This window comes from Gracilinanus agilis, chromosome 4 (assembly GCF_016433145.1).
Source record: "Gracilinanus agilis isolate LMUSP501 chromosome 4, AgileGrace, whole genome shotgun sequence".
In the NCBI taxonomy this organism is placed as follows: Eukaryota; Metazoa; Chordata; class Mammalia; order Didelphimorphia; family Didelphidae; genus Gracilinanus; species Gracilinanus agilis.
Window position 1 is genome coordinate 261285497 of NC_058133.1, and position 130648 is coordinate 261416144.

The 130648-nt window shown below is 38.1% G+C and overlaps 2 protein-coding genes across 2 annotated transcripts; both read right to left on the reverse strand.

The window, feature by feature from the left end:
- Positions 1-28912: 28912 nt before the first annotated feature.
- NUDT3 (nudix hydrolase 3) lies at positions 28913-93905 on the reverse strand. The gene is made up of 5 exons (XM_044674177.1): positions 93074-93905; positions 72182-72292; positions 37930-37974; positions 35140-35224; positions 28913-32705 (listed from the first exon to the last, which is right to left on the reverse strand). The coding sequence occupies exons 1-5, from the start codon at positions 93170-93172 to the stop codon at positions 32527-32529; spliced, it is 519 nt and encodes a 172-aa protein (XP_044530112.1). The 5' UTR covers positions 93173-93905; the 3' UTR covers positions 28913-32526.
- A 14445-nt stretch (positions 93906-108350) lies between these two features.
- On the reverse strand, positions 108351-119531 carry RPS10 (ribosomal protein S10). Its single transcript, XM_044674178.1, has 6 exons — positions 119450-119531; positions 117697-117846; positions 116049-116220; positions 114676-114753; positions 109114-109169; positions 108351-108437 (listed from the first exon to the last, which is right to left on the reverse strand). Exons 2-6 carry the CDS (start codon positions 117844-117846, stop codon positions 108396-108398), a joined length of 498 nt encoding a protein of 165 aa, XP_044530113.1. The 5' UTR covers positions 119450-119531; the 3' UTR covers positions 108351-108395.
- Between the last annotated feature and the right edge of the window lie 11117 nt (positions 119532-130648).

Below are 130648 nucleotides of genomic sequence, written 5' to 3' on the forward strand. Positions count from 1 at the left end.
GTCTCTCTGTCTCTCTCTCTTCTCTCTCTCTGTCTCACACACACACACACACACACACACACACACACACACACACACACACACATTTTTTCCAAAGAATGCCAGGATCCTGATAACAGGAGAGAATCAGCAGAGCCAGCAATAAGCTTTGTACACAGATACACAATTTTTGCTGTTTAGTTGATTAGTCATTTCTGACTCTCCAAGACCTCCTCTGGGTCATGACAAATTTTTCTTTTTTTGGCAAAGATACTGGAGTGGTTGGCTGTTTTCTTTTTTCAGCTCATATTTACAGATTAGTAAAGTAAGGACAGCAGGGTTAAGTGTCTTGCCCAGGGTCACTCAGCTTGTAAGTGACTGAGACTGGATTTGAATTGAAGATGAGTCTTCCTGACTCTAGGTCTAGTGATAGTAAGGCTTCTAGAAAGTAAGAGGTAAAATCTTCCTTCAAATTTCTCTCCTTTGGCTTCCATTTGTAGCATGTGCAGTAAGCCACACCCTGGTAAAACTGTCTCAGCAGACAGGGCAAACCAGGTTGAGGGTATTCAATAGGCCTCAGAAAATTAGGGGAATGTCTCCCCTATATAGATGAGAATGATGTGTTCCAGCTGTCATGCCACTGGACTTCTATGACTCTGGAAGAGTGAGGCTGATGACTTTGGGTTACTGTCTCATTTCGAATCCTTCTGTTTTAGAAAGCCCTTTCACCTCTTTTAATTCCCACTAATCACCCTATGGGATAGGCTGAACAGAGATCATTGTCCCCATTTTGTAGATGAAGAAACTAAAGCCCTGGGAAGGGAAATGATTTGACCATAATCACAAAATTAGTCAATGACTAAGCCACGAGTTCTAAAACAGATTTCTGACTCCCAAGCTGGTGTTCTTTTGACTTTATGAGACTTTTAGGTTATTAAAGTCTTTGAATGCCAAACAGATAATGTTGGTATTTGATCCTAGACGCAATAGGGAGCCACTGGAGTTTACTCAGTAGGGGAGTGACATGATCAGACCTATGCTTTAGGAAAATTGTTTTAGTGAGGTGAACATGGATTGGAGTGGGGAGAGACTTGTGGCAGGCTTTTACAATGCTCCAGACATGAGGTTACAAGGACCTACATTAGAGTGCTGGCAGTGTTGGAAGAGAGAAGTGGGAGTGATGTTCAAGAGACAGTGAAGTGAATTTGCCATGCCAACAGATTTGACAAAAGGAATGAAAGAGAGTGAGGGGTCCAGGATATCTCCTAAATTTAGCATGAGGGATAAGAGGGTGGTATTTCCCTCTATAGCAGGGGTCAGCAACCTTTTTGGCTGTGAGAGCCATAAATGCCACATTTTTTAAAATGTAATTTCATGAGAGCTGTACAGTGCTCACAGTGCGCTCCTGTAACAGCGCCTGAAAAAAAATTGACTTTATGGCTCCTGCAGAAAGAGCCATATCTGGCCCTCAAAAGAGCCAGATATGGCTCGAGAGCCATACGTTGCTGACCCCTGGTTTAGGGGGAATGCTAATGAGTTCTATTTTGAACTTGTTGAGTTTAAGATGTCTTTACTGGACATTCATCTTGGGATATCAGAAAGACAGTTGGAGATGTGAGACTGAAGGTCAACAGAGAGTTTGGAGTAGGATAGATAAATTTGAGAATCATCAGCATAGAGATGGTAATGAAATATATGGGAGTTCAGTGAGGTGGCTCTGGGGATTGAGAACCATACCTACAAATGGGAGGTCCTAGGTTCAAATCTATCCTCAGACCCTTTCTAATTGGGTGACCCTGGGTAAGTCACTTAACTCCCACTGCCTAGCCATTTCAGCCTAGAACCAATACCTGGTATTGATAAGATAAAGGTTTCAAAAATAAATGACTATCAAATCTGGCCTCAGATGCTTCCCAGCTGGGTGACCCTGGGCAAGTCACTTAACCTCCATTGCCTAGCCCTTACCACTCTTCTGTCTTGGAGCCAACACACAGTATTGATTGACTCCAAGACAAAGGTAAGGGTTTAAAAAGTAAATAAATAAAATAAAACAAATAACTAAATAAATACAATGGGTAACTAAATAACTAAATAAATAAAATGGGAGCTGATGAGATTACCAATGAAGTAGAATAAAGGGAAAAAAGAAGAGGGCCTAGGACAGAACCCCGATGAACATCTGTGGTAGAAGGTAACAACCTTGAAAAACACAGAACCACCAAAGAACAAATCTTTAATCAGGAACATAATGCTCTAATGCATCCAGAGTCATGTGCAAAATACCACACAGAGATAAGCTCTGGGACTCTGGGAACACTGTCTATGGGAAAAAAGTACCTCAAAAGGGGATTTTCTAATGAGCTGAGGAACTTGGGGTCCTATATACACTTTTGGGGAATAAAGGACTGGAAGGACAATTGATTGGCTTACAGTGGAAACAAGGAAAGGAGGATTACAACAAGGGGTTGGACTACCTGGGAGAGGCCCAGATACAATGGGGAAAACTTCCAAGACAAAAAAGTACTTAAGATTTTATTATATTTACTAATTCTGTCTAAGCTGAGATCATTGGATACTTTAAGGTTTATTGTTCAGTCTAAGACAAGGGTCAGTCTAGGAGTTCCTCTGAAGGCAAGTTCCCAAGGGAAAAAGGCAAATTTGGAGGTTCCACAAAATAAGGTCATCATGGGCATGATCTAAAAGAAGATCCAGCTAAAGAGGCACAAAAGGAGTGGTCAGATAGGTGGGAGGAGAATCAGGAGAGAATGTTGTCCCAAAAACTTAGAGAAGAGAGTTTCAAGGAAGTGTGATCAATAGTGTCAAAGGCTGCAGAGAGGCCAAGGAGAATGAGGCTCAAGAAAAAGCCATTGAATTTGGTATATAATAAATCATTGTTAACTTTGGAGAGAGCAATTTTGGTGGAATGATAAGGTCAGAAACCAGATTGAAAGGGGTTAAGAATAAAGTGAAGGGGTAGCTGGGTAGCTCAATGGATTTAGAGACAAAAGGTCCTGTGTTCAAAACTGGCCTCAGACACTTCCTAGCTGTGTGACCCTGAGTGAGTGACTTAACCCCCATTACCTAGCCCTTACTGCTCTTCTGCCTTGGAAACAATACAAAGTATTGATTCTAAGATAGAAGGTAAGGGGTTAAAAAAAAAGAACAAAGTGAGAAGAGAAAAAGTGGAGGTACTATTGTAGATGACCTTTTTTCAGGAGTTTAGCTATGAAGGTCAGAAGAAATATAAATAATAGCAAAGATAGAAGAATCAAGTAAGGATTTTTTTCAGAATGGAGGAGATGTGGGCATGTTTGTTATCAGTAGGAAATGAGTCAATAGAAAGGGAGAGATTAAAAATCAATGAAAGAATGGAGATGACAGGGGACAGTCTTTTAGAGGAGATTGGGTAGAATATGATCATCACTTAAACAAGTAAAGGGGTTAATTCTGGTCAAGAGAAAAGCCACCTCATCATGTGACACAGGGGTGAAGGAGGAGATAATGGCAAAAGGCATCTAAATGATGAGAGATGGGGAATAAGGGAGAAGTGAGAGCTCCCAACTAATGGCTTCAATTTTTTTCTGTAAAATATGTGCCATGATTCCCAGCTGAGACAATGGGGAAAGGGAAGAGCCACCATGGAGAGTGGTATTGTGAGTTGATAAGAGAAGTATATCATAGGATTGCCTAACAGCCATAAGGGCTAAGTTGAGGTTATGTAATAAAAATATGTAGTGAACCTAGTCAAAATAGTCGCATAATTTTCTTGCTCTTCACATCTATAGTATGTGCAGAAGCAAAGATGGTGAATGGTAGGAGTGATCCCAAGGCTGAGGCTTGGCTGAGCATAATTGGTGATGATAAGAGGGAATAGGAATTCAAGAGGGAAGGACATCATAGAGTTGAATTAGTTCACCAAAGGGCCAAGTTGGGGAAAAGAAGAGATAGTAGCTAGTGCAAAGGATGCCCTGGGAGAGAATCTGAGGGGTCAAGGGATGGGACACCATGATAAAGATGAAGATAAAAGTTTTACCAGGGAAGGGAGAGTTGGAGGTGAAAATCCAATAGGGAGAGGTCCGATAAGGGGATTTCAGAAGCCTCACTCCCTCGTCTTCCAAGTGTCCTCTGAGGTGAAATGAGTGAGGTTTGGATTTTCTCACCAAATAAGTATAATACCCTACGTCTAACACCAGAGGGTGATGTGGGTACCAGCCAACCTGCCTGTTCCTTTCCCTTATGATCTTAGGGCAGGTGTTACAAATCAGCCCTGCCCTATGGGTGTGTGGGCTGCTGGCTCTGCGTCTAAGGGTTATCTCCACTATTAAAATCACCCAACTCATTCTACTTATTACTTCCCCTCCACACATATACATTTTATTTCTTCAGATGAGTCTCAAAAAGAGTGCTCTTCATCAAGGCCATTACTTTAGAAAGGTATTTCATCCAAATGGTAAAAGTAACACAGGCATATTGTAATTGAGGGGGCTGGCCAAGGAAAGACTAGTTCTTGGAGCATATGCCCTCTTCTCTGCCTGCTACATATTCATAAGGACGTGGACGACTATCTTGTGACTGTTTCCTGTCTTCTTATTGCATGGTGACCAAAAGTGGAACTAAAAGTGCACCAAAACAGCACAAGCAGATGAGAGCTCTCTTCTTTCCTCTCCTCTCTTATTCTCACTCTCTCTTCTCCCTCTTTCTCTCTCTTTCACTCTCTTTTTCTCTTCTCTTCCTTTCTTCTCTCTTTTCTTTCTCCCTCTCCTCTTTCTCTCCTTTCTTTTTCTCTTTCACTCTTCTCTCTTCCTCTCTCCTTTCTCCTTCATTCTCTCTCATTCTCTCTCCTCTGCCTCTCTCCTCTCTCCCTTTCATTCTCTTTTCTCTCTCCCTCTTCTCTTTCTCTCCTTTCTTTTTCTCTTTCACTCTTCTTTCTTCCTCTCTCTTCTTTCTCTCTTCTTCATTCTCTCTCATTCTCTCTCTTCTGCCTCCTCTCTCCCTTTCATTCTCTCTTTCTCTTCTCTCTCTCACTCTCATTTTCTCTTCTTTTTTTCCCTTCTCTTTCTTTTTCTCCTCTCTCTCTTCCTTTCTCACTTTCACTCTCTCCTCCCTTTCTCTCTTTCACTCTCTCAGATTTCAAGAGATGAGAAAAAAAGAAATGTTATAAACCTCTGGGTGAAGGAACCCCTCCTCTACCATCACATTTGTCATGTGGTTGAGAAGGGCACTGCTTCTTCTATCTCTGCTGTGTTTTTCCTTTCCTGATCTTAGGTGAAAGAAAATTTGAGATGGAATAGACTAGGTCATGACCTTATATGCATAGTCAAAAGGACAGAAGAGAGATCACAGTTCCAGAATCTGGAACCTATAGCAAAATGGCTGGCACCTGAACTGGATGAAGAACCATCTTCATCAGGAGCTATTGTGCCAACTTGGGGCTGCTAAATGGTTCAATGGATAGAGCTTTGGGCCTAGGAATCAGGGAAACCTGACTTCAAAACCTGCCTCTGACACTTACTAGTTGTTGTGGTCTTGGGAAAGTCACTTAAGTGCTCTTTGCCTCAATTTCCTTATCTATAAAATTAGAATAATAATAGCACCCACAAATGAGATACTTGTAAATTGCTTAGGAATGTCTGCTATGTAATAAGTGCTATATAACAACAATAATTATTATTATTATCATCATCATCATTATTATAATTATTTTCCTGGAAAAGTGGTCTATATTATTCAGCCCATCACTGAATCAACCCAAAAGTCAAGACAATAAGAGATCAGTGACTTATCCATCAGCTATCTACCACACTCAGAAATTAACTTGGTGGAGGAAATGTTCATTAGTCGCCTCTTTAATGTGAGTATTCTCTTTTCAGGCACTAAAATCATAGGGGGGAGGTGTGCTTTCACTTTCACTTTATACTTCAGTTCTTGCTAAGCCTTCTTTATAAATACCCTTTTGCAAAAGCTAAGGAACATTAATTGGTTATTGGTGATGTCAGAGGATATATCTAGTGGTTCACTGATGTTGCAATGGTAGACACTAGCAGGTAATAGTGGGGAAATAGTAACTGGGGTTTAATTTGGGGGGAATATATCAGATGGAGGCTCAAGAGCTATAGTAGTAGAAGAAAACCTTTTTAATCCCTCTATGTTGCCTGTAGAACATGCCCTAGGTACCTAACCTGCTGGTCCTAAAGAGGGCTGGGAGAGTAACTCTAAAGTCATGTAGGCTGTGATGTTAATTTTTAAAAAATCAACATCTTTAGCAATGTTGCAGGATACAAAATAAATGCATATAAATCATCAGTATTTCTATATATTTCCAACACATCGCAGCAGCAAGAGCTAGAAAGAGAAATTCCATTTAAAATCACCCTAAACGATATAAAATACTTGACACAGGAATTATACGAAAACAACTACAAAAAACTTTCCACACAATTAAAACTAGATCTAAACAATTGGAAAAACATTGAATGATCATGGGTAGGACGAGCTAACATAATAAAAATAACCATTCTACCCAAATTAATTTACCTGTTTAGTGCTATACCTATTAAACTACCAAAAAACTTTTTTACTGAATTAGAAAAAACTATAACAAAGTTCATTTGGAAAAACAAAAGACCAAGAATATCAAGGGAAGTAATGAAAAAAAAAATGAAGGAAGGTGGCCTAGCAGTACCAGATCTTAAACTATACTATAAAGCAGTGGTCATCAAAATGATATGGTACTGGCTAAGAGATAGAAGGAAGGATCAGTGGAATAGACTAGGGGTAAGCGACCTCAGTAAGACATCTACGATAAACCCAAAGAACTCAGCTTTTGAGACAAATACCTACTATTTGACAAACACTGCTGGGAAAATTGGAAAACAATATGGGAAAGATTGGGTCTTGTTGTGAGGAGAATTATTTAGTTATTAGTTAGGAGACCTAACACAACATCTCACACCCTATACCAAGATAAACTCAGAATGGGTGAATGACTTGAATATAAAGAAAGAAACTATAAACTTGAATATAAAGAAGGAAACTATAAGTAAATTAGGTGAACACAGAATAGTATACCTGTCAGATCTCTGGGAAAGGAAAGATTTTAAAACCAAGCAAGAGCTAGAAAAATTATAAAATGTAAAATAAATCATTTTGACTACATTAAACTAAAAAGTTTTTGTTCAGGCAAAACCAGTGCTACAAAAATTAGAAGGGAAGCAACAAATAGGGAAAAAATCTTTATAACAAAAGACTCAGACAAAGGTCTAATTACTCAAATATACAAGGAGCTAAATCAACTGTACAAAAAAATCAAGCCATCCCCCAATCGATAAATGAGCAAGGGACATGAATAGGTAATTCTCAGATAAGGAAATAAAAACTATCAATAAGCACATGAGAAAGTGTCCTAAATCTCTAATAATTAGAGAAATGCAGATCAAAACAACTCTGAGGTATTACCTCACACCTAGCAGATTGGCTAAAATGACAACAAGGGAGAGTAATAAATGTTGGAGGGGATGTGGCGAAATTAGGACATTAATGCATTGCTGGTGGAGTTGTGAATTGATCCAACAATTCTGGATAGTAATTTGGAACTATTGCCCAAAGGGCTTTAAAAGACTTTTGATCCAGCCATAGCACTGCCTGGCTTATACTCCAAAGAGATAATAAGGAAAAAGACTTGTACAAAAATTTTTAAAAAATTTAAAAACATTTATTATCACATCTTCAAACTGCCCCTTTAGTTGAAATTTAAAAAAACCATCAATATACATAGTTCAAATGTATATAAAATATATACAAAATCCCAACAATATACATAGTTCAGCAAAAGAAATCCCTATGTTGCAGAAGTCCAAAAATGCATTTTAAGTCAATTGATTTTTCTAAAGCATAGATCTGAACACCCCAACCCCCTAAGCTTGAGCTTCCCCCAATCTTGAACTCCAGAAGCTATTGTCTCCAAGACCAAAATCAAAATCCTCTGGCATTTAAAACTTGTCATAACCTGGCCTCATGGTTTCTTGTTATTGTTCAGTCTTTTTCAATCTTATCTGACTCTTCATGACTCCATTTGAAGTTTTCTTGGCTAAGATACTCGAGTAGTTTGCCATTTCCTCCTCCAACTCATTTTACAGGCGAGGAAAATAAAGCAAACAGGATAAAGTGACTTGCCCAGGGTCACATAGCTAATTAAGTATGAAGGCCAGATTTGAATCCAGGAAGGTGAATCTTCTTGACTCTGGACCTGGGGCTCTATCCACTACACCACCTAGCTGTCCCTGGCCCTATTATATCTAACCCAGCTCTACACATTCTACTTCCCAGTTCCATTGACCTTCTTGTAGTTCCTTCGAACAGGACAGTCTCCTGGCTTCATGTCTTCATTGTCTCCCATACATGGGATGTTCATCATCTCACCTCCACCTTTTATTTTAGTTTCTGTGTCTTTACTATAATTCAGCTCAAATCCTAGTTCTCTCTTCCCTGTCAGCTGCTAATGCCTTCTCTTTTCAAATTACTTTCATTTACTCTATGGATATCTTAAATGTACCTAGTTATTTAAATATAATCTAAATTAAATTTAGTAAATATAAATATGAAATTAATAATAAAATTAATTTTAATTAAATTAAGTTAATTAAATGTTAAAACTGCCTCACCCACTTAGAATGCATGCTTCTTTTGAAATAAAAAAATTTCTATATTTTATTCCACTAATAAATTTACACATAAGTTTTCCAAGGTTACATGATTCATGTTGCCTACTTCCCCTCTTCTGCTCCCCACTCTTGGAGTTGACAAGCAATTCCACTGGATTATGATATAGAATGTATGTTTCTTGAGATCAGGAATTGCCTCTTCCCCCCAATTTTCTCTGTATTCCTAGTCCTTGGTAAAATTCCTGGCATACAGAGAACTTAATAAATGCTTATTAACTGAATGCTAAAAAACTTGACATGGGACCCAACTAAAGCAGTTCATGCTAAGAACAGCCATAGCTGAAAATGGAAGTGTAACCAAAAAAATGTGGAATAGAACAAATTTGCTAACATTTCCACATCAATTTATTCTATCATTGATGGTAATAGAGCTGACATCTTTGGACTCTAACCTCAAACCCCTATTTGCTACAGGAGGTAGTAGAAATGGCACATGGGAATAGAAGGTGATCTAGTAGAGAGAGTGCTGGATGTGGAGTCAAGATGAGATAAGTTTGTATGTGGTCTCTGATATGAGCTGTGTGACCCAGGACAAGTCATTTTTGCCTCAGTTTCCTCAACTGTAAAATGGGGATGATAATAGTAGCACCCACATTCCAAGGTTGTTGTGAGGATCAAATGAGATTCTATTTGTAAAAAATAGCACAGTGGTTGGCATTTTTAGTTCCTATATAGATGTTAATTCCCTTCCTTAGAAGGGAATGGCTGGAAGTAGCCCAATTTGGGGCAATTAGATGGTACAGTAGTTAGAGCAAGCCTGGAGTCAAGAAAACTTGAATCTAAATCCAACTGCAGACATTTACTAGCTATGTGGCTCTGGGCAAATTGCTTAGCCCTGGTGTCCTCAGTCGGGAAAACAAATCATGTAAGCCAATAAATATAAGATGATTTAAGGAGAGAGAGAGAGAACACAATTGGGAGAATGAGGAAAATCACCCAGGCTGTGCTTGGATGGAAGTCAGGGATCCTAGGAGGCGTCCTAGTGAAGTAGAATGTGTCCTAAGCATATGGAACAGCCTTTCGAAGATAGAATGTTGAGATGAGAGAATGGCTAACACAGTCCAGTGTGCCTGGAATGTAAAGAATCTGAAGGGGAATCATATCACATTTCTGAGAAGGTAGGTTGAAGCCAAAATGTGAGGCCAAGGAATTTGTTATAAGCAACAACAACTACCAAACACTGACTATCTACAAACAAGGAAATTACATTTTTGGACCTGACAATGCTTTAGGAATAGTATTTTTTTGCCTGTATATAGACTGAAAAAGAGAGACCAGAATTAGGAGACTAGTTAGGTGATTGGCAATTGCAAGTTTGTTTTTTCACTTTTATATTTTATATTTTTTCATACTTTTAGACATTTTAGAATTCAAGTTTTCTCCCTACCTTCGTCACAATCTCCAAGGCAATGAATAGTTTGACATAGGTTAAAGCCATACTTTCATGTAATACATATTTCCATATTGCTCATGTCATCATAGAAGTCACATATCATACAATAGAAATCTCATGACAGAAATATAGTGGAAGATGGCACGCTCTGACCTGCATTCAGACTCCAACAGTTCCTTCTTTGGCTGTAGAGAGCATTTTCATCATTGGTCCTTTGTGGTTAGCTTTGCTGATAATGGCTTGGTCCTTCACAGTTGATTGTTGTATAATATTTCTGTTACTGTATACATTGTTCTGGTTCTACTCACTTCACTTTGTAACAGTTCATATGAGTCTTCCAGGCTTTTCTGAACTCATCCTGTTCATCATTTCTTATGGCACAATGGCATTCTATTATAACCATGTACCACAACTTCTTCATCCATTCCTCATGCGATGAACAATCCCTCAGTTTCCAGTTCTTTGCCACTATAAAAAGAGCTGCTAAAAACAATGTCATACAAGTAAGTCTTTTTCCTTTATCTCTGATCTCTATGTGAGACAGACTCAGTAGTGGTATTGCTGGTCAAACACTGTCATAATTTTGAGCTTAGTTCCATATTATTCTCCAGAATGGTTGTATTAATTCACAGTTCCATCAACAGTATTTTAGTATCCCAGTTTTGCCACATTTATCATATTCTTTTTCGGTCATATTAGCCAGTCTAATAGGAATGAGAAATGGTATTTCAGATTTGTTTTAATTTGCATTTCTCTAATCAATAGTGATGTAGAGCATTTTTTCATATGACTATGGATAACCTTAATTTCTTCTTCTGAGAACTGTGTATTCATATTGTAAGAATTTAAATTTAGGTTTCATACTAAATATGAGAATTCTAAAGTAATATTGTGGTTGCCAATTTAAATATATTACAACTTCAGTCAAAATGACTTTTAGCAGCTTTATTTTCAAAGAGGTGGAAAGACTGAAAGTGGAAAAATGTAGATAAAGAGACAGAAAGTACTGCCTAACTACAAATACCCTAAATTTAATCCTAATGTCTCTAGACTGCAAATGCAAATCCAAAAGCAAATCTCACCAGAATCCAAAATCCTAATTAGGAAACCTAAATCCGAAGAACCAGGAGACTGCTGAAGAATCCGCCAAGAACCTTCAGTGCACATGAGGCTAAGACTGCTGTAACAGACTAGACAAGATATGGTAAGAGGTCAAGCAAGTCTGCATTTTGAAAATTCTCAGATGGAAGGATTACAGTTAGCCTGAAGGCTAAGATTTGGGGGAAGAAACCAACTGACATTCAATCACTGTCTCTCTAACACTGGAGGGACAGGAAGGTGGGAGCCAGAGACTCTGGGGGACCTGCAGTACCCTCAAACCCCAAATCTGGAGAGTTTCCCAGAGATCTTTAGTAGCTACAGCTAGTCCAATTGATTCTTCAACTTTCTGAACATCTTGGAAGACATAATATTGCAGTTCCTCAAGTTGGCCAGGGAGCTTGGACTCTGGTGGAGGATGCCAGCCCCTGGGGCCAACCAACCTTGCTTTGAACCTTGATTTACTACATTCCCTCTTTAGTCAGTGTTAATTTTAAGAATAGGAGTTTTACTTGGGGTCTGGGTCAGATACACTGGGTTTTGGGGAACACTGAAGAATATCTGTTACTATCCTACCCAGGGGGAGACTGATAATAGGATTTAGGAAATCATCTATTGTTGACTTTGTTGTCTTCTTCTGTGTTTGCATTTTAGTCTTCCATGTCACCAAAATAAATTTTTTTGTCCTTTGCTCATTTTCCTGTCTTTTTCCTTTCTTTAGGTTTTAAATACTGTTAAAATTGGACTCTATAACTGTGGTGAAGGGAACACTGTTCCAAGCTTCAGATTCTTTGGTCAGCTGCCTTCACAGCTGGCACTGGGGATCTATCTGCCTTCAGTTCTTCCAAGGTGGTATGATGCAAGGAAAGGTGCATTTAATACTCTTCTGCTCTGGTGCACTGGGCTCCACCTCCATCCTAGTACACTAGATCCCTCATGCCAGCCTTCAAAGTTGTTGTGGGCTGAAAAATTACCTTACCTTCTCTTTTTGTGGGTTATTCTGCTCCAGAATTTGTTTTGAGACATTATATTGTTAGAATTAAAATGATCTTGACAGACTGATTTTGGGGTAAGAATATGTTTATTGATTATATCAGATTTATTGGATAGGCCAGCACCATAATCCATAAAATGATATAGGTCTCCATGGTTGTCTTTCGTAACCAGGGACAATCCGAGCTGGGTAAGTCAGCCCGATAAATAGATTTTTAGTAGCTTATTATTCAACCCCTCCCTTGACCATTCCAAAACATCTTTAATTAGTGATACCTAATTAAGAGGTGTCCATCAACCTGTTCACTCCTTCCCATCCCCATAAGTAGGTAGGTCACATCCACAGGAAAGGAACAATTTTTTCCTTCCTTTATTAACTAAATTCTGTTAAAAAGGAAAGACATTCTTTAGGATTCTCAAGGACAAAAAAAATGTAAAAAGTAGTAAACTAGATGGTATTTCTGACCAGATTCTAGACACAGGAATTCTCCCCAATATACAGGAATTAATACAGTATACGAAACATAAACTCACATAATATCACAGATTTTTGGAGGGTAATTTGGTAGAGATTAGATTTTGGCTCCACCCTAATAACCAAGTTCCCTATCCCACCTCCATATTTTTCTAAATAGTTTGTGTATTGGAGTTAATTGTTCTTTGAATGTTTAAGTGGAAGTCAATTGTGAATCAATCTAGCCCTGGGCCTTTTTTTAGGGAGTTCTTTGATACTTTGTTTAATTTCATTTTTCCTTTTTTGTTCATTTAGGTAGTTTATATTCTTATAAATATTCATTTATTTCACTTTGCCAGATTTATTAGCATGTAGTTAGGCAAAATAATTTCCAATAATTGTTTGAATTTCTTCTTCATTGGTTGTGATTCCACCCTTTTCATTTTTGTTACTGGAAATTTGCTTTTCTTCTTTCTTTCTTTTTTTTTTTTTTACAAGTTAACCAATGGTTTATGTATTATCACAAAAACCTGAGGCAAGGGATTACCTAGGAGGAGGAGATTGGGATCAATGGTGATGAAAAGCTATATAGCAAAGTCCTCAGATCTAGCATCTAAGAGTTATTTCTGGATAAGCTTTGAGAACAATTTCAGGCAAATAATGGAATCAGAGACCAGGTTGCAAGGGGTTAATTGAATGAGAAGAGAGAAAATGGAGGTAAGGAATGCAGACTCTTTTTCTCCCCTAGGAGCCGTGGCAATGAAAAGTAGAAGAGACATAGCTTGAGGGGGATGGTGGGTCCAAATGAAAATTATTTTAGGATGGGAGAGATTTGGGAATATTTATTGGCTGCAGAAATGAAGTAGAAAAGGGAATATCTGAGAAAAGGAGAGGGAATGTTTGAAGGAGAAAGACCTGGAAAAGAAAGACAGATATCAAGGGTATAAATAGGACTGGTTTTGGATCTCAGAAAGAGAATGGAGAATGGAGGGACTTTATGGTATGGAGTAAAGGAGAAGACAGTGGATGGACTTGATTTTGTCAGGCAAGGAAGTGGCAAAGATCCCCTGCTAAGAGCAAGGGAAGGGGGTGGAAGGGGGTGGCACAGAGAGCTTGAAAGAAAAGAAGGTTTAGAATAGTTGCTACAGGGAGCAGGGAAGAATGAAAAGAATGCCATGCCTTGGGGACCAGTGGAGAAAAAATAGCACACATTTTACTTAACCCGGGCCTATTGTTTGACCTTTAAGAATTTTCATTTTTTTACAATGAACTCGAAAACCATTAACAAGCATAATAAACATGAGTTTTTAAAAGTTAATTTATTTTTAACACTCATTTAAAAAAAATTTGAGTTGCAAATTCTTTCCCTCCCTCCAATCCTTCCCCCATCTAGTAAGAAGGCAAGCAATGATATCGATTAAACATGGGATGTCACACAAAGCATAATTCCATATTAGTCTTGTTGCAAAAAAAAAGGCAAGAAAGATAAAGTAAAAAAATGCAAAGCATGAACATTTCAATAAACAAAGAACAGAAATAGGATTGTAAAAGAAACTGAACTACTGCATAGTTTTGATATATATTTTATATATAAAGTGCATGCATATTATATATACATTTATGTATGTTTTGTATAAAAGGTATCTAAAATATTACATTTAATGACAGTTACAAAATTGCTCTGCTTTCCTCTGTGTCCTTTCCTGAACATCCTTCTTTTAAAATTATTTTTTAAATGATTTATTAATGTCCCCTGACCTTTTTTGCATCATTTTCACTCCTCATCACGTCTACAGTAGCATTTAATTGCAGTTGAGGGAAAGTAAAAATTGGGGCAGAAAATACACTGGATTTGGAATCATCGGATCCAGAGTTTGGATCCCAGTTTGACCACATATGGCCACATGTTTGGCCACATCTTAGGTGAGTCACAACTCCGTTTCTTCATGTGCAAAATAAGATATTTGGACCAGAAGACTCTTTCCAACTCTAAGCCCATGATTCTGGCAAATGCAGGAATAGAAGGCAGCTGGAGACGATAATCCAGGCAAGTTTTTGTAGACAATTTTGTATAAAGACCTTATTTTTACAGTTCTGCAATTAACTAAAAGGGATATTTTATTAACAAATTTCCACATAACTTTTCCCAAGTTACATATTGTCTCCCTCCTTTCTTCCCTCTCCCTCCCAGAACTGACAAAGCAATTCCGTCTGGGTTATACATGTATTATCATGCAAAATATATACTAAAAGGTATAGAGAGTAGTATACCCACTTTGCATTTATATTGACTTTGTATTTGATGTTATTATTAATATGTTATACATGACATACCATTATTATCTGTTATTACATTATGATCATATTAGATGTTAATTGTATGCTAATTAATGTTAATTAATTATATAATTATACACTAATTAATATTAATTAATACAAATGTAGTATTAATTACAATTGCTATATTATTAATATATAATTATATTATTTGATAGAGCGAAATTTAGCCTTGGGATTTCTCTACCAGCAAGTTATCTCTTTTCTTCCCCAAACCCTTACCTTCTGTCTTAGAATCAATATTGTGTATTGGTTCTAAGGCAAAAGATTGGTAAGGACCAGGTAACAGGGATTAAGTGACTCGCCTAGGGTCACTCAGTTAGGAAGTGTCTGAGGCCAAATTTGAACCCAGGATGTCCCATCTCCACTAAGCTACCTAGCTGCTTACCCAATTTATCTCTTTTTCAACTGTATTTAGGGAAGATCATTGGTTTCCCTTGTAATGGAGAATAACCAGGGAAGCAGACTTAAATATTAAAATGTGGGTCCAGAAGGGTGTGAGGGTGACAGGAATGACAGATGACAGGACCAAACAAGGTTGGGAGACCGGTTTTAACTACTAGGAGGTAACTGTCACTGAAGTGGCAGTTAGGCCCAACTGCCACCCTGTAGTATCTAGACTAGGCCTATGGAAACCAGCAAGTAAAGGCAAGAGTTTTATAACACTTTTAATCAGCTAAGATAAAGGATGGGATTATGTCTGACTCTTTGTCACCTTACTTGGGGTTTTCTTAGTATAGATACAGGAGTGATTTGCCATTTCCTTCTCCAGCACATTTTACAGGTAAGGAAATGCAACGGGGTTAAATGACTTGTCCAGAGTCACGCAGCTAGTAAGTGTCTGATGCCAGATTTGAACTCAGGAAGATCAGTCTTTCCGACTCTAGGCCTAGGACGCTATCCACCCACCACCTAGCTTCCCTATTGTGCTAATTACATCATGACAAGGCCCACCGATGAGGAGAAAGGCAGTTAGGATGGTTCTGTAGCAATCCACTTTTCCCAGAGCTGCCAAGATAATTTTCTTTATGACCCCGTCGGAACATGAACATGCTTCAAAGTCCGCATGGCCATCCTCATCCATAGCCATCGATGAGGGGAGAGATGACTGTGGAGAAGGGGCCCATCTTCCTTATCACCACTGTCAAAGTCAAATGTCAGAATAGAAGACATTTTATTTTACCGATGACATATAATAACACTTTTCCACATAAGTTTTCTAAAAGTATAAGATCCAAATTGTCTCCCTCCTTCCCTTCCTTCCCTCTTCCAGGGTTTGTCTTCTATCTCTAAATCTATGACCCTATGCTCTTATATGATTTCAAATACGCTGAATTATGCTGCCTTCTAGTTACAGTCATATGGGCAGCTAAGCAGTTCAGTGGATAAAATGCTGGGTCTAGTCAAGAAGATTTATCTTCCTGAGTTCATATCTGGTCTCAGACACTAATTGTGTGACCCTGGGTGAGTCACTCAACTCTGCCTCACTTTCCTCATCTATAACATGAGCTAGGAAAGAGAAATAGCAAACTACAGCAGTATTTCTGCCAAGAAAACCTCAAACGGAGTCACGCAGAGCAGTTGGACACGAGTGAGGAACGACTGAACGAAAGCTTTCTTCTCCCCTGTCCCAGGGTCGGTCAGTGCACGCAGGTAACTCCAGGACTCGCTTACACTTGAGTAGTGTGAGGGGATTTCAGGACACAGATTTTATCCTGTTGAGGTAAGTCACATGTTTCTCAGCCTCCTGTTACTCCATTCTCTTGGCTCAGGTTAGGAGCTGTAAGTAATCCTTCCAGGAGCTTCCTGTGGTCACCTTTCAGAGGGGCCCTGGAGCGAGGCTGATTCTGCCTCGTCCACCTGAGCTGTGTGATGACCTTTAACTTTCTACTCTAGAAGAGTCAGGTCCTTTCCTGTTGCCAGATCTGCCCCTTCTATTGACCACTGGCCAAACATGTGATATATTTTCTGTCTCTTGGCATCTTAGGGAATACTTGTTCTCTTGGCACACAGTAGAGGCTCAATCGATATTTTTAGGCAAAATGATTGGTTGTAGTTTAGAAAAAAAAATATGATTTTTCAGGCATGGTCTTCTCAAGCTCAAGGGGATCTCTGTGGTCCTAGCCATGCCCCCCATTTTCTGCCTGGTACCTTCCTCCCGCTTCTTCCCCACGCCTGCTCTGAAATTCTAGCTGCTTGTTGCCTCCATGCCTATGACCTCAGAGGCGGGAAATCAGACTTGCCCGAGTGGCACCCAATCCTTTCCTATAAACTGCTCAAGCTGTCCTGATGCAGGGAGTCAGGATTCCTAGCCAGAGCGTGGAGAAAGGCTGTGACGAGTTCTGGGACCGGTCTCTTGCAAAAGGATCCCAGACTCCCTCCTCCCGTTGTGGCCCAAAGCCATCATGTCAAAGGCCATTTGGAAATGTCTCATTTTATATGTGTCTGATCTGCCCTTTCGCAGTCCCATTTTGGAAGCATTGGTCCCAGCTTTGGTGGTGGAGGAAGGTCTGGTGGGTCATCTGAATTCAGAGGTGGCAGTCCTGGCCCCTGGGTGAGGGGTCTGGAGGCTGCCCCAGTAACCTTCCCTTCCTGCTTCTCGCTCCCTTGGGCCTCTCCAGTTAAATCACATGGCCCTTCCTTGAATGAGTCAAATAAAAAGGACTATTGCTTCCAGTGCTATTTGGCTCATTCAGTTTTTCTTTGAAGCCCAGCAAAGAACCCCTACACTCTGGAACACAAATAGAAATACTCGCCAAGAAGGATGGAAAGGGTTTAGAGCTGTCAGGGACCAAAGAGAAAATCTAGTCCAAACCCTCCAGTTTAGAAATGGTGCCCAAGGTGCTAGGATCACAGATTTAAAGCTGAAACCCCTTCATTTTACAGATGAGGAAAGCGAAGTCCATAGGTACCAACAAGCTATGAATAAGACAGGAAATAGGAAAATTAAGTAACTTGCTCAGGGTCACCCGGCTATAAAGAGCAGAGCCAGGTCTTCTCATAATGACCCTGCGGTTGTAGGTATCTTAGAGACAGAAGATGAAACCTTCCTCTTTGTGGTACCGTTGTTTTGGGTTGATTCTTTGTGACCCCATCTGGGGTCTTCTTGGCAGGGATCCTGGAGTAGTTGTCCATTTCCTTCTCCAGCTCATTTAGCAGATGAGGAAACTGAGGCAAACAGGGTTAAGTGTCTTGGCCAAGATCTTGACATTTTCTTTTCCAGCTCATTTGACAGATGAAGAAACTAAGGCAGACAGAGTGAAGTGACTTGGGCAGAGTCACACAGCTAGTAGTTTGCCATTTCCTCCTCCAGCTTATTTGACAGAGGAGGAAACTGAGGCAAACAGGGTTAAGGGACTTACCCAAGGTCACACAGCTAGTAAGTGTCTGAGGTCAAATCTGAATTCAGATCTTCCTGACTCCAGGCCCTCTATTCACTTTATCCACTGGGTCCCCTAGCTGCTCTCCTTCCTCTTTAAAAATACCCTTTATATTCCTGTACTCTATTCATAATCTCTCCATTTCCACCTTCCTCTGTTCTTATAGACTGTCATTCCAAATGCATGGGAAAGCCTCAGAGAAGGAAAACCTGGGTGGTGCATTTTTCTGCTTTACCTTCCCAACTCTGTCTTTCTTCTTGGCCAACATCACCACCATCATCCCATCACTACACACTGTAGCTCGCTTTCTCGTTGCCCTTTAAGGCTCCCAAAGCACTTTCAGATGAGCTCTTGTTCTTTTTTTTTTTTTTTTTAAACCCTTACCTTCCATCTTACAATCAATACTGTGTATGGCTCCAAGGCAGAAGAGCAGTAAGAGTTAGGCAGTGGGGGTAAAGTGACTTGCCCAGGATCACACAGCTAGGAAGTATCTGAGGCTACATTTGAACCTAGAACTTCCTGTCTCTAGGCCTGGCTATCAATCACCTGAACTACCCAGCTGTCTCCTGAATATTCATTTTCATGTCCCATCTTATATGTGAGTCATAGTTGGTAATTTAGGCTGTGGGGTGTCATCCCTATCAAACGTTCCTCTGTTTCCCCTCCAGTGACCTGCTTTTTTTTTATTTTTTGAAGGCTATGGCAGGCTTCTAGAGAATCATAGTGTGGAAAGATCAGTCAATCAATCAGCATTTATTAAGGTCCTACTATGTACCAAAGAAAGGTGAAAGACAGCCCTTGTCCTCAAGAAGCTTCTAGTCTGATGAAGAGACGACCAACAAACATATGTAGAAACAAGCTATATACGAGATAAAAAGGAAAAAGTTCCTGCATTGGAGAGCATCTCGAGATCACTGGAAGGGTGGATAATTCTTCCAATATGATCTGGCTTCTTTTCTTCTTACCCAATTACTTGTTCAATCCAGAAGAAAATACACTGAACATTCTAGATGAAAACAGGAAAATAAGTGTTTGTTAATTGAAAACATTTTAATTAAAAAAGAGAGAGATGTGGTTTGCAGTATAAAATCATCTCAAAAAGCCTCTCTATTCTAAGTCAAAAGAGCTACAAGAGCTATGCAAACAGGATTAAGTGACTTGCCCAGTGTCACACAGCTAGGAAGTATTTGAGGCCACATTTGAACCCAGGACCTCTCATCTCTAGGCCTGATGCTATATCCACTGAGCCAGCTGCCTGATGGCCCAAACCACACCTCACCCTCAAGTGCCTTTAAGTATGGCTATAGCAGTGGTTCCCAAACTTTTTTGGCCTACCGCCCCCTTTCCAGAAAAAATATTACTTAGTCCCCTGGAAATTAATTTTTTTAAAAATTTTAATAGCAATTAATAGGAAAGATAAATGCACCTGTGGCCATCACTGCTTCCCTGGATCGCTGCAGCACCCACCAGGGGGGGGTGGCGCCCAATTTGGTAATCACTGGTCTACATCAGTTCATAGAGTGGGTTACATAGTCACTCCAACGTTTGTCCTTTTTTTCCACCAGTTTTTAATCAGTTTTTGTCAGACTTCGTCAGCTTTGCCAAACTAATGGGAATTTCTCTGATTATTGGTATGGGTAGCGAGGTGACCTAGCAGTTAGAGAATCATCTTCCTTGGTTCAAGTCTGGCCTCAGACGCTTCCTAGCTGTGTGACTCTGAGCAAATTACTTCACCCTGTTTGCCTCAGTTTCCTCATCTGTCAAATGATCTGGAGAAGGAACTGTCAAATTGCTCAAGTATCTTTGCCAAGAAAATCCCCAATGGGGTCACAAAGAATCTAAAAAAAACTAAACCACACCAAAAATTATTAGTGATTTGGGACATATCTTCTCATGGCAATAGATAACTCACATTTCTTTCTATGAAAACTGTCTGTTGTACCTTTTGACCTCTTACCAATTGGGGAAATGTTTTCATTCTTATAAATTCCAACAGATTCCTTATGGGAGAGACTTGCCAGCAGGCCCCATCTTTGGGGTCCCCGATTCAATGAAAAATACATAAAATGCAAAATCGCGCCTTGCTTCTGGCTGGTAAAACAACGGGGGGTTGGGGGATGAGGGTCCCGTCCTGGGAGCGGGAGGGAGAGACCGGTATGTCTGGATGATTCTGAAAGAGGGCCAGGATGCAGCCTGGAAGGGGCCAGTTCTCTGTTTCAGATACACCCAGGTATTATGCAGTTATTTCCTGTCTGTGTACTGCTGTGGGGTGGCAGGAGCTAGGGGAGCTGGCAATAACGAATTAAAGCCATTTCTCTTTTCTCTGGTGGTCACTGAGATAAAGACTGCTCCAGGCCTGCAGGTGGGGGCAGAGAGGCAGGGCTGGTGTGATGCTGTGACAGCGTGGCACACGTTCTTCTGCCCCTGTTAGGTTTATTCTTTCCTGCTCTCGGGGGAAGTAGTTCATGAGGACAGAATGAGCCATGCTATGACTTTGGGCATTTTAAAGGGTCAGGAGAGCTACCCATGAGATGAACGGATGGTGGCCTGTATCATGCTGGGCCAGAAGTAGATTCACCAAGATGCTACATCCTGTGCAATTGCCCATCAACTGTGCTGCTCCAGGAAGTGATCTAAGGGAAGAATGTTTGTGGCTATCACTTTATTATTTTAAATTTTAGAATCAATACTATGTATTGTTTCCAAGGCAGAAGAGTGGTAAGGGTTAGGCAATGGGGGTTAAGTGATTTGTTCAGGGTCACACAACTAAAAAAAAAAGTCTGAGGTCATATTTGAACCCAGGATCTCCCTTCTTTAGGTCTGACTCTCAATCCACAGAGCCACCTACATGCCCCCTTCCAATTTCTTTTCAATCTCACTTCTCAACCAATTCTGTTCTGACTTCACTCAACTGAAATGGCTCTCTCCAGTTACCAGTTATCGCTTAGCAAATTTTCTTAATTCTCCTTCTTGACTTTTCTGCAGCATTTTAAGGAAACCAGTTTCCTGTATCTCTGTAGGCAGCAAGATGGCACAGTGGATAGAGCACTGGACTTGGGATCATAAAGTCTCAATTTCATGAATTCAAATTCAGCCTCAGACACTTTCAAGCTATGTGATATGTGACCCTGGGCAAGTCACTTCATCCTGTTTGCCTCAGTTTCCTCATCTTTAAAATGAGCTGGAGGAGGAAATGGCAAACCACTCCAGTACCTCTGCTAAGAAAACCCCAAAAGGGGTCATGGTGCATCTTCTGTCTCCCTTCCCCAGAGCTATCCTTATTCTGAATGTCCCTTTTTCTGGCCATTTCTGTTATTGATCTTCTAAGTCATTTTGTACTCTTCCTCTTTCTACACACCCAATATGTTATCCAATAACATAATCTTGTTTGCCTCAATATCTTCAATATGTAAGAAGACACAAAAGCAATGAGTCAGGCAATGGGGGTTAAGTGACTTGCCCACACAGCTAGCAAATGTCTGAGGCCAGATTTGAACCCAGGATCTTCTGTCTCTAGGCCTGGCTCTCTATTCACTGAGCCACCTTGTTGTCCCCATTATTTATATTTGATATTTTAGCGTGTAGTTTTTTTCCAGTTCTATTTTTGGAGACACTGTGTGTATTATTTTCTTGGCTCTGCTAACTACTCTTTGCATCAGGTCACATAGGTCTTTCCATTCTTTTCTGCATTCATCATGCAGATCATTTCATTACATTCATGTACCACAATTTGTTTAGCCATTTCTCAATCAATCAGAATCTACTTTGTTTCTGATTCTTAGATATAATAAAAAGTGCTGGTATGAATATTTGGATCGTATGGGATTTTTTTCCCCTGTATTGATGACTTCTTTGGGTTATAAACCCTGACCCTAAATGAGCCTGGCTCTCAATCCACTGGGCCCCCCAAGGCTTCTTTCTGAAGGAAAAACAATCATTGAAGTTGGAAAGATTTTTAGAGACAATATTGAGGGGCTCTTAACTGATTTTCTTCCCCCTTTTCTTTCCTTAAAAGCCACCTTGCTAGGTGAATCATCATGGTGCTACTTTCACATCTAAAATATTTCATTTCTTACCGCGTTCAGTATAAATGCTGCCTCTTGAATTTCAAGATTCAACAGAATCCATTCCCAACATAATGACCCAATGGATTGTGCACACCTTCCCAAGTACTCTGCTTTTCCCATTCTCTTGCAAACACTCATATTCAACTCTTCTGGCTTTTTTCTTCTTCTTTTAAACCCTTATCCTTTAGTCTTGGTATCAATTCTAAGGCTAGACCACTGGGGTTCAATGACTTGCCCAAGGTCACCCAGCGAGGTTATATCCTGACTCCACTGAGCTCTCCCCTGTTTGCACCCTCCCCTGGCTTCTTGTCCTTTTAGTTCCTTTGATCATTTGCCTCTCTGTTTTCTCTTCTCCATACTAAACAGAACTCATCTTCTAAGACTCACTTTCTTCAAGAAACCATCTGTAGCTCCTCTGGACCTCACAATCCTCTCTCTTTTCTGAACTCTGAGCCTCTCTCCTTGGCAGATCCCCTGTCCTGACCAAACTGGCTGTCTATGACAAATAAGGCTCTTCCCAGGTTCAAGTTACTGAAAGGTAGAGTTTGCACTGAGCTATTCTCTTTTTTTGCTGTTTCAACAGCCATCCGACCACTCAGGAGAGACAACAGCAGGGGGTAGAAGGAGGAACTGGAAAATGGTTGAAAAGAAATGAGACCAGACGCCAGGCAGAAGCATATGTGAAATACCAGTGTTTATTTGTTGGCACGAGATTACAACCTACAATTCCAACATCTTTCCCTTGCACAAAACTCAAATGGAAGGAAACTGATTAACATATAAAGAAACTGCACACTCAGACACACTAATATCAGAGGATTTCTTAAAAAATAAGGGTGGGATATTTTTAGTGGTGGCATCAAAGCTTTATCTAGATTCTAGATAGGAGGTATGGCTTTACTCTTTGACTGCTGCTCAGACTATGGAAGGATTATTAGCCATGCCCATATCTTGTTATCTTAGGCAGAAAAGATATGTGTGTGTGTGTGTATGTGCGTGTGTACACAACAGCACACACACGCACACTGTTCATAGATTTCACATTCAAGCTTGAAACTGGCCTTCATGGTTTTTCCTATTCGGTCCTATTTCCATACACCTTGGATTGAACCCAAACATTGCCGGCAAAGGACAAGGGAGAAAAGGAGTGCTAAGAAGAGGAACGAAGCCTGAGAAAAGCTTGGGGGGGGGGGGGGGGAGAACAAAACCTCTTCCCATATCCATATGACAGGCTTCAGAATTGTTCTCATTCCAAAAGGGATTCAACCACCTTCCTTAGAAGTTGTTAAAATACTACAAGTATAGGGCAAAAAGCCAAAAGAAATGGACTCCCAGAAAACTCACCTAAGTTTTGTGTTATGAAGGTTATTTTGGGAAAGTGAGTGGAGAGGGATGAGAGGCAAAGGAAGTATTTAAGCCACAACATTTCAATAACCAGAATCAGTAATAAGGAGCACGAGGTGAAAGGAATAAAATCCTTTGGCCCCAAAGAGCCTTGCAGTTGTTCCTCTGCTTCCACCATCCAATGAGCTCTCTCTTGGGATCACTTGTTTGGATGTTCCTCTTTAGAGGTAATTGAGACTATAAATTCTAAGCTGTTCTTTTTACAGATGCAAAATACACAACCCCAGCCAAAAGGTGTTTGCCTTCTCTCTCTGGCCCTGAGGATAGTGGGAAATATGCCAAAACCACCCATGGGACACTTCCCATGCCCCCAAAATGTGTCACAGAGCAATGCATAATGCAAAAATAATTAGAATGCCAAATCATTTTTTCTTCTGACTTGAACAAGAACAAAGTCTTAAGACAGTAGTTCTGTGGGGGCCAGAACAAAGGTTTTAACAGCATTAAAATCTTTGAGGGCTGGTTTCTGGGTGAGGAAGTCTTGGGCTCTGAGATTCAGTTTTAGAATCATTACTTAATTTTGGCCATATTTTGGTACAACAGCAATCCTCTGCTAAAACATGGGAATAGGCAGAGAAAGGATTATGGAAGCTTTTGCCCTTTGGGGGGGGGAAACCTACCAGATTCAATTCATTTTGTTTCTTTGCCTCAACCCGGGATGTCTGGGAACATATGTTTATATTTGTCCAAGAAGGAAACACATGACCTTTATATTGGACCATTTCACCCTTGAGGGAATGCTGCAGTGGAAAAAAAGTGAGATTGGTATTTCTGAATTCACTAAAAAAACAACACAACAACAAAAACCCCTGCTATTTTGCAAGTGACAACTTGTATCAGCCACAGTGACAAGTTTCTACTGCAGAGAAATCACTCCAGACATCCACCTGCTTGTAGAGACCGCACGTTAAGGGTAAAACACATGGGGCTCAACTTCTGGCTTTCAGTTCTTCATCCTCATCCCTTCCATTAATTACATCCCTGCCATTAATGGCGACCAAAGACAACATACTTGAAAGGGTTGGCTGACAGTTCAAGACCTGACCATGATATGATATGAACTTGTTGCCACTTCCATAGTTCTGTGAGATTCTTGCTTCACTCAAAACTTCGCTTTTGTTTTAAAATAGTTCCCAACATCCTCAAATGCTCTCACTCACTTCCTTAAACAAGAGGCAATCTGATACCCATCACTAGGATGTCTTTTTCTAAAGACAAGCTAACTGGGATAACTGAGGAGTTCAACCCACCAGCTAAAAAGAGCCCAGTTTAGAAAAGGCAAACCATGGTAGGCAAATCTCTCAGAAATTAGGCCCATCAGATACACATTCAAGGTCCCGTTTTTCTTTTTCTTTAACCAAAAACCAGTTATGAAATTTTCACACCAAGACAAAAATATAAAATTGACCTTATATCTTTATAAAGCACCATTCAGAGCTTTTCCCTTTCACTCAGTTTCAAGCCCTTTCTCTACTAATAAATGATACAATCCCATGCAGCTATTTCCCTACTGGGGCTGAATGTAATCATTTGTCTGAAGCACAGCATAGCATAACACATTCACATAAATTCTGAAGATTTAAAACTCCACTGACCAAGACAACATGAGCCAAACAGGAGAAGCAAGCTCTCAGGTTAAATTAAAATTCCACACACTGTAGACTTGAGAGGAATAGACATGTTGATAAACCCTTGGTGCAAAAGGAGCTCCCCTTGATATGTGGAACCAGGTGAAAAGATGAGTTCACTCACCAAGTGACAGCTGCTCATCCCTTCTTTGGTCTTGCTATTCATGTACCAGCTCAGGGAGAACACTGGCTTCCTGCCCTCTGACAAGATAACTTGCTCTCAATTTTCATTTTCCTCAGGGCTTTGGAAGCACAGATCTAATTTTTGCTTCAAGTCTCTGCTCATTGCTAAGGATCTTCTAAGAATGGTTCAATTGAATGTTAGTTCCTGTGTTAACTTATATACATTCTATTTTCTTCTTTTAAACCCATACTGTCTGTCCTAGAATCAATACTGTGTATTGGCTCCAAGGCAGAAGAGTGGTAAGGGCTAGGCAATGGGGGTCAAGACACAGCTGGGAAGTGTCTGAGGCCAGATTTGAACCTAGGACCTCCCATCTCTAGGCCTGGCTCTTAATCCACTGAACTACCCAGCTGCCCCCATTTCTATACATTTTCTAGTTTCTAAATATTTAAATTGCTGTCCCCTATTCCAAATCATCCCCACTGCTCGTCCCCCATCCCTCAATCCAATCCCTCACGTTAGCAAAGGTTTCCATAAAACATAGCATACTTAATGCTTTCCATATTTCTTGGAAACCCAAGAAACAGAAAAATCTTTTTACTTTTGACCAGAAAGTACACAACTCAGCAATGAGAATATTAGTTGAAGAGAGGGAACTGTTGATGGATGCTGAGTTGACCAGGACTACAGGGATCCTGGCCAATGACTTCTGCAAAAGAAAACCTTCAATACTCCAGCTGTTTAGGCAAACATCTTCAATTAAGGCAAAGCACACTTTGCTCAGGAAGATTCTGAGATTTCTTCCAGTGCGAATTTATGGGCAATATCACTGGATAAATGATAGTCATCATTTCTTGAGCTCTGGGAGTAACAGAGTCTTGAGAAAATAGTGTGCTTTGGAGTCCCAGTCCTCATTTTCTCTAAAGAAATTCCAGAAGCTTTCATAGCGACATAGTGTCCTTCCTGCCTGGCCCCACTTCTCTTAATTCTGCTTAAATGGTTGCCAGAAACACACCTGGCAAATAACTGATCCTTTGAGTACATGTTAAACTATTAAGCTGTGATAAGCATTCTTGGCTCTCGGTGCATATACAGAGATTATGATCAGATCAACTAGTCTGGAATTCAATACCTAGATAAATGCTTAGCTTCAGTATTGTTCTGAACAGAATAAACGGCATGGTTAATGTCTAGCAGCAATCGGCACATGAAGTACTTTGTGGTGATATTTTTGCTCCCCAAGTGAAGGCTTTTTTTTTAAAAAACCGATACTTTTCTCTCTGCATTTAATGAGATTAGCCTAATAAAATAGTATTTGAAAAGCTTGGCAGAATAAAATTATATCTATCTTGCTCTTTTGTATTTAAAGCTAATTAAAGCATACTTTTAGTGAGGTAAGAGTGCTTAATGAGAAAAACTCAAAAAATTAAGTTGAAAATGAATCAGAGAAAAAAAAAAGAAAGGTCTGCTCACTGAGAGACAGTAGCCTAGGAATTCCATCATATAGGGAACCTATGATATCATTTTTTAGTAAGAATTTCTTTTTAGCAAAATCCCACCTATATCAATTAGTGGATTTCTAAGTTAGAATGATCAGTTTCCCCATCTTGCTCCATAAAAATAATTCCATTTTTTAGACATTCTCCTAATCAAACCAATGCTTAAAAATGGACTCCCAGGCTTAAAATTAAACACTTATGGGGCAGCTAGGTAGTTCAGTGAATAGGGAACCAGGCCTAGGGTTGAAAGGTCTAGGTTGAAATCTGACTTTAGACACTTCCTAGTTGGTTGATCCCAGCAAGTCATTTATCCCCAATTGCCTAGCCCTTACCACTCTTCTGTCTTAGAAGCAATGCTTAGTATTTATTCTAAGATGTACCGTAAGGGTTTAAAAAAATACCTAAACAATGAAATGGTTATTTGCATGGGAGGCTGAGCTTCCAATGAAATGGCCCTAAAGCCACCATAGGATTTTTTTTTTAAACCCTTACCTTCCGTCTTGGAATCAATACTCTGTATTGGTTCCAAGGCAGAAGAGTGGTAAGAGTAGGCAATGGGGGTAAGTGACTTGCCCAGGGTCACACTGCTAGGAAGTGTCTGAGGTGACTTGAACCCAGGCCCTCCCATCTCTAGACCTCGCTCTCAATCCACCCAGCTGCCCCTCAGAGGATTTTAAGTAGAGTGGGATGAGTTAATGTTTTGCATTTGGTCTTTCTCCACGGGGAAAGCGTAATTTTGCCAAATGTGAATAGTTCAGCTTCCTCAAATCTTCAGGAAGTTTTGGGCTAAAGAAAATGGTGAATCTCTGTGGGGGAAAAAAATAATTTGTCTAAAAATAAAGCACCACAGAAAGGCCAATTGCCTAGAATGAAAGGTTTCTGAGTCCAATAGGAGATTTTTTTTTTCTACTGACTAGACTTTGACAGAAACAACCTATTAACATTTAAAAAGAGTAGACACATGCACTATAGTCAGCATTCTCTCATTTTCTCCCCTTCCAGTCCCAGTCTTGTCCCATTTTTGGTGGCATACAAGAAGGCGCACCTAGAAAAAGGGAAGACATTGCGAGGCCTCTCTGGACTCCAAGAGGGCTCATCACTAACCATGAGCTTCTCATTTCAAGGCCAGAATAGAAACTGCCAAACGAGACCCAGATTTTTCCTTAGATTTCTTCTCCATATCACCCAGGGAAGTAAGCTGGTCTTCCATATATATATGTCATGAAGCTCAGTCCGCATGTCTGCTGTTTGTCTGAGAGCACTGGAGGCCAAATCTGGAAGATTTCCCCTTCCACAGCTTGCAAGTCTCACAAGCCTCTCTGGGGCAAGCCTGATCTCTGTGTGGTTTATGTTAACAGAATGTCAATGTGGTTAGGCCGTGTGACAAAACTATGTGGGCTGTAAGCAGTCCACTGCCTTTTTTAAGAGACTAAAAAAAGAAGGGGGCAGGGGGCGTGCATGGGATGGGACACCTGGGGGAAGCACACACCAAAATACTTGATCTCTGTATCTTCAGAAAAATCACTTCACTGCCAGATTCCCCCAATACAGCTGCCAACAGGAAATTAATCATCCTGTACTCCAGCTTATTTTCTTGATGCAGGTTATTTTCTGAAATGCAAATGGAATCCAGACCAAAGAACATTACTGATTATACCACAGCTCAGTGTTTTCAGCTCTCTCCACAAACACATACATACATACATGCACCAAATCCTGTTACTATGTAAGTCGCTACTATTCTATTGCAATATGAAGTATACTCAGACTTCTGGATCACTAGAGAAATATTGGATTGCCATAGGTCTACGCAATGGGCACCTTATAGTTGTGAAATCTTTATTAATTGAAAAAGTAAACATGGCTCAGAATAAGCTAATTTAAAGGAAAAGGAAGTGGGGGAAACTTATTTAGGCCTCTATGGATCAATACATTAAATGGAAATTACAAATTTTTCAGTAAAGGAGAATATACACTAGGGTCTAACCGGTGCCCACTGATGGTCCTCTATTTAAGTTACCTAGAGGATGAAAAGCAGACACTCTTCATTAGAGAACTTTTTTTCTCCTTATAAGCGACAAAAACAAAAATATTCTCTTCTTCGGAGTAAAAGGCTCTGCCATGGGCTACTCACCAACTTCTAACACCCAGAGAAAATATTTCTTCATTACAGCGGAACTTGACTGTGTAGAAACAGGATTGCAAAGCTCCTGCAACATACCCCTCAAGTACTGTTTATTCATGTTACTTCCACCCAGATGTTTTCTAGCCCTAGACTTGGGGTTGAGAGGTGAAGCCACAGATTCTACTGCTGAGCTGTGGAGCACATCTGGGGTGACAGCAGAAAGAGTGCAGAGGATCTACTCTGAAACTATGTACAATCTCAGAAATGATGTGGCTCAGGTTCATGCTGTTTCTCTCTTTGATCCTCTGTAGTTACCCCCAACTTCGTAGGGGCCCAGTGATGAACCTTCTTATTGTACAACAAAGTATCTGCATCTCATCCTAGGAAAGTAAATTCAATGACTGCACTTACATATCAGGCATCTCACACGCACACACACACACACACAACTCTCTCTCTCTTTCTCTCTTTTCTTTTTCTCCAAGAAAGGTGAGACAGTCCTACTGGCATCCAATGATCCAATCAGAAGCCTTCCCAAATGGCTGCCATCTTTATCAACCTTTAGGGAGAAAAGGGGAACATAAACACATTTTAAAAGAAAAAAAAGCCAACCAATGTCTACTCTTTTTTTAGAGAGTATTCAGAAATAGATACCATGTACATGGCTGCTAAAATATGAGTAAAACCAAGAGGGCAAGTTCTTCTTAGAGATTATGTGGATGGTTTGTGCATATATATACACTTTTTTTTTCTTTCTCTTGTTTTCCTCGGGGAAATGGGCTCAGGAAGTTAAAGGTCACTGTATCCATCCATCCAGTTGATCCACCTATTCTATCAGGAGAGATCTCTACTACACACTAGAAAAGATGGGAATGGAATTTTGTGACATGGAAAGGAAAAACAAAACCTTCATTCGCTGGAAGTATGGTGCGGCAATGCACTTATTTTAACTATGTACTCAAACAAAGCTCTCATTTTCCCACGGAGTCTTTTAACAAGTTCTTCAGCTAAGGGCATTAATAGTACTGATTGATGCCACATTAAAACACTTTGTTGGCACAATTTATTTTCCTGACCTAAACAAAAATGCCATCAGCAGTCATTGATAACATTCTACCCCTACATTTGAATTTAACAGATCAGTAACAACATTTTCAAGAAAGGCATGCATGCTACTGCTATCAAAACGTCAGCTGTTCTTTCGGGAGTACCAGCTGTTTTCCTGAACAGCATTTTGAAAACAGCAAATCCATATAGCAAAAGGCCAGAATTAGTCTGGAAGGCAGAAGTAGATGGCTATGTTCTTAGGATATCACTTAAGACTTGGATTTGATTCAATTTTATCGTTTTCTTGGCTTTTTTGGGCAGGACCTTGGTGAGCTTCTTAAGTAGGGAGTGGGCTTCTTAAAACCAGTTTAAAATGGCCACGTAGAGAACCAAGTTCAACATTTAGAATCAAAGTATAATATCTCAAACCACTGGAAATCCTGAACTATGGATATGAAAATATTAGCATGGGATTACGGTACTCTTGACAAAAATGCTAGTCCTGCTTTTTGGCCCTGTAATTCAAAGCTTAGCTTTGTTGTGATCTTCCTGTCTGCAAGCTTCTAAAATCAGCTATCTTCTTCTCCAGAGTTAGACACTAAATTGATAGGTCTACCAGACTTATCCTTTTTTGTAGGAGGGAAGAAAAAAACCTTTTTGAAAGTCTAAGTATTTATTAGAATTATTAAATAAAAGAGTACTGCAGATTTAATTTCACATCTTGGCTATGTTTTGACAAAAGAGATGCTACTAAGAACCTAGCAACAACCTCCTGTCCCAAGCCAGGGATTAACTAATGCCCTGCCCCCGCCCATACCCCAAACTCACAACCATTTCCTTTTTTATTTCCCAACTAAACAATACAGTTGGCAAATAAAGACAGTATGAAACATCAATAAACCAACAGAAGAGTTTAAAGTGTGCCAATACATTATGTAGCTATTCTAGTAAATGATTAAGAGTCCTCTACACTAGTACTTCTGGGTAAAGTTGTACCTTCTGTATTCACACAGCAGGAGACAATTTAATATTCTGAGCATGCTCCAAGGTAAAATGATAAGTGCTGCCACACCACAAACACAATAGTGAACATATGAATTTTCCCCTCATGTGCTTCTTTCTGGGAACACCAGGCGGTCACCCTAGCACAGCACAGCAGGGGAAGAACATGTGCAGCTACACTGAGGAAAAACAGTTGGATGCTTTTGCACAAAAACAATATCCAGTCAGCGCAGTAAGGCATATGGACAAGAAGAGAGAGATCATCATCTCCAAGTAGGGCCACGGAAAGAACTTCAAACTGGCAGGATACAAAACAGGGTTGGCTATTCCAGTTCTTTGTCGAGTTTATTCCCAAGAGCTCCAGTTCCAATCCTCCTTGTGGTCAGGGCAGGCTGAGAGTCCATTCTATCACTCTTTCACTAGGTCTACATTGAGGCTACTTGCTCCTCCTGCCTGGGTAAAAAAAGAAGTGTTCGCCATGTTCTCTTCTGCCAGCTTAGATGACAGAAGACTGGGAGCACCAGGGGTGGTTTGAAGGCTGTCCTGTTCTTTCCTCACCCAGGCTGTTATTGCAAATGGAAAAAGGGTGGGCAAGTTGAAGAACGATCAAGGAAACTGGCCTAGATTAAGCCTACAAGGCAGGTTAATTAAGAAACTCTTTTTCTCCTCTTCTGGAACTCTTGAAGTGAAAGAAATTGCAAAATTAGACTCTTAAATATGTCCTTCTACAATCATTTATTTACATATTATATGTTGACATATAATATGCATATAAATGCATCATGCACTGAACATGACCGACTTACAGGTCTGAACAGCACATTGTAGGACAAACTCACTGGAAGAGATGGCCTCACATTATTATCTTCTCATTTTAAAAAAGAGAAAAATGTCTGGCCAGAATGGGAATTGGACACATAGAAACGCTTCAGAGTGCCAGGCTGAGGAGAAGCTGTCCATCTCTCTTCAGAGAGTAGTGGTGGTGCCAAGAGAAAGGACACATCATGCACAATATATACTTTATGAAATAATACCCATCCCCCCAGGCCTCAAAAGAGGATTTTTTAGAAAAAGAAAAAAAGAAAAAAAGCTCCACTTAATACCAAACAGCAACATTATCAAAAAACACTTCCTCTGCTTCAGGCTGCTGCCTATGCCTTGTTTCAAAGAGGAGGCATGTGATGGGAGGGGATGGGGAAAGAATTGGGGAGAGAAGAGGAGATCCAGATCTCAGTCTATTTTCCAATTTCCTTTTCTCTTGGGAGGCAGTCTTCAGTCATCTAATGTCTGACAACGAGCTCTGACTGGTAACCGAGTATGTGGTACCCATGACCAGAGTGCCATTGTTGGCCAGGTAGCCTTGCCTCAAGGTTTCAAAGTATGAGGCCTGCACAGGTTTGTGATGCTGCAGGACTTTTATGGCATCTTCTATTTTAAACCATTCCCTTTTCCTTCCTGTTGGGGAACATAAAAAGTGATAAAAGTGTTAGGTCTAAAGCAAGGTCTAAAGTATTCTGAAGAATGAAGAGTTTAGCATTAAAGCATTCTGGCAGAGTAAGAGACCCCAGAAACCACCTATCCTGACTGTTTCTCCCTATCACTATAAAACAAAAAGGAAAAGGAAGATTCAACAAATTTCTTTTAATTTAATAGGAATAAAGAGATGTCTGTTTTCTTTAAGATAACAAAAGTGCCAACGAATAAAATGGAGGGAGAAAGACATCAGCAAAACAAACCAAGATAATGCAACATGTCTAATTTCATATGTCGGGTAGGAGATGACTGAAAAAACAAAAGGAATCAATACAATTTTAAAAAACAATTATTTAAATATAATGCTAAGATTGTTTCCTAATCCAGGAATTCCCTATATCAGTAAAATCACAAGTCCAATTCTATCTCTATTCCATTGGGAATTCTGGTTCGTTATTTGGTCATCTTTTGGGTATAGCCAATAGTTCAGCAGTGTTTTTGGCAAGTGGATTACCTACAGTGAAAGTATACCAAGATGACATAAAACACAAAAGTTGGCAATGCTTTTCTGAGAGTGCTTTCACTTGAATATATGTCTGTCTCTAGAGGTGAGATATTCAATCAAAAATCCTGTTAACTGCTCACCTACAGAATTCTGACTTTGTAAAAAGGCCTTATACCACCAATTTGAAAGATCAAATGGCTCTTTTGGAGAGCACCTGTCCCACAATAAGGGCTGGAAAGGCTAAAACATGAAATCCCTGGATCAATCTAAGAGTATTAAGCAATTCTTTAGTAAAGAGATTTGGATCTGGGGTACCAGAGGAATGAAACTTAAAGCCTCATTCTGGTAGCTACTATTTCTGATTTTGGCCAAAGTCACTTAACCTTTGTTAGCCTCAGTTTCTTCACTTCCAAAATGAGAGGAGAGGTCTAGATAGTCTCTGTGGTCTCTTCTAACACTAGATCTATGATCTTTTGCTTCTAAAAGAACTAGAACAACAACAAATTCCCTGATAATAGTTTTGTTTTCTAAAGAAATAAGATCACTTTGGCATAAATTGAACAACACAAATATTAATTATGGAGTTAGGTATTTTTCTTATTTTTAGAAAAAAGATGTGGCTTTAAAATCAACATAATGCTCCAGTTTTTGGTTTTATGCTAACAGGCATTGAGGAGATAAAAGGGAAAGATGGGTATTGGGTGGAGGTGGAGTGTATTTTTTAAAACCCTTATCTCATGTTTAGAATAAATACTAAGAATCAGTTCCAAGGCATAAGAGTGGTAAGGGCTGGGCAACTGGGATTAAGTGACTTGCCTAGGGTCACACAGCTAGGAAATATCTGAGGCCAGATTTGAAGAGTTAAAACTTGTTTAAAATAAATTTTAAAATTCTCATTCTCTTGAGTTCAAAAATTTATGGACTTTCCCACTCCTCCCTTTTATTTAAGGACTTTACCAATAAATAATTCATAAATAATTTCCCCTATAAATACTTCATGATGCTTCTGAAACATAACAGTTACTAAGGTGAGGGCATAAGGGGCAGCAGGCTCAGTGTTATTTTATAGGACCACCTCCAAACACCCAACAATGTAGATAATTTACCAATATTATTTTATTTTTCAGAATATTTTTCCATAGTTACATAATTCATAATCTCTCCCTCCCCTCCTTCCAAAACTGACAAGAAATTCCTCTGGTTTATACATGTCTTATTACTCAAAACCTATTTCTGTATTGTTCATATTTGTAATAGAATAATGTTTTTAAACCACAACCCCAAATCATATACCCATATAACTGAGGGACAAAGTCTATGTTTTTCTTTTATATTTCTATTCCCACAGTTCTTTCTCTTGATGTGGATAGCATTCTTTCTTATAAGTTCCATGGGATTGTACTTGATCATTGTATTGCTATCAGTAGCAGAGTTTATTTTATTTGATTGTTCCGTAATATTTCACTTTCTGTGTACAATGTTCTCCTGGTTCTGGTCATTTCACTCCGCAGTTTATGGAGTGTTCATATAGAAATCATGCAGTTCATCATTCCTTATAGCAAAATAGTATTCCATCACCATCATATATCACAATTAGTTCAGCCATTCCCCAATCAAGGGACACTCCCTCATTTTACAATTTTTTTTGCCACCACAAAAAGCACAGCTATAAGTATTTTTGTACAAACTTTTTTTTTATTTCTTTGGGGGTACAAATCCAGCGGGGTATGGCTGGATCAAAGGGCAGGCACCCTTCGCACTAATTCCAAATTGCCTTCCAGAATGGCTGGAACAATTCACAACTCCACCAGCAATGCATTAATGTCCCAATTCTGCCACACCCCCTCCAACATTTGTTATTTTCCTTTACTGTCATATTAGACACTCTGCTAGGTGTGAAGTGGAACTTACCAATATTAACAGAGTCCTCCCAATCTTCTAACACTTCTGTAACAATAAGCACATAGACATATGTTCTGTGCTTCCTTTCCTGGTTCTGAAGAAGAAAGAGAAAATGAACAGAGAACTTTTTCTATCAGGCAGCTGATAATATCTAAATAAAGGAAACTCATGAGCCTCTGTTAAGGTTACTTGAACAGATCTCCTTTAATTTTTTTAGTCTTAAAATTATAGTCTATTTAAAATAGGTTTCACTGATTATAGGGTAGGTCATTTGGCTACCTTGGGCATAAAAGTCACATTTTTTTCCCCATAACTCTCCATTTGACTACCACCAAAAACTCCTAAAGCAGTACATAAATTCATCCAGATCAAATGCAAGGCTAACAGAATGAGGTCAATACCAAAATTATCATCAGAAGCAGTGGACCAAAAGATAAATCAAAGGTTATTTTCCTCACTGATTTTATCACTCAATTCTAACCCTGTTTTCTTGCTCCTTGTTCTTTCACCAAAAATTCATTTCAACACCTTCTGTTTCCCTCTTCCATTAAGGAAAGGTGGGGTATGCTTAGGATGTTAATTGTGATGCTATGCAGATCTAAGTTAAGGGTTATGGAGTGGCCTACCTTGGAACAGAACAAAGAGGGATGCTTGGAGCATTAGAAATCTTCAAGCAAAAGATAGGTAAATTTTTGTTGGCTCTGATGTAGCAGGGACTCTTATTCAGGTACAGGCCCTGAGTTTCTCTCCAACTATCAGATCCTATTATTCTGTGCTTTCTTTTGCTTGGAGATGCACTGTCTCCCAAACTGGCCTATATGTTAATTTACTCACCAAATCCCCTTCCACTTTCCCACTTTATAACCCTGCACAGGTTGTCTCACTTATCTCCACACAATGAACCCCCTACTCAATTCTGCCTCTTGGAACTCTGAGCTCAGATCAGGGACCATTTCCTATAGAAAGACTTCCCTAAATCTCTTTAGTCATTAGTCATTAGTTCTCTCTTCTCAAATTATCACATAGTCATACTTTAATTAAATGATACCCTTCCATCCCAATCCCTCTTTGTAAATTTAATAGCACAGATCATTAACTTCTTGTCTTTGTATTTCTGTATCCCTAAGGTCTAGCATAATGTTTTGCAAATACTAGTGCTTAATAAAATCTTGATAATTGAAATTGGGCTCTTCTCTATTTCTCTTTATCCCTGCTTTACTCACTTTATCAATTATACTAGACATCAAATATTTCAACAGAGATGATACCTGAATGGGGCAACAATTCCACTTAAAAGTAATTCATTGGGGCAGCTGGGTAGCTCAGTGGAGTGAGAGTCAGGCCTAGAGACAGGAGGTCCTAGGTTCAAACCCGGCCTCAGCCACTTCCCAGCTGTGTGACCCTGGGCAAGTCACTTGACCCCCATTGCCCACCCTTACCAATCATCCACCTATGAGACAATACACCGAAGTACAAGGGTTTAAAAAAAAAAGTAATTCATTATACAAAAGAAAATGAACATCAGAATGCAGTGTTCAATAAACAAAGACCCTAAGCATTGGGTTATGGGTTCACAATAAAAACTGCTGGAAAAACTGCAAAGCATTCTGGAAGCAATTAGGTTTAGACTAACAACTCACATCATAAACCAAGATAAACTCCAAATGGATACATTACCTATTGTTATATTTTAAGGATGAACTAGTATCTATTTGAGGTAGTAGAAATGATGTACAGAGAGTATATATAAAAGATAACATTATAAACAAATTAAGAAAAGTAAGTAGAAAAGACCACTTCAAGTAGGGGAAGAATTCAAGACCAAACAAAAAAAAGAGGATAACAGAACATAAACTGAATAATTCTGACTGCATAAAATTAAAAAGGTTTTATATAAACAAAACCAGTGGAGTTCAAAATATTAGATGAGAAACTTCCTACAAACCGAGGGAAAATATCTTTGAAAAAATTTTCTCTGATAAAAGTTTGATATCCAAGATTTGTAAGGAATAGTTTCAAATATATACAAGACAAAAATAATTTCTCAAGAGACAAAGGATATGAACAGGCAGTTTTTAAAGGAAGTAATGCAGGTCATAAGCAGCCACATGAAAATATGCACCAAACCACTAATTAAATACTCACCTACTAGTGATATTTCCAGGTCTACACAGTTTAGTGACTTTGGGAATTTATTCCCCAATACTTTCCAGAATGGCTAGGTCAGTTCACAATGCCTGTTTTTATGTAGCTACTCTAACCATTTTAAGTTTCCCTCTTTTGTCAATTTTGATGGGCATAAGGCAAAACTACAGAGTTGCTTTAAATTCCATTTTAGGATCTGGAGCATTTTTTCCATGTTAATAGCATGAATTAATTTCTCCTTTTAAAACTGCCTTTTAATATCTTTGGACCATTTATCTGTGGGGAATGGATTTTAATCTTACAAATTTAAATTACTTCCTTATATGTCTCAGAAATGAAGCCTTTATCAGAAAAACTAATCTCCCTCCCCTCCCCACCCGTTTTTCCATTCTAAAGTTAGCTGCATTGGTTAGTTTGTGCAAAATCTTTTAAGTTTTTTGTAATCAAAATTATTCATTTTATCTTCTGGGATCCTCTCTACTCTGTGTTTGGTCATGAACTCTTTCCCTAAATACAGATCTTCCTTGCTCCTCTACTTCTTTATGATGTAACCTTTTATATACTTATCCCCAATCTTTCTAGCAGTTTTTGTCACACTAGAATTTTTAAAGTGCATCAATTTCCCCACAATTGGGAAATAGTAAATTGACTTACCTCAAAAATGCCTACCAATCTTCCCAATGTCCCTTTCACTCCAGCCTGAGTAAGAGAAAAAAGAAAAGAAGGTATTAACAACTCTAGGGCTTTACCACACTATATTTTGAATGAAAAAAGAAGAATTGGCTTCCTTATCCACAGAGTGGTAGCAGTATTCAATGTCTATTGTCAATGGTCCAAGGCTGGGACCATGTTGGACAGAGGTACTACCAGCTCCTCTCTCCCTTGATGAACCTTCAATCCAACCACATCCCACACACATATTGATAAACAGACTTTAGCCCTCCCCTTACCCTCATCAAAAGCTAGCACTCTTAAGAGCTAAAGATAAAACTAAGGCCTTTTTATTTCCACAGTATTGCAATTTATTTGGTGGGACTACATGTACATTCCCATGTCACAAGGAAGATTCAGGCAAAAGAATCTCTTGAGCCCCAGGAGTTTTGACCGGCAGTAGGATTAAAGCTCATGTGACTGCGCTGCATTTATTAGCCATTTATTTACTTCATTATTTATCAGTCTCCTGGAGGGAGGGAAGAGAAAGAAGGGGGGGCCCCATCAGATTGCCTAAGGAGGGATGAGCCAGCCTAAGTCTGAAATTAAATGGGTCAAAGCCCCCATGATGATCAGCAGTGGGATCAGTTCTGTAAATGGCTTCTGTACCTCAAGCTAAGTGAAACAAGAGAGATCTAGTCTCAAAAAATATGTATTTATTAGTCTGTTTGCTTGCTTGCTTGCTTACTCAATCACTCACTTATTCATTCAGTGGAGAAATAGACTGGAAGATATTGTTAATGAAGCAATGTTCTTGGATTCAATCCTTTTGGTGGGCCAGGCAGTCAAATACTGAACATGGGAGTCAGAAGAGATTAAATTCAAATGTTGGTTTTGTAATGATACTTATATCTCACTGAATCTCAGTTCTTCTACCTGTAAAATAGGAATAATAGTTCTTTCTTTTACTAGCTATCCTAAAGGATAGTTGCCCAAGTCAATAAGCAGTTAGCAAGTGCCTAGTGTATGCTGAAAATCACAAGATAAATAGGAGAGTCTCAAAGGGAAGGTACTGATTTTTTGACACTCCCCCACAATTTATGACTTATTTTTAAAAATCCTTTTAAAAAAGTCAAGTCCTCAAATATCAGATTGGCTAACATGACAGAAAAGGAAAATGACAGATGGTGGGGAGAATGTGGGAAAATTGGGTCACTAACACACTGTTGGTAGAATTGTGAAATGATACCATCTTTCTGCGAAAAGCAATTTGAAATTATGCCAAAAGAGCTATAAATTTGTGCATACTATCTGATATAGCAATAAAACTACTAGATCTATTTCCCAAAGATTTTTAAAAGGGGAAAGGACCTATTTATATAAAAATATTTATAGCAGCTCTTTTTGTGGTGACAAAGAACTGCTCATCAATTAGAGAATGGCTGAACAGGTTATGGTATGTGATAGTGATAGAATATATTTGTGCTATATGATGAGCAGAAGAGTTTCAGAATGACCTAGGAAGCCTCACATGAACTGATACAAAATGAAATAAGCAGAACCAGGAGAACATTATACACAGTAATAGTAATATTATATGATGATCAACAGTGAAGGACTTAGCTATTCTCAATGATACAATTGAGAAGGCCTTATAATGAAAAATGTTATTCACCTCCAGAGACAAAACTGATAAAGTCTGAATACAGATTGATACATATTATTTTTTACTTTTTTTTTTGGGGGGGGGGTCTGTTTTCTTCTACAACATGAATAATATGGAAATATGTTTTACATGATTACATATGTATAAGCTATATCAAATTGTTTACTATCTTAGGGAATAGGGAAGGGAAGGAGAGAATTTAGAACTCAAAATTAAAAAAATATATATTAAAAATTGTTTTTACATGCAATTAGAAAAAAATAAAATATTATTTAAAAATTTTTTTGAGTTCCAAATTCTCTTCTTCCCTCCTGACTCTCCTCCATCCACTGAAAAGGCAAGAAATGTGATGTTAGTTATATATGTGAACTCAGGCAAAAACATATTTCCTCCTTAACCTTTTTTTGGGGGAAAAAGGCAAGAAAAATAAAGTGAAAAAAAAAATATTCTTCAATCTGCATGCAGAATACATCGGTTCTCTCCAGGGAAATGGATAGCATTTTTCATCATGAAGCCTTCCCAATTGTCTTGGATCATTATATTGACCAGAAAAGCTAAGTTGATCATCATACAATATTGTTATTGTGTACAATGGTCTCTTGGTTCTACTCACTTCACTTTGCATTAGTTCATGTAAATCTCCCCAGGTTTTTCTAAAATCCTTCTGTCCATCTTAGAGCACAATAGTACCATAATATACCACAATTTGTTCAGCGATTCTCCAAATAATGGACATCTCTTCGATTTCAAATTCTCTGCCACCACAAAAAGGGCTGCTATTTTTGTACAACTAGGTCCTTTTTTCCTTTTTTGGAAAACACTAAGATTAAAGAAGACTGGGAAAGGTTTTTGCAGAAGGTAAGACTACCTGAGACCTGAAGGAAATCAAGAAAGGTATGAAGCTGAGATGGGAAGGAAGAGTTCTAGGCATGGGAGACAGGCAGTGAAAATGCTCAATGTGTGAATTTCAGATAAGACTGAAGTGTCTTGTTCAAGGAATAGCAAGAAAAATGTCACTGGATTATAGGATATATGGAGAGAAGTAAAAATTAGAAGGGCTCTTTCTTTGCCTATTTTTCCAAATAGCTTATATAGTACTGGGATTAATTGTTCTTTAAATGTTTGATAGAATTCACTTGTGAATCCAGCTGACCCTGAGGATTTTTTCTTAGGGAGTAAATTTATCGTGTTTGATTTCTTTTTCTGAGATGAGATTATTTAAGTATACTATTTCCTCTTTTGTTAATCTGGACAATTTATATTTTTGTAAATATTCATCCATTTCACCTAGATTATTAGATTTCTTGTCATGTAATTGGATAAAATAGCTCCTAATGATGGCTTTAATTTCCTCTACATTGGAGGCAAATGTACCCTTTTCATTTTTGATGATAGTAATTTGATTTTCTTCTTTTTATAATCACATTAGCCAATGCTCTATTTTTTTCATAAAACCAACTCATAGTCTTCTTTATTAATTCAATAGTTCTCTCACTTTCAATTTTATTAATTTAATTTCTCCTTTGATTTTTAGGATTCCCATTTTAGTCTTTAGTGGGGGATTTTTTATTTGTTCTTTTTCCAGTTTTTTATTTTTAGTTTCATGCCCAATTCACTGATCTACTTTTCCTCTATTTTATTGATATAAGCATTCAGAGATATAAATACTCCCCTATGCACTGCTTTGGCTATATCACAAATTTTGATATGTTATCTCCTCATTGTCATTCTTTTTTTGTGTGTGTGACCTGGAAACTTCCATTTAATTAATTTAGAAGATTTTTCCATGGTTACATGATTCCTGCTCTTTCCTTCCCCACCTCCCACCCCCCTCCTGTAGCCAATGAGCAATTCCACTGGGCTTTGCCATTGTCATTCTTTTTAATGTAATTATTGATTGTTTCTATAATTTGTTTTTTGACCCATCAATTTTTTTGGAATTAATTAGTTTCCAATGAATTTTTAATTTGTCTTTCCATGAACCCTTATTGATTATAATTTTTATTGCACTATGATTTGAAACGGATTCATTTATTATTTCTGCTTTTCTGCATTTGGTTGTGAAGTTTTTATGACTTAGAACATGGTCAATTTTTTTGGTATATACCATGTGCTGCTGAAAAGAAGGTATATTCCTTTTTAATCCCCATTCAATTTTCCCCAGAGATCTATTAAAACTAACTTTTCTAAAATTTCATTCACTTCCTTTACTTCTTTCTTGTTTATTTTTTGGTTAGATTTATCCAGTTCTGAGAGGGGAAGGTTAAGGACCTCCACTAGAGATTAGAGGTGGATAGGTGACAACAATCCAGGTGAGAAGTGATGGGGGTCTGAACTAAAGTGATTGCAGGGTGGAGAGAAGAAGGAAATGAGATGGTTGTAGAAGAAAAATTGATAGGATTTGGCAAATGACATCATATGGGAAATGAGGTTGAATCCTTATCCTTTTTATTTTTTAACTTTAATTTCTTTTGAATCCTTATCCTTTAACCTGTCTTTATATAGAAGCTTCCCACCACACTAATTATTTTAGTTCACATTCTCCAACCTCATGTCTCATTTAAAATGGATAATAAGACTTGCACCCAACATTCCACATGTGAACAAACCAGGACTATGAAGGGATGATATTTTCTGTTTGAATTGCATTAGCACCCTTGATAAGGCTTAATTTTGCTACCATTTTTGGCCACAGTAATATTTTGGAACTGCAGTAATCTTAAGGTAGAAGATTATGACGGCTTTCAGGTATACTTTTTGAATTTTAAGCACTAAATTATCATAAAGATATAGTTCTATATTTTTCATTTTTTTCTTTCTTTTAAACTATTATATTCTGTCTCAGTAACAGCTCTAAGACAGAAGGGCAAGGGCTAGGCAAATGGAGTTAAGTGACTTGCCTAGTGTCACAAAGCAAGGAAGTGTCTAAGGTCACATCTGAACCCGGGTCTCGCCTCTGCTCCAAGTTCTACATTTTCCCCTGAAATACTTTATCTTCTGTTTTCCTACCACAGTGATATTCACCTGCCTTCCCCACCCTCCCCCCGACTCACATAGTCTCAGGAAATACTGATTTAATTCATTCTCAACAATTTGTTTCACTATTCCAGAAAACTCAGTATAATCTGTAAACTTTGATATAGATTTGACTATAGAATCACTCTTCCAGAAAAATGATAAAATGTCAAATAAGACCAATTCATGAATTAAATTCCTGGTGGATTCAAAAGCTTATTTTTGTTTATATAGAAGTAAACATTTATCCTGTTCTTTCTACAAAACAGATCCCCCAATGTAGAATCCTACCTAAAGCTTTATGAAAGAAAGCTAAAATCAATCGATTGTCTACCATTTCAGTTTCATCAACTTGCATGCTTTTATTTTCTCAAACTATAATAGACTGACCTGACTGCCTCCCTACAGAAATCAGGTTATCTTTTCCCCAATAGGTTATTTTTGCTTAAGTACTTAGGAGGAACTCTCTTTTAACTTCTCCAGAATTTTTTGTAGATAGCTGTCAGAGCAGTCATTTGTAGAGGATATATAAATAAAGTACAAGACAATTCCTACCCTGAAGAAGCTTTCAATCTATCTGGGCCCAAAACAAATCTGCCCAAAGGCAAATAATGCAAGGTAGCATGTGACAAGTGTCAAAATAAGTAGACAAAGGTAAATTTTTATGAAAGGGTTCAAAGAGAAGCTATCAGTAAAGTGTGGGTGGTTAAGAAAGACTATATTATAGAGGTCACATTTGAGCTAGGCCTTGAAGACCTGGGGGCAGAGAATGGAGATACAAAATTTCAGGCAAGGAAATGGCAAAACACAAGGCACAAAATCTAAAGCACTCTAAAACATTTTGCTTGAATAGAAGGTTTGTACAGATAAGTAGCAGAAAATTAGATTAAAAGTCAGTGCTGAGTATACATATTTTGCTGGAGAGAAAAATGAGAAAGATAAAAGGGAAGGCAGAAAAGAATTAAACAAGTATTTATAAAGTATCTGCCCTCCCCCCCCCCCCCACACACACACTTCTCTGTTCTTTCCCAAACTATCACCCCTTCACTGGCTATACTCTTCTCTCTTCCTTATCTTGACTTCTTGGTGATTACTCCCACCCCTTACCTCTTATCTTATTAGGGCAGCTAGGTGTTGCTGGGGATAGAGTGCTAAGCCCAGAGACAGGAAGATCTAAGTTCAAACCTAGCTGCAGAAACTTGCTGTGTGACCCTGGGCAAGTCACTTGCCCGAGTTGGCTTCAGTTTCATCATCAATAAAATGAGATGGAGAAGGAAATGGCAAAACACTCCACTATCTTTGCCAAGAAAACTCCAAATGGGGTAATGAAGAGTTGTATATGCCTGAAAAATGATTGAACATACCTTATTTTCATTCATTTATTTATTTTTAAGGCCTTTACCTCTCATCGTAAAATCAATACTGTGTATTGGTTCCAAGGCTGGAGAGCAGTAATGGCTAGGCAAAGGGGGTTAAGTGACTTGCCCAGGGTCACATAGCTAGGAAGTGTCTGAGGCCACATCTGAACCTAAGATTTCCTGTCTCTAGGCCTGGCTCTCAATCCACAGAGCTGCCCCCAACAACATAATTTATTGTTTTGTCTTGCCAAGCTCCAACCTTGAATTACTTTCCTCATCTAACTCCTTTGCTCCAATTCACATGCTTCATTACATGGGCTACTACAAATTTAGATAATCTATCTGAAGAGGATACTCAACAAAGTTAGGCAAACATTCTATAGATGCACAGCAGTTGTACCAAGCATTCCCCAACTGACAATTGGTCAAAGGATATAAACCATTTTCAGAGAAGAAACCAAAGCAATCAATAATCATATGAAAAATGTTTTAAATTACTCAATTAGAGAAATGCAAATTAAAACAACTCTGAGGTATCACCTCACACCTATCCAATTGACCAATATGACAATGACAGTAAAAGAAAATGTTTGGAGGGGATATGGCAAAATTGGAACACCAATACATTGTTGGTGGAGTTGTGAACTGATCCTTCATTTTGGAGGGTAATTTGGAACTATGCCCAAACAGCTATAAAACCGTGCATACCTTTGATCCTGTAATAAAAACTACTAGGTCTATATCCCAAAGAGATTTGTAAAAAGGACAGGAAAAGGACCTATTTGTATAAAAATATTTATAACAGTTCTTTTTGTGGTGGGAAAGAGTTGGAAATTAAGGGGATATTCATCAAGTGGGGAATGGCTGAACAAATTGTTGCATGAGATGGCAATGGAATTCTATTGTGCTATAAGAAATTGTGAGCAGGATAATTTCAGAAAAAACTGGAAAGATCTAGATGAACTGATGCAGAGTGAAAATAAGCAGAACCAGGAGAACATTGTACACATTAACAGCAATTACTGTACAATGATCAATTGTGAAAGACTCAGCTACTCTCAGCAATACAACCATACAAAGAATGAAGATAATTCCAAAGGATTTGTAATAAAGTATGCTAACCATTCTCCAGGGAAAGAACTGTTGGGAGCAAGAATGCAGATCAAAGCATACTATTTTTCACTTTATTTTTATTTTGGGGTTTGTGTTTTATATGAATATACTCTTAATACAATGACCAACATGGAAGAATGTTTTGCATAATAATACATGTATAATCCAGATCAAATTGCTTACCATCTCTGGGAGCAGATAGCGAAAGGAGGGAGATGATTTATTTGGATCTTTTAATTTTGGAAAATGTATGTTGAAAAAAACTGTCACTACTTGTAAGTGGGAAAACAAAAAATACATGTTTTAAAACCCTTACTTGATACAATTATCTCTATCACCTTTTATTTCTCCCCTTCTTAGGGGCAAAACTTCCTAAGAAAGCCATTTACAATCACTAATACTTCTCATTTCAATAGTCATTCAGTTTGGCTTTCTACTTTATTCAACTGAAGATTTTCTCTCCAAAATACAAGTGCCTTCTTACTTACCAAATCTAATGGCCTTTTCTGAATCCTGATCTTCCTGGCAGTATTTGAAAAGAGATCATTATTTCTTTCTGGATATGGATATTCATTCCCCTTTAGGTTTTCAGGACACTGCTCTCCCCTGGTTCTCTTCCTATCTGATCCACTGTACCTCCTCAATTTTCATTGTTGGTTCTTCAATCCATATCATGTCCTCTTGCCCTGAGAATGTTCCAAGGCTATGTCTGTCCTAGATTCCCTTTTATTTTCTTATTATGCTATCTATAGAAGAATAGTAAAAAAATTTTCAGTTAAAAAATATTGAGAATTATTTTTTCTAGTCTGAAATCCTATCTAGATTTCCCTCTAGGAAAGTGTAAAAAAAAGGTCAAGAACAAAAGTTCAGGCTTGGGAAAATGGTTTAAGGATGTTAATCAAATTTGAAAAGACAAAGGTCTCTCATCCAGATAAAATCATCTTCTAATCCTTAATGAGAATAGAGTTACCTCACCACAAGTGCAGAGCACCCTTTCTCCATTCTGAAGGGATTACTGTATAAGATCATTGGAAGGGAGTGGTCAGAGGAGAAATTGAGGCTTTAGGAGATTAAGTGACTACTTTTCTATTAGAGTAGAATGTTAATCCAAAATCATTTTTTATCTATTATGTATGACCTTGTGGTTGTTCAGGATTCCTATTTTACTTCTAATAGTTTTAAGTCACATCCAAGGGCATCTTTCTCAAGTAGTTCAATACTTAAGTTTAGATTAATGTTTAATGAATCAAGATTATTTCTGGCTGACTTGGGCCTAAAATGCATATTTTAGTCATATTTTTGACATGATTCACTTTGCTCAATAGCTCTTATGGGTTATCTCATCTTTATGAAGATGGTTCTACGCTGAGCTGCAGTTACACATCTCCACATTATTCTACATACATCTACAACATATCTTCCCCCTCCAAGATCATCCTCTCCTTTCCAAATTTCCTTATTGTTGAGGATAACACCACCTTCCCAGTTACACTCAAAACCTCATTGTCATGATTCCTTGACTCCTCACCTTCACTCACCCCAAATATCCAATCCATGGATTTTGTCATTTCTATCTTCACAACACTTCTCTCTGCTTATACAGCAATAGCCTTTTAACTGGTCTCCCTGCCTCAGATCTCTCTTTCCATTACAATCATACTTCACTTGGTTGCCAAACTGATTTTTATAAAGAGTAGGTCTGATCATGTCAATCCCTTACTCAAAAGAGATCCTATGGGCACTTTACTATTCTGTATATAACTTTTTAAGGTCTATAAAGAACTTTGACAAAAAGAAGGATTTTAGGATTAATTAGATGGAATACATATTAAAATAATACTTAAGATCTATAATTGTAGAAAAAATTTTAGTATGACTAAGCGAGGTCAAAACAATAGTGAAAGTTAAATGGAACTGAAAAAACTGAATTTTAAAAAAATTCATTAAATACTAACCTAAAGGGCATTAATTAAACAGAAACCTAAAGTAACTAGCCTTTTTTATATTACACAAGACAGTAATCTGAAGTTTTAGTTGCTTATTCAAAATAACAACTAGAAAGTTGATGTCAGAGGTTAGCTCTTCCCTGTGTTTGTAAATCTATATGAAACAATCAATTTAAAAACATCCCTTTAGAATTATGAAAACAGATATTTGAATATTTGTTGTTAGTATAAGAGATTAAAAAAAATCTTCATATAGGAGGTATTTAACTAGAACAGAGCACAGCATAGAACAATTGTTCTATTCTATTCATTGTTTGCTAATTATCAGACTATATATCATTCCTCTTTACATTCAATTGTCAGTATGCCTTTTCCCATTATTTCATAATTATACATTTATATTCTTTGTCTCCTTTCTTCCAATGAGACTTTTAGGTCACATAAATGGAATTTTCTTATTTCTTATTTAAATTGATCCTCTCCCCCTACCCCACTATTAGAAATGGTTTTCCACAGCCAACTAAGGATAACTAGGTTGCACTCCATGAATTAACCAGTGATGTTTATTGCACAAGAGGGACAAGCTGGCAGGCAAAACCAACTTTGGGAAGCCAATTTTCCACTCCCACCCCAAGAAGGTAGAACATGCTCAAATAATCTTCAGAGACATATCAAATGCTTTTTCACAACCAAACCTCCACACATACAGTGTCTAGGAATAAAGTCAGTGGTATATATTGGATGTGGGGGGCAGGGGAAGGGAGGAAGTATGGAGAGAGATTTACAGGAAATAAAAAGTTACCCTGTCTTTGGAGCAGTGGAAAAACAGTATTCAACAGAAGTTATTGCTCAAGGAGGTTAAATGTATTTTTTTTTAAACCCTTACCTTCTGTCTTGCAGTCAATATTGTGTATTGGCTCATAGGTGGAAGAGTGGTAAGGGTAGGCAACGGGGGTTAAGTGACTTGCCCAGGGTCACACAGCTGGGAAGTGTCTGAGGTCACATTTGAACCTAGGACCTCCTAACTCTAGGCTTGGCTCTCAATCCACTGAGCTACCCAGTTGTTCCCTTAAATGCATTTTAAAACTAAGAACTCAATGCCAAGAAATCTTAAAACTGAAGGTTAAAATTACTTAGTTATAAGGCACTGATACAGAATCATTATTTCACATATTTCTGCATTCTACAGTAACAGAGATACAATACATTGTATAAGAATATTGGGCTAGAAGTTAGGAAGAGATTTGTGACTTCAAAATCTTGGGAAGTCACTTCCATTTTCTGGACCAATTCTTTACCCAAATAGGGCTGTGATGCTGTGATGGCGAACCTGTGGCACACATGCCAAAGACGGCATACAGAGATGTCTCTGTGGGCATGCTTGCTCCCCTCCTGGCAGTTGCTCCCTTCCCTCTCTCCAGCATGCCTCCCCACCCCTCTGTACTGCACTTACTCCCTCCCCTAAGAGGAACAATTAGATAGGGAAGGGAAAAATTAGCATTTTCCCCTTCCCTATCTAGGACCAGGGGCTGTACAGGGTTGGCTCTCCTCTCCCACCGCCAGACCTAGCCCCTAAAAAAAAATCTCTACTTTCTTCTTTCCTTCCTGGCCAATGGCCAGTCTGGAGGGTGGGGTGGGGTGACAATGCCCCCAGCTCCCACCCCATGTGCGTCACAGCCCAATAGGCAGTCTAGGGAAGTCTGGATGCAGGGATTGGTCCCCGTGGCTGCAGGAGGCGGCTCCTCCCCCCCATAAGAAGACTGAGAGCCAGCCCTGTGCAACCCCCAAATGCAGGGGAGGGGGCTCTCAGTCTCTGGGCTGCACCCCCCCCCCACCAAGGCTTTATCTACCTCCCACTTTCCCAGCAGATCCAAGCCAGGCAGCAGCCCCCTTCCTCCGCTGGCCCCCTAGGAGGCTGGATACAGAGGCAAGTGCCTGTCACTGCAGGAGGCAGCTTCCTCTTAAGTGTGAACCAGCTGGGAATTGGCAAGTGTGAACCAGTTGGGAACTGGCTCTGCCCCTGAATTCAGGGGAGGGGGCACCTGGTCTCTGAGCCTCCCCTTTCCCCCAGGCTTCTTCAACAGCTTCCCCCTCACTCTGCTCCTCCCAACACGGCTGGGTACAGGGACAGTTCCCCATGGCCCCAGTGGGTAGCTTGGGGGGGGGGGAACTGGAGCCCACCCTCCCCACCAACATAGAAGGGAAAGGGGGGGGTATGGTATGCAATCTGGGGCAGGGTGGTACCTGGCACGGGTCCCTAAAAGGTTCATCATCACTAGCCTAGGGTAATCTTTAAGGTTCCTTGCAACAATGACATTATTTCAATGGTTTACATATGTTTGTTCAATAACAGCTGGGATAGTTATATCATACTTTTTACCTAGTGAAAATATTCCTAATAAAATTCTGTATAAGTTCCATCATAATCTCTCTCTCTCTCTCTCTCTCTCTCTCTCTCTCTCTCTCAAAAACCCTTACCTTCCATCTTAGAATCAATACTGGGTATTGGTTCCAAGGCAGAAGAGTGGTAAGGGCTAGGCAATGGGGGTTAAGTGACTTCCTAGCTAGGTCACCCAGCTAGGAAGTGTCTGAGGCCAAATTTGAACCCAGGACCTCCAGTCTTTGGGCCTGACTCTCAATCCACTGAGCTACCCAGCTACCCCCCCATCATAATCTCTTTCACTGACAATTCTGTGCTTAACCTTGACTCATCTTCAACTGGCAAAAACCAATTCAAATTTCTACCATCTGTGAGTCTTTTTGTCAAGCTAATGATCAATAAGCCAACAGAATTACACTAAGGGAAATTTTATTTCAAAGATCCTTGTGGGTAAATCAAAAGATTACCCACAAAAGCATCTTTTTCCCCCCTTACATTCAGATTTGGGGATTTTTCTAAACAACAAGACATATAGATTTAGACTTATAAGGTCAAATCCAGGATCCCTCAAAACAAAAAGAAAAACTCGTGTTACACAAAGGGCAAATAAAATAGCTTGCTCAAGGTCAGACAGAATAAAGACAGATTCAAGATCCTAAATTCTTTTAATTTCTGAAGCACTGAAGTAGTACAATGTGATCTTAACTAATTAATGTCAACCATTTAATGTTCATAACTTCTGGGGCTTGGTTTCCCAATCTGCAAAATGAAGAGATAATATCTATATTGCCTAACTCACAGGTCTGCTATGACTAGTGCTCAGTAGAAGTTAAATCACGATATGAATATAAATGTGTTTATTTGCTTTCTTTCCTTAAATCACTCAATCTTACAGATATAAGGGACCTTTAGAGAGCCAGCTCTCTCAATTCACAGATGAAAAAAGTAAGACATAGAGAGAAGTGAAATGAGCTGTTACAGACATCAAGTCCACTTAATGATGGAAGCACTACACTGTGCTTCTTCTCTATAACAATAATCATAAGTGAACTAACAACACTTTTTTGTTTGGATTCTTTTAAAAGCATACATCTAAAATCAAGGTGCATATTCCAGTTCTTTAGGGTCCATGTGTCTGCAATGAAGACAAAGTAATCCTTGACAAGCAAAAGCCTTAAGGTCTCAGCTTGTTTCAATAATCTTTACAGCCTTATCCATACAGAAGTGTACCATGTACATTGATCACATGACTTCCCTTTATCCCATGCCCAACCTTCACCCACCCTGTTCAGAATACTAACACGGACAACAACCTTCAAGGAGGCTATTTTTACACATCACATGATTACTGCATGCAGGTCAATGTAGGTATCACCATTACATCTGACAGATATCTGGCTCAGATATTTGGGGATGAGGAATTTTATTTGGTGCACAAGACTGTTTGGTCCAGCCAGATTGCTTGTTTGGACCAGTTTTTTCTGGAAGTCAAATAATTTACAAGCTTATGAGTGTCAAGTCAAGGGAAGGGGAGTGAAATGAGGGGGGAGAATCCATTCAAATCCTATCACAGCTATAAAAATTCAAGCAAAGTTTGTAGTTTAACAACTAGCTAAGACTTTATCGCCTAAGAAAATGAAAATAAAAATTCTTCCCAACTTAAGAGTAGATGAATACATATTTAAGTCTACTATTTTAGGTTTAAAAGAACTAACCTGAGAATCTTTCCCTTTAATAACTATTCGCTTTGTTTGGCAGAAAGTAATTAATTAGCTATTATCCCACGAATGTTAGTTTTTAATAGTGGGTTCTAACACAAACTAGTATTCTACTCTCCAATAGAACAGATTCTAATCTCTAAGCCACTAAATTAACCATTTATCAATTAGGTACTGTAACAATAATAGGCAAACTGTCAGTCACAAAGTAATTTTATAAAAATTCATAAGACAGATAAAAAGTCTAATAAAGTTCAGATATAAAAAATAATAATAAATACAAAGACTCTACACATACATATATAAAGCATTAATTAGTTGACCAAAAGGAGGTTACATGCTTCTGTTTAAAAAGCAATCAGAAAAGAACAAAGAATCAAAAAAGACATTCACTAGAAAAATATGATTTGACTTATAAGAACTTTATATGTATATATATGTGTGTGTATATACACATATGTATAAAAATAAAACAATTTATTATAAACTGAGATATACCTATATAGTTAGTTATCATTTAAAATGTGCCAGGCTCTATTCTAATCACTTGAGGGTATAAAAAAAGGCAAAAATAATCTCTGGTTTCAAGGAGCTGAGTCTAATGGGAAGAGACAAAATATAAACAACTATATACAACGAAATACATACAGGATAAATTGGAAGTAGTCTCAGGGGAAATGTACTAAAATTAAACAGCACTGGGAAAGGTTTTTTGTAGAAGGTGGGATTTTAGCTGAGAACTGAGGGAATCCAGAGAAGGTAGGAGTCTGAGATGAGGGAGAGTTCCAGATATTGGGAATAGACTGTGAAAATGCCTGGAATTGGAGGATGAATGTTTTGTTTAAGGAACAATAAGAAGGCTAATGTCACTGGAGAGAAGTAAGGTATAAAAGTCTTGAAACTGAAGGAGGGATCAGATTATAAAGGGCTTTAAAAGTCAACAGATGATTTAATGTTTGGTTCTAGAGGAGAAAGAGAGCCAGTGGAGTTTACTAAATATGAAAATATTATGGATAGACCTGTGCTTTAGAGGGATCAATTTGACAGCTGAGTGGAAGAAAAATTGGAGTACAGAGACTTGAGGCAGGAAACCAAGCAAAAGACTATTGAATTAGTCCAGGTGTGAAGTAAGGAAGTCCCCAACAATGGTGGTTGCATTGTCATCTTAAAGAAGGATACATATATATATATATACAAGAGATATTAGTTACAAAGACAAAATTAACAGGATTGGACCATTGATTAAATATGGAAGATCAGAATGAAGAGTCAAGGATTACACCTAAGTTGTGAACCTGGGTGACTAGGAGGAAAGTGATATCACCTTGTTGTTAATAACGAATTTAGAAAGAGGGGAGAACTTGGGGCAAAAGATGAAAGTTCCGTTTTGGACATGTGGAGTTTAAAGATATTTACAGGATGAAATGTTGAAAAGGAGATGTGAGACTGGATACAGGGAGAGAGGTTATGGCTGGACAAGTAGATCTGAGAGACATTTTCATCACAGAAGGGATAACTGAAACCACTGAAGCTGATGGGATCACCAAATGAAACTTTACAGTAAGAGAAGAAGGCCCAGGACAGAGCCTTGGGTTACCCACAATTAAAGGTGGTCTTCTGACCAATCTACAGAAGTCAAAGTTGTATATTTATTTCATATAACAGAAGAACATAAATATCCAAATAAATATTACTTTTTTAATTTAAGAGTTGGGGTTTTAAATAAATATTTATTATAAATGCAATCCAGAAGCTGTCAGGAAAATTAACTGTTAGTGCTATTAAAATTGGATTGTCTATTCATAAACCTGCTATATTACCAATGAACTATTCCTATAGTTAATTTCACAATGAATCACTCTGGGGCACTCTTTGAACAGTGAAACACAGCAGCACAAAATGTTCAGTCAGGAAGAACTAGATCCAAATATTGCCTATGACACTTATTAGCTTGATGATCATTTAAATTCTCTGAGCCTCAATTTCCAAACCTCTACAGTGAGTATATACTAAAGTACCAACATCACAAGGTAGTTGTAAGGCTCTAATGAAATAATGCATGTAAAGTGCTGGGTGAACTTAAAAGTGCTATTGAAATCAGTTATTATAACCCTTCATTAAATCATAGATGAAATATATTTTGAAATTATATTTGCTTAGGCCAACATAGTACTATACTAATTCAAGCATTCTAGAATCAGTTTGAAGTACACACTGTAAATGTTCACAAGGATGGGCCAACACCCTTAATATGTGTTCTATAATCAGCTACTGGAATGTAGTTTTTAAATCTAATTTTGATTCTTTCACTTATTCCTTCATTTCTAACTTATTAAGAGAAGAAACTATCATTTATATTTATATAGTAAGACAAGTAATGTTACTCTCATTCATGAGTTTAAAGAGGGTTTTAAGGTAATTTTTCAATTCTTACTCCTTGATCTAGTTTCCAGGTCAGTTGTTTTTCCTATGAGGTAGTTCGTATTTTCTTCTCTTTTTTTTCAGTCTTTTGACTTTGTTTGATTTTTTCTTGCAGTCTTATGGAGTTATTAGCTTCAATTTGGTCAATTCTAATTTTCAAAGAATTATTTTCTTCATTAAGGTTTTATGACTCTCACCAAACTGTTAATTCTCTTTTCATAGCTTTCTTTCTTTACTTTTCTAATAATTCTTATTGGGCATGTGTCCAATTTGCATTTGTCTTTATTTATTGGCATTTTCAACTTCATTGCTGTCTTAAAATGTTTTAAGTTTTCCTGTCACCATAGTAGCTCTTTACAGTAAGGTTCTTTTTTTGTTTACTCATTGTTCCAGCCTACTTCTTGTCTTTGGGCTTCATGTTAGTTTGGCTCTGTTCACCTGAGCATCTGAACTTTTATTCTTTCACAGCTCAATCTCAGGGAATGCAAGTTTTCTGTGCTTCCAAAGTGGTGTGATCCAGGGAAGAGTTGACTTGCCCTCCTGGTCTGAGTTCTGAAATTTGGGTTCAATGACTTAAGTGAGGCTAAGATTCCACAGGCTGCAACTGGCCTCAGTCGCTCTTAGTCTGTTGGGAGATTCTGTAGGTTCAGAGGAATTTAACTGCTGGCTCCCCATTGGTCTTAGTCTCATAGCCTGATAATTCCATTGCAGGCTTATATATAGGGCTAAAGGTTACAACTGAATCACTGTTCTGTTCGTGGGCTCAGAGCTACACAGCCATGTTTCTGGAATTTGATCTGTGCTTAGGATTCAACTACAGTCCTGCTCCCTTGCAACCACTCCTCTCTGCCCTGGGTCTGTGACCTGGAACTGAGTAACAGGCGACAGAGTTGCCAGGTGGCTCTTATTCGTGCTCTTGTGGGCACCAGTGCAGTCTTGGTTCCCTTTGGTTCTTTACCACTGTTGCCTATGTGCTCTTAGGAGTCAGCTATTGCCCTGGTATAAGCAGACCTTTCTGTGTCTTCCAAAGCTGACTTGGGAAGGAAAAATAACTCATTGTGATCTTTTCTTCAATTTCTCATTCAGAATTTGGTCAATTGCATTTTCTAGGTTGTTATGGAAGAAGTGTGTCAGGAAACTAAGACAAAAAGGCTTCCTTTCATTCCTTCACCTTGATTCTGCCAGCTCATGATTACTATTAATACAGCATTCCATCAACTGGCAAAAAGGAAATTGCAACTGTGGTCACATCATAACAAAACTGTCTTTCATCAGTGTTTAACGCTATGCATAATCAATTTACAAAAAAGAAGCATTTCTCAAACTAGTGTGAGTAGCCATGGCAAGCTCAATTCATCCTTTTAACCCTATTGTTAGAAGCCATTAAAAATAAGGTAACATTTTTAAAGTAAAATTACTAGGAAAGTTTTAAAGAGTTTAATATTTGTTAATGATTTAAAAAATAAGGATTCAAAAGGGAAAAAACAACAAAGAATCTAAAGGTCTTGTGTAGTTGAAATACAGTTCACATTGGATGAAAATGAGAGTTATGCTAGACAACTTCTTGCTGTCTCTTTCCATCTTTGACTGATTATATAAAAGTAAATTCCTCTCAACCATATTCCATAAATAGACTGTCTCCTTGCCTCTGAAGTCTTGGGAACTTCAGACTGATGCACTTATTCAGTTTTGCACCTTTGACTCTATCATGAGTTGATCAGTTCATCTTCTTTCTGTTTTTATAATCTTAGATAAAGGTTACTGGAAGAACTGTCAATGGTTGGACATGCCACCAACCACTATCTCCTTGTCTCTATACTTTCTTCCTCTACTTTAAAACTATCCTAAGATTAGACCTTCTGAGAGAGTTTTTATACTATATTTTGAAAGTACTCTATATTTCTTTAAGGACTTAAATACACTCATTAACAAAACATTCGACTGACAAATGCAGTTATCCAGATGACTCTTCCTTTTTATTCCCACTACTCACAAAAGCACCACTAGTTGGAAAGGCAATAAAGAGGAAAGGAAATGTTGTTAAAGGGAAAAAAAAACATTTTAGTGTCATTAAAGTAGGCTTGTAATAGTTGCCATCTCATCTGATGGACTCTGAAAAGAAACAAATGCAAGGCTTCAATAGGGGGAAAAAAAAGAACATGAAGCTGAGGGGAGGTACTAGTAGAAGGGATGGGACTCAACCCAAGTGAGGCTGCTTGAGTGTGAGAGTTTCTTCTCTATGTAATAAGAGTATTACATAGAGAAGAAAGGAAAGAAAAATGGCAGCTATGCAATTAGAGGTTAAGTACAAATTTGAGACTATTCTTAAAGAAAGATGAACTCTATGGACAGAAGGGAGATTGCCCAGTAATGGACAGATACTTTGATGTAGTCTGAGAGAGGTTCAAGATCCCAGGATTCTCTCTTATGTGCTACTTATGTTGCCAGAGGAAATAGAGTGAAGGGTCAGTACAGGTCCCTAGTCAGAACCAAGGAGAAGTGCTGCCACTGGAACAGGAGGTTTGAAATACCAGCCTTTGCATGTTACATTACCTAAAGCTTCACCATGGGAAGCAGGTGCCATTGCAAAGATCATAAGTCCTAGTGCTGGTCAATAGATTATGCTCCTACAGTGGAATGGCTGGGAGGCAGAGAAAGGTCAGATGGAACCCCACAGCACAAGATGGAAGGCAGCAGACAGAAAGTAAAGCAAACAAACTTTGCTGAGGAGTAAGAGCTCATAGGACACTATCAGGAAGAACCAAAAGATCTTTGTATTCCCTCTAAACTATTTTAGAATTTAACTTTGTATATATTTGTAGCAATAAATCATAATGCATTACATCATCACAACAGAGATGCTAGATATCAAGCTACATATATCAAGCCCCTTTAGTTAGTGGGTGCTGAGAAATGCCTGGGCCAGAAAATTCACTGCCTTGTGACTAACCTGGCAATGAATCCTTCCAAACTTAACTAGGTTGTTTCTCAGATAACAAACATACTTTCATTAGGTCCCAAATGTGAAGTCTTTTCACTATGAGAGTTTACACTCCATTGAAATAGTTAAAAAACGCAGTCATTTCAGTAGAGGGTCTGAGTAAATCTGAAGTAAATGTATTAAAACTATTTCTTTACTAAGTAACTACTATGTGCACAACTCACCGACTATTTATATTTAGTATTTACAGGCCTCTTCCTCCTTTTCAACACAAAAGATGTGAAAAGCAATTATTAAACGTATTTTCCTTCAATATATTCCCTCATTTATTAATTCATTGTTTTTTCTTGTCAAACTTTGAATTTTTTTGCACCTAAATACAAAAGTTCTACAGTTGGGGATTGCGTCATCTGCTAACATCTACCAGCTTTGTGTTATTAGTTTTTAAATAAAAAATACCACCACCACCAGAGAAGAGAAAAAATATATAATGACAACATACTAGGTATATTGGTAATTTTGTCTGTTTTATTTCAACATTTCCTCTTGGAGCTCCCCACTTCCTAATTTTCCTATAATGAAAAAGTCTAAAGATTTATCTGGCAATATGTCTGAATTTTCTAAATACACTTCAGTTGAAATTCATCTTTCCCAACTTTGCCTCTACACCTATACATCTTTATTCAGAAAACAAATACTAAAATCTCCAGAATAGCAGGTTTAGGTTTTAAAAAGCTGAATTGGTATCAGAAATAAAAAAGAGTTCAGTTCCTATAGACTCAAACTTTATTTCCTTTCACAGATGCTAAAGAAAATACAAGTTGGAATTTTAGCTATTCTACTTTGCTTTTATTTGAGCTCAAACATATGATATCCAAAAATCATGAGGGAAAAAATGTGATCCCCCCCCCATATTATTTTACTTTGATACTTGTAAGAAAATCCTTAATTTTCAAAGTATTTGAGATTTAAAAGCCTTTAAATTTTACTTAGGACTGAAATATATTAAAGAAAAATATTTATGCTATTAATAATTCATAGTAATAAAGTAATGTAAATGCCTATTATCAGCTACTATTTTCAATATTTTCTACCATAGAGTCTAAGTTTTCTTTCCATTGGTTCTCTTTCAGTAGAATCTACTAAGGAGCCTAGTGGCATAATAAATGCTTGTTGATTTGACTTAATTAGGATAAAAAATTGTTGTAGAACTAAAAACTGGCCAAAAGGAGAGAATAACTCCAACAATTCCAAACAAAGAAAAAAATAGATTTTCCACAAGGGTCACATGAATGAAAAAACACAGAAAAAATGAAGTAAGATATTAAGAAATAAATAAAAGCACTGGAAGGAAAGAGAACTCAGAAGAGAAAGTAGCAAGTCTTTTCCAAATAAAGTACTTCACGAAAACCAGAAGAGATTAAACATAAACTGATGAGCTAATATGGGCAAAAAAAATGAAACAAAACCAAGAGACTTAAAAAAAATAAGAAAATATAAGATATGTTATAAAACACAAATGACCTGGAAAACAGAGCAAAAGGAATTAACTTTAAGAATCATTGGCTCCCTGAAAAGCATGATTTAAAAAAGTTTAGACACTTTCACAAAATCACAAATGAAAGCTGCCACAAGACCTGTTCAAATCAGAGGTTGAAATAAAGGTAAACAGAATCTACCAATCATTTTCTGAAAGAAACCTCAAAAAGAAAGTCTCAAGAATGTCATAGACAAAAGCCAGGGCTTCATGTCAGGAAAAATAAATTAAGCATTCAAAAGGAAATATTTTAAGTACCAGGGAACCACAAGTAGAACTGTGTTACACTTGACAACTTTTACTATAAATGTGAGATCTTAGAATTTTTGTTCTAGTTATTTTTCAGATATGCTTGGCTCTTTATGACCCCAATTAGAGTTTTCTCAGCAAAGATACTTTAGTGGTTTGCCATTTCCTTTTCCAGTTCATTTGACAGATGAGAAAAACTGAGTAAAATGACCTTCCCAGGATTACACAACTAGAAAGTATCTAAGGCTTCATTTGAACCCAGTAAATCTTCCTGATTCCCAGGCCTGGTATTCTATCCACTGTTATCACCACTTAGCTGATCTTGGTATACAAGATTCTAAAAGGTATGAAATAGAGGCTTACAATCAAGAATAACTTGCCATACAAAAGCTAAGCATAATCCTAAAGGGGGAAATATACCTTTAATGAAACATGATTTTCAAGCATTGAGATGAAAAGACAAAAGCTGAGTAAGAATTTTGAAATATAAACACTGTCATAAACTTCTGGTTGGTCCCTTCTGCTGCAAGTCTCTCTGTAATGGAGTGCATCCTCCACTTAGCCATCACACTGATCTCTCTAAAGCACAGGATTGATGTCATTAAACAAATCACAGTGGTTACCTATTTCCTCCAGGTTCAAACATAAACTGGTTGATTTGACTTTTACAACCTGTCCCCTTTTCTACCTCTCCAATCTACTTACACTTTACTTTCCTCCATGTACAACTACACTGGTCAATTTGCTGTTCCTCACTCAAGAAGTTCCATTTCTATTCCTCTTTATGATCTGAAACTGATGTTAATGTACAAGCTACAATGTTTTCGAGGTGGTCTTCCACTGCCATATGCTTTCCAAAGGAAGCATGGAGTTAGGAAAAGAACTTTGCAATTTCCTTAAATCAAACTAACCTGTTCTGCTCTTCCTTTTTAATACTGAGCCTAACTCCCTGTCTGTGCATTTGGTCTGTCACAGAGATGTATCATGATGGAAAAGCTCTACTCAAAATGCATGTTGAAATTTGGGCAACAGAGGTTCTTTGTTCCCTTGGTCTTTCCTACTGGATAGGTCGAACTCCTTTGAGTAATTACAGATCTCTTTGAGTAAGCTCTGTGATGTTCTGGGGCTTGATGCAGTTAGCATCATGTCATTTGTAAATGGGAAGATCTACAGAACCTCATCAGCTAAAGAGAATCTCTCTTAAACCAGTACTCTGCCCTGGATCTCCTCTATCACGGTGACAACTACTTTAGGGGAGATTAGTGTAGGTCCAAGAAGTCAATGGTTTAAAAAAAGTTTGTTAAAAAGTATTTTGAAAATATTTTCCCATCATTCTTCAGTCATTCCATTTTCATTCCAGAATGGTTAGTGAATATCTTGCACCAAGAGTTTTTAATATTGGTTTTTAAAGCATTAAGTTCTTCAAATAAGTACTATATCCTTTTTTTTTATTATTGTCTTGTTAATTCTTATCTTAGTTCTAATGAGTCAATGATCTGGCTGAATACAGAGAACTGATCCAGGGATAATTCTCACATCAATAATAACTACTTTCCTATCTGTTAAAATGTAATTTATTTTATTGTTTCTGATGTTATTTGGTGTTTATCATATCCAGTGAAAGTTTATTATTATTATTGCTATAGAACATATTCATGGCATAGAGATGCAAAGCTTTTGTGTAATCTTTGTACTCTTTGGTCACTCATTTTCTTCCAAAATTATGCTTTTCTATATTTTTGTCCTTGTCCTCACATCTTTTTCACCTTTGGATTAAAGTCACTAAGAATGAGTGTATTTTCTGATTTCATCTGGAGGGTCATACCAATTCTTTATAGAATTTCTCTACCCACTTCATCTTTGGCATTTGATGTTGACACATAAGCTGCAATTATTTTCACAGAGGTTATTTTGCAAATATTTATTATTAGTACAATTTGTAGTGACCAAGTATCCCATGAGATAATGTTTTTTATTTCCTTTGGGAATATGATTAAACTTACTCTGCCAACCTTTCTTGGCCTCTTCAAGGGAGCATCTTTGAGTCATCCTTCTACTAAAATGAAACTTCCTTCTATCTTCTGGTTTTATTTATAGTAAGAATGTCAAGATACAATTCAGTTGCTCTAGCAATATGTCCACTTGTTGGTCACTATATAAAACCTCATGGTACACACCTATAATCCCTCTTTTAGTGGCAGAGGCTAAGACTTGTAGATTGCTTGAGTTTAGGATTTATGAAGTACTGCAGGGCTAAAGCTGATCAGTTGCCTGAATTGTCTGGAATTAATATACTGAACACGGATGGGTAAATAGGCTCAGATTGAAAAAAAGAGGAAGGTAAAGTCTCCATACCTATCAACAGTAGGTTTCAGCTCCAAGTGGCCATTGTACTTTCAGCCTAGGTGAGCCAAACTAAATTATTAACTCTCTTTTTAAAATACCTTAAAAAATAAAAACTACTAATATAAACTAATTAAAACTAATTAAAAAGTAAACTACTACTTAAAAGACATTCTCCATATTTCTATTTGCCAAAAAACAAAAATCAAAATTTATTAAGAGAGGATTCTCTGGGTTTTGATTTTACCTTTAAAGTAATCACAAAAATGCTTCCTTATGTATACCTAAAAACTTTACCTAAAATAAACACTGATAAGAACAGTCCAATAATAAATGCTTATGGTGTGCTTAATATGTGCAAGGAACAATATTAGCAGTTATATGAAATACAACAAGATAAATACTACTTTCTATAAAGCTAATATGTGAATTTTAATAAGGATTTAGATCTTAAATTCTGGATATTTTGTTCATAAAAGATTAAAAACCTCTTGGTACAATCTGAGCTCATTGTTCTACTGTAATAGTTTCAAAAAGAGCTTTATAGGATATGTAACTCAAGATACTAAAAAATAATTTCCCTTTTTGACCTCTAGTAAATCCTAGTCATATAACTTTATTAAAGGGATCTTTCCACATATCATTTTTCCCCCCTAGGAGGTAGTCCTGTTTTGTCTTCCTAGCTCAGTAATATGGCAAAACCATTAATGTCTAAAAATGTAGGCAAAGAGCTTAATAGTTTCTCCCAAGAGAAAAAAGCCTGTGTTTATTTCTGAGTTTTTGTGTGAAACACAGGAAGAAAAAACACACCATATCTGTGTTAGAAACTAATTGTGGGGCCATTTCATTTTGGAAGTCGAGTCTGCTCACATCTCTGGCTTTACCTTTCAGACCCTTAAATAAATTGCCACTGAATCTATGGTTTCTGGCAGTTGAGAACTTGGAAAGGCCCTTTCTCTCAGTTACAACCCGGTAAGTGAAAGGAAACCCTGGCAGAGGTATCATCTCCAGTGAAGAAACTGGCTTAAGCTAGTTGTGATAATCCCCTAGGTCAGCCATAGCTCTCTTGCTCACATGGTAAGAGAATGTAATTCAAAACTTGGCAGCCAGTGATTCTGAGTAAAGTACCTATCAGCTTGAATGCTACTAACAAAACAATAAATCTCTATTCCTTGGTGAAACTGGAAGGCTCTCTCCTATAATTTTCTTTAGTTTTTTTTTTCTAAAGCAAATTTCTCAATGCTTTAAATACTGTTTACTCATTTTTGTTTTTTAAATGAAAAAATTTAAATAATGTAATTTTAGAACTGCAAGGGACCTCCAAAATCACATAATCCAAGCCTCCCTTCATTTCACAGATAAGGAAACAGACACAGAAATGAAGTAATTTGTCCAAGGAGAACTTGGGACAATTCACTTCAGGTGGTAAAATTCACAAATCTCTCAGATTTTCTAGGATTAGGAAAGTTTCTAGAGATCACTTAGGTCAGTGGCGAGAAACTCACATGGAAAGTGAGTAGAATGGCAGTGGGAGGATAAACCATATATTATAGTTCAGGACAAAAATACCAGGTCCATTTGAATATAGAAATAACACGATCCATATGGCACCATAAAAAAGACATAAGTTTCTGGACGGACCAATATAGGAATTTGTTTTATTTGACTATACATATTTGTTACAAGATCTTTGGAAAGGAGATAAAAGGGAGAGAAAATAAATGTCTGTTAACTAAATAGATTCACAAAACCTTTTTTAAAAAATATTTTTATCTTCACTCTTAGATCTATATTTTGTATCAATTCCAAGAAAGATGATCAGGAAGGGCTGGGCAATGAGGGTAGGGGGTAGGGATGATAGGTGACTTGCCCAGGGTCACACAGCTAGGAAGTTTCTGAAGCCAGATTTGATCCAAGGACCTCCCATCTCCAGGCCTGGCACTATATCCACTGAACCATCTCATTGCCACCACTAAGATTTATGATAAATTACTTGTTGATGAAGCCATAACAGATGATTAAGAGAAGCAAAGAATACCTGGACTATATTTCATTTGGAAGGACCTTAAGCAAAATGGCCTTCAGTGCCAGTTTCAAATATTAGATTAACTGTGGAACCAATCCAGTACAGCATTTCTTATGTTCTAAATAAGTAGTGATTAATTTGTATAAGGATTCTTGCTCTTTTAAGGCCAAATATATCTGATGGGATCAAATGAGGGACATTTTAAAACTATTCCTTTCAATACACTGCCTACAACTATAGGCTCCAATAGTTTGAAGAGTATTATTATAGGGTTTTTGGATTTCAATGAGCTTTTCTTCTCTCTGGAGCAGCCGGGTCTCCAGCCAGCATTTCAAAACAAAAAGAGGTTTAAATGAGTAAAGAAAGAATTTGCTACTATTAAGTTTTCAGTTTATGTGAGAAAATTAAGGTTAATACTGTTTGCATTGTTTGTTTTAAGGAACATATAAGCATCTAGTTTGGGAAGAGCAATGAAAAAAGCAGCAGCAACAGGCATTTTGCTAAACGCCACTTGGTGAGTCCTTATTATTTATTGTGCATTGGCCTTAAGAAGTATATGCTGATGGGACAGACAATTAGACCAAAAGATTCAATTTAAAAGGAACAGTTTTATATAGATTTTTTTTAAACCCTTACCTTCCATCTTAGAATCAATACTGTGTATTGGTTCTAAGGCAGAAGAGCAGTAAGGGCTAGGTAAGGGGGGTCAAGTGACTTGCCCAGGGTCACACAGTTAGGAAGTGTCTTAGGCAAGATTTGAACCTAGGGCTTCCTGTCTCTGGTCCTGGTTCTCAATACACTGAGCTACCCAGCTGGCCCCATATAGATTTTTTTAAAAAAATCTCCTGCATTAAAAACAAGATAAGAGTACTATGTTTAATGTAGTTTGCATGAAAAAGTTCTGGGGTTTTTTGGCAGACTGCAAATGCCATATGAAGCAAGCACTAAATGGCTGGTGTAATAACTACTTGCACGCTAAAGAATGGAGATAGAAGTTGTCTCTGTGCAACAAGGCCATTTCTTTATTTCCTTCCATCTGATTCTCTATCTTACTTTTCACAGTAGCTGTCCTCTACAACTGCTGAGTAGCAAAAGCCAGGATTAAAGTTCTCATTTCTACTAGGGACTTTCCCCTGAAGGTTTCCTTTTTAATCACTCTGTATGGTATTTTGTATATATTGATTTATTTATATGTGGGCTTCCCTGGAGACATGACTTAATAGTGCTGTGCAAATATTGCAGGTTTTTTTATTGTTTGTTTTTTACAAATTGAAGGTATGTAGCAACCCTGTGGCAAACAAGTCCATCCTTGCCATTTTTCCAATAGCATGTGCTCACGCTGTGTCCTTGTGGCACAATTTGGTAATTCTGAAAATATTTAAAACTTTTTACATTATTATCATTTCTGTTGTTTGGAGGATGCCACGAATCTGATTGCTCCACCAACCAGTGTTCCCCTATCTCTCTCCCTCTCCTCAGGCCTTCCTATTCAGAGACATAAAAATATTGAAATGAGGTCAATTAGTAATCCTACAAGGGCCTCTAAGTGTTCAAATGGCAGGAAGAATCAAACGACATGGCAAAATTCATTATTGTCTTATTTTAAGAAATTGCCACAGCCACCCCAACTTTCAGTAACCACCACCCTCGTCAGTTAGCAGCCATAAACCTTGAAGACCCTCTACCAGCAAAAAGAATATGATCCAAAGAAGGCTCAGATGATGGTTAGCATTTTTTAATTCAGAGATATACAATGTTTTTTTTTTTAGATAATACCATTGCATTCTTAATAGATTACCATATAATATAAATATAACTTTTATATGCACTGGGAAACCAAACAATGTGTGACTCACTTTATTGCAACATTCATTTTACTGCAGCGGTCTACAACTGAACCCCCCAAATTTCTGAGGCATGCCTACATAAGAATATAACTTCCTTACAAGCATAGATTGTCTAGGCCTTTCTTTGTCTTTCCAACATGTACCTGGTACATAGTAAGCTTAATCAATAATTGTTGATTGCATTCAGTGCTGTGACCACTATACGCCATGCTGCTCAATTGTTACAGGTAAACAGTGTTCAGCTTTCTTTATCCCAATTATTTTTCTTTTCAAAATTCTTATTTGTGCTTAAACTGTTGTGATGAGTTGAGAATACATATGACCAGAAAGAGCAGTGGGCTATGATGTTGTCAAAAAGCTCACTAACACTCTCAGGATAGTATAGATCTTTCAAAGTTCAAAATTGTCCTGATAAAAATTAGGGATGTCTGAAGTAGAAATCAGTAGGAGTTGAAGTATAATTGCTAAACAAAAGAACTCTGATATAACTTCTCTTTTCATCTCTGCAGGCCAAAAGTTTTTAACTTTCATAATGAATTAGAGAAAGTTGTTTTGCAAACACCACACAAAGGAGTACTTATCATTGCACAGAAAGAAACTATCACAGGAATGGTTGCAGAAAGCATTTCTTGCACTGTTATTATGGGATATCTGTAGGAACAAGGAAATAGTACTATTATAAGACAGGTCCCTTTGGAATTTATAGTAATGGGATTTTCTCCTACTGAACAAAAAACTGAAGCCCTATCTAAGAAATGGGTGGTTAAAGATGTAGTTTAAAAAGTAAACTATAATTTACTTATTCAGTGCCATACCTAACTAACTACCAAAAAACTTTTTTATAGAATTAGAAAAAATTAATAAAGAAAAAAATAAAAAAAATAAAGTTTATTTGGAAGAACAAAAGATCAAGAATATCAAGGGAAATAATGAAAAAAAATGTGAAGAATGGGGGGCCTAGCAGTATCAGATCTTAAACTGTACTATAAAGCAGTGGTCATCAAAACAATATGGTACTGGGACAGCTGGGTAGCTCAGTGGATTGAGAGTCAGGCCTAGAGACGGGAGGTCCTAGGTTCAAATATGACCTCAGACACATCCTAGCTGTGTGGGAATGACTTGGGCAAGTCATTTAACCCCCATTGCTTAGCCCATACCACTCTTCTGCCTTAGAACCAACACATAGTATTGATCTACTTAAAACTAAAGGCTTTATTCAATAATTCAGCTAACGTCTCATGCAGCAGATTCACTAGTTTAAAAATTTTAGCAAATATGCTATGCCTTTAAATCTGTTTGATAAGCAAATTGGACTAGAAGCTTAATCCTACCTATGTTTGATAATGATAATGCTATTATATGCTACTTAAAAGTCTTGTTCCATTAAAAACAAAAAAAATACAAAACAAAACCTAAACTACTACACTGTGACAGCTTTTCAAGTAGGGGAAGACTAAAAGGAAGCTAGCTGGAGGAATGAAAGATAATTTAAGCTAATGCATTTCTTTCAAGTTATTACTTGTAAAGTATTTCCATAGTTTATTAGTAAGAACAATATTATTCTTGGGTTTTTAAATGTCAAAATTACTGGAAAAACTTAAGGCTCAAATGCCTCTTCTAATCTTTTTCAATTCAGTTGATTTGAGAATATATCTGATAAAGAATTTTTTCTCTTTTACCTTGTTTGTCAAACAAGAAGCCTTTACATAATAAACTATCTATTTGAATAGAAGCCATTATAGTTTTTTCTTTCCCTCTGCAATTGTCATTTTAAATCAACTTCGATTTATATACAAAACTGCCTTCTTCCTAAAATTTCCAAAAGGAGTTTGGAAATAACTATGTTATTTCAATTTCTCTATTAATATTGTAATATATATAATAATTTTTTTATGTCCATACCAAGATTTTATCAGTGCAGCACTAAAATGGTTCACAACTCATCGACCTCTTAGAAGAAACTTAAGAGAGTAGTTTGTGGCTCAGATGTGACCATGGTCATCCAACTAGTGTAATGGTTAGAATGGGTGGTTGCCAAAATTATAATTAACCCTTAAGTCACAAGACTGTCAATAACTAGATTTATAAGTAAGAAAATGAAAATAAGGGAGAAATATAGAAAGGAGGTGAAGAATTTCCTAGCCTAATAATCCAGAGCCTAACAATTCAGTGTCTGTCTCTGAATCTCAGCCTCAGAAAACAACATCCCCCTTCCCCTCAGCTTCCTGCTGGGTCTCATCTTATAAATCCTTACTACACCTACTATCTCTCTTACATCACTCCCCAGGAACCAATCCCAGTTCCACAATTAGACTGGCACCACCCAGGGGGGCGGTGCCTGTGGGATCAACTTTGTGGTTGCTAACTGACTCAAATTTAAAACAAATGGAAAGGAAGTCCAAATTTCTTATTAATCAAGTCAAAACACAGATTCTTTTCTAACACTAGGAAGTATTAAGAGGCAGAATTTCAACTCAATCCTTTACAATTCCATCTGTGATCTAGGCCAGTGGTGACAATCTCAAATAGAAATGGAAGCCACTAAACTGTATAAGGATCCTTGTGGGTCAAACATTGACTTAGAAAACCACATACTGAAATTATCTAGGTCCTACTGAACTTTTATTTATTGTGTTAAATATTTCCCAATTACATTATAATTGATTCAGCTTCAGTCCAGAGTGTTGCAGGCCACCTATCTGATACCTCTGCTATATGCTATGCAGCCTGTAATCCTTTTTTTCAGATGGGAAAATATAAAGATTTCTTTAAAAAAACAAATATAAAGTTGAGGAAAGTTGAGGAAGGATACCCTCAAGGTGGTGAGGTCTTCCAGATGCTCTTGTTTGTGGATGACACTCTTGATTTCATTGCCTTTTAGGTTGAGCTACACTTAAGAAAAGTGTGCTTATATTATATATTAACAGTATCTTCAAGTCTTTATCTAGCCAAAACAGCTATAGAAGGGAGAGTCACCCCATTCAGGTCTAAACTAGATATCTCCACAGATACAGACTCCCAAGGACTCACATCTAACAATAAAAAAATAAAAAGCACAAATGCTATAGATCAGACTGCTCTCCTCTTGTCTATTAAATGTACTATGTAGGAGGAAAGTCATTATTAATCTCCAGAAATATTTCCTGACTTCCCTTTCAAGGTCAGTAATGACAACCAGGTGTGACAACAATTATTTCTGAATGATCAGCCTGAGTGTAAGCTTACCTACTGGGAGTGAGGAGGGTGTGTCCAACCCTAGAGTTACCTTTCTCCTTGATCTTCAAAATAAAGAAGCAACTTAAAACACTAAAGAAAATATAATATTCTTAATGGATTAATATTCCTATTTTCCTCTGCTATTGTGATCCACAACAAGAGATATTAAGCACCTGAACAAACAACTCCTTAGTCCTTTAAAATATTATATTACATATACTTCTGTTACCCTAAAGCAGTGATGGGCAAACTATGGCCAGTGGGCCAGATGCAGTCCCATGAAATAGTCTATCCTGCCTCGAGACATTATTCCTAATCTGATGAACACAATGAGTAGGACACAATACAATGAAACTTTGAAAGAGTTGCCTTAGAAACAGAGTGACAAGATGAGCATTTCCTTTCCTTTGACCCCCTCTTTAAAAAGTTTGCCCATCACTGCCCTAAAGCATTATCAACTCTAAAACATTCACTACAACCAGATTTCTAAGAAACTGTGAAAGCTTTTATCTACTGGTGCTGGCTTTAATTTGATTTTACTTAAGTTCTTTTTTTTTTTTTAACTTACTGCAATTTAAGTCTAAGCTTCTTCATTTCTTGTCAAACCAGAACCAGAAAGAGATACATAGGCAATAGGATCACAGAACTGGAAGTGAACTTAGAAGCCATAAGCCATCTAGCCCCATCTCTTCTTTTTTACAGATGAGGAACTTGGTTCCAAAGAGGTTATGTGAGTTGTACAGGGTCAAAAAGCTAGTAAATATCTGAGGCAGGATTTGAATCCCCTGGTTCTTCTTGATTCCAAGGCCAGTACTCTCTCCAGAAGGCCATGCAGCTTTTCTCAATACTTACAATTTGTTAAGAGAACTGCATCTCCTTTGCTTCTCTCCTTTCTTAGCCCCTCTCTATGCTACTTGGATTTTACTCCAGATTTTTTTTTCACTCATAATTGAAACTAGGGGAAAGGCTACCAAGATTCATGGACATAATCCTCACACATTTACCATTCATTACTCAGAAATGCCATTCTGCTTTTGCCAGGCAAACATTCTCAAGAGCACATGCTTCATGTTCTCTTTACTTTTTCTCTCCTCTATTATGCTGCTGCTCGGGTCGACTTCAATGCCTCCAACTTCCTTTCTGTCCACCCCTATCATTACCTCTTTAAAATTTTGGCTTGAAGAATCAGAACAAGTTCTATAATGATAATAGGCTAAAGAAAACAACGTTGGAAGATTTCAGAACCTTGATCAATGCAATGACCAATCAGAAGACTGAAAATGAAGCATGGTTCCCATATCCTTGTAGGAGTAAAAGACTAGATACAAAATGAAATAAATTTCCAGGCTTGGCTAATGTGTGGATCCGTTTTGTTTGACTATAATTCCTTGTTACAAGGGAGGGCTTCTATTGGGGGAGGAAAGGAGAGAGGGAAGTTGATGGGTGATAATAATGACTCAAAAAAAAAAGGGAAGCATCAATGAAAGATTAAAAATACAAAGAAGACAACAAAGTTCAGAAGGGAACAAAGACAAGAAGGGTACTTTTATGGCTATTTTGCTAAATCTAGTATATGTTAAAAAAAAACTAGATGTAATAGTTTCCAATTTCATATGCAATCTTCTTTTCTGTCCTTTGTATATTGACATTTTCATGTTTGCTGTTATTTGTTAAGTTCATAACAACAAAAAAGAATAGAGAAGATTTGGCTTAAGTCTCATTTCCTCTAAAAAGTATTCCATATTTAATATTTTCCTAGAATTTATGTTTATTAATAAAGTATTTACTAATCACCTACTATGTATCCATTATTGTATACAATCACTGTAAGGGATTAAAAGAGAAGTCAGTTCCAGCCCTCAAAGCATTTACAATCTGGTTGGAGGAATAGGATATGCATGCAAGCATGAATAAATACAAAGCTACAACCTTCATAAAACACTTAAAATACTGCAGGAGCAGTTCAGCAAAGAGGGGGACAAATCATCCAAGGGACAAAGATAGTTTGGGAAGAAAGTAAGACTAGTGAGAAATAAGGAATCTGGACTGACCACACAGAAGAGAAGTTTATGGCAAACCATAAAAGCAAGACATTCGAGTATGAATGGTCATGATTTGTGAAGGACAATAAGAATGACCATAAGGGAAGAGGCAAAGGGGAGAGAAAATGAGGTACTGACCAAATGAGTTTGGTTGTTCAGTTCTTGGTTTTTGACAAAAGGTAGCAAACTGGTAGAAAGAGACCTATTTCTGGCCTCAGTCACTTTCTAGTTGTATCACCCCTGGGAAGGTCACTTAACCCCTGCTGTCTAATCCATATCACACTTCTGCCTTGGAACCAATACACTGATTGATTCTAAGATGGAAGATAAGGATTTAAAAAAGAGAGAGAGAGAGAGCCTTGTTTGTGGACTCAGAAAATGTGGGTTTGAATTATGATTCTAAAACTTACCTGTGTGACCCTGGCCAAATCATTTAACCTTTCTAGAACTTAAGTTGGTTATCTGTAAAAGATGAAAGTGGGTGCCCTACCTTAGGAAATAACTGGGGAAAAAAAGTCTGTGGTATATGAATAATGGAATATTGTGTAATAAGAAATGACAATCTTTAGGAATTTTTAAAAATGGGAAGATTTGTAAAAATTGATGCAGAAGAAAATATACAGACCAAAAGATATACACAATGATTACAACAATGTAAATGAAAGAATTGCAAAAAAGGACTCTGAGGAACTGAAAAACTAAAAATGAGCAAAGGCAAAGTAATGCTAAAAACCCTTGCTTCTTTATGGCAGAGATACATGGGACTACTTAGAGTAGAATGCTGTATGAAATGTCAGAATCACTCAACATATTGAGTTTCTGTTTAATTGTTTTTCTTCGTCATAAGGGAGGATTCAACTTGGAAATGAGGTTTGGAGTGGGTAGGCATATTTCTAGAAATGACTAATAAAAAAAGGGCATCAATATATTTTATTTTTTAAATGACAAATTTGGACTGGAAACTTTCTAAAGTTCCTTCCGTTTCTGAATCCTATAATACTCTGAAGCTTGCAGGCAAGCATAAAGGGTCCATTATAGAAACAATATGAAATGAGCTAGAATAAGTAAAGGGTTGCCAGGTTACCAATTGACTAAGTACCTTGAATGTTGCAGCTAATGAGTTTGGATATGACATGAAAAAGGAAAAGAGAGCCACTCAATATTTTTGAGCATGGGAATGACATGAAAAAAATTAGTAGTTTAGTAAGAATATCCTGGCGGGGTATATAGGATAGAGTGGAATAGAGAGACCAAAAGCTCTGAGTTATTGTCATAACAAAGTACTGAGACTGTAGCTAAGGTGATAGCACTACAAATAGAGAAAGGAATAATTTGAAATACATTATAAAGAACTAGTGGGATTATGATGTTAACTGAAGAATGGAGAGAGTCGCTAGATTTCCAATCTATAGCAAGGACTGGAAGAATGGTGGTCCATTTTTGAAATGAGGTATATTCTTCTCTTCCCAATCATATATGCATTATATTCACAATCCAATCTTTATGAGGTAGATAACACCTTATTTTTAGGGAAATGTGGTAAATGAACATGAAGAGCCAGATTAAAATAAGAAGGTCAAGCAATAGTTGGAGAGATGAACTGGCATTAGAAGAAAAGAACAGAAATGTGTTAGAAAACAAGATGCTGTTAATGAGGAGAGATGCTAAATCAAGAATAATTTTACAATAGAAAACATTGGATTAAAAAGATTCAAGCTTGTAAGACAATTATGGGCCAGAATCTTAAGCAACAAAGAATCAGTGAGATAGGTGACAGTTTGGTGGCTCAAATGGATTGAGAGCCAGGCCTAGGGACAGAAGAGATGGCCATTTTCAGTTCTCATTAGACACAAGGGAGGGGCAGCTGGGTGGCTCAGTGGACAGAGTCAGGATTAGAGATGGGAGGAAGTCCTGGGTTCAAATTTGATCTCAAACACTTGCTAGCTGTGTGACCTTGGCAAGTCACCAATCCCAATGACCTAACTCTTCTTGCTCTTCTGCCCTGAAACTGAAACTTGGTGTCAATTCTAAGATGGAAATTAAGAGTTTTTTTTTTTTTAAGACAGAACATTGGCACATTTTATAATGATCAAAACCCACCTTTTTATAATACCAAAAGCAGTATGTATGTAGAAATATTTTAAAAGATTACATAAATAGAACAGAATGGGGTAGGGTATTTGTACAGATTTTATAAGAAATTAGAAGGGAGGGAAATAACATCACTCCTAAAGAAGAGACAATTACTAGCAAATGTAAATGTCTTCAACTGAGATATATATGTTAGATAGATAGATAGATAGATAGATAGATAGATAGATAGATAGACAGACAGATAGAGAGAGAGAGATAGATAGATATAGATAGATGGATGAACAGATGGATAGATAGATAGATAGATAGACAGACAGACAGACAGATAGACAGACAGAAGTACCTCTTCACACACTTCCCGAACAGCAGCTACACTTGGCTCCTCTTCAGGCTCCATGCCTCCTCCAGGGACAATCCATTTGTCTGGATGACGACTACTGCTCACCAGCAACACCTAATATTAAAAAACATATACATATATGTATATATAATAAGAACGAATGTAAGCGGGCTTCTGTTATTTAATAAATTATCTCCCTACCACACACCCTGCCCAATCCATTTTCCCCTTATGTAGTTACCGAAGTAATATTTCTAAAGCAGAGGAAGCCACTCTCTTGTCCAACAAGCATCAATGGTTTCCTATTAGCTTTTGAATACAGATTCCTCAGACATTTAAAGCCTTTTCCAATGTAGCTCTAATCTGCCTTTCTGATCTTAGTATAAATTACTTCCTTTTCATATATTCTCCAACCTAGCCAAACTTGCCTTCTCATCTTCCAATATAAAGAAGCTGATTTAAAGTATCACAAAAGGGGGGGGAAAGTAGACTAATAAGTATTAGCAAGGGATTGGAAAAAGACTCCAGATATTTACAATCTTGTGACTATGGGCAATTCACTTAACATCTCAAGAGTTTCTTCACTTATAAACAGGGATAATAATACCTTAGCAGAAACTTTACAGATCATGGTAAAGAGCAATGAGATAACACATGTAAATTTTTCTAAATCTTGTACTTAAACAGAATATTTCACACACTCCAATTTGCTTGCATTCATTTTGCTAGGAATAATCCTTGTTATCTGTTCTTATTTTTATGGATTTCTAATATAAGCCAGTTCAGTTAAAAGGTAGTCAAAACAATATAAGCTAGTTTCCTATTTTTTCCTAGATTTTCCTAAATTTCTCCTTTCTTAGCTATATGTCCATCTTATAGAATCTCTCTTTCTCTAGCTTGCTTTAGTTTAGCTCAGAGCCCTATTCTGTTTGCTTTTAGATGTTGAACTCTTCCAAAAATTACTCTCTGTGTGTTTGTGTATATCTGTATAAAATATTTATCTCTGACCCTCTTGTATCCTCCCTTACCCCACAGAATATGTTCATTGAGGGAAGGGGTTTTTATTTTGTCTTTGTATTCCCAGAATCTATCACCGTGTGACCCTTATGTAAAATTTGAGTCAGAAGGCCCGAAGTACAAATCTCATCTCTAACACTTTGTAGATGTATGATTATGAGCAAGTCACTTACCACTCCATGAGTCTCAATTTCCTCCCCATTAGTATTCTTTCCAGCTTTAAGTCTATAGCCCTAAAACTGTCTTATTGAAACATCCAAATTATTTATATATATATATAATCAAAACCCTATGCAACAGACCGAAAATTCAGAAGAACACTTAGGGAAATTGACAGAGATAAAACCTGTATCGTCTAGATAGAAGACCCTCTACAAATGCAGATAGGTTCAATCTTGTTTGAAATTATATCTAGCATCTATTAAAGGCATGACTTTGGAAGTCAAAAGACCTAGATTTGAGTCCCACTTATGCCTGTGACAGCCCCTTCCCTTCCTTAAAAAAAAATTTTTTAAATGGAGAACTTGTTCATAAAACACAAGTATTACAGTATGCAAAGAACAAGAAGGATATCAAAGAAACCATTAACTCTGCAGAGGTAAGGTTTTTAAAGTATGTGTTTGTTTGGTTTTTTAAACCTTCCATTTTAGAATCAATACTGTGTACTAGTTCCAAGGCATAAGAGGGATAGTAAGGTCTAGGCAACAGGGGTGAAGTGACTTCAGGGTCACACAGCTAGCAAGTGTATGAAGCCACATTTGAACCCAGGACCTCCTATCTCTAGGCCTGGCTCTCAATCCACTGAGTCACCCAGCCGCCCCCTAGAGGTAAGTTAAAAAAAAAAGATGTTTACATATATAATAAACTAAAAATAAAATAGCTCCATATGTACCTTTTTATACTTTTTTTCCTGCATTAAAAAAAAAATCTTAATCCATCCTCTTTTTTTTATGACATTTCTATGACTATCCACTAACCTACCCCATTCCCTTGTCCATTTAAGTTCTCTTTTGTATAAATCAACACATTGGCCATGCCTGATAATGCAGATCTTATTTTGCCTCCATATCCTTCATCTCTCTGCTAGGAGGTGGGAAGTTTACTTCATGATCACTCTTTGGAAGTCATTACTATTCTTAGCTTTGATCATAATTATGTCTTTCCAAGCTGTTTTCCTTCACATTATTATCATGTAGGAGGTTCTCTTGGGGTCTGCTCATTTCATTTTTCATCATCTTGGGAGTCTTCCCATGTCTCCCTGAATCTGTCACATGCATCATTCTTCTATTCCTAGCACAAGTGCATTACAGAGTAGGCACTTAAAAAAATATTTTTCGAAGTCAAGTCAATAAGCATTTATTAAATGCCTACTATGTGTTAGGAACTGTGTTAATAAGCAACAGGAATACAGGTAAGGCGAAAAAACAACCCCTACTCTCAAAGAGCTCACAGTTTAATGGGGGAAGCAATATGCAAACAAATGTACACATAAGATTATTACAGGATAAATGGTTTATTAAAAAAAAGATTATTACAGGATAAAATGGAAGTAATCTCAGAGGAAAGGCACTAAGATTAAGAAGAATGGAGAAAAGTTTCTTGTACAAGGTGGGGCTGACTATAGCTGAAACTTGAAAGATAGGAGGGAGAGAATTCCAATGCTATAAATAAAAATTAAAAAATTAGATTTATAAGCATTTACTAGTAAAGAGAAGGAAAGAAATAGGTTTCAGCCTTTCTAACTTTAGATAAAAATCCAATCCTCCATTGCAGCCAGTTTCCAAGCAGTGGCTTGTCAGAGATAGCGCAGTGAGATAAGAGAGCAGACAGAGAGCAAGCCCAGAGAGCCAGTTAGTTCAAGAGCCTGGACCAGAGGAAAGAGAGCCCGCAGCTTCTCTTGCTGGCTTTTCAAACTCTATGCTCCTCTTAGCCCCTGATCATAGGCCAACAGCTTTCAAAACTTATGTGAAGTTATGCCTGTGCCTAGGCACTACTGCTAACACTGGGATGTCAGGGGACGCTAGGGGACCCCAGTGTCAGGCCATTAGGTCATCAGACATGCCACATGACTCTGTGACTTATATGTCAAGTCTTTCCGAGATGGGGCTGAGTTAGGGGTCCCCTTATTTACCTCACACAACCATGCATGGGGAGCCAGTGGAAATTCCAGTAAGAAGATGGAGTGTCATTTACAAAGAAAAGCAAGGAGCTCATTGATGCCACTGGATCAAAGAGTGCATGGAGTTAGGAGTAAGAAGACAGAAAAGGTAGGAGTGGGTAGGTTATGAATGGATCTGAATGACAAAGAGAAGATTTTTACATTTGATCTGGAGGTTATAGGAAGCCACAAGAATTTAATGACAGGCTGGGATGGTGTGGGAAGGATCTCTGCACATTAGGAAGAAATTAATTAATGGGCTTACAAGTTTTATCTTGTCTCACAATACAATAGCATTAATAATTTTTAATAATATTTAAAGACAGTAAAAATTTTAAAATAGACAATTAACATTTGAGTTATCGCTAACATATTCAAAATTAAGGAGCACAGTATTCTGACCTGTTGAGGAAAAGGGAGCTACTGCAATAATCCAGGTGAAAGATAATGAAAGCTTGAACTAAGTTTGTGTCACTGGGAAAAGATATAAGGGACAATGAATAAACAGAATGTGCAAAGAGTTGGAGGTAGGAAGAATGGTACTAGGAAGGCTATTAGCTGGGTAACTGAGAAACTGATACTACTCTAAAAGAGTCATTTGAATTCCATGTGCAGGACTGATTTTTTTATTCTTGTTAAGAATATGAAAATGTGGTCACTCAAAAGAGATTGGTTTAGCAATCAAGAAAGGAAAATTAACTAAATGGATTAGGGATGCAAGAGTATGATATGCTGTTCAATTGATAAATGTACTACACCTTGTTTGGGTACTTCAGATGGACAATGATCTTGGCCCATTAATAAATAGAAGAAAGAGGTGGGGACAGCTGGGTGGCTCAGTGGATTGAGAGCCAGGCCTAAAGACAGAATGTCCTGGGTTCAAATCTGGCCTTAGGCACTTCCCAGCTGTGTGATCCTGGGCAAGTCACTTCACCCCCATTGCCTAGCCCTTACCACTCTTCTGCCTTAGGACCAAAATACAGTATTGACTCTAAGACAGAAGGTAAGGGTCTAAATAATAAAATAAATAAATAAATAGAAGAAAGAAAGAAATATTCCATTTGTGAAACTGTGTTGTGTGTTCAATGATCACCAACTTTTTGCTTGATGCAAAGGCCCATCTTTTCAAAACTGACATTCTCTTGATGATGTCATATAGTCATAAATCATGGGATATTGCTATCTCTAGAGAATCAAAATTGAGGGTAACCCAAAAAGGAATGGAGAAACATTTGGTAGGTTTAAATAGTCTGCATTAACAGGACAGTTCTGAGGGACTCATGAGAAAGAATGCTATCCACATCCAAAGAAAGAACCGTGGGAGCAGAAACATGGAAGAAAAACATTTGCTTGATCACAAGGTTTGATGGGGATATGATTGGGGATGTAGACTCCAAATGATCACAAACAATTGAAAATATTAATAATATGGAAATAGGTCTTGATCAATGACACATGTAAAAACCCAGTTGAATTGCTCATTGGCTATGGGAGGGGAGGGGGAGGAGAGGGAAAGAATATGAATGATGTAACCATGAAAAAATACCTGAAAATAAATAAACAAGCAAATAAGTAAATGAATGAATGAATCTTTTTAAGAAAAATAGTATGTATTAACATTAACAATAATCCATGAACAAGGCATAATACATAACAAGTATCTTTATGGAGAGTTACACGAAAGAAAAAGACTGGGCAAAATACTCTCTGAGCAAGGTCTGACTTTATTTGGTGGGCAAGGCAAAAAAACCAGAGGTCTGTAGATTTCCAAGTTGAATCTTAGACACCTGATTATGAACACAAACAGACTTATTTTTTAAAGGCAAAAGAGAAATTTACAGAGTAGGGAGTAACCCTTACTGGGGTCATTCTTGACACTATATAATAGGAACTTACAGGTCATGGACAGGTCGGAACACCTTGACTTGGGTTTAGTACCTCCCAACCCCCATTTCTGAGAAATTACCTTCTAAGCTTTGCTGCCTTCTTACAAGAATCAATGTTATAAAGAAAAGTATAATGCAATATAATTATACATTTATGATTTATGTTGTAACATACTTATGGTAACATACATTTAAAATTATTACTCAGGTATTATCCTGGGACTACATTCTTAATAAGAAAAGAGGGGAGGGTGAGATGGGAATAGGAGAAGAAAAGAATCACAAAGTGAAAAAGGAAAAAATAACCTAAAACTACTCTAGTATTCATTAAATATTAACCCCAAAAGACTAGGATTTAAGAATAACATGAAGGACCAATCTGTGTCAATATTTTTTATCCATAATTCAAAGAAAATATAGGATAAAAATTTTTATTTCATAGTTAAGATTACAATAAAATGTTTTTATCAATTGATGCTTCTTGGCTTTAGTCTTTTTTTTTTTTTTAAACTCTTACCTTCTGTCTTAGAGACAATACTGTATTGGCTCCAAGGCAGAAGAGTGATAAGGGTTAGGCAATGGGAGTCAAGTGACTTGCCCAGGGTCACACAGCTGGGAAGTGTCTGAGGCTAGGTTTGAACCTAGGACCTTCAGTCTCTAGGCCTGGCTCTCAATCCACTGAGCTACCCAGCTGCCCCCTTGGCTTTCTACTTTTAAGAGAGCTGAAAAATTCCTTTAGCATGTTAGATAGATGTCATATGGAAGATTTATAGAAAGATAACGACAAAAATAACAAGGATGAGAATCATGGATGAGCTATGTGCTGAACTGGCAAAAGATATAAAAACATCAATAAATTCACAATCCAACAAAATATGAAAGAAGAAAAGTAGTAGGCAAGGAAATATACAGGCCAACATTAAAGAGAAAATTTAAAAGGGTCAAATTCCACACTAAAATGTATTTTATACGATTTTTTTTTAAATCCTTGTACTTCGGTGTATTGTCTCATAGGTAGAAGATTGGTAAGGGTGGGCAATGGGGGTCAAGTGACTTGCCCAGGGTCACACAGCTGGGAAGTGGCTGAGGCCGGTATATAATTTTTAATATAAAAATAATGTGAATGTCCTTAAGGGTGAAGCATTGTGGAATACTGGATAGGGCACAGGGTTTAGAGTTAAGGAAAACCTGAGTTCAAATTCCTGTCTCAGGGACTTTCTGGCTTTGAGATCATAGACAGGTCATTTAACCTCTCTGTGCTTCAGTTTCCTCATCTGTAAAATAAGGCCTGGTAACGCAATGACCTCTAAAGGTTCCTTTTAGTACTAAATGTATGGTTCTATGATGTAAAAGTGACTTTTAAAATGTTTTACACTTAAAATGTGCTTTTTCTTTTTAGAAGAAAAGGAAAAAAAGTCACTAAAACAGAAGTCAGTGACACTGTTAAGTCCATAAATGCAAGGAATCTTTGACTTATTTTTTTTTATACTAAAAGATAAACTATTCCTCTAAGGGTCAGAAACAACACTCTACTATCTTTAACTTCATATAAATTGAGGCAAATGTATTTGGGCTCATTATTAACAATGTCCACTTATTTTAACATTCTAGATAATCTCATTCAAAATTATTTTTGGCATTTTCTCTTTTAATAGCTAAAATACCAAAACAAGAACTACTAAATACCATCCTAGAAATACACCATTCTTGATCTCATTTATCACTTTTGGAGTTTTACTTTAAGATCTTTAAAGGTTTTGGAACGACCTCCAGGAATCGACACAGAGTGAAAGGAGCAGAACCAGGAGAACCTTATACACAGAGACTGATACACTATGGCACAATTGAATGTAATGGACTTCTGTACTAGTAGCAATGCAAAGATCCAGGACAATTCCGAGGGACCTATGAGAAAGAACACTATCCACATCCAGAGAAAGAACTGTGGGAGTAGAAATACAGAAGAAAAACAACTGCTTGAACACGTGGTTTGTTGGGGATATGATTGGGGATGTAGATAACAATCACCCTAGTGCAAATATCAATAATATGGAAATAGGTCTTGATCAATAACACATGTAAAACCCAAGGGAATTACACACTGGCTAAGGGAGGGGGTGGAGGACGGGAGAAAAAGAATATGAATCATGTAACCATGGAACAATTTTCTTAATCAATTAAAAAAAAAGATCTTTTAAAGTTTGCAAATCATCATAAACATATTTTCTTATTGGAGCCTCACATCTACTCTATGAATAAAGAACCATAGCTATAATTATCTCCACTTTACAGATAGGGAAATTGAGGGGATTGACTAAAAGATAGATCTTTAATCACACAAGTGTCTGGGGTAGAATTTGAACTAAGATCCTCCAGATTCCAAATCCAGCACTCTCTGCTACACAATGCTGTCTTTTATTTTTTTTTTTTTTTTTTATTTTTTTTTTTTTTTAATTTTAAACCCTTAACTTCTGTGTATTGACTTATAGGTGGAAGAGTGGTAAGGGTAGGCAACGGGGGTCAAGTGACTTGCCCAGGGTCACACAGCTGGGAAGTGTCTGAAGCCGGATTTGAACCTAGGACCTCCTGTCTCTAGGCCTGGCTCTCAATCCACTGAGCTACCCAGCTGCCCATGCTGTCTTTTATTTTTGAGAAGCCTATGACAGTTGCCAAATTTCTTTGTAAAGTTGTTGAGAGAAGGCTGTTAACTGTCTTTGTAGTCCCAGTGTTTAATGATTGTTGAATTGAATGGAAGGGAGGGCAACAGGATTAGGTGTCCTAGCAACTTTTGGACTGAAAATTGCCCAAGTAGATATCTATCTTCTTTGACACACATAGAGCTTGGTATTGTGATGAAATCACAGGAGAGGAAAGAGGAGAAACAAGAGAGAAAAGAATATATTTCTAGGATGTATCACAGGGATGATACAGATTTCACCTCATCCACAACTACAGTACCTAACAATTAAAATCATCAGTGCTAACATCCTGAAACACTGCAAAAATTATAAAATGCCTGCTAAAGCAAAGAAAGATGAAATTGAGTTTGGTACAGCTTTCATGTATAGTATAATTACTATATTCTAATTATATGAAAATAAGTAATGTATATATGGTACCAGGCTACCTCAGTCCTCAAATATCCTGAAATAACAGAAGCTGATCACAGGGTAGTCTATTCCAGTTATGAGGTAGCCACCAATTGCGCTAATGTTCAATATACTCTGAGCCAGAAGAGGCAGAAATATGCAAATGAAGAGTGTGACTGTCCAAGTAAGTCAAAGGATATTTGGTCATTCCACAATCAGAAGAAAGTTATGTGAATGAGATGGGCTAAAGAGACAAAGTGACCAAGAGCATCTTGATGGTATAAACTTCTTCCCTTCCCCCTCCAAACTTCCTCCCTCTAGTTTTTATAAACAACAGCTAGTGTTAAAACTGTGCTTTATAAAAACACATTAAGGAAAAAAAGTGAAGAAAACAGAGGCTTGTAGTTAGAGTAGAGGAGTCAGCAGTTATATGAGATTAGGAAGCCTTGGCACTGGAAAAAGAGGGACCAAAATAGAAGTATTAAGCATAACTAGATGAGAATCTGAGGAACAACATATTTTTAGTAACTATGTTTTTTCCACATATTTACCTTTAAAAATGAGATTCTAATTAATTTTACTACCTTGGTAAGTAAGAATAGGAAATGGGAAATTATGCACAATGTCTATTACAAATTACCAGGAAGGTTATCACTACTTTAGAATCATAAATCAAAATATTTACTGACTGTCCATGAGGGTGCATGACACTATATCTGGCCCAGGCTTTATAATCTTCAATGTTCAGACAAATCCCAGATTTATTAAAAGCAGCTTATATGGTTCTAGCAACAGACAGTAAAAAAATCAAATTTAAAACATCTTAATAAAAGTTCTCAAAACATTATCAATGGAGGAGGTCATGCACATATTCTGGCTGAATTTAGAAGACTTGATTACTTGACAGAAGTTGATGCATTATTACAAATCATTTTTCAGTTATTCATAGAAAAATCTCACTTTTAAATTTGACAATATTCCCTTCTACTGATTAATTTGTTTTGCTGACAAGCTTAAACCTCTATTTAGTTTAGAAGTAATTTTCCAGAAAGTTATTTGAAACCCAAACATTTGACCACCATCCTTGCTCCAGGTAATGTTTAAGGGAAAGAATAATTCAACTTCCTGTAGTGGTTTACCTCAGCCTGAAATCAGCCGGTCAATTCAGAGTATAAAGTTTACAGGAACAAAGTTAGAAGGAGTTCAGGATAGAAAAACTAGCCAGATGCCTTTTATTTTCTTTTTCATGTATTCATAGTTTGGCTTTGTCTAAAGAGGTATTCCCAAAGTATGGAGCATATTCTTTATTCAAATATCAATGTTCAAGACTGTTACGATTAAAAATGATAAAGACTGATATTATAAGAGAAATTAATATTTTAATTGCCACAGCCATGTTGGTAAAATATATATGACCGTGCCTGACTATCTTTTAAATTTACCGCCGGTACCCATCCTGTCTCTCTCGTACACCAGCCCAGCCCACTCAGGTAACCAAGAGACCGTCTCCAGGCCGCCCTCCGAATTTAAACTGCCCTATACGTCAGAGACGTCCCCACAACCAAAAACCGGAAACCCATTGGATCACAGGGAATGTAGTCTCAAAGTCCTCACGTGTCCACAGGAAGTTTGTAAGATACTTTTAAATGGCATCTCCCTGAATTCCAAACACATAAGACATTCTAAATACAGATCAAAATGAGTTTTAATTATCTTCCATCTTGCTCTTTTGGTCTCACTGGTAGAGGTTATCAAGAAACATTGACAACTTCAATTCTGAGAATCATTCTTCCACAAAACTAGAGGCTCAGGATGTAAAAGTGAAATTTGGGAAATGTATCAAACTACATTTCCCGTGGTCCAACGGGTTTCCGTTTCCGGTTTTTGGGCTTGGGAAGGCTTACGTCTTGACGCAGGGAAGGGTTTAAATCTCCTGGGTTAGGAGGAAGTGGTCTCTTTTGCGAGTAGGCGCTTCCAGGAAACAGGAGACAGTAATGGAGGCGGCGGCAGGTTTGAATGCTTACAAGCGCGTGGTCTAATGATTTTATCATAAACATGGCTTTAATTAAATTACTAATTTATATATTTATACAAGCCTTTATCATTTTTCATATTTATAAGGAGCAGCTGGGTAGCTCAGTGGATTGAGAGCCAGGCCTAGAGACGGGAGGTCCTGTGTTCAAATCCAGCCTCAGACACTTCCCAGCTGTGTGACCCTGGGCAGGTCACTTGACCCCCATTGCCTACCCTTACCACTCTTCCACCTATAAGTCAATACACAGAAGTTAAGGGCTTAAAATAAATAAATAAATAAATAAATAAAACTAGGGGCTCAACATTGTTATGAGATGGTATATAAGGCTAAGAACAACAAAGATCCTATTCATAAGTCTCTTCTAATCGTTTATCTGACTGCCACAAAAGACAGAATCAGTGATAAGACACTAGAAATTTTCCCTCAGCTCCTGCTACAGATGGTGAAGCAAGCAGGTTTTCATTAAGGATGCTACTTCAAAAGGAACCCACTCCAGGGCATCACGCTGGTTTGTTCCCTAATCTCCTGCTGAAACGACTAGAAATATTCCTGCAATGATATTATCCATTATTATAATGTTAAAATATATTTTTTGAAATTCATTATTTCTGAGCAATAGTCAGAAAGAAAATAGAACAGGCTAGAAATTAAGTGATCAGTTAATCATTTTGAATTAATCAAACACATTCATTCTCAAATTAGAAACTTAAACATTTAAGTAGTGACATTTAGAACATTATTTTCAATATACTTACAAAATACAGTGCTATGAAAACACTAAAAAGTAAGGAGGCTAACTTATCTGAAAGATTTTTTCCTCTCATCAAAACTAGCTCCTTTTAAACAAAGAGCAATATTATGCAAGTAGCCTCATTAATTCATATTTGACTGATTTGAAATTCATAATTCAAGCAAGGGTTGGGCAAAGATTTACATTTTTGTGGGAAAAGGTTATGCTAAATATAAAAAGATTTATAGGGAAATATTTAAATAATTTGAAAAGCTTTTAAAGTTACTCTCAAGAATTCATTCATAAGTAAACTATGCAAATCTTCTTGTCTATTCATAATGACTGCTATCGAGTAATACTTTATTAGTCTAATAAATTACTGTATTTTGTTTCTAAAGAAACAAAACCTTTGACTCTATAAATCAGATTGTTCTTGGCCTTCTCCCAATTTAGTCCAAATCAATTACGTTTTGATATAATTAATATTTATAAATGCAAAACCAACTTTTCAACATTAGGCAAGGTTGGAAAAAAACCCTTTCATATTATTGTTTGTGTGCACTTTAAAATTATCAGTATCTTTTGTACCATAAGACTCTTTTCAAGTACAAAAAAAACCTTTTTGTATTTTTAGAAACTTTTGTCTAGGTGATAGTACAATTAGGTAGATTCAAATCTGGTTTAATGAGTAGGTAAAAAAAAAGACATCAACAACTTATTGTTTCACTTCACTATGGAAGTCTCCAAAGCAGAGTGCCCCGGAGTCCAGTGCTTGGCCTTATGCTGTTTAACATTCATCAAAAACATAGATAAAAACATATATGGCATCAATCTAATCTGCAAATGATAAAAAGCTGGAAGAGATAACTAACAACAAGGATCCAAAATGATCCTGACAGGTTTAAAACATTGGGCTAAATCTAATAAGAGAAAATTTAACAAGGATAAACACAAACTTACAATTTTTTAAACCTTACTTTCCATCTTAGAATTGATACAAAGTTATCAGTTCCAAGGCAAAAGAGTGGTAAAGGTTAGGTAACTGGGGTTAAATGACATGTCTACAAAGTGTCTAAGGACAAAATTGAACCCAAAACCTTCCATCTCTAGACCAGGATCTCTCCACTAAGCTACCTGCAAACCACAAAGCAAGACTATATTTAATTATATGATGCTTATCTTCAAAGATAGAAAGCTTTAACACATAGTCATTTGTAATAGTTCTTTCTTATTTCTACTGTAATCCTATCTTGCTCCAATTTCCTAAAAAAAAAAAAAAAAAATTTAAGCCTTACCTTTCTATCTTAGAACCAATACCATGTAAGGACTAGGCAATGTGGGTTAAGTGACTTGTCCAGGGTCACACAGCTAGTAAGTGTCCGAGTTCAGATTTGAACTCAGGACCTCCTGTCTCTAAATCCACTGAGCCACCCAGCTGCCCCCATTGTTTCCTATTTTCTAATATTATAACCCATTAAACTGTCTGGATACTTAAATGACCCTTGAGCTTTTTGTTCTTTTGTGAAGTTTGTTTTTTTTTTAGAAATAATAGAATTCCAACAATTATTATTTTTGGAAATCATGTATTGTATGTTAAATATGGCTCATTTGATGCTGACATGTCTGTAACAAGCCCAAAATTAACAGCCCTGAAGGTTGGTTATCACTATTATTCCACAGAACTTTCATTCTATGCGAAACTTCATATCATGTTCATTCTATACTTTACCCACCAATTTAATGAAAAACAGGTTAGAATTCTTGATTCACATAACTTCTTGGAGCCTCAGTTTCCTCACTTATGAAATTGAGGGAAAGATATTTGTACTTAGCCAATTGGGTTGTTATGATGCATATAAATTAAATATAAATTAAATGATTCATATAAAGTGCTTTTTTAGATATATCTTGAAGTCATATGCATAATGATCATTAGACCCACAGGAGCTGATGATCTTAACAAATAAGAAAGTGGAGAGAGAGAGAAGAGGGCCTGGAACTGGGTGTAACCCTATATACTCAAAGGTCAGAGGTAAGAATAGTATTATAAAAACCAGACCCAAGAAAAGTTTTCAAGAGAGGATAGTGGAAGTGAAGACTGTGATGACCAGATACGGCAATTAAAGAGAACTGCCAACATACTAGACCATATTCTACAATAAATTCACAATGAACAAGTAACCTTAATATTAAAGATCATACCATTTGTAGGGGACGTTTTCTCCTATCTTCTAATCACTCTATCTAAGAGACTGGTTCTCCCTATCTTCTCCAGGATAGAAGTGAATGGCCATTCACAGACCTACTCTCAATTCTGATCAACACAGAAGCTTTGATTTGCTTTATTTCCAACTTTGGCTGATCCACTCCTCTGAAGGCATCCTGGTAGCACCTCTTATTTTCAGGAGCTCAACATATTGGTGTTGGACTTAGTATGGATACCTAATTGGCTTTAGCTCTACTCTAACTAAAAACTCCCAAGCTCAAGTGATTCACCAACCTCAGCCTCCCCTGATAAAGGGATATAGGTTTGTGCTACTATGCTTGGCTTAAGAAACAGTTGTCACTGGTAGCAGCTGGATGGTTCACTGGATTGAGAGCCAAGCCTAGAGGCAGGAGGTCCTGGGTTCAAATCTGACCTCAGACACTTCCTAGCTATGTGACCCTGGGCAAGTCATTTAATCCCTGTTGCCTAGCCCTTACCACTCTTCTGCCTTGGAACCAATACACAATATTAATTCTAAGACAGAAGGTAAGGGTTTAAAAAAAGAAAGAAAGAAAGAAATAACTGTCATCATCATCTGCTTCTTTTTTCAAAATCCTTACCTTCCATCAGACAAAAGAGCAGTAATGCAATGGGAGCTAAGTGACTTGCCCAGGGCATTACACAACTAGGAAACATTTGATATCACATTAGAACCCAGGACCTCCTCTCATCAGACCTGGCTCTCAATCCACTAAGTGAGTCACCTACCTGCTTAACCACACAAGGTTTAGAAGTAATCACAACATAAAATAGCTTCAATTACATGAAATTGAAAAGTTTCTGCACAAACAAAAATGATGAGAAGGATGTGAAAAAAAATCTTTGTATCAATTTCTCAGATAAGGGTTTGAAATCCAAAATATACAACATATGATTTTTTTTAAATCCATTTCCCAATAGATAAAGTGGTCAAAGGATATGTACAAGCAGTATATAAAAGAACTATAACTATTAAACAATGAAAATAATAAAAGGATGCTCCAAATCACTGATACCAGAAATTTGTTTGCTACCTGGTTCACAATTTTTCTCTCCTCCCCAATTTCTGACTTCATACGTGGGACTTACATGCTTATTCTCCCTCAAAACCCCTAACCCCACAGTTATTCAATCTACCCACTTCCTCTGACCTACATGTCCAGCCCACCTGACCCACAAAGATGGTCATTAGGTTTGCCATCATTCACAATGATGTCTCCATGTTCAAGAATTCCAAAATATCCTTATCTGACCATAATCTATTGGCTTTCCAACCCTTTTTGTGCCTTTTCTAACTAAACCTCTAATTCCTCAATCCCTCATATTCCTCTCCCAGGACATCTCCCCTGCACTTAGCACTCTCTCTTTTCCCCTTCTAGATCCCTTGGTGAACTAGGTCAATTATCACTGTCCTCTTCTCTCAAGTCCCTAGCTCCTTGACCATATTGCCAATTGCACACTGTCCAGGCTCAGTCTTGGATCATTCCCATGATCTAGCCACCATCTCTCCTATACACATGGTACTGAACAAAGGTAAAAATCACACAGCCACTCCGAGTCCACAACAAAATTATGTGACACAATCTCATCTTGGTCCTCGCTACTGCTAGGCTATCCTACTATACCTTCCTTATCAACTCACTATACTACTTTCTGTAACAACTCTTCTAAATCTTTCCAATCTTCCTTAAGCCTGCCAAGTCTCCCCCTCCTCCATCTCTTCGATGAGAAATGTGCCTAAATTTTACAGAAATTGAAACCATTTGCTGCTGGTGCCTTCTTCATCTATTCTGAGATGCCTTTCTGCTATTCTCTTACCCCATCTCATATGAAGTGGTTCTATTCCTTACTGAGGCTAATACCTCTTCCCACACAAATGACCCTATTCCATTGTGCCTCCTCCAACAGATCATCTCTCACTTATCTTAAATCTCTCCCTATCTACTGACTCCTTCCCAACTACCTTCCAACAGGAACCCATCTCTTCCATCCTCAAAACACTCTCACTTGATCCTTGCACCTTCCTTTTATCCTATATCTCTTCCATTCTTGGTGACTAAACTAGAAAATGTCATCTATGATAGGGGCCTCTCACTCTCTTCTTAACCTTGGCTTCTGACCTTATCATTCCACCAAAACTTCTCCTTTCAAAGTTATCAATGATCTTAGATGCTAAATCCAATGGCTTTTTTTCATTCCTCTTTCCTTGAATCTTCTACTGCTTCTGACACTATTGTTCATCTACCTTCCATGTATTCTCTCCTCTCACGGCTTTTAGGAAACTACTCTCCCTAGTCTTCCTCCTATCTGTCAGACTCTCCTTCTCAAGTCTTTTTTGCTAGATCCTTACCCAGGTCACACCCCCTAATTGCATATGTCCCAAAGGGTTCTGTCCTAGGCTCTATTCTCTTCTCCATCTAATACTTCACTGGGTGACTGCCTAGCTAAAAAGCAATGGCTAAAAATTCCAAAATCTACCTATCCTGCCCCAAACTCTCTGCTGACCTCCAATTTCAAATCCCCACCTACCTTTTAGACATCTCAAAATGGGTGTCTACTAGACATCTTAAATTCAACATGTTCAAAACTGACCTCATTAGTTTTCTCCCTAAGTCAACATTGTCCCCTAACTTCCCTACTACTGTTGAGGGCAACAGTAGCCTCCAACCAAGGAGTCATCCTTGCCTCCTCACTATTTCTCATCCTCACATTGTGTAAATGGAATTAGTTCCAGCCCATTCCTAGTTGGACTCATACTTAACCTAGGCATAGAAATGACGTCACCTTAGTGGGGAGGGGAGACGAGTTACCCACTCGTGACAACAAGTAACAAATCAAGAACAAGGGACTGCCCTTTGGGCAGTCCAAATCAATGCAGAGACTGCCATTTGTCCATTTGAATTAGAGGTGGACCCATGGGAAGTGACGAAAGGCACTATCTCTTTAAGTAAGTTGGTTACTTCCTGTGGAGGCAGTTCCAGCTCTGAACTTGGTGCTGAAGGACCTCTCCTGAGACCACAGAACACTTACACTCTGTATTGTCACGTGGGTAAGTTAGGCTGACTTCCTTGGCCTATCTAGGCCTCTTCCAAACTCTGCCTTAAGCAGGGCTGCTGGGCCTTGTGGCTTGCAGCTTCATGTATTTAGCCTTTTAACCTCTCTCGTCTAGGCCTGGCCTGGACTAGCCTCTCCCTTTCTCTTTATTCCTATACTTTTACCTTCCTGATTGTAAATAAACTTGCCTTAACCTGATGCTGACTTGGGTCCGATTTAATTATGGAATCAATCTGAACTGTTGATTCCTGGCATCAATCTGAACTGTTGATTCCTGGCATCAATCTGAACTGTTGATTCCTGGCGGCCACGTTTTAAATATATATCTATAAAATACCCTAATTTCCCTCTTACAACATCTAAATTGTTGCTAAGGCCTGTCAATATCATCTCTGCAACATCTCTCCAAAATTCTCCTTTTTCTCTTCTAAAACTGCCACCATTCTGGTGCAGGTCTTCAGCATCTCACATCTGGACCAATGCAATAGCCTGCTGATGGATCTGCCTGGCTCAAGCCTTTCATCACTTCAATTCACTCTCCATTCAGTCACCAAAGTAACTTTCCTAAAGTACAGGCCTGATCACATTGCCACTCCCAATCAATAAACTCCAGTGTCACTAGGTTTGTACCCCAAAGAGACAAAAAAAAAATGTCTGTACAAAAAAATTCCCTCAATTGGGGAATGGCTGAACAAATTGTGGCATATGATGGGTGATGGAATACTACTGCACTATAAAGAATGAATGACTTGATTTCTATAAAAACTGGGAAGACATCCATGAACTGATGTGGAGTGAAATGAGCAGAACTGGGAGAACACTGTACACAGAAACTGAAACGCTGTGGGATGATCAAATGTAAAAGACTTTGCTACTAACAACAATGCAATGATTCAGGACAATCCTGAGGGACTTATGAGAAAGAATGCTATTCACATCAAGAGAAACAACTATGGGAGTAGAAATGCAGACGAAAAACATAATTGATCCTATCCTAATTTATATGGTTTTGAATTTGGGAGTTTGGTTTTAAAAGATTACTCTTACAAAAATGATAATATGGAAATAGGTATTGATTGATAATACATGTATAACCCAGTGGAATTGCCTGTCAGCTCCAGGAGGGGGGAGGGAAGAGGGGAGGGAGAGAACATGAATCACGTAACCTTGGAAAATACATTTAACAAATAATAATAAATTCCAGTGTCTTGCTACTTTCTTCAGGATCAAATACAAATCCTCTGTTAGACATTCAAAACTCTTCATGACCTAGCCCAGTGATGGCGAACCTCTGGCACAGGTGCCAAAGATGGCATGCAGAATACTCTCTATGGGCATGTGGCCGCCTTCCCTCCACCCCCAGAGTTCATTAACTGGAAAGGCAGAGGGCCTGAAGGGGAGCTGCTCCCCACCCCTCTCCACCAAGCCTGAGGACATTTTTTCACATCCCCAGCCCCTCTGCCCAACAGCCCAATGGAAGTGCTTTCTCTCTCCCCTGTATGGGATTGCCCCCCCCCCCCAAACCTAACAATGCACGGGGGAGGGGCATAACACTCACTTTTTGGGGGGGGGGGGGGGAGCCTGACACTCAATGTCTAAAAGTGGCCTAGTCCTTCCTGCCTTTCCAATCATCTGATACCTTATTCTCTGCCACAAACTCTTTGATCAGTGTGATACTCACCTCCTGGCTATTCCAGGAACAAGACATTCATCTCTCAACTCTAGGCATTTTCTCTGGCTGTCCCCATTCTCCTCCCTCATCTCTACCTACTGTTTTCTCTGGCTTTCTTTTCCTAACACCTCTTAACTCTAGTGACATTTCTTTTAATTATTTCTTATTTATCTTGTATATAGCTTGTTGGTACTCATTTGTTTGCTTGTTGCCTCCCCCATTAGAATGTGAGCTTCTTGAGGGCAGGAACTATCTTTTGTATCTTTTTGAATCCCTTAGCACAGGGCTGGCACAGTAGGTGCTTAATAAATGTTTATTGATCAACAAACTCTTCACAAACAAAGTTGGGGACCCCACGTTAGGACAGGTCAATACAAACCTATATTCCTTGGGCATATTGAAGCCTCCCTGGGCCTAAGATTCCTCTTCTGTAACATAAGATTAAGAAAGTTGGTTGTTAATTTTATCACTTACTGTTTTAAAATTCCATGACCATGACTCACAAACAACTTAATCACTCAATTTAATCAATAAAAAGTTAATTCTGTATAAATAATACAATGTTCAGTTAGGTCTTTTAAAATAAATTTTGATACATTTAGAAGTTTTAGATTAAAATAGTAGAGGAGAGTGACATTGCTTGTGACTTTTATTTTCAGGATGCCCTTAAACATTTAACAATTACTACTGCTTATTGTGGAACGATCAAATGTTAAAGACTTTGCTATTAACAGCAATACAATAATCGAGGACAATTCTTAAGGACTTATGAAAAAGAATGCTATCCATGTCCAGAGAAAAAAACTGTTGGGAGTAGAAATGAAGATGAAAACATATGATTTATCACTTATTTATTTGGGTACATTTGGGGAGTGGAGTGGGTTTTATAAGAGTATTCACTTACAAAAATGAGTAATATGGAAATATATATAACCCAGATTGAATTGTTTGTCAGCTCTGGGAAGAGAGAGGGGAAAAAGGGAGAGACAATTTAGATCATATAACTTTGGAAAACTTATGTGGAAAATGTATTATTAAAATAGAAATCAACTTGGAAAAAATAATTACTATTGCTTCTGAAATCCCAGAAATCTCAGATGACTGAAGTATTGCTACTAATTGTAGTATTTTAAGTAGTATAATTTTTAAGCAAAAGAAACTAGGAAAAATGAGTCTAAATTAACTTATCCATAACGGATTTCTGTTTAAACCACAAATAATCAGTTTACATATATAACATATATATGTATAATACTAAAAAATTTGCATTGTTCATGTCAAAATTAACTTATAGTTGGAAGAATTATAGCAATATTTGCTATTATTATTTCAATAACTTTCCCCCCACCCCCACCCCAAGCCTAGGATCCCACGTAGTTTCCTAAAGCTACAAATATGAATAATAAAACAGAACAAAGCCTTGGTCAAACTAAGACAGCCACTTTATGTCCTAAAAGAGTACAAGAAAGCATTGTTTAAAATCTCTCTTGCAATGCATTTTCTTTGGAAACCTTTAAACAAGTGACTAGATACAAAGAATATATTACCTTAGATTCTACTGTAAGGAAATAAAATCTTAACAATACATATATTGTCATAAGAATTCACATTTTAAGGCATTAATTTTAATTCTCACTTTCTCTATAATTTCTCTGGATAGTATCTACAGACAATCCATCATTTCATCATGGTTTTTCTTCACAAGTATTGGCCCAGATTTCTTTCCTCATTTCGATGTGATTGGCCAGTAGGTCTGCCAGGATTCAACACAATGCTGAATGCTTTCCCCAAAATACCATACTGAATATTAATGTCCTCCATTGTTTCAACTTTAACTTTATCATTCTATTAAGTACATAAGAAACACTTTCCCCAAAGGACCATTTTACATTTCCAAAGCCTCTTCTTTATTTCTGGATTCACTGAATCACCACAGAAACTACTTTTGAAGCTCAGATTTCTTAATATAACTACTAAAAATAAATCAATAATTCAAGGCATTCCGGTCCTCTTCAGATCCCACCCTCACCCACTCGGCAATTTTTGCCCTAGGGGCCGCCTTACTTTTGGGCAGAGGAAGGAATTATTAGCCAAAGGATTACAGGTTTCAGCCTTGAAGATTAACTGTAAAGCTGAAAATTTTCCAGACCACAAAGATCTTTTTTACCAACTTTCTCTCTTCCCAGGGCTTCCCTTAGGTATACTGGATGTAATAAAATAACTACCACTGGGCATGTAAACACTCAACTATTTGTAAGTCTTTCTTTGCCCAGGAAGTATGACCAATACAAACTCCAGGCAAACTACACAAGTGCTAAATGAAGCGAATTACTAGCCTAGTGGTCACTCAACGAGTGTGTCGGACAAATATAGTTCTGTGTCCGGATGACTCAAAAACTCGGGCTGCAGGAAGAACCTGTTAACTACAGACCATTCATTAAGCCACTGCCATTTGACCTCGGTCATTCTTATCAAAAGACAATTAGAGCCTACACCACCAGCTCCAAAATTACTTTCCCACATCCTTTATTTCCCCTTTCTTCTCCAGAGGAGCTCCATAATTTCTTCAACTAGCTCCTGGCTTGCTTCCTCTTCACAATTTTTTTCCTTATTCATCACCTCAGGGAATTACACAGACTAGACTTCTTCCACTCTGGGCAAATCTCAGCCTTTTAAAAAGGGACCCACGCCCTGGGGCAAGACGACAAGGACCGCAACCTCCCAGCTGCCAGCCCACCCTCTCCTCCATCCCCCAGCAGTTAGCCCTGCCCCACCCTACACCACGTCTCTCCCAGAATGACAGCCTCGCTTCTCTAATATCCCAGAGTCTACTTGATAGGAGTGGGGGGCACAAATAGTTGTCTCCCTCGCTCCAGAGGAGTCGGGGAAGGGGAGAGGGGACACCCCCCTTTTGTTTCCATTTCCGCCTCCCCGCCCAGGTCTGAGGCGTCCCTATTGTCTCACACGTAGTCCGCGCGCCCCCCGCCCAGTACTCCGATTCCCTCTCACCTCCTCCTCTGTCTCGTTGCGGAAGCACAGACACGCGGCCCGCTTCTTGTAGCCGTCGCCGTCGTAGGTCCGGGTCTGGTTCGACTTGAACTTCATCATCGTCCGGGATCGGGATCGCGGGGTCAGGGCAGGAGGGGGGCGTGGAGAGAGGAGGAAGAAGAGGAGGAGGAGGAGGAGGGGCCGCTGCTGCCGCCGGTGGGATAAGGGTCCGGGTCGTGGTCGGGTCTGGAGGCCGCTCCGGGACCGGCCCCAGGCGCGCTCGCGCCGGGAGGGAGCAGAGGAGGGAGCCGCTTCTCCGCTACACGGCTCTGCCGCTGTCCCGCCTCGGTCGCCTCATTCCTCCCGCCCCAGACCCGTCGTCGTCGTCGTCGCCGCTGCCGCCGTCACGGCCGCCACCGCCTCCTCCGTTGCTGCCGTTCGCTTCACGGCTGCCACTGCCACCGCCCCCTCCGCCAGCGCTGCCGCCACCGACGACGACCGAGCCGCCATCTTGGGGTACGCTGCGTCAGCGGCGTAAGGCTGCGCGGAGCAACTAGGCCCTCCCCCAGCTCTCCGCGTAAGCAGCTTTCAGGAATCTCTCCCTGCCCAGCGAGCGCAACTCGAACCCTATCGCCAACCGCGCGGGCGTAAACGGGCATCTGGAATGGGGCCGTCCCCCGGCAGAGAGGCTAGTGGAAGCTGCTACGTCAGTAGCGTAGCAGTGGAGCCGGGGCGTAGGGAGGCCTCGGGTATGCTGCGGGTGTGGCTGTGCTGGATTCTCTAGAAGAATAAAGGAAACCTGGGCAAAGCGCCGAGACTCGAGTTCAGCGCTAGGTCATCGAAGGGGCTGTAGAACCCCACTGGTCCTTCTGGGGCAGGAGGAGTCACGCGGGGGTGGGGGGCGGGGGAGGGGGGGGGAAGGAATGGAGAAAGAGCGAAGGGTGGGGGGTGTCCCACTCGCGCTGGGTATCCTAGCTTGGACCTTGGGGAATAAGATGATTCAGGCAGGGGCCATCTATTCAAAATAAATATTTTTGCCTTCTAGTCTTATAAAATTCAAGAAAATTTCTTTTGCTTCAGATAAATGGGTTAGGAGCCGAAGAGAGTTAGGGGCTATAGTCTAAAAGAGCAACCAACACCACTGGTAGCAATGAAGGAGTATAGGACAACAACAATCCCAACCCCCCCACCCAAAAAAAAAAAACCCTTCCCCTAAATGTAAAGAAAAAAAAAATCAACAAAATACTCCCAGGAAATGTAAGAAAGGATCACTTTATTCTTGGCCCTCAAGCCACCTCCTCTCATTTGGAGTATTTGCTTAGTTGGACATTGGTGGCTTTCAGCAATTTGTGATCCTTGTCCTCATTGGGTAGTGCTTTGGCAGGATGGGGGGACTGGGAGGGAGTCTCCAGTCAATTACTTGATCATCTTGTTCTAAAACAAGTCCCTTAACATCTGTGGGCCTAGATGTTCTCATGGGTAAAAGATGAGTTGGGCAAATTGACCTCTAAGGTCCTTTTCTAAATAAGGCTTCCAAATAAAGATTATATCCCAAAGTTCCCTCATTTTCCTAATTTGCTCTTACCCTGAATCTTCTTTAAACAACTAAGACTTGTTATTGATATGTCCTGTTTCTAGCCTCACCCAGAAAGGAGTCTTGGTTCAGTCTAACCAGTGTTTATAACTTGACAGTAAGATTTTTGGGGAAGGTGTGGTTGTCTTTAGTATCAACCTTAAATGATTAGAAAGCTTCCTTTAATAACCTATTATGACTTAATCAGCTATGAATTCATCTTATTTCATTATTTCAAAAGGTGCAATTTCAGGCCTAGAGACAGGAGGTCCTAGGTTCAAACCCGGCCTCAGCCACTTCCCAGCTGTGTGACCCTGGGCAAGTCACTTGACCCCCATTGCCCACCCTTACCAATCTGCCACCTATGAGACAATACACCGAAGTACAAGGGTTTAAAAAAAAAAAAAAAAGGTGCAATTTGAAGTAAAAGACACTGAATGTTAGACTCAGGTTTTTGCCCTGGTGGTTCTTGGAGAAATCATTTAACCTCTTTGAATCTCAGGTCCTCATTTATAAAAAATGAGGTTAAACATATTGATGTTTGAAGTCCCTTCCATAGACTTAAATCTATGATCTTATGATCATTGTATGTATATTATGTATAGCCTCCATAGACACAAATTAAAATCTGTCCATGCCCTTACTGATGATTTTATGAGCTATAGTAGCTAAAGAAATTCGTCTGCTGATGGTAAACTTCTCCTTTACTTAGGCTGGTCTTGGTATGACAGGCTGTGCCAACAGGCTGATACTTGAAACACCTCCTACTTGATAGGGCCTGCCAAACCTTCGTTTCCAGTAGATATCCTTTAAGAGCCCTGGGCTACCTTCATGGTAAGGCTTCAGCATAGGAGTTTAGTAAAGATGAATTTACCTTATTCCATCAACTTATATGTTTACTCTAAATTTAAAAAAATTTTAAACCCTTACCTGACATCTCGGAGCTCTTCCTGAAACTTATCCTCTTAACTCTGCATTTCATCACTTAGGAAAAAAATCTGTTGCCAGTCTGCACATGCCCTAAATTTTTTTTTAATCACTTACATGAACTTAAAAATTAGGCCTAGTGCCAGTGCTTTAGGCACTTCATGTTTACCCTGACCCATACAATTATCATAGATGCTTTAGCAAAAATAAACAAGCAAAAATATTAGAAAATGACTGACCGTTAGGGGCAGCTAGGTGGCTTAGTGGGATAGAGAGCCAAGCCTGGAGATGGGAAATCCTCACATTCAAATGTGTTCTCAAAACCTTCCTAACTGTGAGATTCTGGATAAATTACTTAATCCCAGTTGCCTAGCCCTTACAGCTTTTCTGCCTTGGAACCAATACTCAGTATCAATTCTAAGAGAAAAAGTAAAAATTTTAAAAAATTTAAAGATGTAGGGAAACTCTTGGAGTCATTAAAAGAACTGCAGTTTTCTAGTCTGCTCTTATGTTCACTTCTGAACCCAGCTCATTGTTTCTCCATAATATTTGTCTGGGGTATATATACTGTTAGCCTGCCTATATGGGTTGACCTCTCCACAAGGCCAAAAGAGGGAAATTTTTTTCACACTCTATAATTGTTGGTGCTCTTTTCCCACAACCTGGAATCACCTGTATTTACTTTGTGTATAGTTTGTAATTACTATGTGTGTACATATTGTTTCTCCTTTGTAGTATGTGAACTCTTTGAAGGCAGGCATTGTTTCCTTTTTGCCTTTTTATCCCTAGCATATCAGACCAACAAGATTTGAAGTGCTTTCTGTGTGTTAGGTGGAAGGATAGAAAGAAAAAGAATGAAATTTTCTCCATAGGCAAGGAGTTTAAGTTCTTTTAAGAGTACATGGCCCAAAGGAAGTGCTCAATAAATGTTCACTACTGCTTGTTGTTGAACTACATTTAGTAATCTGGAAAGTAAGGTGTTGAAAGCTATCCAACAGCTCCAGGAATCTGATAAGGACAGTTTAGGTGAGACAGAAAGATGCAGGAGACAATCTGTCAGCTCATGGTTGCAGCTCCTGACAGAGAGCATGGAGTTTATTTATACAGATTTCAAGACTGATTTCACACAAAGAACACCAAGAAGCTTTGCAGGTCATGCCAAAATACAAAGGAATTTGCGGCTGTGTAGACACATCATGGTTACAGAAATACCTCACTTTTTGGCATATATTATACAAAAGATTTTCTCATGAAGGGTATGCTGGATGAGAAAAAGTTTCAAGGCTGAGTCTTATACTTTATTGGGAGGACTGCACCTGGATGGATGAGGTCTTGTCTAACTTTGTCTTATTTTGACCTTGACTGTCTAGAAACAGATTCAGAGCCCAGGCAGCTTAATTGCCTGCATTTCTGTCTTAAAGAGAAACTGTTAACCTCCTAACTGCTGGTTTACTCAGAAGCATTTTATAATAATTGAGGCTGTCACAATTTTTCTTTGTTTTCAACAAAGAAGAGCCATCGAGAGGGTTTTTATCTCAGATACCCCATCCATCACCTGACCTGATCCTTTCAGGTGAAAGGGAGTCAATATATGACCCTGTCAACTACATCAACTTTGATGGGATCCTGATAAAAAGATCTATTATACACCCTCCACAGTAAGCTCTCTTCCTGTACTTATCCTGTGTGGATAGACTGAGTCCTTTTGAATAATTTTGATTCTCATTTGGGGGTTCAGAAATGTTCCTGGATTTAATGCCATCAGAACAAAGTGACCTATAAATAGGTGCAAATCAAGAAGATCTCACCATCTATAATGGGTCATCTTTCTGGTCAGTTCATCTCTCCCCAAATCCCTGTATAAGCTCTGTTCTCTTCTCTGATACTGCCACCACCCTGATGTAGTCATGCTTAGACTGTTGTAGTAGTGTGCTGGTGGGTCTGCCTCCCTCAAACAGCTACTCACCTATTCCCCCACTCAACTACCAGAGTGATCTTTTTTTTTTAATGTACTATTATTTTGCTTGAAACTAAATTATATGAAAAAAATTATTGTACCTTCATTTTCTTTTAAGTTTGAGCCCAATTCTCACCCTCCCTTCCCACCCAGCAGAGACAGGAAACAATCTGATAGATTTTACATGTGTAATTGTACAAAACACCAAAGCAATCTTCTTAAACTTCCAGTCATGGGACACCATCCCATTTATTATCCATAGCAAAAAAATTCAGGATAATATTAATATTAATAGCCAGCATTTATACAAGGCTTTAAGATTTGCAAGGAGTTTTGCAAATATCTTTATCATCACAACAACCCTGAGAGGCAGGTGCTATTATTTTTTGCAGATTAAGAAACTGAAGCATTTTTGCAGATTAAGAAACTGAAGCAGAAAATGCTTAAATGAGTTCTCTGGAGTCACACAGCTAATAAATGTTTTTTCATGTCAGATCTGAACTCAGGTATTCCTGATTCCAGGGCCAGTGCTCTATCCACTATACTTCCTAGTTGTCCACCAGAATGTCAGATATCAAGCATAGGGGACATGGATGAGAGCAGCAGAGGATGAAAATGTGTGGATGGGCTGTGATTTGCACTACTGGAAGGACAAAAATCTGAGATTAATGTAGCCATCGAAGTAAGCCCAATGAATAGAAAATGTAAATAAATTATGGTATATTTGAATATTGTAATAAGGTGACTACAAAGAATATCGTAAAATCTGAAGACATGAAATAACAAATTGATAGGACTAGAACAGCATATATACTGATTACATCAATTTTTAAAAACAACTCTGTCTTAGTATCAATTCTATGACAGAAGAGTGGCAAGGGCTAGGTAATCAGGGTTAAGTGACTTGCCCAGGGTCACACAGCTAGGAAGTATCTGAGGCCAGATTTAAGCCCAGATGCTCCTCATCTCCCAGACCTGTCAATCTATTGTGCTACCCTCCAGCCCATCTCAAGCTTAAAAGAAAAATCACTTATCTGTTGGAAAGCCAGATTCGTCAAAAATAAAATAAATTTTACAAAATTGAGCAAACCTCTTAGCTCAGAGTTCTCCTTGCTGGGGCTTCAGGATATAATTAAAAAGGAAAAAATATTTATAGTGGACTTATAATATCACCAAAAAACAACAACCTGGAAACTGTCTGTGGTTCCAACAATTGGGGAATGCATGAATAAATTGTGACACATCAAGGTAATGAAAAATTACTCAAAAGAACCTCTAATCTCACAAATGTCGATATTCCCTACCAACAATGCACCCTATTCATTGCTGCTTATATTGAATGACTCTTGTCCAAATCATCTGTCTTCAGCTGTGGTGTTTCTATCCAATATGCTGAGGGTCTTCCTTGATTTCTTTTGATAGCACAATGATACCAGTGGGTACACAGGTTGTCTCTCTCTTAACACATGATCAGCCCATCATTTCTTTCAGTCATACATTTCTTTGACATGATTTCCTCCTGATTCTTCTTATATGTTACAGCCTATACTCAAACCCACTATATTCATGCATATTGTAAATCTCTATATAAAGTTATAAAAAATGAAAACACTGTTCCACAAAAGTCACAAATATAATGACTCATGGGAAGATTTATATGAAATGATAAAGTAGATAAAGAAAGCAGAATCAGTATGACTGCAACTATTAAAAATAGTAATAAAACTTTAATATAGAAGCAAAAAATGTTAATTTGTTAAAGTTTTCATATACATGTTTTCCTTTTAGCAAACTGTCCTTTGGCTATTTATGCTTTTATGTATGGTTTCACTTCTCATTTTGTATGTTTGCTTGATTATTTTTGCTATTTATTAAACTTATAATAATATTTTAAAATTCTTAATAGCTTTCATTTTTATATCACCTATATCATGTCCCCTGACTCATTGGTTGTGGTGGGAGAGTTAGAATACTTCTTGCTCAGAGCACCAGACCTCAAAACTGGATGAGCTGGGTTCAGATCTAGCCTGAGATACTTCTTAGCTGAGATACTTCTAGCCCTTCCTGTTCTTTGGTCTTAGAATTAATACTAAGACAGAGAATAAGGGTTTTTAAAAATAATATTTCTTGCTTCCTGTTGCCACTTCTCTCTATCATCACCACTCAGTAACCTTTCCTTCTTTGAGATGAATTCAATCCATATTTTTCATCTGATTAAGAATCAGACAGCTGTTTATCTACTATCCCCTAGGATACTTTCCTTCCTTTTTATCTAGTCCTGGATATTTTCTCCTCTGTTAGTTTTGCTGATATTGTTTTCTCCTAGTCCTCCTCCCACTTCTCTGACCCTTCCTTCTAAATCTCCTTTTATTAGACTCTTATTCCAGGGTACCCACTAACCTGGAGCTATCCTTATCCTTAGCCCTCTTCTCTTCCTCCTCCATACTATTTTGCTTAACCTCATCTCCCATTTTCCTATTATCATCTCTATGTACATGATTCCCAGATCTATATATCTAATCGGACCTCCAGTCTTGCACCATCAATTATTGTACAATTATGAGCTGAATGACCGGTAGCCATCTAAACTCAAAATGTCCAAAATAGAGTTCATTATCTGTAATCCCCAATGGTCCCGTCTTTCAAGCTTCCCTATTATTACTGAGCACCACTATTCTTCCTGTTTTGAAGGTTTACAACCTAGGTATCATTCTTGCCCCCTTGATTACTCTCACCCCACAATCCTTATCTCTTGCTAAGTCATGTCTTTATAACCTTTGCAGTAGCACTTGTATATGTCCCAATCTTAAAGCTACTACCTTGCTGTAGGCCTTTCTCATCTCATGCCTGGACTAGCTGGTTTCTCCTCTTTTTTGCTCCCTACTCCAGTCTATTGTCCATTCAGTCACCAAACACAGAGATTCTAAAACACAGATTAGACCATGCCACTCCCCTACTAAATAAATTCTAGTGACTTGCTCCCTTCCTCCAATATCAAATATAAAACCGTGTTTGGCTTTTAAAGTTCTTCACAACCTGAACCCTTCCTACATTGCCATTCTTCTTACATTTTATTCCCTTTGAAGACATGCAAATCTTGGTTTAAGGAAGGCCCAGAGGGAGATGGAGACTTTCCAAAAAAACATTTTTTTTTAATAAAAAAAAATCCAACACCACCAATCTTGCTCTTTTGCATACACAACACTCCATCTCTTAACTGTGCATTTCACTGGCCAGGCTGCATGCCTGGGATACTCTCCTAGTTTACCTGTGCCTCCTGGCTCCTCTGGCTTTGAGATTCAGCTCAAATCTATTACCTTTTCCAAGACCTTTCCCAGTGTCTTCCCACTCAATGCTTTGTTAATATTTCTACCTCCCATTTAGTGTGTATATGTTTTATATGAACATAGTTGTTTATATGTTATTTCTCTAATTAGAATGTGAGCTTCTTGAGAGGGGACCATTTTCCCTATACACACACTTTTAAAAAGTGAAAAATAGTATGGCTTGATCTTCATTTCAACAATTCTTTCTCTGGAGGTGGATAGCATTCTTTGTCATAAGACTTTCTCAATCTTAAGACTGTCCCAAATCATTGTATTGCTGAAAGTAGCTAAATCTTTCACAGTTGATCATTCCACAATATTGCTGTTACTCTATACTCTATAATGTTTTCTTGGTTCTGCTTATTTCACTCTGTATCAGTTCATGAAGGTCTTTCCAGCTTTTTCTGAAATCATCCTGTTATAAATTGCCTAGATTAACAGCAGAAGAAATAGAATACTTAAATAATCCAATATCAGAAAAAGAAATTGAACAAGCCATCAACGAACTCCCTAAGAAAAAATCGCCAGGGCCTGATGGATTCACAAGTGAATTCTATCAAACATTCAAAGAACAACTAATCCCAATACCATACAAATTATTTGACATAATAAGCAAAGAAGGATCCTATCAAATTCCTTTTATGACACAAATATGGTCCAAAGCCAGGCAGACCAAAAACAGAGAAAGAAAACTACAGACCAATCTCCCTAATGAACATAGATGCAAAAATCTTAAATAGAATACTAGCAAAATGACTCCAGTAAGTGATCATGAGGGTTATCCACCATGATCAGGTGGGATTTATACCAGGAATGCAAGGATGGTTCAACATTAGGAAAACCATCCACATAATTGACTGTATCAATAAGCTAACAAACAAAAATCACATGATTATTTCAGTAGATGCTGAAGTCATCCTGTTCATTATTCCTTATAGCACAATAGTATTCCATCACTATCATATAGCATGATCTGTTCAACTATTCCCCAAATGATGGACATCCCCATAATTTCCAATTCTTTGCCATCACACAAAGGACTGCTATAAATATTTTTGTATAAGCAGGTCCTTTCCTGCTTTTTTTTATCTCTTTGGAATACAGACCTCCCCTTGTTTCTATCCCCAGCATTTAGCAGTGCTAGGCATAAAATATACACTAAATAGATGCTTACTGACTGACTGACCAATATATCTCACTGCTTCTACCTTCTCAAGAACCATCCCTTATAACAAAGCAAAAAATTTAAAGGAAAAAAAAAGTTCAGGGGGGTGGGGGTGGAGAAGGGAGGGAAACAGACCAGAAAAACTTGGCATTTTATACAGTATTCTACATTCATAGTCCCAATCCTCCCCACAACCTCTTTACAAGGGAGACTATAAGGCTGCTTTATATAGTCATTTTATCTTTACAACAACTATGTGAGATGTATAATAGAAGTATTACTACCTACCTTTTACAGATGTAACCAAGGCTCACAGAGGTAAGGTTACTTGCCCAGAGCAGCTAGGTAGCACAGTGGATAGAGAGCCATGTCTTGCGTTGGGAGGACTTAGATTCAGATCTGGCCTTAGATAGTTCCTAGCTTTGTGACCCTGGGCAAGTCACTTAACTCTAATTGCTTAGCCTTTGCTGCTCCTCTGTCTTAGAAGTGATATGAAGAAGGTAAGGGTTAAAAAAAAAAAAAAAAAAGACTTGCCTGATACTTTGAACCCAAATCCTACAACAACTCCAAATCCAGTATTTTCCACTACACTGGGTGGTTATTAAAAAACAAAAATTCTTTGTGGGGTAATAGCATATATCATGATATGTGGATTCCTGCAAAGATTGTATAATCTACAAATGAAAACCAAACCACCTGAGATTTTTATTAAAAATGTTTGCCTACTTACAGTCATACAAGAACTAGCTTATCACATTAGTTTGCATCAGTTAGTAATTTTTAAAAAAATCTTTCAGCCTGCCTACAACAGGCAGGTCTCTGATGATGTGCCTCACTATTAAAGAATCCAGAACAAAAGAATCCCAGTTTCCTAAAACCTGGGGCCCATTATTTGTTAGCTGTGAGGCCCAGGCAGACTGGCCAGCAGGCTATTGTAATCATCTCTTATTGTAACATGAGGTGATGGAGGCCTGAGAATGGTGGGAATATCAGAGGAGGGAAGGGGGAATATTGAAGAGATGCAATAAAGGCAAAATTGGCAGATCATGGCAACAGCTCAGATATGAAGGGTGAGAGACAGTGAGGAATCCAGGAAGACTGAAGTTATGAGCCTGAGGATAGGGAAGGAGGAGGGGATTATTCTCTACAGCAATAGAGAAGGTGGGAAGAGGAGAAGGTTTAGGGGGAAATATAATTTTTAGAAATGTTGAATTGATGATATCTACTGGGCATCTAATTCCAAAGGTCTGAGAGGCAGTTAGAGATGGGAGGCTGGAAGTCAGGAGAGGTTAGGGCAAATTGACAGCATCAATCCATGGAAGCGATGAGATCACCAAGTGAAATAGTATAGAAGAGAAGTGGGCCCAGAGCATAACTTTATGTCACAATTTCAACGTTGAGTTTTTTCAAAATCCTTGGGGTAGTACAGAGATCATTTAAACTAACTTACCCAAACCTAGTATTTCACCTTGGCCTAGAATATCTTACCTGCATTATGTATCAACTTAATCTAGTCCCTCTGACATTCCTGCTTCAAAAAGATAATGAATTGGGACATCATCCAATCACTCTGCCTCTAGTTTCCTTTTCATCCCTCCTCATTGCTTTTGCACAGGATTTAAAGGTCTACACGGACTTTTTTTTTTTTTTTTTTTTTTTAACCCTTACCTTCTGTCTTAGAATTAATACTGTATATTGGTTCCAAGCCAGAAGAGCAGCAAGGGCTAGGCAATTAGGGTTAAATGATTTGTGCAAGGTCATACAGCTAGAAGTGTCTGGGGTCCGATCTGAATCCAGGACTTCCCAACTCTAGCTTGGCCTGGCTCTCCAACTACACCCCTTCCACTATCTCTTAAAGTAACTTCTAGATTTTGATACATATTGATGCAATTTCTAATTAATTTTGTGAGGTATTCTTCCATTCTAGCTTATACTCAGCCCGCCTCACTTTATCCCTGTTCTCTTAGCATGGATAATGTGGCCCTTATTAAAAAGATGCCCTTTTCCCTACAATAGTCTCTTTGACTATTGACTAACTAGACAGGAATTATTTTTCAAGTCATCTCTTCTTTTGGATCTTTGCCATTCATTTACCCTGAGCTTCCAATAAGGTGTTTTAAAATAGAAAGTCCCAGGGCTTCCTTGTAGGTTATAGCATTTTGAAGCTGTTCCTGACATTTTGTTTTTCCTAGCAGTCCTCATTGTGTCCCAGATTTCTTTTCTAAAAATGAGTAACCAAGTGACAGGTTTATTTTGGTCTCTCCTTTCCCACCAGAATGTTGAATTCAATGATATTGCTGTCACTATCACAATTGCTTCCTGTACTCATTCCTATTAACTACTCAGAACTGAGTCCAGTACCAAGCATGGCATCTTGTCTACATACTCTGATTTTCTTTGAATGAACCTCAGTACAATTCATGCATAGGTTAAAAACCTACCACAAATAGTATTTTCTTTAAGAAATTTCTTCTACCCCAAAACCCCAGATGCATACTTAGAAGCAATTTGCTAATAATCTTCATGGTACTTGAAGTATTTCCTGTCTAATTTTGCAGGTTCTCTAACTCTCATTTAACATTCCTAGTGTCTTATTATCCTAGCCAGTCCTTTTCTGAACATAAAGTGTGTAATTTGTAATCACAGAAATAACATCCTTTTGTTGCTGTCCCTTACCAATGTTGTCTACCTGCCCCTCTTCTATATATAATTTAGAAGGGGAAAAAAAAAAAAACCATAGCCAGGGCAGGTAGGTGGCTCAATGGATAGAAAGCCAGGCCTGGAGTCAGGACCTGGGTTCAAATATGGCCTTAGACATTTCCTAACTGTGTGACCCTGGGCAAGTCGCTTAGCCCCAATTGCCTAGCCCTTACATTCTTCTGTCTTAGGATGGATACCAAGACAGAAGGGTTTTAAAAAACAAAATGATAGTTCATTGATTGTTCTCATACTAGGTTACCATGATTTATTCGTTCCCCAAGATTTATATGGAACCATTTGTATGTTCCTGTTGAACCTTCCCATCATTTCTCAAAACAACTTTTTGTCTAAGTTAGTGGGAGAGAGTGGTATGGAGTGGGGTTTGGAGGGGCAGAGAGAAGTTGGATTTGGGAGCCAGGGAGATCTAGATTTGTATCCCAACTCTTGTGTTTTCTAGGCTTATGACTCCAAGCAGAGTTAAAATGCCATGTTCAAATCATACTTTTGACCCCTAACTAGGTTCTGTAGCCACAAGTAAGTCACTTAACTTATGGGCCTGTTTTCTCATCTGTAAAAAGGGGAGAATCAATACCACAGTATTTACCTCATCACTGTTAAGGGTCATTGAGATATAAAATACGTTGCAAATTTTAAAGGGTATATAAAAGTTAGCTACCATTGCAGGCCAATTATTTGTCATTTTTCTTGCTAACTAATTTTGTAAGCTTTATGAAGCACGATATACTGAAAGAGCTCTAGACCAGGAGTCAAGGTTTTCAAGGTTCTAGACCCAATTCAGACACTAATTCTCCTTGGTAAATTAACCTCTCTGGGCCTCAGCTGTAAAAAAAGGGGGTTGGACTGATGGGGGTTCTTAACTTTTTTTGTCTTATGGATCGCTTCTCAGAATGTTTTAAAGTGATAAAATATATAGGATGACCAGGGAAAACTATTATATTGAAAATTAAAAAAAAAAAAATTCACAAACCCCAAGTCAAGTCCTGTTGGACTAGAAGCTCTAAGGTCTTTTCCACCTTCAAGTCTGACACTTTGACAGCATTCTGATGAATGGTAATGTTAGAAAATTCAATTGTTACTTTTTGTATGTGTACTTACAATCTTATTTCCTAGAAACTTTCTTCCCCAAAGCAGCTATCTTAATTGAGGAGCTGAGGAGTTGAATCCTGTGGTCTCTTAGCTGTATGATTCTGGGTAACTCACTTAACCTCCAACACGTAGCCCTTGCTACTTCTAAAACAGGTTAAAAAATAAAGGTGGGGTTTTTAAAAAAGTGACTCCCATGCTCACTTGGCCAATTAAGATTTGAATTCAGATCTTCATATCATCTATGTCAAGCTGCGATTATCTCTTTGCTATCTGGTCTATCAATACTAATCTCAATTAAATTCTCATGACTGAAAACTTAATTACAGATCTGGACTTTTACAGACAACACAGGTTTAATAGTTTCTCAGTCTTCCCACACTTACTAGTATAAGATTTAGGGCGCAAGGCCATTTAGGTTACAAAGTACAAATCCATTCACATTCTGTTTTGGTGAGAAGGAAAAGGGAAGACCGGGAGCCAGCAACATCTCAGAGTCTAATCCAGGTTAAACAATCGCCTCAGCGTGTGAACACGGGCAAACCACTTGACATCATTCAAGCCAGCTGGAAAATTGGATAAAAAGCCAGGCCAGGCAAAGGCAGCCAATGGGGAACTGAAAGTTTCCCCAAACACTAACCCTTTCTTGCCAAAGAAAGCTTCCCCTACTGGCAGTGAAGGTTCCAAATTGGCTGTAAATAAATGTAATCTGGTTATTTTTGCCTTGTGGTAGCCTGACACCTACTGGTCTCTACTAAGTCTGCACAGGACACAAAAATAATCGTTTTTCACCAACTCTTGAAAACATGGTTCAACCACCTCTGGCTACTCTCTAAAAACCAATTCTCATTTACCGGGAAGGGCTCTGTAATTCATTCTACAATGATTTATAGTCACACTTGTAGGCCACTAACTTCTACATTCATTAGCGTGTTCCCTTTCCAATCTGATTTTATAGTTTATGACCTTAATCCTGGAAGGCCTTCAAAGTTTTTAGAGAACACTTCTGCAAATGTTAGGTAGGTCTTATCCATCTAGTGAGGTTGCCAGTTGTCTTTCTACCCACCAATTCAGATCTATACAGCACACTGGAGTTTAGAAATCATTTTTTACTAGTTTAATAAGAGATGACCCTTCTCTAAAAACCAATTCCAAGATGGGTCAACTCCCTCTACCAGTATTTGATCTCACAGTAACTCAAGTCTTGTGGCTATAGAGTAGAATAGAGAAAACACAGAAGGCTGTCCTGTTAATGTGTAACTAAGTCTAAATCAAGAAAAGCAAGTTTTTGAAAAGGAAAATAAGGTACAGCTTTATTCAGTTTCTCAAGTTCTAGATCATAATCATGCCCTCAACTTATATCAAGTACTAGAAATCAACTTGGGAAATGAGTACTTCTCAATATCCAACTTAATCTTTAAGCACATTTACAGTGAATAACAAAATGGACAGAAAACCACAACTTATCTCTTCCATAGTTCTAAATATTATACTACATACCTTCTACAGTAATTTCTTCTGTCACAGGCCCCTCTAGGTAAGCTTCTCAGAATGTTTTTAAGTGCATAAAATATGAAGGAAACCACTTATGTTATCCAAATATTTTTAAAACAAGTTAACAAACCCCAGATAAAGAACTTCTGCTCAAGTCCCTTTCCGAAATTGTGTTGTTTTTTTTTTCCAGAGCAAAGAATTCTATGGAGTATCTCTAGAAAACTTATCATGAAAGGAAAAAATAGTTATGGCTGTTTAAGATGAGAATTTAACATTTTCAAACACTCAACAGCTTCATTCCAATTCTTTCCATTTATGTACCTTGACAAATAGAAGCCATTGCTAGCTATTTTCTCATATACCTCCTCTCCCAAATCTCTGCTTCTAAGATTGGTAGCAAATGGTTCAAGATCCATTATTGTACAATTAAGCAGAAAGCCCATTTCCAAACTGGGGATAAACCCAGCATATTTGTAGGAGCAACCAAAAATTTTTTCCCCCTCTCATCACACCATATCCTTGGCTTGGGAATGTAAGCTTATCCCTACCACTGGTGAAGTACCTCCTCTTTTCACTTGAACTACATTCATTCTTGCCAATGACATGCCAGTTTTACTGGAAGGAAAATTCAGAGACCCCAGGAACATTTTCAGTCAAGCATAACATATAACTCCAAAGCAGCTCTTACAGAAATAAATTTTGTCATCTTGAAAGAAGGGGCAAGGAAGATAAGACTTCTAATTTTCCCTTTTTAAAGCTTAGAAATTACAGATGAAAAGAATTATGGCCTTTCAGTTTAAATATTGATACATACAATAATATGGAAATAGGTCTTGATCAATGACACATATAAAACCCAGTGGAATTTTGTGTTGGCTATGGGAGGGGGTGGGAGAAGAGGGATAGAACATAAATCCTATAACCATGGGAAAATGTACTAAATTAATAGAAAATTTAAAATTATAAAAAACCACACACACAAATCAGTCTCTTTCCTGGGAAGGAACGAAGTCACAACGACAACTAATGTTAATAAAATCAGGCACAAGAAATATTTTTTCCCAAATTTTATTCAATAAAACATATCTTCACAATTTTTATTGAGGAGGTTGACCACGTCCACGTCCAAATCCACCTCTCTATAAGAAAAAAGGAAACAGTTATATTCATGTCCCATAATTTCACCTCTAGCTTATTCTTCTTCCAAGAAATTTCTCCTGTGGGTTTTGTTGAACTTCATCATTATTTAAATTTGCTTTTCCCTCAAAAAGGAATATTCAAAGAACTTCTCTAAGAAGGTCCAAGTGGTATATGAAATTATCCCTTCCACATCATGATTTTCCCCACTGTGGTTTCAATATAGCACGTGTGCGTTAGCATAGGAATTTTTTCAGGAAAAAAAAAAAAGCCACACAAACACAGAAAAAGTTTAAACTCAGAAATATATACGTAATCCAAGGTTTATAATAAAGTATTGTAAACACCTCATAAAAGAAAAATTTCAGATTTCTCTGGCACAAAGGGAAGGCCAAAAAACTTTATGTGGATTTTCCAGATCAAAGGAGCATTGCTCCCCTAACCCTGGATATGTGGAAGGGCTAACTACTTCCAGCCAACTCTTGCTGCTTTAATTTAGTAATTGCTTGAAGCAATTACTAAGCATGATGGGACTCCCACAAGCCCAAGCCCAAGTTGCCTATTGTGTTCTATAGGATCTTCAGAAAAGGCAGAAAAATGCAGTTCACCTAGTACAAAGTCTCTAAATCTATACCAGGTCTTTACTTATACATCAAAATCCAAAATGAAATTACTTACAAATTGGAATTCTGTTGCTGATCCAGCCCCAGCCTCAGCCTTCTTATCAGCACCAGCTAAAAAAGAAGCAATTAGTTGATGAAGTTAGTTTCAAGATGAAGATCACTGTCCCAAAAAAGAAAATGGGAGGGGAAGAAAAAAAAAAAAACCAACAAAATAGTATTTGAATTTATCAACTAACATACCTGCATAGATAATTTATTATACACTTACTATATGCCCAGGCATTGTGCTCTGTGTATACTAAGGCAAAAAGGGTCCCTACCCTCAAGGAGCTCAAATTGTCATTAGAGAAGGTGAAACAAATAGATGGGCATGTGCACAAATTAACTTAGGGGAAGCTTCTGGGGGTACAGGGAAAGGGCTCATACCTAGGGTGAGATCTGAGCTGAGCTTGGAAAGAACATGGGGGAGAGGCAATGAGGGAGGAGAACCTTTTAAGCATAGGAACAACAACCAGTGCAAAGACAAGAGATGGGAAAAAACATTGTGTGTGTGAGGGCTATTAAGGAGGCCAGAATATCTAGATCTCACAGTGTTAACAGAAATAAAGTATAGAATAGAATAAGGCCTAGAAAGATGAAAGGGGTCCAGCTGTGAAGATTAGATGCTAACCAGAAGATTTTACCTGATCCAGGAAATACCAGGGAGGCACTAGAGTTTACTGAGTATGCTTGTGATGGTCAACCTTAGAAAGAGAAGATTAGGGCTTGAACTAAAACTGTAGCTATTGGAGTGGAGAGAAGGCCTTGGACATAAGAGATGCTGTGAGAGTAGACAATGACCTGGGAAGAAGATTCAGCAAAGAGCAGTGCAAACATGCAGCTAGAAAAGACTATCCAGGAGGAAGAGCAACAAAAGGGTCAGAAATTTCAGTTATTAGGAATGAGGAATATGAAGCCATTTTAAGGTAAAAAATACCGAAGATAGCTAGTGGGGAATGTTTTTTAAGAACAGGAGAAACATGGACCCATCTGTAGAAATGAGAAAGGAGCCAGTACGATAGGGAGGTGAAGATGGAAAGGAGACTAGGGGGATATTAGGAGGGACAATTTGCCAGAGAATTTGGGATAGGTATGAGAATATGTACAATATTCAGCATCTATAATCCCTCTTCCTCTGAAAGAAAAGGAAAAAAATGCATTTTTTCTTTTCTTTTTTCAGGGCCAATCTTGGAGGTTTTTTCCAATTTCTCATTCCTTTAATTTTTTTCTGTGAAAATGTTTTTAGGGGGCAGCTCAGTGGATTGAGAGTCAGACCTAGAGACGGGAGGTCCTAGGTTCAAATCTGCCTCAGACACTTCCCAGCTATGTGACCCTGAGCAAGTCACTTGACACCCATTGCCTACCCTTACCACTCTTCTGCCTTGGAGCCAATACACAGTATCATACCTATCCCAAATTCTCTGGCAAATTGTCCCTCCTAATATCCCCCTAGTCTCCTTTCTATCTTCACCTCCCTATCGTACTGGCTCCTTTCTCATTTCTACAGATGGGTCCATGTTTCTCCTGTTCTTAAAAAACATTCCCCACTAGCTATCTTCGGTATTTTTTACCTTAAAATGGCTTCATATTCCTCATTCCTAATAACTGACTCCAAGACAGAAGGTAAGGACTAAAAAAAAAAAGAATTCATAATAGTACCAGATTGTTGAGTCCTAGACCTGCTAACTATGAATCACCACTTATTCTGGGGGCTCAGAGGTAAGATCAATCAAATCACTTTGCAATCTGACTGATATCACCAACCACTAGTAAGCCCAGTGGACAAACTCCACAATGCTATTTTTAGTTCCTAATCTTTGAGGTACTAGGTACTGCTGACCATTCCCTGCTCCTTCAGATTATATTTATCTCCCTCAGTCTCCTCCTGCCACTAGCCCCTGCGATGGCTTCTGTCATCTTTTCTACTCTCCCTGCCTTACTTTAGGCCTCCATTGAAACTGGACTGGACTACTATTCCATGCCTCCTTCTCTGCTCTTGGTTACCCAATCCATCTCAAGGACCAGAATCACTTCTCCATCTATAAAGTAGGCTACACCTGGATTCCAGCTTGATATCCCTCAGATTGCTTTGATCTCCTTACAGGAGACCTTCCTGTTTTTCACCTTCCTATATAGATTTAGTGACACCTCCTCAGCAACTACAAATTGCCTTTCTCTGCCATTCAAGGCCTGCCTCCCACATCCAACCAACTTTTGCCATTTTTCCCCATACCAATCCCCCATCTACTCCCACTCACTCCATCTTCCAGCCAAACTGAACGAATTCCCAGTATAACAGGCTAAGGCTTGTTTTCTTCTACCTCTGCATTTTCAAAGACCTGGAACATAATCATTCCACCTCTTTGATGAAATTGCTTTCTTCAAAGGTTTTTTTTTTTTTTTTTTTTTAAAAAACAAGGGGACAGAGATGGGCAAAGTAATGTTTGACAAGCCTGCCTTCTGGCACAGCAGCTACTTGCTATGATATATAAATCCAGTCCGTAAAAGGCCAAATCTGGCCTACTCCCTGTTGTGAACTGCCATGAGCTGAGAATGAAGTTTTATTGTATTTTTTAACCCTTACCTTGGTTATAAAGCAGAAGAGTGGTAAGGGTAGGCAATGGGGGGTGGGGGTGGGGGAGTGTCAAGTGACTTGCCCAGGGTCACACAGCTGGGAAGTGTCTGAGGCCAGATTTGAATCTAGGACCTCTTGACTCTAGGCCTGGCTCTCAATTCACTGAGCTACCCAGCTGCCCCCTTTATTGTATTTTTAAATGTAAAAACTATTCTTTGAATGTATCGAGCCAACTTGGTTAACACACAAACCGCGTTCTTCCTATTAGACTGCTTCCCCAGGGGCAGCTGAGTGGCTCAGCGGAGGAGAGCCAGATTTAGAGACAACAGATCTTGGGTTCAAATTTGATCGGACACTTCCTAGCCATGAGATCCTGGGCAAGTCTTTGCTTAGTTTTACCATTCGTCTGTCTTGGAACCAACATACCATATTGATTTCAAGACGGAAGGTAACAATTAAAAAAAAAAAGTTGGGTCCCCCCCACTTTATATCTTCTTCAGGGCACAAAGTGACTTACACATTGGCATTTAAAATTAATCTAGAAGGGGGCAGCTGGATAGCTTAGTGGATTGAGAGCCATGCCTAGAGAAGGGAGGTCCTAGGTTCAAATCTGACCTCAGACACTTCCCAGCTGTGTGATCCTGGGCAAGTCACTTGACCCCCATTACCTACCCTTACCACTCTTCTGTCTTGGAGCCAATACACAGTATTGACCCCAAGACAGAATGTAAGGGCTTAAAAAAATAATAAAATAAATCTGGAGAACTCTTATTGCAGGAGGGGAGTGAAGTAGTTTACAGTGATGGGCAAACTTTAAAAAGGGGCCAAAGGAAAGGAAATGCTCACCTGTCAGTCTGTTTCTAAGACAACTCTTTTGAAGTTTCATAGTATTGAGCTAGAACATTTCAGGGGGCCGTATCTGGCCCATGGGCTGTAGTTTGCCCATCAGTGGTTTGGAAGATAAGAGCCAGGACTAGAGTTGGGAGGTACTAAGTTCATATGTGGCCCCCAAAACTTCCTAGCTTTGAGAGCTTGGGCAAGTTACTTAACCTCAATCAATTGCCTAGCCAGTACCACTATTTTGTGTCAGAGCTGATGATACCAAGTATGATTCCTAGACAAGAAGGTATGGATTTAACAACAACAACAACAAAGCTCAATGCAGGATCAAAGATCAGTCATAATGGCTGAGGAATTCCTGAAGTCTGGGAAAGAATAGAAAGGTAAAAGTTCTTAGACAAGCTCAAACGGATTGCAGAAGCCTAGACACAGTCCTATATAAAATACAAGGATTATGCTGTGAGATCAATTTGCAAACTTTCAACCCAGGGATTACCAGCCCACTCTGATTTACAAGCTGCCCAGTGCTCCTGAAGACAACCCATCATCTCCTTGAGGGCAGCTCACCTAACCTCACTACTAATTTAATATTTCAACTTGCTCCCACTACCAAAGGGCAATTCTCTTATCCTTCCCAGCTTAACTACCAATCTCCAGACACTTTCTCAAAGCTCCTCAGACCTTATACACTACACCTTCTCTTCATCCTCTCACCAAAAGAGGCCTTCTTGATCTCCCTCTCTTTTTGGATTCCATACCTCATCTCAGTTCTCTTGTGGGCAGGGGATAAAGAGCTGAGTTTAGGATTAAAAAGCCCAAATTCAAATCTAGCTCCAGACTTTACTAACAGCCTCACCCAGGGCAAATCATTTTACCTCTGTTTCCTCAACCATAAAATAGGGATAATAGCTAGTACCTACCTCCCAGGGTTGTTGTGAGGATCAAATGAGCTAATATTTGCAAAGTCCTTTGTACAGTGGCTGACACATAGTAGATAATATAGACACTGCTTAATGACTAACAACAAAATTATCATCATCATCTTTGCTTCAGTCTTATAGAAGCAACAGATCTCCCTAGCCAAAAATAAAACTTGCTGATGTTAATTTAATCTCCAGTGGAAATTTATTTACCCTCTGGACAGTCTCCTTCCCAGTTCTTTTCTTTCAGTCTCTCCTTATCCACAGACTCCTTTCTAGTCAAACACCCCCAGATTCATTCCATTCTTTAAAAACAAACCCCTCACATGGCCTTGCCTTCCCCCTCCAAACTATAATTCTAGATCTTTTCCCCTTTGCAACTAAACTCCTACAGAGGACTGAGAACACATTTCCTTTGTCTCCCTATTTCTCACTCATTAATCAATCCCAATTTTACTACTCTTAACAATGACCTTTATATTTCCAAGATTTCAATCTATTTTATGCAGGCTGACTTACAATACTACACATCCAACCTTCATCTTTCTTGAGCTACACCCCTATCTTCAACTAGATGGATTTACAAAGACAATCTCAAACTCTATAGACCTTTCCACTAAACCCACCATTTCCCCAATCACTCAGGCTTACAAACCAGCCATCCCTGATTCATTCTCTATTATTATCCAAACAGTAAGTCTTCTTAATTCTATCTGACACAACCTCTCAACACAGCTTCTTTCTATTTACCAGGACATTCAATAGCCTACACCAGGCCCTTCTAATTGGCTTCCTCCAGTCCCTAATAAACACATGCCTTCCATACTGTTGCCAAATTCCTAAAGCAGTTTATCCCTTCACTCCTTTGTTCTAAAATCTCTACTGACTCCCAAAAGCTACTAAGACAAAATACAAATTGCTCTACTTACAGCATTTGGAGCCCTCTATAGTCTGGTCTCTCTCTATTTCAGGTTATCTTCCTCTTACATTATGGTCCAGTCAGTCAGTGGTTTACTTGCTGTTCCCTATACTAGAATGTACACTGACTTCCTTTCTGCTGAAATCCCTCCCTCCTTTCAAGGCTTAGCTAAGAGCACAAGGCCCTGATCCTTAGTTGTTAAGTAGTCCCCTCCCAAAAACATACTAGTTGGCCCACTTTATAATAATAGGCCCACATAATAGTTGTTTAATAAATTTTTGGTCAATTAAACTGACAAAGTTTCTGAGTAGGAAAATGACTTACGGGGAGCAGCACTTCGTCTGTATGTGTCTCTGTCAGCTTCACCACGAGTAAGTCGGGCAGGTCGCTCACCCTCCAGACCTATACAAAGCAAAGACACTAAATACTAGGAAATTTTGAATATAAACATTCCTTACTTTCTTTGGAGGGTTGCAGTGTTCCCAGCACTGTGAATGGATTTTTTAATACATGGTAGATGAAACATTGTATATTTTTAAGAAAATGAGCAGGAATTGTATTGCAAATAAATTTTGAAACTGGACTTTCTTTACACACAGGAAAAAGCCTCTACAATTCCTTTGGTTAGGCTGGTTGCTCCTATATTTATTCATCAAGACACATAAGTCCAAAAAAATTCATAAATATTAGAAGCTTAAGAGGATCCAGGAAAACATTTTAGAATCCTGTCAAAGTGTTAGCAACCTAGGGGAAACTCACATAGGAACCATACAAGAAGGTTCTCTATTAAGATCCCCTCAACCCTGAAATTTCATGCTGTACAGTGAGTTCCTACTGGCCCTTTCATACATATAATGGAATTCTGAATAGACAATCCTTTTGGGAGACAAAAGTAAATGGAAACTTCACTATAGGTCAGAAGTTTACAGGGGCTTTACAAACTGGAAAAAACCCTCCAGCTATTGGTTTCATATACAGTAAGTGTGACAAGAGACTGTTAAAAATGGTAATGAAATATTATAAAGGCAAATTAATATTCTTCTGGGCTTTGGGAAGAAATAAACAGAATTCTTTCATCTTTCTGACTAAGCACATCCCTTCAAATAGGAACAAATGTTTCCAAAAATCAAAACCTTGGAATTGGAACCAGTTCAGCATCTCACAAATTCAGTTGGCCATAGGAATATACTGAGGAAATTGGTTGATGGGGAGGAATTGTGGGCCGAAAAACTTCATGATAGAGGGGAAGACTGAGGAAACTTTCGAGCAAAAAGACAGGTAAATCTATCTTTTTATTGGGGAAAAAACCCATACTTGGGTTTTAAAGGACAGGTTAATAAATAATACCCCTCTATAAAGCAACCTCTAAAATGCTTGGGCATATAAATCTTTAAAAGTCCCAAGTTATATTAGCAGGGTTCCCTTACTAAACTCCACAGTGGGGTGGATAAAGAATGAAGCAACAAAGGTTGAAAAAGACTTGAGCAAGGTCAATGTCATGAATCAGTTTTTAAAAATAGATTTTAAAAGCTTGTTATGACTTCAATTCTATTTTGTGTACTCTGTTGTTTTATTTCCAAGGCAAACAGTATTCTACTACTAACAAATATCTGGTTCTCATGAGTTTTCTGTCTTGATATGTATGCGCTTGAAAGAAGCTCATGGTGGTATAACTACATAATTTTTAAGCACAATACCTTTAGGCCTTGGCCTTCCTGTCTCAGGACGACTTCTGCGGAGTGTGGCAGGCACAATCTCTGGGGGAAGATGTAGGTAATCCCGGAGGTACTGAATACCCTCATTGGTGAGGTACCAATAGAAATGCCTCCATGCAAACTGCTCCTTAACATAGCCACGAGACTTTAGAGACTGAAAGAAAATAACCAATCTATCACTTGGGGTTCTAGTAATCAAATGGCCTGAGAAAGGAAAAGTAAATCTACTCTTTCAAATTATTGGGGGGGGGGGGGGGGGGAGGGGGGAGAGTAAGGGAGGAGATGCAACAAAAACAACTCCAAGAAACAGGTAGTGCTGTTATTTTCACCAAATTACAAAGGAGACTCAGAAGTTCAACTTCAGATTGTTTAGGACCACAACATAACTAAGTGTAGAGATGTGATTCCAAAACCAGAACTTCCACTATATTAAGTCTGATGCCCAGCCAAAAATATTGGTTTTCAGTTAAAATGAGTCCACAAACCATTTGGAAGCCAATACTTCATAATAAAATTAACTAAAATTTCTCTAAGAATTACAAGAAAGAAACTCAACTTCCTTAAAATTAGAAATGGTTACAAAGGAGAAAAAATAAGGATCATGCAAGAATCAGCACCACCTGAAAACAATTTTAAGCTTTTACAAGTTTAAATCCATTCAAAATCAGTCTCATTTGATGCCTAGTGCTATAAAGCCAATTTAGATATTTATTTCACAAAGAAGAAAACTGAGGCACTAAGTGACTTGAATATAACGAATTAGTAGTTGAACCAGATTTAGAACATTTTAATATTTTTAATATTTTTATCTACAGTTGACATTCATTAAATATTTTCTATGAACCAAGTTCTATGTTAACTAAGGAAATCAGTAAAGGCAAACATTTGGTTCCAGCCCTCCAAGAACTCACAAGGTAAGTAATGGGGCAGAAACCAACTATGTATATCTAAGATAAACATAATGTAACTGGAAGGCAGGTACTAGGGTAGAAAAGCATTTGAGTTAAGTCTTGAGAGAATCAGGAGGCAGGGGGATAGCCAGTGAAAAGGCATGGTGTTGGGAGAGAGACTGGAAAGATAGGAAGAAATCAGATTAAGGGCTTAAAAAGCCAAACAATGGATTTTATATGGACCAAAGAAATAATAGGAGTGTAGGGGGAGGTAACAAGATCAGATCTGTTTTAGGAAAATTATTTTCAAAATGAGATGAGACTACTTTGGAGCGAGGCATGTTAGCTAATTAAAAGTCCTAGAATCAAGAAAATGAGTTCAAATCAAACCTCAAACATTTACTAAGCTGTATGACTCTGTGCAAATCATTTAACCTGTTTGTCTCAATTTCTTCATTTGTAAAATGAGGATAATGATAGCATCTATCTCTCAAGGTTGTTATGAGAATCAAATGAAATAATTATAATGCACTTAGCACAGTTCCTGGCACATAATAAACTATGTTAGCTATAGTATATATAGTAAAAAATGTTAGCTATAACTATTATTACCCTCCAATGGGCAGGTTAACTCTTTTAAGGCTTACCTCAAATAAATCCTAAAATCTACCAAGAATTTTTTCTAGACAAAATGTTTAAATCGTGTCACTCCCCACCACCTTCCCACTGTCCTTCAGTACCTGCATGGCCTTCATGACATGGAGATTGGGCACATTCTTGTCTGCCAGCTCAGGGTGTTTTGGCATGTGGACATCCTTCTTGGCTACCATTACTCCCTCCTTAAAAAGGAGTTCATAGATAGCAATTCTGTTCTTCTTGGGCATCAACATCTGAAATATCAAATAACAATAGTGAGTTTGAGGAAGATAGTCAATTATTGGATGCGTCAACAAAATAACATTTCTATACAATTGTGCCACCCAAGCAGTCTAAAGAATGTTTTCAAAAAGGTTCTTAATTTTATAATACACATCTTTAGAGCAGCCAGACTTCAGACTCAACGTAGTTCAATTCTTAGCTGAAAAAAATATTCCTGTTGTCATCTAATCCATTTACTGAATAAAGTATCTGGAGACAGGACCTCTGGTCAAGGAATATAGACTAGCTGTCTGTACATTACCTGCAAGAAATGTAAGTGAAAAAAAAGTTTTTTTCTGGAAAAATAGCCAAAAGAAAAACTCAAGGCAGAAATACCATTCTAGAGAATCACTATTTCCATTTGTACTAGCTTTTTTTCTTTAATAACAAAACCCCCCAAAAGCCCAAACCCATACCTTCTTAGAATCTTAGTATAAGTTCCAAGGCAGAAGAGCAGTAAGGGCTAGGCAACTGGGGTTAAGTGACTGGCCTAGGGATCACCTACCTTAGAAATATCTGAGGTCATATCTGAACCCAGGACATCCTGTCTCCAGGCCTGGCTCCCTATCCACTGAACCACCTAGCTAATCCAGCTTCTGTCTTTCTCTATAGTACCTATCCAAACCCAAGTATTAGATAGAAAAACCAAGAAAGAAAGCAATCAAGTTAACCCAGAAAAATGACATTAGCCCTGGGTTTGGTGCCAGAATATCTGGAAGCAAACTCTGCCTCTGTCACCTGGTTGTGACTTTTAGACCATCTCCCAATTTGTAAACTAAGGAAATTGGTACTAAATTCTCCTTTCCGCATCGAACCCCAAGATCCTATCAAGGGAAGACCAGATACCCCTCAAAATATTAACCAAATTTTAGAATGAATACAAACAATACGATGGTTGGGGGGGGAGCCCCTAAAAATTCAGAAACTGCACACATACTTTAGTAGAGAATACATCTATGCCACGCAGAGACTACGGAAGCACACTTCGAAGGAATCGAGTTCAAAATCCAGCTATTCCTACTTGGGTCACTTTAAGGCAAGTCTCAAACTCTCTAGACTCAGGTTCCATCGCGCATAAAATGAAAGAGCGCGTGGATGACTCGCGGTCCTTTCTAGCTCTTGGTCTATGTTCTTATGGTCTATCTTTAAACCAATTCCCAGCCTGCCAACCCCAAACCGAAGAACCTTAGCCTCTCCAGCCCCCTGCCCCATCCCAGGCCCCACTCCAAGGCAGCAAGGGGAAGCTATAGGGCCGGGAATAGGTGCATGCACACTTTCCCGGAGAACTGAAGTATGGCTTAGCGCACAATCCTAACACCCTGAGGTTTTGGGGGGCGGGTGGGGAGCAACTGCGAGCCGAGGCCTGGGGCCGGAGCAGCCCGCGCCTCTCACCCTCCTTCCGGGCTGGCTTCCATCCCAAAGCCAGAGAAGCCACCTTTCTTGTGGCATAGAAATAAGGGCACTCGCAGGGCCGGGAAGGCCCCCAAGCCCAAGCCCGGGTGCGGCCACGGGTCTCTGCGGAGGGATGGGTCCGATGCGCGGCGGATGAAAAAAGGGGGCCCATTCCTAACTAACCTCGGCGGCGGTGCGGCAGCTGCTGCTCTAGAAGGAGCCCGGGCTAGAAAGGAAAGAGCATGCGCGGTGCTGTGCCTCTTCCGGGCTATGTGAAGGACCATGCCAATGACGTCAGGGCCAGGAGGGCCTTGGGTGTCTTCGCCAGTGCCTGTCTGAAAATCGCAGGGAATCTTAGGGGCACCCTTCGATGGCCTTCTGTGGATAGTTTCTTTTAGATGAGGCGCGCATGCACTCTGAAAAATGCACGCGGGTCACCAGCCCTCTCTTCAGTGGGATACCCACTCTAATCAATGAAATGATAAACCATGATTCCAAAAGACTAGGAATGAATTATGTTCTCTGACTCCTAACATAGAGGTAGGAGACTAAATATACAGAATGAGATCTACGTTTTGGGCATGACCTATATGGGAACTTCTTTTGCTTAACTATGCATATATGTTTTTCAGTCATTTCCCATTCTTTGTGACCCCATTTGGAGTTTTCTGGGCAAAGAAAAAAGTGTTTTGCCTTTTCCTTTTCCAGCTCATTTTACAGATGAATGTCAGAGGTTGGATTTGAACTCAGAAGATGACCCTTCCTTCTTTCCTCCCTCCCTTCCTTCCTTTCTTCCTTCCTCCCTTCCTTCCTTTCTTCCTTCATTCCTTCCTTCCATTTCTGTTTTAGTGTCAATACTAAAACAGAATAGTGGCAAGGGCTAGGCAATCGGGATTGTCACTCAGCTAGGATGTGTCTGAGGGTAGATTTGAACCCAGGTCTTCCTCACTCCTAGCCTGACTCTATCTACTGTGCTACCTAGCTGTCCTCAGGTTTCTTTTCACACATTCCAAGAGTCTTTTGAGATTCTTTGGCTTTAGCATTATTATGCCTTGGCAGATTTACAACCTCAAGTGGAGGCAGTGTGATGAAGGCAGAAATAGATTTGGATTTGGAGAAAGAATCTGTGTTCAAATTCCGGCACTAGTATCCACTACCTATGTGATCTTTAGCAAGTTTCTTAACTTTAGACTTCATAATCCTGATCTATAAAATGTAAGGGTATGCCCCTTCAGAGCTTTGGAGAATTTGCATTTTGTAAGCTGCAGGTAAAAGTGCATCACTTATATCAGTGAGATATAAAGATGTATCCCATTCAGACTGTGTTCTAAAGAGTGAGTCCCTTTAAGTTTGGAGTGGATCAAATTAATCTAATTAATGGATAGAGTGAGACAGAGAGACCATACCATCTCAGTAAATGCCTTTGCTTAGAGTTACTAAGTAGCTGGCTCCTTACCTCCACCCATTCACCTCTATTTCTTTGTCTTCCTGGCTTCCTTCAAGATTCAATTCAAATCCTACCTTTTCCAGGAGGCCTTTCTTAAACTTCCAAATAATTAATCAACAAACTTACTAAGGACCTACTATATGCCAGGCCCTGTGTTAAGCATTACACAATCCCTCAAGGATATTACAATCTAATGGGGAAGACAACATGCAAACAAAGCTACATACAGTATTAATTGGAAATAATTAACAGAGAGAAGACACTGGAATTAAGAGGGATTGGGAAGGGCTTCCTGTAAAAGGGGGATTTTAGTTGAGACTTAAAGGAAGCCAGAGAAGTCAGTAAACAGAGTTGAGGAGGAAGAGCATTTCACAGGCTTCTGGGACAGCCAAAGAAAATACCTGGAGCAGGAGAGATGGAAGGTATTATTGTTCCTGGGACATCTAGGAGTCCAGGGTCACTGGAACAAAGAGTACTTGGCGGAGAGTAAGGTATGAGAAGACCACAAAAGGAAAGGGTTAAGTTATGAAAGACTTTGAATACTAAGCATAATGTTATTTTTCAGTCAGTTCTTGTCTGACCCAATATGACCCTATTTGGGGTTTTCTTGGCAGAAATACTAGAGTGATTTGCCTTTTCCTTCTCTACCTTATTTTATAGATGAGGAAACAGACAAATAGAGTTAAGTGACTTTTCATAAAGCTATTAAGTATCTGAGGCTAGATTCAAATTCATAAAGATGAGTCTTCTGGATTCCAAGCTCAAAGTTTTATCTACTATGACACCTTATTTTATCCTGGAAGTGACAAGGAACCACTGGAGTTTACTGGGTTGGGGAATGACATGGCTGGACTACTAAATAATGTCTTCTCCTTTCAAATTGCTTTCATCTACATCGTATATATCTTGTATGTACTGTTATTGGTATATGGTTTCCATTAGAATATAAACTCCTTAAGAGCAGGTGTACTGTTCTTTACTTTCTTTATGCCGCCAGGACTTAGCCTAGCACCTGGTATATCATTTTAAAGAAATACTTGTTTGATTGATAAATCACACAGATAGTCAGGGAGCAATGGCATACAGGAGATAAGAAAAAAGACAAGTACAGAGAATACTAGGAACAGAAATGGAGGCTGCAGGTTATAATGAATACCTTTAAGACAGAGCTATAAAAATACCTTTTTCCAAAGTCCTGCTGAACCTTTTCTGATGGGGTACTTTAAGAATTCTGGCTAGGCAGAAAAAACCCAGAGAACTCTGAAAAATTAAAAAAAAAATTCTAGGTCAGTTGGGGGATCTTGGAAGCAGTTAAGAATATCTCCCAGAGTTCTCCTCCAAAGCATAGAAAGGGAAAAAAAAATCTAAGATAAAATCACCCTTTTCAAATAGCCAAAGGAAAGAAAAAAATACCCACTAACATAACATCATAAACAAGAAGCTTCAACAAAAAAAGAGTAGAGACCCTTCAATATAGATTTTTTTTTGGTTTTCTAAATGCAACAGATATGATATTGTCATTGTCAACTCTTACCCAAGGCAAGAATGAATATGGAACTGTTCTTTGTCCTAGCATATATCTTTCTATTTCAGTCTGCTGTAGCATGTTCAGTAGTCCCACTCTGGTAAAACCATCTCCAAAGATGGTCTAAACCAGAATAAGGATAACCAACAGGTCTCAAATCTGTCAGTGAGTTAGGGGAATGTCTGCTCCAAGCATGGAATGGGTGAATGAAAACAGTTTGTTCCAACTGCCATGAAGGTGGCTGAAGCAGGCCCAAGGAGGCATTTAGTACTTGATCAGACATCAAAGATGCCAAGGTCATCCACTATATCCCAGACCATTTGCCAGTCATCTTGATTTTTGTCCTGCCACCAGACTCAGGTGACTCTGGAAGAGAGAGTGAGGCTGAGTGATAATTTTGTGTAGCACTGCCTCACTTAAATCCAATTCACATGAAAGTCAAGACATCTCCCCATGATGGCATTGGTCCTCTTTGAAAATGTAGTACCAAAAACCAATAACATGAAGTACTAATGGGAGGAGATGACCATCTTGGTGAAGCCTTTAAAGACTTCTGTTTCCAACAGCCAAGATGGCAGAATAAGAAAAGTTATGAGCTCGCCCAAATCCACCTCCAAACAACCATGAAAGAAAAAGATATCTCAAAACAAATTTTGGAGAGACATAACCAACAGAAGACAGAGTGAAGAAAGAGAGGGACAACAAGAAGGACCTGTCTTGATGAGGTAAGGAGAGCAGTGCAATCAGCAGCGCGAAGAGCAGCCTGGAACAAGCACACCTGGGGAAACCCTCAGGAGAAGGAACACAGGGAAGATGGCAGTTTAGGAGTGGAATCCAACTTCAATCCACTGCATGTGTCATCTAAGGGGAGTCCAGGAACAGTACTCCTTCCAGTCCAGAAGTGGAACTGAGCTTAAACATATAAGCAAAATTATGAAAAAAAACAAACCCAAATGAGGAAAAGACCACAAAAAAGCCATTTCAGCAAAAGGGAATACCAAAATGCAAGCTCTCAAGAAAATAGCAATGCCAAGATGGTATAAATTCTGAAAGGCAAATATGAAAGTGTATTAGGCTTGGAATGAAAGAGCTCCAAAAATGGATCAAAAAACAAATACTAAGAGACTTAGAAGAAAAATTAGAAAAGAAAATTGAGAGCTATATGACCCAGGACAAGTCACTTAATCACAGAAAGAGAGAGAGAAAGAGAAAGAGAGACAGAGAGAGAGGGAGAGAGAAGGAAAGAAAAAAAGAAAAAGGAAGGAAGGGAGGGAGAAAGGAAGGAAGAAAGAAAAGGAGGAGGGAAGAAGGAAAATGAAAGAAAGGAAGGAAAGGAAGGAAGAAAAAAACAGCAACAGAATTCTACTGCAGACTATACTCTATCAAGTTTGATTTGGAAATTTCAGATTAACTTATTAATTTATGCAATTTGTCTTTTTATTAGACTAGGAGGATAATAGTTGGGCCTGTGGTCAGTCAGGTTGGGGTAGAGGAGCCTGTGCACAGAGCAGCTCTTTTCATGAAGGCAAAACACTCAAGTTTTGTTTTTTTGTTTTTTTGTTTTTTTATATTATAACACTGAAGTTTTAAAAAATGTTCAACCACTGCCTTTTGGTTCCTGCTTCTCCAATTGTTCCCCCTGTTCCCATGCATATCTACCTGGGTACAGCCAGTATTCTCAAGTGACATTAAGAATCATTCCTAAAGCTTTAGTAGGTCTTTTCTGATTTTCTTTAGTAAAGGAGTCTCCTAATACCATAGCAGGTAGACAATCCATCTGTGAGGTCTCACTCTTGACATATGTGACATATATCAAAATATATATTTGATCAAAATATATTTGATATATATATATATGACACCTCCTTTCCTAATCAAAGATTTCATAGATGATTCTCTTTATATCACAACTCTTCCCCCATTCCTTTCCTGCACTCAAGACATCTACTTTCATATCCTACAGTCCATCCACACTCCAGATATCTTTCCTTTGCCCTTTAGGTCATCAATAATGAATTCTTCAGAAATTTTGGCACTGGATATTTCTTAGGGGCCAAGACAACATTTCAAAATTAATAATAACAGCAGCTAGCATTTATATAGCACTTAAAGGTTTGTAAAGCTTAAAAAAAAATCAAACAACCCTTGCCTTTTTGCATGATAATGCATGTATAACCCAGATCAACTTGCTCTCCTGGAAGAGAGAGGGAAGGGAGAGAGGAAGACAATATATATCTTACAATTTCAGAAAACTTAGGTGGAAAATTACTACATGTAATTGGTAAAATAAAAAATATAGATAGATAGATATAAAAAAACTTACTTTTTGTCTTAGAATAGATGCTAAGTATTGATTCCAGGGCAGAAGAGAGGTAAGGGCTTGGCAGTTGGGCCTATAGGGGTCACACAGTTAGGAAGTATCTGAATCCAGATTTGAACCCAGGACTTCCTGACTCCAGGCCTGACACTTTATCCACTGTGCTACATAGCTACTCTATTTGTGAAGTTTTTTTTTTGCATATCTCATTTAATTCTCACAACTCTGGGACATAATTGCTATTATCCCTATTTTATAGATGAAGAGACTGAGGCAGATAAAGGTTAATTAAGTGTGTTGCCCAGTATCTTAGAGCTAGTAAATGTCTGAGACTGGATTTGAACTCAAAAGGAAGAGAAAATGCCTACTTATATCCCACTTCTCCCTTCAAAAAAATTCTTACAGTTTATGTTCAATATCAGAGGTATCAGTCATGTGGGCCTGGAGTGTGACCTGAGCCAGACTAAAATGTAATTAGGAAATATTTAAGAAAATAAATAAAAATATGATAAAATACAGATAATATTAATATATTATTTTCTAAATCAGTATGTGACCTGCTGGTATACTTTCATATGGTTTAGTGGTCCTGTTTCTTTTTGAATTTGGCATCATGGCAGCCAAAACAATGACAATGGACTACAAACTAAATCTAGGAGCTGTCCAAATGATGTTTAGACTCCCAGTCATAAATTTAGAACTGGAAGGAATTTTAAAGCCCATTAAGTCTAACTTTCATTTTGAAGATGAAGAAACTGAAGCAGAGAGACTACCTATGTGGCAGGATCTGAACGTTGACTCCAAATTCAAAGCTCTAGTCACTATGCCATTGGTTAAGGCAAGGGAATGTTGTATTTCTTTTATTTCAGTATTTCAAAGATCCATGATTTTATTACTGGGGATACTCTCTCAGTGACAAAGACTAGAATTCCTCCATTCCTTTAAAGGAAGTAAGTAACATTTATTAAGCATCTAATATCATATGGTAAGCATTGGGTTAGGCATTTTACAAATATCACCTCATTCAATCCTCACATCAACCCTAGGACCTATTGTTGTTGTTGTCTCTATTTTACAGATGAGGAAACTGAAGCAAACAGTTTATAGGAATTCCCAGGGTCACACAGCTAAGTGTCTGAGGTTGGATTTGAACTCAAGTCTTCTTGACTGTAGGTCCAAAATGGTATCTAAAATACCACCTAGCTACCTAATAGATTATCTTTGAAAGTTGCTGAGACCAAAAAGAGTCTTTATCATCTGGTAGCCATTCCTTCAGCATTGAAGAACCTCTCTGAAATTTAGTTATGCCTGTTCTCAGTCAACAGAGATAATTTATCACAGATTTGATAATTGAGAACTTTATAATTTGGTAAAATTTGGTCAAACTTGTGTAAGAAATTAAGGGGTTGAAATATATGAAAACTCTAAAATATGATGGTCACCAATTTAAAATATTATACCTCAAATCAAAATGACTTTTAATACTTTTATTTACAAAGAGGTGGAAAGAGTGAAAATAGAAAAATGTAAAAAGAAGGTAGAGAAGATGTCTAGCCTATCACACTAAATATTGCTCTGGTATTTGGCTCAGCTCAGCAGGACTTGTTAGCTTTCAACTGGAGGACCCCAAATTCCACCAACATAGCCTCCTCCAAGAGGGGAAGGCCTCTCTGGAACTAATCTCTCTCCAGAAGCCAGGAAAGGAAGAACAGCTACTCACCCAAGAGCCAGTCCAAGATCCTCCAAGCTGAAGATTCAGACTGAACCCCCCTTGGACAGGAAGTTCAGGACCCTTTCAGTCCTTTTTCCATGTTCCCCCCCCCACCCCCCCACTTTACTGCAGCCAATTGCAGTCTCTAAATTTGCTTAGCACAGCCCAGGGGGTGGTCAATCATCTCTGGGTTTTCACCTACTTTTAGTAAGTGGCTTGTGAACCTCCCCTACTTAGGGTGTTGATTAATTTAAAAATAGGCAAGGGGAGAGTTAATCCTATCTTCACACTTGTGTATAGTCATATACACACCATATGTAGACATCAGAAGAGTACTTTAGCAGAAGTTTATAGCTGACTTGGGTCAGCTAAGTGGCACAGAGGATAGAGCACCTGAAGTCAGGAAGATACAATATAGTCTATAATGCATATTATACATTGTTAAAGCATATTGTGCAATATATAATAGAGCATATGTATTTTACAATAAATTATATATGCATATACAATATATTACATGTGTATAAACGATGTATATTATACAATCTATTATGTGTATATATACAATGTATGTTATGCAATATATTATGTGTGTATATATAATGTATATTATACAACATATTATTCGTATATTATACAATATATTATGCATGATTATATGATGTCTATTATATAATATATGATGTCCATATAACATATACATGTATATATCTATATATCATGTATGAATATTAAACATTATATATGTATATAATGTATGTTATACAATATAAATGTATATATAATGGATATTACACAATATATATTTTCATGCATATAATGTATTATGAAGATAGGATTAACTCTTCCCTTGACTATTTTTAGCTAATCAAATCAAGAACTTAAAGTATCCCTACTTACTATTAAGTATAAGAGTTCACAAGCCACTTACTAGAGTAAGTGACAACTCCAAAGGCCACTGTCCTCCTCCCCTCCCACCCCTCTCTACCACCACTCCCCACCCCCTTGGGCAGTGCTAGGCAAATTAAAAGACTGCCATTGGTTTCTGTGAAGAAGGAGGAGTGACAGGAAGTGATGTGGAAAAAAGGGTTATAAAAAGAGACCAGTATGGTTTAGCATTTATTCTTTTTCTGGTTTCTGGAGAGATTGGTTCTGAAGATTCCTTTCCTGGCGTGATGGAGACCTTTATCCTGGATTCTGCATTGGCTTGCTGGGTGAGTGACTGAGATTCCTGCCTTGGCTTTGGAGGAGGCTACATTGGTAGAACCCTGGCTGAAGACAACACTGGGACTTCTGGCTGAGGATTACCAGGAAATCCACATAAAGACAGTATGTTATATATTATATATATTATACAATACATTATATACACACACAATGTGTATTATATAACACATATGTGTATATGTATATTATATAATACATTATACATACATTTGCAATATTTATATTAGAAAATTTATATTGTATCATAGACATTATACAGACATATATACAATGTATATGATACAATATAAATTTTATATGTATGTAATGCATTATACATTGTTAAATCATATATAATATGCAATGCAGCATATATTTTATACATTGTCAATGTATTATATACATTGCACAATTTTAATGTCATACATTATATACATGTTATCTATTATAACAGGGTAGTTTTGTTGTTATTCTTATTTTTGAATATGAATGGATTTTTTTTATTATAAAGCTAAATAAATATAAAATAAATTTTCTTCTTTTTGGTTTTTAGACATAAATTCCCTGAGGCCACCCTGAATGAAGAGGGTTTGGAACTCAATTTTTCTGACTCTCAGTTTTGGACTTTTTCCATTCTCTTTTCTGAAAGGTCTTGGTGAGGGAGGTGGTAGTAGAAATGATTCTGTGGCCTGTGATATTGGAAATTTGGGAGTCCTTGAACTAATTTTGAGGTCCCGGTTCTAAACTTCCAGTGGACATTTAGAGCTCTTTCAAACTACATTTCCATGATTCCCTGCTTATGTAATCCATAGACAGGAAGAATAATAAGGTAGAGGAAAGTATAAAGACTAAGGACTGGATTGGTACTTCCTCTTTTCTGACTGTGGAGCAGGAGCCAGGATGGAAGGAGGAGATAATGGTGAGTCCTTTTAAACTAACTCTTAACAGTCATATGGCTTCATTTTCCTAATGGCTATCAATAAACCCTTTAAAACCCTAATATTTTTAAATCTAACCTTTCATATTAATTTTATTTCTTACAGGCCTAATGGATGGGCTTTGATTGTGATGGCACCTTGCTGCAATGGAGAATGCTGCATTTGGAGTCAAAGGACCAGAGTTTCAGTCCCCTTTCTGTCACATATTTCTATGGAGCAGTGGATAATACATTGGGCTTAGAGTCAGATAGACCTGAATTGAATTCTAGTCTCAAAACTCACTAGCTGTGTGGTCCTGGCCAAGTCACTTAGTTTCTGTCTGTCTCAGTTTCCTGATCTACAAAATGGGGATAATAATAGCATAGGACCTTCTTCATAGGGTTGTTCTGGGGATCAAATGAGATAATAATTGTAAAGTGCTTAGCAAAGTGCCTGGCACAAAGTAAGTGCTATGTAAATGGTGACTGTTATTATAGCACAATTTCAGACACATAGTAAGTGCTTAATAAATTGCTTGTTTCCTCCCTCAAAGACCAACTCATTTAAAGTCTTTAGACCTCAGTTTACTATATATGTAAAATGGAAAATAACTTTGAAAAGCTTTAAAATCTTGATTAATCCAGTGACCAGTCAGGATTTAAAAAGATGATTTGGAATACATTTTCAGGTAACCAGTGCATTGATTTTGTTCAATTATCCATATTTGTTACAATTGATAGCTTCTATTTTCAAGGATAGTGATAAAGAGTCCCAAAAAAGGAGGAAGGGGGGGAGGAAGAAAGAAGGAAAGAGTAAAGGTAGGAAGAAAAATGAAAGCTAAAGGAGAGAAAGGAATAAAAAGCATTCATAGATATTAAAAGATGTATTAAAAAGTTCAGGAGAAAACATGAATAAACAGGACAGTTTTGTACATAGCGTTACCATGTTAGATATAAACTTAAAAAATATGGAACAAGGAACAGCTAGGTGGATAGAGAGCCAGTTCTAGAGATGGAAGGACCTGGTTTCAAATATTACCTCTGACACTTCTTCCTAGTTGTGTAACTCTTGGCAAGTCTCTTAACTCCATTTGTATTTCTGCCTTGGAACTGATAATTAGTATAGACAGAAGGTAAGGGTTTAAAACAAACACAAAAACCTAAAGAAGTCCACAATTGCGTATATAATATCCTTTTGGTTTTTATATATTTAAATGTGTTTGTTGAAGATTGTTAAATTCATGATAAAAAACATTTTTAAAAAATGAGAGTTTTGAATAGCTCTAATTTTAGGACAGCTATAAATCCAGCCTCATACACTTACTAGCTGTGTGACCCTGGACAAGTCACTTAAACATGTTTGCCTCAGTTTTCTCATCTTTAAATGAGCTAGAGAAGGAAGTGACACATCTCTCCAGGATCTTTACTGAGAAAACCCCAAAATGGGGTCACGAAGAGTTAAACACATTGAACCTACTCAACAACAATAAAAGATCACTGTAGTCATTTACATCTGTAAATTGTATACCTAATCTGTTCCACTATCCATTTTAGCCAATAGGAGATTAAAGTCAGTGAATTAATCTGACAAACTCCTACACCCCATAGGTGAAAGGGTTTAGGGATATTAGCAGGAGTGTGCCAGAACCATCTCTAACTGCCTGGGGAGAGTCATTAAAAATTTTCAAATGGTCACTTTCACCTCAAAATATCCCCAACAGCACCAAATCAGGGCTTAATTCGTTGTTTGTTAATTGTTTAGACTTCAGAAAGTGTTAATAATGCAGATTAAAGTTAAAAGTATAAGTGGTTCTCCCAGTTCACATAGAAATCCTCTAGATTCCTTACAGCACAATAGTTTGGGGTTTAGGCTTTAAAAAGATCACTCTATAGCAAAAAAGAATACTATGGAAATAGGTATCGAGTGAAAACATTTGTACAACCCAGTGGAATAGCTTGTTGGCTCTGGGAGTGGGGAGGGAAAGAAAATGAATCGTGTAAACATGGAAAAATATTTTTAAATAAAAGTATAAGTGGGCACATTTCCCATCCCTCTTCTCACCTTTGTTCCCACCTCCCCCAGCTTAATATTTAACTATTTGCCAATACACCCCAGTTTTGCTCAGTTAACATTGTTTGAGCTTCCAGGAGTTATGAAGAAAATTCCTGGAATGAAGTTTTCATCTGCCTGGAGGCTTGGTGGCTCATCTCTCTCTCTCTCTCTCTCTCTCTCTCTCTCTCTCTCTCTCTCTCTCTCTCT

Bases quoted from the DNA above. Each gene is read 5' to 3' on its own strand.
- NUDT3 (XM_044674177.1), bottom strand. From the start codon at position 93,172: ATGATGAAGTTCAAGTCGAACCAGACCCGGACCTACGACGGCGACGGC. The intron at 37,975-72,181 runs GTACTTCTGTCT...TCTCTTACTCAG, and splicing joins TTCGGGAAGTGTGTGAAGAG to GCTGGAGTGAAAGGGACATT. The intron at 35,225-37,929 runs GTAAGTCAATTT...TTTCTTCTTCAG, and splicing joins GATTGGTAGGCATTTTTGAG to AACCAGGAAAGGAAGCACAG.
- RPS10 (XM_044674178.1), bottom strand. From the start codon at position 117,846: ATGTTGATGCCCAAGAAGAACAGAATTGCTATCTATGAACTCCTTTTT. The intron at 116,221-117,696 runs GTACTGAAGGAC...ATTTTCTTTCAG, and splicing joins ATGTCATGAAGGCCATGCAG to TCTCTAAAGTCTCGTGGCTA. The intron at 108,438-109,113 runs GTAAGTAATTTC...TTTTTCTTATAG, and splicing joins CAGCAACAGAATTCCAATTT to AGAGGTGGATTTGGACGTGG.